This window comes from Bos grunniens, chromosome 8, assembly GCF_055505025.1.
Source record: "Bos grunniens cultivar Pamir isolate PY7600 chromosome 8, Bosgru_T2T1.0, whole genome shotgun sequence".
Taxonomy (NCBI): domain Eukaryota; kingdom Metazoa; phylum Chordata; class Mammalia; order Artiodactyla; family Bovidae; genus Bos; species Bos grunniens.
In genome coordinates this window covers 65,593,852-65,737,752 of record NC_141172.1, presented here as the reverse complement: position 1 = coordinate 65,737,752, position 143,901 = coordinate 65,593,852, and the positions used below count along the sequence as shown (strand labels likewise).

The 143,901-nt window shown below is 40.0% G+C and overlaps 2 protein-coding genes across 2 annotated transcripts; one reads left to right on the top strand and one right to left on the bottom strand.

Annotated features, from left to right (window-relative positions):
• Positions 1-56,241: 56,241 nt before the first annotated feature.
• Positions 56,242-82,292, bottom strand: LPL (lipoprotein lipase). Its single transcript, XM_086414395.1, has 10 exons — positions 82,106-82,292; positions 75,852-76,021; positions 69,062-69,241; positions 67,083-67,194; positions 65,872-66,105; positions 64,370-64,612; positions 63,005-63,125; positions 61,941-62,123; positions 60,322-60,426; positions 56,242-57,787 (listed from the first exon to the last, which is right to left on the bottom strand). Coding segments are annotated over exons 1-10 (1,437 nt in total). The 5' UTR covers positions 82,194-82,292; the 3' UTR covers positions 56,242-57,786.
• An 11,368-nt stretch (positions 82,293-93,660) lies between these two features.
• Positions 93,661-137,942, top strand: LOC147367288 (zinc finger protein 41-like). The gene is made up of 5 exons (XM_086414119.1): positions 93,661-93,738; positions 126,442-126,636; positions 128,134-128,190; positions 132,384-132,510; positions 136,817-137,942. The coding sequence occupies exons 1-5, from the start codon at positions 93,661-93,663 to the stop codon at positions 136,852-136,854; spliced, it is 495 nt and encodes a 164-aa protein (XP_086270245.1). The 3' UTR covers positions 136,855-137,942.
• Positions 137,943-143,901: the final 5,959 nt, after the last annotated feature.

Genomic DNA, 143,901 nt, shown 5'->3' with positions numbered 1-143,901 from the left:
CATTTCTGGGTATTAGACAAGAACCCGCACTCGGGCCCTGGAAGGGGTCGCCCTTCCCGCAATAATGACTTGTTATGCCATCCTAGGAAACTAATGCATCTCCCTGGTGAGTCTCCTTCCCCTGCACGTGGCCCCACAGCCATCAGAGTGATCCTTCCAGAACCCAAGTCAGAACATGCCTTTGCTTTACTCAGAGCTCTCCAGTGGCTCCCGTCTTAGAGCAAAAGCCAATGTCTGCTCAAAGACCTTCAAAGCCTTTGCCATTGGGCAGTGATGCTCTGGTCCTAGTTACCTTTCCAGCCACATCTCTTAACCAACCCTCTCATGAGTCCTCCCAGCACCTCCAGAACAGCTCTAATCACACGGAAGCATTCCTGGAACTCATTTCCCAGGAATGAGTTTTTTCCCCAGGACAAAAGCTTAGAATGCTATGGTCCTCAAGATGTTTCTCTTGGCTTATTTCCTTACTGTTGTCAACTCTTGAATATCACAGTATCAGAAAGAGGCCTCCTCAGAACAGCCTACCCTACCTCCCTCTTCTGTCTTCTCCTTACTCTGCACCTGGCATCTGGTAAACATATAGGCAAATATGAATATAGACATGGATATAGACTCTTTGTTATACAATTTGTCTTTCTCAGTAGAATGCAATGTCTTTGAAGATAAGAATTTTTTTTTTTTTTGCTGCTGGATTCTCATTACCTATGTCTGAAATGTTATATCTCTGTGTTTTTCCTGTCCTTTGACACATCACAATTAGTTTGCATTAACGATATTTCTTTACATGTCTCATCTCTTCTAGTGGATTGCAAGCTTCTTAAAGTTGAGAACTCGGTTTTAGCCATACCTATCTCAGTTTCTCCCTCTTGCATAAGCCAAGAAAATACTCTGTAGTCAAATAGTCAAAGCTGACTGTTTTGAACTTTCATTGTTTTGAGATTTCGTCACTGCCAACAGGCAGGTGTGGCATGGGCTAAATTACTTTATCTAAATATATAAAGAAAATTTTTTCTTTCATTATTTTAACATCTCAGGGAAGTTGTCTGAACCATTTAAGTTGTTCTCTAAGATAACTATTTCTATGTACCATACTTATAAATTTTCAAGTTAATTTTGTGAAAATGAACCTGATCTGCCAATTAAAATCTTGTTTATTCACTACTCTAAGTCCCTTAGGACTTTTGGAAGCAGAACTCTTAGCTATCTAAAATAGAGGTGTCAGCAAGGCAAAGACTTGGTCATAATAGGGACAGAATGAAGGGACAAAGTAGGTGATTAGAGTTAATCCCACCAGGGGATTATAAATCAAAAAACATGGGAAACTTCTGTAAATTAATAATTACTCAAGAAAGCGTGTTGGCTTAACCACAAAACCAAGCAGATTTGCTTAGCAACAAACCATGCAACAGAAACATGAAACATGTCCCCAGAACAATAAAACAATGGTGGCATGAGCCCCACATCCTGTCCAGTGAGCTCAGTAAGTTAATGACCCCCCGCTCCCTGCCAAATAGGTTCTGTGCACACAAAAAAACAGTCATTTATGGGAAGATGATTTTTCAAAATGAAAGACTCTCGTTGTACTGGTCCCTGAAAATATTTTTCCGAACTGCTGTGACAGTTCTGGCCTGACCATATAGGGAGGGACAAATAAACTTCTCTTTTCTATCTGGGGGAGAAATTGATGATGGAAACGTGATGCTACTGAAGAAAAACAAAGAAGGTCTTCTCCCCACTTTTCCTTTGATTATAAAACTGTAACCAAGTAAGTTCTCAGGGTGAGGCATCTGTCACTCCCCTGTTAGTAAGCCTCATAAGCATCGTATTTTAATAAATCACTTCTTTTAAAAATATTATTTATTTACTTTAATTGGAGGATAATTACTTTACAGTATTGTGATGGTTTTTGCAATACATCACTATGAATCAGCCATATATGTACATGTATCCCTTCCCTCCTGAACTCCCCTCCCACTTCCCTTCCCACCCTGTGCCTCCAGGTTGTCAAAGAGCGCCGGCGTTGTTGCCCTGCGTCATCCATCAGACTAGCACTGGCTATCTGTTTTATATATGGTAATGTATATGTTTCAGTGCTATTCTCTCAAATCATCCCACCCTCTAGCTAGGACATAGAAGCAATGTAGATGTCCATTGGCAGGTGAATGGATATGGAAGTTGTGGTACATATAGACAATGAAATATTACTGAGCTATAAAAATGAACACATTTAAGTCAGTTCTGATGAGGCGAATGAACCTAGAGCCTATTATATAGAATGAAGTAAGTCAGAAAGAGAAGACAACACCATATTTAAATGCATATATATGGAATCTAGAAAGATGGTACTGACGATCCTACATGCAGGGCAGCAAAGGAGACACAGAAGTAATAAATCACATCTTATCCACCACTTTGCTCTTGCTGAATTCTTCTCTGCATTGAGACATAAAGAACTGTGGTGCCAGAGCCCTTCAGAACCCCTCTGAAATGACACTAATCGGTTTCAGTCAGGGGCACGGGCTCTTGAAATTTTCCCAAGGAGGATTTGTACTGGGCATAACACATCTTTGAATTAGGACTGGAAATTCAAAGTTTAAATGAACTTTATTAAGCAATCGTGCCAAATCTGTATGAGTTTAAAATATAAGAAGAATCAGGAAGGATTAACCCTTTTTTAATTTTACTTAAATTTTAGTTTAAAATGATGACACTCTGAGTAATTGTTTGACTATAATAAGACTAAATATAATTTGAGTAATCAGACCAAAGATGTTAGAGTAATAGTGGGAGAGGTAGGATTCTAAGATCCTTGAAGGCAAAGAGCGGGGTGGGGGGTCAGTTGTATGTTTTATTTACTTCGTGTTTTCAGGTCCCTGGACAATGCCTGGCACACATGCTGTGCTGTGCTGTGCTGTGCTTAGTCGGTCAGTCATGTTCAACACTTTTGACCCTATGGACTGCAACTCACCAGAAACTCTGTCCATGGGGATTCTCCAGACAAGAATACAGGAATGGGTTACCATGCCCTCCTCCAGGGAATCTTCCCAACCCAAGGATCGATCCCAGGTCTTCCACTTGAGGGTGGATTCTTTACCGACTGAGCCACCAGGGAAGCCCTAGAATACTGGAATGGATAGCCTATCTCTTCTCCAGGGGATCTCCCTGACCCAGGAATTGAACTGGGGTCTCCTGCATTGCAGGTGGATTCTTTACTAGCTGAGCTACCAGGGAAGCCCCTGGCACACATGAAGTATTCAGTAAATGATTATTGAAATAACCTGGGTTTTAACCTCCACTCATCAGAATAAAAGGCATCAATAATAGTCCCAGGTCAGGAAATCCCCTTGCTTCCCAAAATATGCCAATTCAGTTCACGCCCTTTCCCACAAAACCCTCAAAGACTTCTGTCTCTTCTCTAACCTCATGTAACCCTGACTGTCACTTCATAAGTGAGTCCTTGGGATGTTAGTTCAGTACTCTGCACAAATTCTTAATCTCAAGTCTTTTATCAATTTATCAACTTCCAGAGGGCAAAGAGCATTTCTTATCTTTGCATTCAATGGAACAAAAACTGTTAACATCCTATGTCTATAATCCCTTTACACTTGGATTGTGTAATGATTGATTGTATGATTCAGAACAGCCTAGGAACCTAAGGACCACTGACCTTCCTAATCACCCCCGGAGGTGAGGTGGGTGCTTGTCTACAACTCATGAGTACCTATGTCAAGTAATATGATTAGAATTGTAATCTGTGCTGAAGATTCTCTCTCTCTTATTTGTGGTTTCTCTCTGAATCAGGGGAGAAGGCCATTCCACCCCTGAAATCCATCCCTTAATTCCATTTTTGTCATTGTTCAGTCACTAAGTCGTGTCTGATTCTTTATGACCCCATGGACTGCAGCCCACCAGGGTCCCCTGTCCTCCACTATCTCCCAGAGTTTGCTCAAACTCATGTCCATTGAGTCTGTAATGCTGTTTAGCTATGTGATCCTCTGCTGTCCCCTTCTCCTTTTGCCTTCAACCTTTCCCATCATCCAGGGCTTTTCCAATGAGTTGGCTCTTCACATCAGGTGGACAAATATTGGAGCTGCAGCTTCAGCATCAGTCCTTCCAATGCATAGTCAGTGTTGATCTTCTTTAGGATTAACTGGTTTGATCTCCTTGCTGTTCAAGGGACTCTCAGGAGTCTTCCCCAGCATCATGGTTCAAAGGTATCAATTCTTTGATGCTCTGCCTTCACAGTCCAGCTCTCACAGCCAGCTGTAGTCACGTGTAAATCACAGTCAGTAATTATAAGGAGAAATTTGCCCCAAAGTAACCTTCTCTAGCCTTCCCCAACTTGGAAATTTAATGTTTTAACTCTATTTTTCATGCTCAGACTACAATAAGTAACTTGATTGGTTTTCAGGAGACAGCCATTGTAAGAGTTAAAGTAATATAACAATATATTTCCTTTTGGGCTTCTCTGGTGGTTCAAATGGGTAAGGAATCTGCCTGAAATGCAGGAGACCTGCATTTAATCCCTGGCTCAGGAAAATCCCCAGGAGAAGGGAATGGCTACTCACTCCAGTATTCTTGTCTGGGAAATTCCATGGACAGAGGAGCCTGGTGGGCTACAGTCCATGGGGTTGCAAAGAGTCAGACACAACTGAGTGACTAACACTTTCACTTTCCATAAACATATCACATCTTCTTAAGCCAATCATCTACTGACTGGCACATGGGTAGTTCCCATGTCTTGGGTATTGTAAATATTGCTGCTATGAACAGTGGTGTACATTTATCTTCTCAGATTAGAGTCTTCTTTCCAGGTATATATCCAAGAATAGAATTACTGGATCATATGGTAGTTCTATCTTTAGCCTTTTAAGAACCTGCCATACTGTTTTCCATAGGGGCTACACCAATTTTAGCTATACACACTTTTATCACAAGTGTGGGTTGCTTCCACCACTGCAGTCAATGATGCTGAACAATTCCAACACCACAAAGATCTCTCACGTGCCTTTTTATAACCGTATCTGCCTACTCCTCCCTTTCTACCACTCCATCTATGTGATTTTTAGCATTTTATGATCATTATATAAACAGACTCATTATGTAAATGAAGTCATACAGTAAACAACAGCTTTTTGTGACTGGTTTTCTTCATTCAGCATAATTCCTTGTTGATTCATCCAGGTTGTTATGTTTGTAAAGAGTTCCTTCTTTTTATCACTGCTGTTGCTGCTAAGTCGCTTCAGTCGTGTCCGACTCTGTGCGACCCCGTGGACTGTGGCCCACCAGGCTCCTCTGTCCATGGGATTTTCCAGACAAGAGTGCTGGAGTGGGGTGCCCTCCAACCAGTCCATTCTGAAGGAGATCAGCTCTGGGATTTCTTTGGAAGGAATGATGCTAAAGCTGAAACTCCAGTACTTTGGTCACCTCATGCGAAGAGTTGACTCATTGGAAAAGACTCTGATGCTGGGAGGGATTGGGGGCAGGAGGAGAAGGGGACGACAGAGGATGAGATGGCTGGATGGCATCACTGACTCGATGGACGTGAGTCTGGGTGAACTCCGGGAGTTGGTGATGGACAGGGAGGCCTGGCGTGCTGCGATTCATGGGGTAGCAAAAAGTCAGACACGACTAACCAACTGAATTGAACTGAATATTCCATAGCATGGATGTACTTCAGTTTATTTAACCTTTTCCCATGTGAAAGAACATCTGGGCTGTTTTTAGATTTTACATATCAAGGTGCTACTATGAACATTCAAGTACAGGTTTTGTGTGAATATAGTTTTTTATTTCTCTAGGATCAATGCTCTAGAGTGCAAGAACTGTATCCCACATGAATCAGAGCTACTGAGCCCAAAGGTCACAACAAAAGATCTCACATGACTTAATAAAGATACTAAGTACTGCAACTAAGAACTGAAACAGTGTCCATTAGACAGATCAAAAGTATAATCTATTTTTAAAATTAATTAAAAGACATCAAGGCTAGGCTAGGCATTGTGACCAGTCAATGAGACATGAGCAAATGACACGCAAGAGGAGGGTTAATAAGTGCTTGCCTATTGAGAGTTATCCTCTTGAAATGCTAGCTCCTTGTTAGAATTCAGCTGCCATTCTGTGAGCAACTTTACTCAACATGTGGAGAAGCTGTGCAGGAAGAAAACTAAGATGCTGGCTGACAGCTCCAGCTGAGCTGTGAGGTGATCAACTTTCCATCCATGTGAGTTATCTTCCAGCCCTGGTGGAGATGCCTCATCTGAGATTGTGTGGACCAGACATTCATAGTCCACACCAAGCCAAACTGCAGAATTGTGAGAAAATAAGAAGTTATTGTTGCTTTAAGCCATTATATTTGGGGAGAGCTTGTAATGTAGCAGTCGATGAAACAAGTCTAGAAACACTGACATCTTGGTAACAGTAAGCATCCCTGGCGTTCATATTGTCACCTTGAAATTTCATTTCACACTAAAAGAAGCCAAGGGTTTTTTGCCTTTTTTTTTTTTTTTTTTAAGAAATGGCTGATTCCATTTCTGGGGCATGAAACAGAACATCTGGATATACCAGAGAGCAAGGAAGAGTCAAAGGGACAGGTCAAAAAGACAGAGTCCAACTTGAAGAAGGTTCCACTGGCAAAAGATGAAATACTTCGAGTGTTAATAAAAAATATGCCTTGAAGCATACAAAATACATTTAAATTCAAGTGATATATTTCAAAAAATAATCAATCACATTCTGAGAATAACAGGAAATGAATTTGTTATCTTGAAAACTGTGACAAAGGGAAAGAAAGCATTCAGCATAATTCCTGCCTTTCGTATATGAACTGTATTATTGAATCATCAAATAATATATGAGGGAAGCATTTCATGAGAATAAAATGATAAAAAGTATCACCATTTTACAACCCTATTTATTTAGGTGATGATCCTCAGAGAAAGAGAAAGAAAGAGAGAGCAGAATATTACTCACATAGAAAAGAGAATGAGCTAATGCCATTTGCAGCAACACAGACCTAGAGATTGTAATACTAAGTGAAGTAAGTCAGAGAAAGACAAGTATCTTATGATATCACTCATATGTGGAGTCTAAAATATGATACAGATGAACTTTTTACAGAACAGAAACAAACTCACAGACATAGCATAACTGTGGTTGCCAAAGAGAAAATATGGTGGCAGGGGAGGGATAAATCAGGAGTTTGGGATGAATAAACACACATACTGCTATATATAAGATAACCGACCAGGACCTACTGAATAATACAGGGAACTCTACTCAATATTCTGTGATAACTTATATGAGAAAAGAATATAAAAAGGAATGAACATATGCATATGTATAACTGAATCACTTTGCTTAGAAAACCAAGACGCTGGCTGACAGCTCTAGCTGAGCTGCTAGGTGACAGCATCAACTTTCCATCCATGTGAGTTGTTCTGTTTCATGCCCCAGAAATGGAATCAGCCATTTCTAAAAAAAAAAAAAAAAAAAGTAAAAAATCCTTGGCTTCTTTTAGTGTGAAGTGAAATTTCAAGGTGACAATATGAACACCAGGGATGCTTACTGTTACCAAGATGTCAGTGTTTCTAGACTTGTTTCATCGACTGCTACATTACAAGCTCTCCCCAAATATAATGGCTTATATGAAACTAACACATTGTAAATCAGTTACACTCCATTAAAATTAAAATTGAAAACCATAAAGTTAAGAAAATGGTTACTTTTTGAGAAAAGAAAAGAGTTTTGATTGGGACAAAGCACTTGGCCAGAGCTCTGGGGCAGAGTTCTACTTATTGATGATGGAAAAAATAAAAACATGAATTACTAATATGTGGAATACTACAGATTATTCTCAAAAATATGACATAAAGTGAAAGATACCAGAATCTACACATAGGGTATATAACATATGCTTCCAATTATATGAAGAGCAGCAAACCCAAATAAAATAAATTTATGTGTGTGCACGGAGAAGGAAATAGCAATCCACTCCAGTACTCTTGCCTGGAAAATCCCATGGACAGAGGAGTCTGGTAGGCTGCAGTCCATGGGGTCACGAAGAGTCAGACACGACTGAATGACTTCACTTTCACTTTTCACTTTCATGCATTGGAGAAAGAAATGGCAACCCACTCCAGTACTCTTGCCTGGAAAATCCCATGGACAGAGGAGTCTGGTAGGCTGCAGTCCACGGGGTCTCGAAGAGTCAGACACAACTGAGTGACTTCACTTTCACTTTTCACTTTCATGCATTGGAGAAAGAAATGGCAACCCACTCCTGTATTCTTGCCTGGAGAATCCCAGGGACGGGGAGCCTGGTAGGCTGCTGTCCATAGGGTCTCGCAGAGTCGGACACGACTGAAGCGACTTAGCAACAGCAGCAGCAGCATCATTAGTCATTTGGAGGTAATGTATATATCCTTTATATTGATTATGAAGATGGTTTCCTAGAGATATAAGCAGTCATTAGCAGGAAATGTATGGAATTAAATGCTATATTAGAAGACAAGTTATAAATAAATGATCTTACTTTACTTTCTGCCTTAAGTATTTAGAGGAAGAAGAATAACCTCCAAACATATGTGTGTTTATATATCTATATCTATCTGGGTCCCAGGACTGGCTACCCCAAACATGCATCAATGGCATATTAATTATTTTCCATTAAAGTTGCTTAGAGGCTTCCTTGGTGACTCAGACATTAAAGAATCAATCTACAATCTGGGAGACCTGGGTTTGATCCCCGAGTTGGGATGATCCCCTGGAGAAGGGAATGGTTACCCACTCCAGTATTCTTGCCTGGGAAATCCCATGGACAGAGGATCTTGGCAGGTTACAGTCCATGGGATCGCAAAGAATCAGACACGACTGAGTGACAAACACTTTCACTTTCAAAGTTACTTAAGAAAGAGACAATGTAAGAGGACATTGGACCTTCTCTCTGTCTCCTTGAAAGCAAGAAAGGGGCCCTCCCTGCATCTGGAGGTAGAAGGTCCTCCTTATCACCAGAGACAGGAAATTCAAGGCTGAGAAGCTTATTTAATTTTTTTTTTTTTTTTGAGGTGGGTGTGGGAAGACTGTGCTTTGTGGCATGTGGGATTTAAGCTTGCAGACCAAGGATTAAACCAGTGCCTTCTGCAGTTCAAGTGCAGAATCTTAACCACTGGATTGCCAGGGAAGTCCAATAAACCAATTTAAACAAACCTTGTTACTTCTTTAATTTATCGAAGCCCAAACTCTGTTTAAATTCTTCACTAATTAAGTACCCAAAGCCCAAGTGTCTTTGTCAATTTCTCACAAATTTATTGTTTGTCTAAAAAGTATAAAAGCAGTCTGCTTTGACTGCTTCTTCCATCGTATTTCTATATTTGTGCACATGACTCACATTTCTTTTTCTCCTATTAATGTGTCATGTCAATGTTATTATTAATACAGCCACAAGGACTCAAGAGGGATAGAGGGGGAATTTTCCACTTCCCCTGACAATATCTATCTATGTTTGTACTTTAAAAACTGTATACTTTAAACATGTGAAGCTCATTGCTTGCCAAATACAGCCAGATAGTGTGGAAATGGAGATAGCTGTGAAATACTGTATCCTTAACCCACTTATTAGTCACAAAAAATCCTCTGAAACCTTGTGTTTTCTTTTGCAATGATTTTACTTAATAAGAAGTGCTTTTTAAAATTTTTTAACCTGAAGAGATCTATCTCAGCTTGTAGTCTCAGCTTGATTCTATGAGTGAAACTGAAGCGACCACATTTATATTTTAATCAGTTAAGCAACTGGTACTTTTTGAACATCTATCATCCATTATGAGAAGAATTCCCAAGAAGTGTTAGACTTCTCTTAACTTTAGTGTCTGAGCAAACAAGATGTATAAGCTAGTATTTCAAAACAATGCAAAGCAGTTACATCCAGTGTAGAATGAGTGCAGAACAATAGCATCCACTGAGCTAAGGGAAAGCAAGAATTTTGCCTCAGTCTGAAGCCTGAAGGAGGAGATGTGCATTAAACAAGGATTTATATGCTGGGGAGGATTGGCTGAAGAAGCAAGAAGAGAAAAAGCACTTGCACTAAGGGGAGGTTTGCAATCTGGAATAGAGCAGCTGGCCAAACAGGATTTCATGGGAATAACATATAGGCTGTCCAAGCTACTAGATGAGTTATCTTTACAGTATTGTAAAGTATCTTTACAGTATTGTGCATTATTTACATGCAGGAGCACACACACACAGAGAGATGGAAAGAGAGGCTGAGGCACAGAGAGAGAGAGTGAGTGGAGGAAATGCCATCTTTTTGAGATATTTAATTTTTGGTCATTTCCTCATTGAACACATATTCTTTTTTTTATTTTATTTTTAAACTTTACATAATTGTATTAGTTTTGCCAAATATCAAAATGAATCCGCCACAGGTATACATGTGTTCCCCATCTTGAACCCTCCTCCCTCCTCCCTCCCCATACCATCCCTCTGGGTCGTCCCAGTGCACTAGCCCCAAGCATCCAGTATCATGCATCGGACCTGGACTGGCATCTCGTTTCATACATGATATTTTACATGTTTCAATGCCATTCTCCCAAATCTTCCCACCCTCTCCCTCTCCCATAGAGTCCATAAGAATGTTCTATACATCAGTGTCTCTTTTGCTGTCTCATACACAGGTTTATTGTCACCATCTTTCTAAATTCCATATATATGCATTAGTATACTGTATTGGTGTTTTTCCTTCTGGCTTACTTCACTCTGTATAATAGGCTCCAGTTTCATCCACCTCATTAGAACTGATTCAAATGAATTCTTTTTAATGGCTGAGTAATACTCCATTGTGTATATGTACCACAGCTTTCTTATCCATTCATCTGCTGATGGACATCTAGGTTGCTTCCATGTCCTGGCTATTATAAACAGTGCTGCGATGAACATTGGGGTACACATGTCTCTTTCCCTTCTGGTTTCCTCAGTGTGTATGCCCAGCAGTGGGATTGCTGGATCATAAGGCAGTTCTATTTCCAGTTTTTTAAGGAATCTCCACACTGTTCTCCATAGTGGCTGTACTAGTTTGCATTCCCACCAACAGTGTAAGAGGGTTCCCTTTTCTCCACACCCTCTCCAGCATTTATTATTTGTAGACTTTTGGATCGCAGCCATTCTGACTGGTGTGAAATGGTACCTCATAGTGGTTTTGATTTGCATTTCTCTGATAATGAGTGATGTTGAGCATCTTTTCATGTGAACACATATTCTTTGTCCCGAAAAACTAAAAGGAAGTCATTGCATTCATTTGTTCACCCACAAACTTCTTCCAGTACCTTCTGAAAACCCAGTAACATCAGAACAAACACATAGGTCAATTTTGCCCTAATTCAGTGCTGTCACACCTTCAAAAAGAAACAGATATCACATTTACCAATGTATGTTCCTTCTTTGGAACATACAAGATTAGAATTTGATTGTAATTTTAAAAGGAAAGCAAAGTACGTGTTTTTAATTTCTTTCATGTCACTTTCCACTCCTGGCAACTTGCATAAGCCTTTGCCAGGCTGACTGCACTGCTTTCCAAAAGTGAAGACAGTGAACAGACTCAGGGCTATCAAATTCAGAAAAAAATCAAGCTCAGAATTAAGTGTTCAGGGGCCACTTTGCCCACAAGAAAAGTCAGACATAGACTGAGTAAATACACTTTGAGTAATAGTATATTTAGTTCGGCACTTCCCTTGTGGCTCAGTGGTAAAGAATCCACCTGCGATGCAGGAGCTGCAAGAGATGACATGGGTTCCATCCCGAGTCAGGAAGATTCCCTGGAGGAGGCCATGGCAGTCCACTCTAATATTCTTACCTAGGAAATCCCATGGATAGGGGAACCTGGTGGGCTACAGTCCATGGAGTCCCAAAAGAGTTGGACATGACTTAGCAACTAAACAAACAAAACACACTTAGTTTTAGGGATCTAGAGACTAATAAGTGTTATTAATTGAACTGTGCATTAGGTGTAGATTTCTGAGAAATCAATTTCCAAGTTGATTTCTTGCACTTTTCTCCACTTACCTTTCCACTTACCTCCTCAACCTTCTTCTGTCCCTATGAGTTTTCAAGACTGTAGCTTTGGGGAAAGAATTCTTACTGCTGAACATTTTAAAAGTATTTAGTGACTTCTGTTGATTTTTGAATAAAGTCTAAGTGGTACACAGTTCTTGCACGGCTTTGACGTGACTCCTCTTGTGTCTTGCATGCTGCTGGAAACATTAGTTTTCTCTTTGTTCATTCTCCAAATGAACTCCTATATCAGCCCTTTGCACATACTTTCTCCACTACTTGAAATACTCTCTGGAGGCTGAGGCAGCTTGTCTGACAAGTCTATGAAATGAAAAGAGAAAGAAGAAGCTACAATGGGGAGATGTCCAGAGCTAAGAGATTTTTCATTTCTAGGGGACAATTGACTGTACCAGATTCAAAGAAGTATCAGAACCACACAAAGTCAGCTTTAGGAATGGAAATGCCCCTTGGCCTTCCCTTGCTCTTTTGTACTTTGCCACATGATTTCTTTCCATCAGGAAGACTTTCTTCAAAGGTCATTGTAAACAGGCTTCTCTTGGATAAACCATAAAAATAAAAGCACTTTGCTGTTATCTGCTAGAAATTTAACTTTCTAATGATGGCCCTGATCTCTCTAGGGACATGGCCTAGGGATTGATTGTCACACATTTCTCTTCCATTTTTCTGCTCTCAAGAGCTGACATTTCCTACCAGCCTCTGACCCCTCTGTTCCTTTCTTGTGGAGTCAGGGACAGTCCTTCCCCCAGTTTTCAAGAGCAATAATAATCTATGCAGATTCAGCCACTGTTGCTGAAATTTTGGCCCCCTGTCCCCTGGAGCCAAATAAAAAAAATACAGAGACAGAATTTGGAGAAAATAGAAATATGGTTTTGTCTTTGCCTGGAAAAAGGGAGTACACAGAAGGCTATTACCTCAAGAACTGGGCTCCCTGCCCTGGGGAATAGGGAGAGGTTTCATATTTTCATGAAGGTCTTGTGTAATTTTTTTTTTTCCTGCAAGTTTACAGCCAAAAGCAGGTGTCAGATGGCTCAGCAAGCTGGTCTGGTGTACCTTTTGAGATGTAGGATCCTACAAGGGTGGGTAGAGGGAGAAGAATGCCAGGTGCAGAGTCTAATTTATACTGTGGTTGTGGTGGTTTAGTCACTAAGTCATGTTCGACTCTTGCGACCCCACATACTGTAGCCTGCCAGGCTCCTCTGTCCATGGGGTTCTCTAAGAAAGCATATTGGAGTGAGTTGCCATTTCCTTCTCTAGGATATAATTTAAACAGAGTCAGAGAGTAATTAGCTTTGTGAAGGATAAGTACAGCTATAAATGTTATTAGTAGTAATAGCTAAAGAATAACCAAGATTAACTCTTGCAAGACTGCTTGGCTAATATGTGCCAAAGGCTCTTCACTTATTTGTTTTTGCTGCAACCCCATCCTCATGAACATCATGCACTTTTGGTTCTCTCTTAGTCTCTTAGAGGTATGCATTTGAGTATATACTGCAAGGATGTTATTCAGGCAGTAAATCACTGCAGGTGGTGATTGCAGCCATGAAATTAAAAGACGCTTACTCCTGGGAAGGAAAGTTATGACCAACCTAGACAGGATATTAAAAAGCAGAGACATTACTTTGTCAACAAAGGTCTGTCTAGTCAAGGCTATGGTTTTTCTAGTAGTCATGTATGGATGTGAGAGTTGGACTAAAAGAAAGCTGAGTACCGAAGAATTGATGCTTTTGAACTGTGGTGTTGGAGAAAACTCTTGAGAGTCCCTTAGACTAAGGAGATCCAACCAGTCCATCCTAAGGGAAATCAGTCTTGGGTATTCATTGGAAGGACTGATGTTGAAACTGAAACTCCAATATTTTGGCCACTTGATGTGAAAAGCTGAATCATTTGAAAAGACCCTGAAGCTGGAAAAGATTGAAGGCAGGAGGAAAAAGGGATGACAGAGGATGAGATGGTTAGATGGCATCACCAACTTAATTCACATGAGTTTGGGTAGACTCTGGGCGTTGGTGATGGACAAGGATGCCTGGCTTGCTGTAGTTCATGGGGTCACAAAGAGTCAGATACGACTGAGCAACTGAACTGAACTGAACTGAAGTCATGTCCAACCCTTTGTAACTCCATGGACGGGAGCACACCAGACTTCCCTGTCCTTTGCTATCTCCCAGAGTTTGCTCAAACTCATGTCCATTGAGTCAGTGATGCTATCCAACCATCTCGTCCTCTGTCACCCCCTTCTCCTCCTGCCTGCTGTCTTTCCCAGCATCAGGTTCTTTTCCAGTGAGTCAGCTCTTCACATTAGGTGGCCAAAATATCAGAGCCTCAGCATCAGTCCTTCTAATGATTATTCAGGGTTGATTTCCTTCAGGATTGACTGATTTGATCTCCTTGCTATCCAAGGGACTCTCAAGAATCTTCTCCAGTACCACAATTCTAAAGCATCAGTTCTTCAATGCTCAGCTTTCTTACGCTGCAACAAGTCCATTTTAATGGTTTGAATGTGTGAGATACAGCAATGATTTTTTAACTGAATGGTCTGTATATGATTACATTTAAGGTAGTCATCCTGAAGGAATGGGTTTCCAACGTCCTAAAAATTTTTATTATTACATTACAAGGTACTTGGGTACATGCTATTATGGAAAACTGTACCTTGATAAAAAAAGAACAGCTGATACATTCATTACCTAGTATCCTGCTTAACCTTCTGCTACAAAGAATGATCATTGGTTTTATCCAGAATATTGTGCTTTGATGGAAGCAAGGTGAGCTAATGAGAATTCAACTGGATAACTGTGTTGTTTTCTTTTATACTTTGTATTTACTTTATGAATAGATAGTGTAGCAAAATAGTTCAACAAATGAAACAGCATTGAAAAGCTATATTTGGGAACATGCTTAGTGGTCCAGAGGCTGAGACTCCATACTCCCAATGCAGGGGCATGTGTTTAATCCATAGGCAGAGAACTAGATCCTACATGCTACAACTGAAGAGTTTGTATGCCACAGTGAAAAGGTCTCACATGCTGCAACAAAGACCTGGTGCAGCCAAATAGATAAATGCATACATATGTTTTTAAAGAAAAGATATTTAGAGGAATATATTCTATATTATTCTGTAGAATACAGTTCTATAACCCTTCTCACCATGGGTAACATTTACTAATTTATTTTGTGTTCTTCTGGAGTTTTTTATGCTTAAATTTTGTCTGTATAGCATCCTATTTGATTTTCTCAGAAAAATAAATCTGCAGCTTATACTAAATAACGGCATCCCTGGTGGCTCAAACAGTAAAGAATCTGCCTGCAATGCAGGAGACCTGGATCAATCCCTGGGTCAGGAAATGTCTACCCACTCCAATATTCTTGCCTGGGAAATCCCATGGACAGAGAAGCTTGGTGGTTACAGTCCATGGGGTCGCAAAGAGTCGGACATGACTAAGCAACTGACAGACAGACATGCTTAATAAACTAAATTTTTAAATCAAAACCAAATGATTAAGGTAAAATAATGAATGATTATCTTTTACAAGAGAAGTGCAATAATAAGTGTTATATAATATGATGTATTCATTTCCTTCTTTTATTCTTAGTGGAATTGGTGTTCAGTGTTTAGCTACAAAATGGATATTCACAGCCATGAAAAAGGGAAATACACTGCTTTTTTTGTTGACATATATTTTGTCTCTTGAAGGCCTAATAAAGCCAGTCAAAGGTAGTGACAATGTTATACGTTCTAAAGACCTTCAATAAAGATGAAATAACTGACTAATAAGAGCCAGATCTGTTAGAATAAACATGAGTAACCATATATATTTTTGACTTTAGTTGAAAATTTGATGCAGATGTTTTCATGTGCATTTGTGGGTATAACAAGAAAAAGAGTTTCAATAATGTTCTTTTAAAGTTTTTTTGTTGGGAATGAACTATGTGTGTGTATGTCAAAATGTCTGTCCAGAAACTTAAATAAAATCTATAGTCAAAATAAAATCTGTATGTTTTCTCTCTACCTGCATGTCATCTAGTTTTCCAAGGCTCTATTAATTACTTCCATCCTTTCCTGAAATCAATCTCTTTCACTCCACTAATGCATAAGACTAAAAACATATCCAATTTTTTTTCTTAAAATAGAGCAAAAATATTACCTCTACTGCTCTGCCCCTTGGATTGCCAGCTTCTTTCCCTCTTGAGTTCCCGGCAAACTTCTCAAAAGGTCATTGACCCCATTTGTGAAAATCCTTCGTGTTCTTTGCCCTTAACAATCTGGTTTTTGTTCCTTGTCACTCCATGGAATTTATACACTAAGCAGTCATCTGTAGATTTCCTACTGCCAGATCCAGAAGCTTTTTTTGACGTTAACTGGCTTTCTTTACTTGTGGAACGCTCTGTGTATCAGACGATAACTTCTACTTAAGTCTTCTTGGAGCCTCTTTTCATGGAATCTTCTCCACCTCCTCTATTATAAACTTAGTTACCCACAAAGATTTCATTTTTGCTTCATATTTCTTTCTCACTGTTATTTCTTCTTTAGTTATCTTATTTATTTATTTCTAATATTTTATTTTTATTTATTTCTTTGACTGCACTGGGTCTAGTTGCCACATGCAAACTCTTAGTTGCTGCATGTGGGATCTAGTTCCCTGACCAGGGATTGAACCTGGGCCCCCTGCATTGAGAGCTCGGAGTATTAGCCACTGAACCACTGGGGAAGGCCCATCAGTTATTTAATTGGCTCATGTTTGTATGAGTTCAGCTCCAAAATCCACGTCTCTAGCCACTACTCCTCTCCTATGCTCCTAATGTCCATCTCCATGTGAATGTTCCTTCACACCTTCATGGTCAATTACTTGAAACTAAGCTCTCTGTCTTGCACAAAACTGAATTTGCTCCAGTGTTTTTTAGTTATATTACGTATAGTTATCCTGTCATTCAGGCTTGAAATCCATTTATGGGTGTTTCCTTTCCATTACTAAGTTTATCATACATCCTATATCTGAATTACTGTTTGTTTGTTTTTTCCCCCTGAAACACTTCTCTTTCCTTCTCTAATTATATCAAGATTGACTGTTCTCTCAGTCTCAACCCTGCCCTGATTTCGAACTATTTCTATACATTCCTTCCAGAAAAATCATCCTAAATACAGCTTCTTGAGTCTATTTTTTAAATATATATTTTCCTAATGTCTACTATGCCAAAGCCTTTGGCTGTGTGGATCATAATAAACTGTGGAAAATTCTGAAAGAGATGGGAATACCAGACCACATGATCTGCCTCTTGAGAAATCTGTATGCAGGTCAGGAAACAACAGTTAGAACTGGACATGGAACAACAGACTGGTTCCAAATTGGAAAAGGAGTATGTCAAGGCTGTATATTGTCACCCTGCTTATTTAACTTATATGCAGAGCACATCATGAGAAACACTGGGCTGGAGGAAGTACAAGCTGGAATCAAGATTGCCGGGAGAAATATCAATAACCTCAGATATGCGGATGACACCACCCTTATGGCAGAAAGTGAAGAACTAAAGAGCCTCTTGATGAAAGTGACAGAAGAAAGTGAAAAAGTTGGCTTAAAGCTCAACATTCAGAAAACTAAGATCATGGCATCTGGTCCCATCACTTCATGGCAAATAGATGGGGAAACAGTGGAAATGGTGGCTGACTTTATTTTTCTGGGTTCCAAAATCACTGAAGATGGTGATTGCAGCCATGAAATTAAAAGACGCCTACTCTTGGGAAGGAAAGTTATGGCCAACCTAGACAGCATATTCGGAGAAGGCAATGGCACCCAACTCCAGTACTCTTGCCTGGAGGATCCCATGGACAGAGGAGCCTGGAGGGCTGCAGTCCATGGGGTCGCTGAGGGTCGGATACCACTGAGTGACTGCACTTTGACTTTTCACTTTCATGCTTTGGAGAAGGAAATGGCAACCCACTCCAGTGTTCTTGCCTGGCGAATCCCAGGGACAGGGGCGCCTAGTGGGCTGCCATCTACGGGGTTGCACAGAGTTGGACACGACTGAAGTGACTTAGCAGCAGCAGACAGCATATTAAAAAGCAGAGACATTACTTTGTCAAGAAAGGCCCATCTAGTCAAGGCTGTAGTTTTTCCAGTAGTCATGTATGGATGTGAGAATTGGACTATAAAGAAAGCTGAGTGCCGAAAAATTGATGGTTTTGAACTGTGATGTTGGAGAAGACTCTTAAGAGTCCCTTGGACTGCAAGGAGATCCAACCAGTCCATCCTAAAGGAGATCAATCCTGGGTGTTCATTGGAAGAACTGATGTTGAAGCTGAACCTCCAATACTTTGGCCACCTGATGGGAAGAGCTGATTCATTTGAAAAGACCCTGATGCTGGGAAAGATTGAGGGCAGGAGGAGAAGGGGGTGACAGAGGATGAGATGGCTGGATGGCATCACTGACTCAATGGACATGAGTTTGAGTAAACTGCGGGACTTGGTGATGGACAGGAAGGCCTGGTGTCCTGCAGTTCATGGGGTTGCAAAGAGTCGGACATGACTGAGTGACTGAATTGAACTGAATGTCTACTAAAAAAGTCTCAACTTCTTATAAGAATCTCTTACTTTAATTCATTTGTTTATTCATAAATTGAGCAAACATCCACTGAGATTCTTTTATTTAATGGGCTTCCCTGGTGGCACTAGTTGTAAAGAATCTGCCTGCCAATGCAGAAGACAAAGAGATGTAAGTTCGATCCCTGGGATGGGATGACCCCCTAGAGTTAGAAATAGCAACCCACTCTAATATTCTTGCCTGGGAAATCCCATGGACAGAGAAGCCAGGTGGGCTATTGTCCCTGAGGTTGCAAAGAGTTGGACATGACTAAGCACACACACTTTCCTTTAGATTTATTATTCAGTAGACAAATCAAGAATCTGATCAATTCTTCAGATTGATGCCAAAGAATTGATGCTTTTGAACTGTGGTGTTGGAGAAGACTCTTGAGAGTCCCTTGGACCGCAAGGAGATCCAACCAGTCCATCCTAAAAGAGATCAGTCCTGGGTGTTCATTGGAAGGACTGATCCTGAAGTTGAAACTCCAATACTTTGGCCACCTGATGCAAAGAACTGACCCATTTGAAAAGACCCTGATGCTGAAAAGATTGAAGGCAGGAGGAGAAGGGGATGACAGAGGATGAGATGGTTGGATGGCATCACCAACTCAGTGGATGTGAGTCTGAGTAAACTCCAGGAGTTGGTGATGGACAGGGAGGCCTGGGATGCTGCAGTCCATGGGGTTGCAAAGAGTTGGACACAACTGAGCGACTGAAATGAACTGAGACATGTGATACATTGGATGTACATAGGTTTAGTTCCTGCCTTGAAGTAGCTCACGGTCTAGTAGTAAAGGCAGCCAAAGAAGTATTTGAAGAAATTAACATTCCCCATGATGGATAAATACTATGTGAAATTTAGATATTCAAGGAAAGGGAGTGAATTTCCAGATAGAGGCAACAGCATGGCCTTTGAAGGCTTGCAGGGATTTGACTTTAGCCCACTTTTTTCAGTTAAATCTCTCACCGAGCCCTTTAGAAACTCCACATACGTTATAGCCAAACCAGACAACTCCAGGTACTTTCCTACTTTGGGGAGTTTGCTCCACCCATTCTATATGCTTTTGTTGTTACTGTTGTTGTTTTGTTTGTTCTTGCTGCACCAAATGGCATGCAGAATGTGAAATCTTAGCTCTGCAAGTTGATTGAACCCAGGCTGTCTGTATTAGGAGCAAGGAGTGTTAACCACTAGACCACCAAGGAAGACCCTCTAAATGCCTTTTTGTTATGTATCTGTCCATCCTTTAAGACTCAGCTCAACTACCTTCGGAGAAGGCAATGGCAACCCACTCCAGAACTCTTGCCTGGGAAATCCCATGGACGGAGGAGTCTGATAGGCTGCGGTCCTTGGGGTCGCTAAGAGTCGGACATGACTGAGCATCTTCACTTTCACTTTTCACTTTCATGCATTGGAGAAGGGAATGGAAACCCACTCCAGTGTACTTGCCTGGAGAATCCCAGGGATGGGGGAGCCTGGTGGGCTAGGGGGTCTATGGCTATACGGGTCTATGGGGTCGCACAGAGTCTGAGACGATTGAAGCGACTTAGCAGCAGTAGCAGCAACTACCTTCAGCTATGAAAACTTTCTCATTTCCTGAGGGGGAATAAATCTTTCCATTCTCTGTGCTTTTGGAATATCTGGTTTATGTATTTCTTATAGCATACCTGCCTCATATTCTATTAATGTCCCATCATGTTCCTTTTTTCATTTTTTTGTATGTGTGCACTCCTTGAAGACAGTGACAATGTCTTCTGTCTTCTTCACTTGTAGATATTTGATAAATTTAGGTTGTTTTTTTTTAAGACACTAGAATCCCCAAGATCTTTTAAGACAAAAGAAAAGATTGATTCTAATAAGGGTGATGAGGTTGGCTGACTGACTCAAGACTGAGTAAGCAGTTCCCAAACTATTGGACTTCATAGCTAAAACACAGAAATTTCCAGGCAAACCCAGATGGCTGTTCACCCTACTTCTTGATTCAAACAGTGAATGAATGGTAGAGCTGTAAAAATGTTTGGAAAGCAGTTTTAATCATAATCATTGTTAGAATAGATAAATAGCAGAATAACTCAAATTGATCTGAAAAAGTCTGGTTGACAATCAGAGGCATCCCATAGCACCAAGGTGGCAGGGAATGTAACTGGCTCTGATGAGGATTGCTTTACTATGCATTTTGCTCTTTTTGCTGGTCCCAGAGTTACGGAATACAGAGGACTGGAGATTTCCTCCACTCTTCCTTCCTTCTTTCTCCCCCTTTCTCTTCCAAACTGAGGCATAATTTACATAAAGTACACAAATCTTAGAGGCATTTCATGGTATATTTCCTTTTTGGAAAGGCTTTATAGTTGTTCCTTCTTCAGAAAGGACAGAGAATATTGCCAGTAACCTGTGGTGCGACTTATTCATCAATATCAGCACTTGATATGGAAGTCATCTTTTTTTATTTTGTCAGCACTAACAATGCATGGTTTGATCTCAGCAAGATCATAAAATGGCACAGCACCCACACAAACCTATTTCACACTGACTCATTTTCATTCCACTTACCATTTTTATTCCACTTACCATTTTTATTACTTGTCTAATAAGTTGTTTTTATATTTGTATGAATACATAAGCTTTAAGCAAGAACAAAACACTCTAAATATTCTCTTGTTCATCATATTCTCCAAGGAATGCTTTCCTTCTATCTTTAATGTTAAAAAAAAAAGGATAAAGTCACTCAGTCACCATGAATGGGGGCTCTTTAGGGCTTTGCCTGATCATCTGTCATACTTTTCCCTTTGATTTTATCCCGTTCTCAAAGGAAACCTAATGTGAGCCTAATCTCCAAAACAGACAGTGTCTATACCCTCACTTAAACCAGACACTGAGAACCAAAACCCTACAATTATCTACATGAATTCAGCTCTCTTCTGTCTTTATTATTAGCATGGCCTTATTCTTTCAGGGCTTTCCTGATGGCTCAGAGGTAAAGAATCTGCCTGTAGTGCAGGAGATACAAGAGATGTGGGTTCAGTCCCTGGGTTGGGAAGATCCTCAGGAGGAGGACATGGTAACTCAGTCCTGTATTCTTGCCTAGAGAATCTCATGGGCAGAGGAGCCTGGCAGGCAGCAGTCTAAAGGGTCTCAAATAGTTGAAGGTGACTGAGTAAACACTTAAGCACGCATTCTTCCAGGAATGTCCTGCAAAGGCAGTTTGATCGATCACTATGGAAACTTCCCAAAAGTTTTATTAATTCTTTAGTAAAAAGCATCAACAAACAATATACACTACATATTCCTCATTTTGCTGTTTCCAAGCCTGGATGATTGGATTGTGATTGTAAAGGAAGAAAAGGTTTTTCTTAAATCTGTTAGGGTTCCTGGCCGAGTCTGAAAATTAAGCTGACAAAGACAATTTATTATAACAGAATAAAAATGCACTGTTACTAGATGTAAGTTTACATGACATGGGGAGTATCAAAAGAAAATGAAGACCCACAGAAACAGACCTGAGTAATTTTAGGCTAGGTATGAAAAGGGTGAGCACTCACATAGAAGTATGGTGGGTCAGAGTGTGAGGTAAGTTCAATAAGCTGAGGAATACTTAGCAAGGCCTTTTTGTTGGGATTCTTCCCAGTGTTCTTTTGTTTTCAGAGATAATGATGCTCCTTTTCTTTGGGTAAAGGAAGGGCACTTGTTACTTGAACATTTTATGACCTACTGCAAAAGATGAGGACAGGGAAGTTCAGCAGACCTTTCTGCTCTGCCATTTTCTCAAACTCCTTCAACTAAAAATATTCAAGATGTCAAGGTGCCATATTTGGGAGGTAGAGTATCTTGAACCTTATCACAATCCTTACTGAATATTCTTCAAATCTTTGCTTTTAAAGTTCTATCTTAAATCAAACTTCCATTCTCAACAAATTCTGACCTTATCATTCCCTGCTCCAAGACACTGCCAAAACTTTGCTATATGACATTCTTCCTCACTGAAGTAAGCAATATACTCAACTTTGTTTTACCAGCAGATTGTGTTAATACTCTTTGGGGAACCATCTTTTGACATTCCATAGGAGGAGCTTAAATCCATACTGAGCTTACTGTACCTGCCTCCTGAGATTACTCAGATTCCTCTTGCCTCTTCTTTTAAAAAATGTACTACCTGCCTCCTAGTCTTCCCCTTTAAAACTCCCAATCTTTTTGCAGAATGGAAAGCATATTTTTCAGTTAATTGATTAATAAATTTTTTAAAATTGGGGTATAGTTGCTTTACAAAGTTTCTGCCATACAATTAAGTGAATCAGCTATACACATACATATATCCCCCCATCTTGGACCTCTCTCCCACCCTCCCCTCTATTCCATCCATCTGGGTAACCACAGAACACTGAACTGAGCTCCCTCTGCTATTCACAGGGAATGAATACTTTTTTAAACTTCATTAAAAGGGCAACAATTGAAGTATTGGCTTATTAGTTCAACAAACAATTATTCAGCATGTACTAAATGCTGGGTACCATGCATTTGGCTATAAAGATATGATTAAAAAGGAGACTATGGCAGTTTTTCTCTGCTACTCATACCACATTGTAAATTTTCCAAGTCTCTGTGCCTCAGCATTACAAGTGGGTTGTGGGTTAAACCCCCAGGTCTAGAGGATCCCTTGAAGCAGGAAAATGGCAATCCACTCCAGTATTCTTGCCTGAAAAATTCCATGGACAAGAGGAGCCTGGCAGGCTATAGTTCATGGGGTCAAAAAGAGATGGACATGACTGACCACACACACACACACACACACACACTTGAGGGTATTAAGGTTATAGTTAATTCAGTCACTCAATCTTGTCCTACTCTTTGCGACCCCAGGGACTGCAGCACGCTAGGCCTCCCTGTGCATCATCAACTCCTGGAGTTTGCTCAAACTCATATCCATTGAGTTGGTGATGCCGTCCAACCATCTCATCTTCTGTCGTCCCCTTCTCCTCCTGCCTTCAATCTTTCCCAGCATCAGAGTCTTTTCCAATGAATCAGTTCTTTGCATCAGGTGGTTTAGATGAAATTAAAGTTGCTAATCAGCTGACCTTAAAATGAAATAATCTTGGACTATATGGATGGGCCCCATATAATCACAAGGATTCTTAAATGGGGAGGAGGGAGGCAGAAGAGTCAGAATCAGGCATGGTATTATAGAAAGAATCTACCTCCCATTATGGCTTCAAAGATGGACAAGGACAGTGGGTCACAGGATGCAGGCAGCTTCTAGAAAAGAAGCAAGAAAGTAGATTCTTCTCTAAAGCCTTTAGAAAGACTAGAGCTATACTGACACCTTGATTTTATCCCAGTGAGACTCATTTCAGACCTCTGACCTCCTTCAGTATAAGATAATACATTTGTGTTGTTTAAGCCAGTGGTCCCCAGTTCTTTTGGCACCAGAGACTGGTTTCATGGTAGACAGTTTTTCCATGGACTGGGATGGTGGGTGGAATGGTTTCTGGATGATTCGAGTGCATTACATAAATGTAAGGGATTCTTGCTTCTATGAGAATCTAATGCCATTGCTGATGTGACAGGAAGCAGAGATAAGGTAGTAATGTAAGTGATGGGAAGTGGTTGCCAATACAGATGAAGCTTTGCTCCCTCAACCGCTGTTCACCTCCTGCTGTGCAGCCCATTTCCTAACAGGCCATGGACCAGTACCAGTCTGTGGCCCAGGGGTTGGATACTCCTGGTTTAAGCCACTAAATTTGTAATAATGTATTGCAATAGCAAAAGGAAATTAATATAATAACTATAGTAAATTGTGGATAATCATGACATATGAACTTTTCAATAATATCTCCTGGGTTTTTGATGGGGCACATGGTCTGGATAAATTTGTGTTTTAAAATGTACCTGTGACTTTGTTTTTATTTAGGTATGTTGAGGTCCACAGACCAGAAGGCAATTGCCATTTCTTGCTCACAGTTTCCAAGAGGAGAAGGCATGCCACACCATGCAGGACCACATGGGGAAGCACCTGAGTTGACGTGAGGCGGAAGAAGTGTGATGAAAATACCAGCAAAAGACTTTATTGTGTTTTTATGCAAGAAGAAATGGAGGAGGCAATGTAAGGAGCTGAACAGGTTTAGGACTGGTAATTTTGAATAATTTTCTTGGGATCTAGGCTATCGGGGTGTTAGTTATTTGGTACCAGGCTCTGGGGGTGATTTAAGGAAGGAAGCTTGTCTAAACTACAGAAACCAGTTAAAAGAAGGTAGATGGGGTGGCATGAACTCTGACTTGGTTGGTTTATATATTAAAGTCACGTTCACAGGCAAGCTGTTTCCTCACTCTAGGGATTATCTAGCTCTGGGAGGGGTAGTATCTCCTCAAGTCTGCAAGGCCTGATGGTATTCAAATCACCATAAAATATAGAAACATTTTTAAGATTAATACAGGTTAACATCCTGGATCCAAATGTGAACCATGAGACTCAGGCTGGAATCCAGTCAACGTATCCCATTTTTCTGACAATAGTAACAGTGGTTAGTGTTTGTTTTGGGGCCTGAGCCAATCTTAATGAGCTGAATTTCAAAACTTTTTAGATATTGGCTGGAAAGTAATCAGTAACATTTTTGGAGGGTCCTCGCCACTGATCTTGGAGCTGTGAATGTAAGACCAGCCAGCTGTCTTCTTGAGAGTGGTAAAAACAAAGACCAAGAAACTTAAAAAATAGAAGCACCTGTATCAAGCTGTATCTGAAACCAGAACTCCTCTTGGATTTTTCAGGTATAAGATTCAGAGAGTTACTTTTTCTGAAATACTACTGTTTTAATTTTCTTCATCTATTACTGAATAACAAGATATCCCCAAAGTCAGCGACTACAACAGTTTTACTATAGCCCACAATTCTGGGGGCCAGGAATTCAGGCGGGGCTTGACAGGACAGTTCTATGTCTTGGGGCGTCAACTGAGGTCATTTTGGCAGATAGGATTCTCTGGAGTGTGCAAGCAGTAAGAAAAAAACAGTATCTCTCAGAAAGCACTCTTCATGTTTTTCAATCTTTTTGGCATAAAATTTTCCTCCCGGGAGAGATACTTTTGGCATTGCTTAACCTGTGGAGGTAGTATGGGTTTGATCTGAATCATTTCCTCTAATGTGTTCTTCTTGTCACTGGGGTTCTTGCCAGTGTTGAGGGAAAAAGCACTCGGAAGGATTTTAGAATCTGTACCCTAAAGATGATTTGTTTCAGTGATATTTATGGAGAACTGGGCGTGTTCCAGAATAACCTGAGGGGCCATCAAGGGAGACTGCCCCTCTTGCTCTTTCCCCTCTGGGGGAGTGAGAATAATTTTCTTTTTACTTACAGGTTCTTGGCTGAATCTTCCCTGTAATAAAAGACAGATTAACAAGAGAAAAACAAACAGAAGCTTAAGGACATGTGTACTCCTTTCAGGGCTTCCCCAGTAACTCAGTCAGTAAAGAATCTGCCTGCAATGCAGGAGACTGCCTGCTGTGCAGGAAATGTAGGTTCAATCCCTGGGTCAGGAAGATCCCCTGGAGAAGGAAATAGCAACCCACTCCAGTATTCTTGCCTGAGAAATCCAATGGATAGAAGAGCCTGGAGGGCTACAGTCCGTAGGGTTGCAGGAGTCTGACATGATTTAGCAACTAAGCCACCACCCGCACCACTCCTTGTATACAGAAAACTGAATAACTCTCCAAAATGACCCAAGCCACGACCTTAAACATCATCTCAAGCTAAAGACCGTCAACTGAATAAAAAGGTATGGTCTAAAAGTTTCAAGTTAAGTCTTATTCAAGGATCTTACTGAGGATTAGCTTGAAGGGCTAATTCTCAGATAGCTCTGAGGAACTACTCTGAAGAAGGGAAGAGCCAGGATATACTGGAATTTTTGATGGAAAAAAATCAGTTGAACTTCGAAAGATTACTGCTAATAACAAGCAAGAATACTGGAGTGGGTTGTCATTTCTCCCTCAAGGGTATCTTCCCTACCCAGGGATTGAACCTGCATCTCCTGTGTCTCCTGCATTAGCAGGCAGATTCTTTACCACTGAGCCACCTGGGAATCCCAAAGAATAGGCATCTCACATTAATTATTTTAGTGCTTTTTCTATGTATGGGAAGATGTAAGAGTCTGGGCTCATAGAAATTATTCCTTAGATATATGTCTTAACTATCTCATGGCCAGTATCTGAAGCAGAGAAAACTTTCTGTTTTTCTCCATCATGAATTTCCCTAAGGGCACACTATTGAGGGTAGCAGCAGTGGCTGATGGCTTGACCTTTGTAGAACTGGAATGGCAGGCAATAATTTTTTTATTTCCTGGAATAACAAGTAACATTCCTTGTCCACAGAGCCCTCTGTTGGTCAAAAAATTGGGGATGTATTTTGGAGCTTCCCAGGTAGCTCAGTGAGTAAAGAATCTGCCTGTGGTGCAAGGGATGCCAATTCAATCCCCGTTTTGGGAAGATATCCTGGAGAAAGGCATGGCAACCCACTCCAGCATTCTTGCCTGGAGAATCCCATGGACAGAGGAGCCTGGCAGGTTACAGTCCATAGAGTTCCTAAGATTGGACATAATTTAAGTGACTGGGCATCCACATGGGAGGTATTTCATGATCAATTTGTCCTACAGTGCCAGGAATTCTCATTCCTAGGTCAGACAAGGATTTTGTTGATGGGTCATTCAATGTGTTATTCTTGGATTAGGCCATGTTGGTAACCTAAAATTCTCTGGATTGTCTGTTTTTCTAGTATATTATAATCCAAGAAATGTTTTCCCTTGTTGTTTTCTTCCATATCTAGAGTTGTACTATTACAATTACCCTATATAGAGTTATATATATGATCAGTTGCCTCAAATAATTTAGGTATCATTAATTTTGTCAGAAACTTGGTTTCACATTGAGAAGTCATGAACTCTCAGAACAAAACCAGCTCATCAAAACTAGGAAGTGGATCACTTAAGGCAATAACTTAATTTTTCATGTGGGTCACAGCATAAGGGGAGAGGTTTTTCTGAAAAACAAAGATTAAAAGACAATAATATTTTAGACCAAAAGCCATACAATTATAAGTGATATTGATCAGTTCATTTATCCCTTGTAATTAATTCCTATTTACCTGGATGAAGCCATCAGATATTTTATTAGTTTTATAATTTCTTACTCAGTTCAATGGCATGATCTAAAAGTCATCAGAACTTATATTTGTCAAAAAGTCCTTTCTATGGATCTCCTTTTTTTTTTTTTTTTTTAACTTTTTTTGGGATATAGCTGATTAACAAACAACATTGTGATAGTTTTAGGTGAACAGCGAGGGTACTTTGCCATACAGAGACATGTGTCCATTCTCCCCCAGACTGCCCTCCCATCCAGGCTGCCACATACCATAAGATTGAGCAGAGTTCCATGCGCTATACAGCAGGTCCTTGTTGGTTATTCTATGGATCTTCTTGAAGATCTTCATTTTGTAAATGCATCAGAGTATGTGTCTGATTCTTTGCGACCCCATGGACTGTAGTCTGCCAGGCTCCTTTGCCCATGGGATCTTCCAGGCAAGAATACTGGAGTGGGTTGCCACTTCCTTCTCCAGGGGATCTTCCTGACCCAGGGATGGAAACTGGGTCTCCCGCATAGCAGATTCTTTTACTGTCTGAGCCACCAAGGAAGACCCCCAAACAGTAACTGTCTATAAAAGACAAAAGATTTTAAAAGGCATAGTTAAATATCTGATTGCAATGCAGTTGACAAATGATTATATCTGTGTCATACAACATTTAAAGATAATAACTAAAATTATGACTACCAACATTATACCAGGACATATCAGAGTTTTAGGAATTCCATATAATTTTTTGGAATATCTACATTAATGACATTTGACCATACCATATAATCTAAGAAGGTTTATCATCGCTTATTTAACGTTTCCCATGAAATTTAGCATATCAAACAGACCTAATTCTCTTTTTGGGACGTTTCAGTGGCCCACTGAAGCATTTCAAAGTTAGTTAAAGGTCAAAAGAAGTTTATTTAAAATTTGATTTTGAGAAGTTTGTCAAAGACATAAAAAGTTTGTAAAATACTTGGTCAAAGAGGATTATATGTAACTGTGAAACTATACTTTTCACTCAACGAAAGTGACAGTAAAATATTTTAAATGCAAATATAGCAAGTTACAACAGCTTACTTAAAAGGTAAAGAAATTTCACATATTATTATCAAAAGCAGATCAGTAGGCAAAAAAAAAAAAAAAGCTTTGTTTTCAACACAGAGAAAAAATAAAATTCTAGTTTTTATCAACTTACTTTTAATATTAAAATTTATTTATTTACTCGACTGAATTTTATCTTAATCTTAGTCCTGACCATGCACAGAACTCTTTTCTCAGCATTCCATTCCCACAAATCTTTTATAAATCTTACTTTACCTTTAGATTTTGCCCTATGCTTTCTTTTACCTTTTTCTCTCCAGTACACAATTACTTCCTTTTCCTTAGCAACATGGATTTCCATTCCTTATGCCTTTTTTCATACAAAATGTTTTCCTTATTAATTTTAGTAGTTTTAATTATATATGTTAATTAAGTTCTTAACTTTTAAAACCTTAATTGCTGGTGAAAACTAAGAAGACAGAAGTTATGGACAGTGTTTTACATTACCATGCTATAGATTGTAATATTGTAAATACTATTTATGATTTTTAAAACATGCTTTTTTATAGAAAATTTTTCAATAAAATTTTTCAAACATTTTTATTAATAGATTCAGTATCTTTGGTTTCTCTGTAAAAGGAGGCCTATGTTTGGTAGGTTTCACTATCTTATTTGGGAATGACCTAGATATTTAAATAATTTCCATCATTCAACTTAATTTAGCAAACTCTAAAATTTCAAATTACCAAAAATTTGGACAAACTCTTTTCAAGTAGACATACCATAAAACATAATAATTTCTGAAGAGTCCACTTAAAAGCTCTTACCCCATTTATATCTGTTGAATTTGTTCCCAATAGTTATGGTAAGATTAGTCATGAAAACTTTATGAGATATTAGACCAGTTCATTCATCATTCCAAGCTACTTTCTTGCTGATAAATTTTACAACAGAGATAACATGACTTTATCTGACTTTTAGTAAACCTAGGTGCAATAAACATAAGACATGTTTGATTTAATTATACCAACAAACAAACTTTAATACTGAATATTAATTTAATACTAAATATTTTCCGGATAGCATGAACCTGAAAGTAATTTGGGCTCGTCTCTGTTACATCTAGAAATAATTACTTTGTAAATGCTTTAATGTTAAATTGATCATAAATTAATTTTGAAAATACTATCTGAAGGTGAAGATATATCATTTGTATAATATACACACAGATACATAAACAGGCATAACTAGAAATCTCATAGTTTCATTTCAAAACTTAGTCATGAATCAGGTATTACAATATAAACTTGCTGCTGCTGCTGCTGCTAAGTCGCTTCAGTTGTGTCCGACTCTGTGCGACCCCATAGACGGCAGCCCACCAGGCTCTCCCGTCCCTGGGATTCTCCAGGCAAGAACACTGGAGTGGGTTGCCATTTCCTTCTCCAATGCATGAAAGTGAAAAGCGAAAGTGAAGTCGTTCAGTCGTGTCCGACTCTTAGCGACCCCATGGACTGTAGCCCACCAGGCTCCTCCATCCATGGGATTTTCCAGGCAAGAGTACTGGAGTGGGGTGCCATTGCCTTCTCCAATATAAACTTACTAGCTTATAAATAGGAGAAGGCAATGGCACCCCACTCCAGTACTCTTAACTGGAAAATCCCATGGACTGAGGAGCCTGGTGGGCTGCGGTTCATGCGACTGAGCGACTTCACTTTCACTTTTCACTTTCCTGCATTGGAGAGGGAAATGGCAACCCACTCCAGTGTTCTTGCCTGGAGAGTCCCAGGGACGGGGGAGCCTGGTGGGGTTCCGTCTATGGGGTTGCACAGAGTCTGACACGACTGAAGCTACTTAGCAGCAGCAGCTTATAAATAACAATTGGAATAAGTTAAAGTTATTTGCTCAGATATGACGAAGGCTTTTTAATATTTGTAGAAAAGGCTTTCAAGATTTGTATTTTCCTTGATAAATCTTTAAGGAGGCTGTGAATTAGATTTTGAGGGAGGGAGTCTTTCCAGTAGTTTCCTCTTTCCTCCCCCCTCCTCCTTTTTTTCTTTTGGTCACAGTTTTTACCTGATTGAACTAGTTAGACTGAGTCTCAGGTTATTGTGTGCTGTATTTCAATTTCTGATTTGTAGAGATTTTCAAGACAAATACAGTTGCTTTTTAATTCCCTGAAGAATTGGTCTATTACCTAAATGATATAAAAAATTGATTTGCCCTGCCACGTTTTCTTTAATTTGCTTTTTAAAAGTATATATTAGCAAGAAGATTTCCAATTAAACTGGAACTCAAGATTTCTATGTTCTAGAACTTTAAGGTTAAATTTATAATGGCCTCAAAATTTGCCAGAGTAACTTAACTCTCAATTTTTGCTTTTATTTCATGTATGCTAAGTCATTTCAATCGTGTCTGTCTCTTTGCAAGCCTATGGAGCAGACTGGGCTCCTCTGTCCATTAGATTCTCCTGGCAAGAATACTTAGTGGGTTGCCATGCCCTCCTCCAGGGGATCCGTGCCCTCTGATCCAGGGATCAAAAGCTCATCACTTACATCTCTTGCATTGGCAGGTAGGTTCTTTACCATTAGTGGCACCTGGGAAATCTTTCTTTTATTATTAGTCCCCAAATATTAGCTCCTGATTTTTATTTCACACTCTGTGGGCTCAGGTAACCCTATTGGTTTCCCTTAGTATGTTTAATTAATATTATGTTAGCAGCAGATTTATATACCCTGTCTTATAATACCAGGCAGGGCAAGCATCCCTAGTGAGATATAATGGCTATCCCAAAATATAATTAGGCTAAAGAGATATAACCATCTTATATAAAGCCTCTTTAAATATATCAGTTCTTATAAGCTTTCATTTCTCTTGTGTCAACTCTGATACCTAATTTTAGCCTCCATTAAGACTCCATCAACAAGTCTGATCTGACAAGTAGTCCCACAAACTTTCCTTTTTGTCCTCTGGCCATTTTATGTACTTTTGTATAAAAGGCTTTGGAGCTCCCAGTGAGGAATTGAGACAAGGGACTCAGGGGGATCCTTTTATCAATCTTTTAACTTAATTGACCTAAATGTTAACCCAAGAAATTGTTGTTCAGTGTAATTTTCTTCTTATTTTTTTTTAAACTAGGGCAAACAGAGTTGACTTCTTTGGGGTCCTTTAAGGCTGGGGGAACCAAAAGGAGGTCCCTTTGGCTTGTACAAACTTAGATATAGTACTATATCAGAACTTTGTTTTAATTCCATGAATATGAATATGCTTTGTCTCTATTTTTAAATAACTATCTGAAGGTTACCATTCTGTTGGAACAAGTCTCTTTAAAATTTTCACCTATTGGGAAGAAGTCTCTAGATTTTCTCTCAGCTTCTTATTCCTCTGTGAAGCTAATGAACATTAATCTAATGTTTTTAATAACATCTGTAAGATTCATTGAGGGGAAACCAAGACCACAAATAAGGCTTCCCAAATGATTGTTCCTTTTTGTTTTAAAAAAGGGGAGTTCTTAAGCTTCAGTTCAGTTCAGTTCAGTCACTCAGTCGTATCTGACTCTCCGCGACCCTGTGAACCGCAGCAAGTCAGGCCTCCCTGTCCATCACCAATTCCTGGAGTTCACCCAGACTCATGTCCATTGAGTCAGTGATGCCATCCAGCCATCTCATCCTCTGTCATCCCCTTCTCCTCCTGCCCCCAGTCCCTCCCAGCATCAGAGTCTTTTCCAATGAGTCTACTCTTCACATGAGGTGGCCAAAGTACTGGAGTTTCAGCTTTAGCATCAGTCCTTCCAAAGAAATCCCAGGGCTGATCTCCTTCAGAATGGACTGGTTGGATCTCCTTGCAGTCCAAGGGACTCTCAAGAGTCTTCTCCAACACCACAGTTCAAAAGCATCAGTTCTTCGGCGCTCAGCCTTCTTCACAGTCCAACTCTCACATCCATACATGACCACAGGAAAAACCATAGCCTTGACTAGACAAATCTTTGTTGGCAAAGTAACGTCTCTGCTTTTGAATATGCTATCTAGGTTGGTCATAGCTTTCCTTCCAAGGAGTAAGCGTCTTTTAATTTCATGGCTGCAGTCACCATCTGCAGTGATTTTGGAGCCCAGAAAAATAAAGTCTGACACTGTTTCCACTGTTTCCCCATCTATTTCCCATGAAGTGATGGGACTGGATGCCATGATCTTAATTTTCTGAATGTTGAGCTTTAAGCCAACTTTTTCACTCTCCTCTTTCACTTTCATCAAGAGGCTTTTGAGTTCCTCTTCAATTTCTGCCATAAGGTCTGCATATCTGAGATTATTGATATTTCTCCTGGCAATCTTGATTTCAGCTTGTGTTTCTTCCAGTCCAGCGTTTCTCATGATGTGCTCTGCATATAATTTAAATAAACAGGGTGACAATATACAGCCTTGACGAACTCCTTTTCCTATTTGGAACCAGTCTGTTGTTCCATGTTCAGTTCTAACTGTTGCTTCCTGACCTACATACAAATTTCTCAAGAGGCAGATCAGGTATTCTGGTATTCCCATCTCTTTCAGAATTTTCCACAGTTTATTGTGATCCACACAGTCAAAGGCTTTGGCATTGTCAATAAAGCAGAAATAGATGGTTTTCTGGAACTCTCTTGCTTTTTCCATGATCCAGCAGATGTTGGCAATTTGATCTCTGGTTCCTCTGCCTTTTCTAAAACCAGCTTGAACATCACGAAGTTCACGGTTCACATATTGCTGAAGCCTGGCTTGGAGAATTTTGAGCATTACTTTACTAGCTTGTGAGATGAGTGCGATTGTGCGGTAGTTTGAGTATTCTTTGGCATTGCCTTTCTTTGGGATAGGAATGAAAACTGACCTTTTCCAGTCCTGTGGCCACTGCTGAGTTTTCCAAATTTTCTGGCATATTGAGTGCAGCACTTTCACAGCATCATCTTTCAGGATTTGGAATAGCTCAACTGGAATTCCATCACCTCCACTAGCTTTGTTTGTAGTGATGCTTTCGAAGGCCCACTTGACTTCACATTCCAGGATGTCTGGCTCTAGGTCAGTGATCACACCATCATGATTATCTGGGTCGTGAAGATCTTTTTTGTACAGTTCTTCTGTGTATTCTTGCCACCTCTTCTTAATATCTTCTGCTTCTGTTAGGTCCATACCATTTCTGTCCTTTATCAAGCCCATCTTTGCATGAAATGTTCCTTTGGTATCTCTGATTTTCTTGAAGAGATCCCTAGTCTTTCTCATTCTGTTGTTTTCCTCTATTTCTTTGCATTGATTGCTGAAGAAGGCTTTCTTATCTCTTCTTGCTATTCTTTGGAACTCTGCATTCAGATGTTTATATCTTTCATTTTCTCCTTTGCTTTTCGCTTCTCTTCTTTTCATAGCTATTTGTAAGGCCTCCTCAGACAGCCATTTTGCTTTTTTGCATTTCTTTTCTATGGGAATGGTCTTGATCCCTGTCTCCTGTACAATGTCACGAACCTCATTCCATAGTTCATCAGGCACTCTATCTATCAGATCTAGGCCCTGAAATCTATTTCTCACTTCCACTGTATAATCATAAGGGATTTGATTTAGGTCATACCTGAATCGTCTAGTGGTTTTTCCTACTTTCTTCAATTTAAGTCTGAATTTGGCAATAAGGAGTTCATCGTCTGAGCCACAGTCAGCTCCTGGTCTTGTTTTTGCTGACTGTATAGAGCTTCTCCATCTTTGGCTTCAAAGAATATAATCAATCTGATTTCGGTGTTGACCATCTGGTGATGTCCGTGTGTAGAGTCTTCTCTTGTGTTGTTGGAAGAGGGTGTTTGCTATGACCAGTGCATTTTCTTGGCAAAACTCTATTAGTCTTTGCCCTGCTTCATTCTGTATTCCAAGGCCAAATTTGCCTGTTTCTCCAGGTGTTTCTTGACTTCCTACTTTTGCTTTCCAGTCCCCTATAATGAAAAGGACATCTTTTTTGGGTGTTAGTTCTAAAAGATCTTTTAGGTTTTCATAGAACCGTTCAACTTCAGCTTCTTTAGCGTTACTGATTGGGTCATAGACTTGGATTACTGTGATATTGAATGGTTTGCCTTGGAAACGAACAGAGATCATTCTGTCGTTTTTGAGATTGCATCCAAGTACTGCATTTCGGACTCTTTTGTTGACCATGATGGCCACTCCATTTCTTCTAAGGGATTCCTGCCTGCAGTAGTAGATATAATGGTCATCTGAGTTAAATTCACCCATTCCAGTCCATTTCAGTTCACTGATTCCTAGAATATCGACATTCACTCTTGCCATATCTTGTTTGACCACTTCCAATTTGCCTTGATTCATGGAGCAATTAAGCAAGTACTTGTCAGTATAAACACTGTACATTCATAATGAAATCTTCCCAGTGTCTCTCAACCTACTTAACCTACTTGAATGTCTTTAAACTGAACAAAATCTTCTCAGAATTTTTCAACTGGACTATACTTCAGTTCAGTCACTCAGTTTTGTCCGACTCTTTGTGACCCCATGAACCACAGCATGCCAGGCCTCCCTGTCCATCACCAACTCCCAGAGTCCACCCAAACCCATGTCCATTGAGTCGGTGATGCCATCTAACCATCTCATCCTCTGTTGTCCCCTTTTCCTCCTGCTTTCAATCTTTCCCAGCATCAGGGTCTTTTCAAATAAGTCAGCTCTTTGCATCAGGTGGCCAAAGTATTGGAGTTTCAGCTTCAACATCAGTCCTTCCAATGAACACCCAGGACTGATCTCCTTTAGGATGGACTGGTTGGATCTCCTTGCAGTCCAAGGGGCTATCAAGAGTCTTCTCCAACACCACAGTTCAAAACCACCAATTCTTCAGTGCTCAGCTTTCTTTATAGTCCAACTTTCACATCCATACATGACCACTGGAAAAAACCATGGCCTTGACTAGACAGACCTTTGTTGACAAAGTAATGTCTCTGCTTTTGAATATGCTGTCTAGGTTGGTCATAACTTTCCTTCCAAGGAGTAAGCGTCTTTTAATTTCATGGCTGCAATCACCATCTGCAGTGATTTTGGAGCCCCCCAAAAATAAAGTCAACCACTGTTTCCACTGTTTCCCCATTACACTAGCATTTTTCAACTAGAGGGACATCCTTCAGTATCTTCCAACTGGGGAACCACATATTTGTTATGCATCGATCCCCTGGAGGAGGGCATGGCAAGCCACTCCAGTATTCTTGCCTAGAGAGAGAATCCCTTGGACAGAGCAGCCTGGCAGGCTACAGTCCATAGAGTCCCAGAAAGTTGAACAAGATTGAAATGACTCAACACACATGCACCAAACAAAACTCAGGTTCATCAAGCAATAGTTGGGATATCTGAGAACCAGGAGATACTTATCCAGATTCATCTGTTCTCACTAATTAGGTAAATGGACACAAGAGGCCTTTGCTGGTATCAAGGCTCTGGATACTTGGAGAGTTCAGGTGAAGGAGAGAAGTCTGCTCTGAATCCCTTCATGGTTATCAAAACTGTCAATTGAAGAAAAATGCACAACTTAAAAGTTGTGAGTTACTTTTTATTCAGGGATCTTACTGAAAACTATAACCTGGGGAGACATCCTCTCAGTTACCTCCGAGGAACTACAACAGACAGGTAAAGGAAGAAAAAGATATATAAGAGGTTTTTCTGAAAAAAACAAAAAAAAACCAAAAAAAACAAAAAACAAAAAACATTTAGTGCAGCATTGAAAGATTACAGTAAGTCCCTTATATATGAACAAGGTCAATTCTTAGGGCATATTTGTAAGTCCAATTTGTGTGTAAGTCCAACAAAGTTAGCCAACTAACACAATTGGCTAATAGTACTCTAATGTAATAGGTTTGTTTCACACAAATAATACGTGAAAAAACAAACAAACAAACAAAACCCCACAAAGAATAAAGAAAATATTTTTAATCTTATAGTGTGCCTGCATGCTCAGTCGTGTCTGACTCTTTGTGACCCCATGGACTGCAACCCATCAGGTTCCTCTGTCCATGGGATTCTCCAGGCAAGAATACTGGAACAGGTAGCCATTCACTTCTCCAGGGAATCTTTCTGACCCATGGATGGAACCCAGGCAGATTAGGTTTCTTTACTCCAGGTAGTAACCCTGCAGTAAAGAAACTGCAGACAGATTCTGCACTGTCCGAGCCACCAGGGAAGCCCATAAATAAAGCCATACAGAAAGAAAACATTTTTAATCATTCAATACCTTGAAAAGTACAGTGGTACAGTACACCAGCTGGCATACAGGGATTGGCATCGAGTGAACAAGCAAGAAGAGTTACTGACTGGAGGAGGGAGAGAAGGTGGGAGATGATAGAGCTGAAAGATCAACAGCAATGGGAGATGGAGGGCAAGCTCCAATTTTAGTAATATCAGAACTTGTTGAAACTCAGGTTAAAAATTTCATAACTTGAAGTTCATAACTTGAAAAGTTCATAACTTGAAGGTTCATTTGTTTGTAGGGGACTTACTGTACTGCTAATCACAAAGAATGAGCATCTCAAGTTAATAGCGTCTCAAGTGCTATGAGAAGATACAAGAGTTTGGGTTCATTGAAAGTATTCCTTAGATATACAACTAAACTGTCTGAGGATCAGTATCCAAAGCCCAAAATTCTTCCTGCTTTTCTCCATCCTGAATTTCTCTCAGAATCCACAATCAGGGCAGCTAGAGACTGATGATCTTTGTAGAACTGCAATTGTGGGCAACATTCTTTATTTACGGGGAATAGCAGAGAACATTCCCTGTCCACAAGACAAAAGAAAAAGTTGAGGTGGGGTGGAGTTAGGGGAGTAGCTAGCTATGGGAGGTTATCACACAAAGCACAGTGAAGAGGGGTTTGGCTCTAATGCAGATTGTAGTTGGTGCTTAGATGATCCTCTCCATTGATAAGAGTTTCTAAAATGTTTGTCATCTTTCTCTTCAGGGAACTGAGAGGGAAACACCCTTACAAGTAAAAGTTGCCCTTGTAAATGTAAATTTCCCTTACAAAATGATTATTTATACTCAGTTTTCAGAGCTTTCCCTGTGTTTGCTGTTCCTTAAAAATACTAGCTCAAAATAATCCATACACCAAATAGGCATATTTTGGGATGGCGTAAAATATACACACATATTTCTTATAATAGTTCATATACTACTTATAGTTCTACATGTGTGATTTCATTTGAAGAAAGGGTTCTGCTAAAACTAAAAATTTCAAAAATGCTGTGATATTGTGATTTATTCTAGGAAATAAATATTTGGTCTTTGATTCCATTACTGGCACAGAGCTCCTAAAATACTTGGAATTTTGTAGGGAAGATGTTTTTTGTTATGTTAATGTGCGGATGAGGGCTGGTTGCTAGTGGAGCCAAGGTGGTTTGAGTGTTGAAAACTTTCAATTCCTCCAACCACTTGCCTGCCCCCCCTTTCCCTGAAACCTTCTGAGAGGAGACAGGGACTAGAAATTGAATTCATTTGCCAATGGTCTATAATTTAATCAATCATATGTAAGAAATGAAGCCTCTATACAAACCCAAAAGGATGAAGTTCAAGATCTTATGAGATGGTGAACAGGTAGAGATTTGGAGAGAGTGGTATGCTCAGAGAAGTCATGGGAGCTTCAGGCCCTTTCCCTACACCTTGCCCTATGCATTTATTCCATCAACCTGTTCCTGAGTTATATCATTTTATAATATACCAGTTAAGTAGTAAGTAAAATGTCTCTCTGAATTCTATTAGCGACTCTAGCAAATTAGTTGAACCCAAGGAGAAGGTCATAGAAATTTCCAACCTGCAGCCAGTCAGTCAGAAAGACAGGTAGCAACTTAGGCTTATGATTGACATTTGAAGTTACAGGACTGAACCCTTCACTTGTGGGATCTAAGGCTATTGCCAGGTAGATAATGTCAAGACTGAACTGAATTGTAAGATACCTGGCAGGTGCTGGAGAATTGCTTGGATGTGGGGACCCTACACCCTCCCCTATCACTACAGTGGAAATGAGGCAGGAGATAGATGGGTCTCTTCACTAGACCTCACCCATAGCCCTTTTCACTAGAATCCATCTTGGCTAAGAGATGCGTGCACACATATAGCGGAGAAACGAGATAAACCAAACATGGACTCAGAACCAGGCAAAGCAAGATGATTGGCCAGAGGAAACCCAGAAGATATTGCTCCATAAAATCATTTCATACCATGAGAGTACAACTCTCTCTCTGAACTGCCCATGTGAGTCTATCCACTTATACTTTTTCCCTCCTAATAAACACTTTACTTGTTTCACTAGTTTCTGGCTTTTTGTGGAAATTCATTTCTACAAGGCCAACAGAACCAGATCACTTTCACTGGTGGTCTAGTGGCTAGGATTCAGCACTCTTACAGCTGTGACCTGACTTCAGTTTCTGGCCAGGGAACCAAAATCCTGCTTCTAGCCATTTCAGGCCAAAGCTGCTGGAGTTCAGATCCAGCTAGATTAAATGACTTGCTCAAGGTCCCACAGTTCAAGAAGTAAATAGATGAGAACTTAGGTCTCCTGAGTATGGTTATCTAATGTGTGTCCTCTCCTGTTTGATTCTAATAACCTAAGAAGCAAGTCCTAAATCTACTTAGATGTGAAAATGGGATTCAGAGAAGTTAAATGATTAGGCCAAATGCATAAGGAGTAGAGTTGGATTTTAGAATACAGGTTGCCTAAAATATTTTTCCTGCCAGTCTGGTGCACCATATGTTACACTAGTGATTCACACGTTTTTTGGTTTGTTATATTCTTTCAGAATCTGATGAGTGCTATGGACTACCTCACAGAAAACTATACTGTGTGCTTGTGGATGTTAAATATAATATAATGGACATTCTGAAATTCATCTGTGGGCAAAGGTCTAGGAAGAGGTTGCAGATCTTAGGTTAGAAATAGTAGTGTTAGTTGCTCAGTCATGTCTGATTCTTTGTGACCCTATGGACTGTAGCCCTTAAGGTTCCTCTGTCCATTGAATTCTGCAGGCAAGAAGACTGGAGTGGGTTGCCATTTCCTTCTCCAGGGGATCTTCCTGAATGAGGGATCAAACTCAGGTCTTCCATATTGCAGGCATATTCTTTACTGTCTGAGCTACCCTTGTAAATATTTAGCAATCTCTCTACATGTACTTCTGCCATAAATATTTGTTGATATTTTCCTTTATTCTAACAAGTAAGATGAAAGTGAAAGAATGATGTATGTCAAAATCTCATTTGTTTCTCTAATGACACAAGGACATTTTTTTCCAAATTAGATAACAGTTTTTAAATATTAGAAAAATATTCCTCAATTCTTGTGCTATTCACAAAGTAATGGCAACAGTCACAACTTACCTTTAGGTTTAATCTGCATTAGTAACACTTCTCCTTCACTGTTTCATGTGAAAATTAATTGTAAAGTGATTAGCAGAACATGAGGAAAGAATTAAAAACCATGGAGAATTTAGTCCCCACCAAGGACATCATAGGTGATGTCCTTGATGTAAAAGAAGTGGCTTGATGTATTGCCCTTCTTTTCAGTTAACTAATTTGTGCAGGAAAGAAAGTGGGGCTGGAGACGATGGTCACGTCCCAGTTTTCAAGCAAGTCCCTGGGATGGCCACCAAGTGTGATTTCTTGACTTTGCACAGGAAAGAATTCAAGAGCAAGCCATAGTGAAGTAAAAGAAGATAGGTTCAGATACACAGTCCACAAGGCCTTTCCTGATGGCTCAATGGTAAAGAATCTGCCTGCCAATGCAGGAGACACAGGTTTGATCCCTGGTTTGGGAAGATCTCCTGGAGAAGGAAATGCAACCCACTCCAATATTCTTGCCTGGGAAATCCCATGGACAGAAGAGTCTGGTTGGTTATAATCCATGGGGTCTCAAAGAGTTGGACATGACTTAGTGACTCAATAATAACAACACTCCACCGACAGAGCGTGGGCCATCTCAGAAGGCAAGACTACCACCAGGGTGGAGGGCGGTCAGTTTTTATAGGGGTGGATTATTTCATAGGCTAATGAGTAGGAGGATTATTCCAACTATCTTAGATAAGGGGAGGGATTTTCAGGAATTGGGACACAACACACTTCTTGGTCTTTGATGATTGGCCTCAGTACTGTCATGGTGCCTGTGGGTGTGTCATTTAGTGTGCTGATGTACACAATAAGTGTACACTGAGGTTCAAGCTCCTCTGGAAGTTGACTTGTCTGTCATCTTGGACCCAGTTGGTTCTAACCAGTTTTTGTCATGTCCTTTGTCTATGTTATTCTTTTGTTAGGTAGTTAGAACAGGGAAAAGGAGTCTGAAATGGCGGTGGCTAAAAGACAAGGAAGGGAAAAGCCCGCAAAAATAGAACAGAGGAAGGTCAAAGGAAGGTCTGAGGACCGGAGTGAGGACTTCAGGTAGAACAGCACTCCTGACTAAGTACAATTTGCATAGGGCAGGCCCAGCGGAAAGAAAAAAACATAAAAAGAGGAGACAAAGCTAGCTGTCTGTCTCTCTCCCGCGAGCTGGGGTGCTCTTCTCTTCGCATCTTTGTATGGACATGCCCTCATGCCTCAAAGATGGATTTTCCTGCTATCCTCTAAATAAAGGGAGGGGGGTTCAGGACTGGGAACATGTGTACACCCGTGGTGGATTCATGTTGATGTATGGCAAAACCAATACATTTTGTAAAGTAAAAAAAAAAAAAAAAAAAAAGATCTGTAACACTGAGCTGTAACACTGATTTGTCTAAGAGCTATAACATGGTCTGTTTGAGACCTGAGAGCTATAACGCGGTCTGTCCAAGACCCGAGAGCTGTGACACGCCGAGGGGGCTTTAATGTCCATCACTCCAAATCTTTGTTGTGACGAGACAAAAACCGAGGAGCATACACTCGCCTGATACTTTTAAAGGTTGTGCCATGCCCCTCCCTTCTTGTTTCAGTTGGAAGTGTGTATGTGTGCACACATGCACATTCATATCAGCACAATGAGGAGCACCCAGGGGACAATGTGAGCACTAGGATGTATTTTGGTAGAATTGGGTGGAGAGTAACTTCACATTCATCTGGAATCCCTTAATTTACTGTGTGACCCTGAGCAAGTCACTTCACTCCTGGAAGTCTCAGTTTTCTCATTTGTAAGATAAAAGGATAGCACTGAGTCCCTACCAGGTTTTAATGGTACTATAAATGTATTTAAATCATTAAGGTATATGTGTTGGAGGGGCGGGGAGGGACAAATATCTCAAAACACATATTTGTAGAAAAGAAGTAGGATCTGTTCTTGCTTATCACAGTCAAGGGAAAAACACAGGAAAGTAAACCACCATTTCCCATTTCAATTATTGATGGAAAGTGTGACCTGTCAGAAGAAAGAGGGGGAACTGACTGAGAGATTGAGACTTTTTTGTGTAATTTGTGTTTAAATTCAGGCAATAGCTTCCTTTTGTTGCAGGAATGGGCACTTCCTCCAGGGCCCGAAGATTGTTAGACAATCTTTCAAATTGTCTAACATTTGGAAATGAATTGTCTGAGGAGACACACGAGCTGACAAAGCAACAGACTTTATTGGGAAGGGGCGCCCAAGGGCAGAGCAGCAGGTGAGAGAACTCAGAACTGCTCTGTTACATGGCTTGCAATCCCAGGTTTTATAGTCATGGGTTATTTTCCAGGTTGTCTCTGGCCAATCACTCTGACTTAGAGTCCTTCCTGGTGGCACAAGCATCTCTCAGCCAAGATGGATTCCAGCAAGGATTCTGGGAGGTTGGTAGAATATAAGGACAGGCATCTCCTCTCTCCTTTTGACATTTCCTGAATTCTTTTGGCTGGTGGTAGCTTGTTATAATAGTTCCATGTTCCTTACCAGGACCTCCTGTTGTAAGATAACTCATTCATGTGGTTACTATTGGGCTTGGCTAGGGGTTGGGGGTGGAATTGGGGGGGTGAGAGAGTGAGGGGCAGTTTTAGTCAGTGATTCCCCTAATACTTTTAACCCTTTATAACGGATACTCAGCATCAATAGCATTGTTATGCTAAATTATTTTTTTCTCCATAAAAGGGGGTATGCCCTTCTCAGAAGAAACATTCCAGTGGTAATTAAGTTCTAAATTAAGTTCTATTTCCCTCTGCTAGGCCTCTCTGTTCAACCCCAGACTATTTTTTTCTTACTCTCTTTGCTATGTTAATCAAGGTTTCCACAGATTTTCCAACCTTTTACCCTCATAGGCTGCTATTTCTTACCCCACCATCTTATTTTTTGCCAGAATTCTCTAAATTCCTTCAAATGCTGAAGGAATTCTCTAAATTCCTTCAACACTTCTCCCAGCCCCTTTGTCCCTTCTGTGTTAGAGCCCAGTCCACACCTTCAGCAGTGACCCTATTGCCTTCATCCATGGACTTCACCTGTGTGGAGGGCACTAGCATGAGCTTGGAATTGTGATGGAAAATCAAGGTGGAATGGATATTACTAAGAAAGCTCTATAAAATAGAGCTGAGAGGCTTGCATCAGAATCAGTCATAACTCTTGTAACTTTAACAGTCATATGCCTTTTGCCTTTATAAACTCCCGGCTGTTTTTCTTTCCTGTACACTCTTGGTTTTACCCAAATCTTTGTCTTCCAAATTGCAGTTCCTAGGACCACACATGAAACTCTGTTCTTTGTAGCTTTGTTATTGATTGCTGTTATACAAAATACCAACTTTCTACTTGCATCACCTCAATCTAGTTATTTAATTTTTCTGTGTCTTGATTTTCTCATTCATCAAATACAGATAATAGGCACTTCCCTGGTGGTCCAGTGCTTAAGATTTCATGCACCCAATGTAGGGAGCCCAGGTTCGATCCCTGGGCAGGGAACTAGGACCCACATTCCACAGTGAAGATCCCGAGTGCTGCAACTAAGACCCAGTGCAGCCAGATTAAAAAAACGAAGAAATATAAATAATAAGGGAACTTTCTCCATACCTTTCTTGTAAATATTAAATCAGTCTATGTGCATTAAAGACTTAGCACAAAACTGGCAGACAGTAAAGAGTAAGTAGATATAAGATATTATATGTTTATACAATTATATTTTATATATTTCTGTGCCCACTCCAAAAGCAGGGTTTGTAGGCAGTACAAACACTTTTATTCCAACAGCACAACTGACAAACTTTACTGAAAAGCTGAAATTTTAAAAATAAAGTTGGTTATTTTGCATCATGTAAAAACCCTTCTCCTATCTATCTCCCTTCAAAAATCAAAGGTTTCTGAATTTGTACCTATATTTCTGTAACAATTTGTAATTGAACTTACTCTTGGTAGTCAGTTTTATCTCCCCAATCTGGATGCCTTTTACTTTCTTTTTTGTTACCTTATTGCACTGAATGGGGCCTTTAGTACAAGGTTGAGTAGAGTGGTGAGGTGACCCTTCTTGCTTTGTTCCTGATCTTAGGGAAAATGAATTTAATATTTTACCAGTAAATGGTATTAGCTCTGAGATTTTTCTACAAGCTCTAAGCTTGTAGGTGCCCATGATGGTTAGCTTTATGTGTTAACTTGACCATGACAAAGGATGTACACATAGCTGGTAAACCTTATTTCTGGGTATGTGTGTAAGAGTATCTCCAGAAGAGGTTAGCATTTGAATTAGGAGGTTGAGTAAAGATAGTTCTCACTAATGCCGGTGGCATCATCCAACCCACTGAATGTGTGGATAGAACAGAAGGCAGGCCAGTCTACTCAACCTGAGACATCCATCATCTCTCATCAGACAGTGTCACTCCTGGTTTTGGGGCTTTGGGATTCAGATCAGAACTAGTTTACACCACTGACTCCAAATTTTCAGGACTTTGAAACTGAACAGAATTGCACTATATCTTTTCTGGGTTTATTTGCTTTGTGGACAGCAGATTGTGGAACTTCTCAGCCTCCATAACTGTTTGAGTCAATTCCTATGAAAAAATCTCTTCTTATATCTATCTATATCTGCATCTAATCTATCTATATCCTATTGGATATATCCTATAATCTATCTTTTTCTCTTGGAGAACTCTGATTAAGCCAATGCCCTTCATCAAATCCCCTTCTACTCCTAATTTTCTGAGAGTTTCTTTTAAAAATCATGAATGGATATCAAATTTTGCAAATGTTTTTTTTAATCCTCTTTTTTTTTAATGGTTAGAAAATAATCTTAATTAATGGACACATATGCTGTTTACAAATTTTCAATTACAAACATGATCATAATAAATGGCATCAGGCTAATATCCTAAAGATAAATTTCCAGGAGCAGGAATATTGAAAAGGATGTGTATTTATAATTTTGATAGTATAAACAATTGCCCTTCCTAGGAACTTTACAAATATATATTCCCACTATCAGGTAAAAAGTTTTTACCACAAGGTAAAACTCTTTTCAGTAAATGTATAAATTGCATCTCTTTTTATGAGTGATCATAAATATCTTTTCTTCTATTTAAGAAACTTTTTATATTTATTCTTCCCATCTTTTGCCCATTTTTTTACTCTGTGTGTATGTGTGTGTATATGTAAATGACTTTTTGAATTGATTTTTAGGATATTATTTTTTATATATCAATATTTCTTAGTCAATTTATTATTTTTTGACTTTGCTTTTGATATGTGTGTAAAGGTGATATTTTAACCTGAATCTCATTATTTCCATTAACTTTTCTGATGAGCTAGAAATGGACCTTATGAGAAAATGTGGGAAATACTGTAGTTTTATCAATTCCTTTGACAAATCATCTTGTGGAAAGTTGTCCACAGTGGTAAAACTTATAATAATAGTGAGCTGATTCCTGCTAATTTTTTTTTTTCACAGAAAGTAATGAATATAACTTGTTTCTTTTTTAATTGGTGTGGATAAAAGCTATTATCCTTACTTATTCATATCATTTCTTTAGTATTAGAGAAGCAGTAAAGGTAAAGGAACTGGGTGATACTATTTGATGCATATGGAGTTATTATGTGCCCTTGACTCAAGATCACCTTGAAATGATTAGTAGTCTGGATTCAAATAGAATATTCCTTATTTCCAATAGTATGCCATTCAATGATATCTTAGCCCAAAGGTCACATGTGGTGGTAATAGGGGAGTCCCAAGGCCTCATTTCCAACCTAGACTCTCCAACTTGGGGATTTTTGAAAGCCTAATTTTTTTAGCCCTTACTTGGATATCAAAGTGCTGAGTTCACAGTGATGAATTCAACCAACTCTTTATTTAACTTGTACTGTCATTGTATTCTGTGTACAACACAATCTCACATGATGTTGGCACATACGATGGAAACAAAAGTTATTTTTTCTTTTAAAATTAATTTAAAAAATAGTGTTATGACATAATTATCTTCCTTCCTTGTCTTTAACTTCTGTTTTCTGTTGCTTTTTTGTTAACCTAAACTCAGCTCACCCACTCTTTCCTTAGCTTTTTTTGGATCTATATCTCAGTTCCTTTTTTCTTCTTCTTAAGACATACAGGAAAATCTCTTTCTAGGGCTAATTATGTTCATGTTTGCTACACTCTTGAGCAATTTATTTTAGTAAATCAAAGAAGAATGTATTTTTAGAACATCCCAGGAAGAATGCATATACTGGTTAAGTTCAATTACACCTACTGCTGAAAGAAACCTACAGAAGTGGAGGTACAGAGAGTGGAGTAAAGAATTTTGTTCATTTGTACTATTCACCAAGGTTTTAACAGTACTTAATTATCATATTTATCATCATTCACTTATTTATGCTTCTATTTAATGAATAGTTGTTAAATAAATACATGCAAAATTATTTTCATACTCTGAGGTTTTTTGTTTTTTAAGTTGATGGTTGATATAAACACTATCATCAAGATTGCTGGGAGAAATATCATTAACCTCAGATATGCAGGTGATACCACCCAAACGGCAGAAAATGAAGAGGAACTAAAGAGTCTCTTGATGAAGGTGAAAGAGGAGAGTAAAAAAGCTGACTTAAAACTCAACATTCAAGAAACAAAGATTATGGCATCTGGCTCCATCACTTCATGGCAAATAGATGGGGAAACAATGGAAACAGAGACAGACTTTATTTTCTTAGACTCTAAAATCACTGAGGACAATGACTGAAGCCATGGAATTAAAAGAAATTTGCTCCTTGGAAGAAAAGCTATGATAAACCTAGACAGCATATTCAAAAGCAGGGACATTACTTTGCCAACAAAGTTTTGTCTAATCAAAGCTATGGTTTTTCTAGTAGTCATGTACTGATGTGAGAGTTGGACCATAAAGAAGGCTGCACGTTGAAGAAATAATGTTTTCCTATTGTGGTGCTGGAGAAGATTCTTGAGAGTCCCTTGGACAGCAAGGAGATCAAGCCAATAAATCCTTAAGGAAATCAATCCTGAATATTTACTGGAAGGACTGATATTGAAGCTGAAGCTCCAATACTTTGGCCACCTGATTTGAAGAGTTGATTTATTGGAAAAGACCTTGATGCTGGGAAAGATTGAGGGCAAGAGGAGAAGGGGACAACAGAGGGTGAGATGGTTGGATGGCATCATTGACTCAATGGACATGAGTTTGAGTCAACTCTGAGGGGTAGTGAAGGACAGGGAAGCCTGGTGTGCTGCAGTCCCTCGGGTTGCAGAGTCAGGCTCAACTGTACAACTGAACAGCACCAGCAGCAGTTGCCGATAACCTTGACAAATGAAGGTTCATTTGTTTTTGAAAATGGAGAGAAGAAGAAACAGCAAGTGGAGACACATCAGGCAACTTTGCTGTAAAGGAGAATATACACATAGCATGGTAGTTGGAGATAAATGTGGGATCATGGGACTTTTGTTTGGTGTTAGGTAGAAATTGAGGCAGGAGATAGATGGACCCCAGGCTGAATACTAGAGTTTGTCCCCTGTGGATAAATACTCCAAGATGAAGAGGAGGAGGAGTTAAGCCCTGCCCAGATATGAAACTATATATTTCTCATTCTAAAGGTCAAGGAGACCTTCCTTGAAAGTTAAAAAGGAGGGGGTGACACCCCATAGTAGGTGATGTCAACCTACCCATAGGCCTCTTCACAAGAATCCATCTTTGCTAGATGCACATGCATACATGGGAAGGCCCGGAGATAAACCAAATATGGGCTCAGAACCAGGCAAAGCAAGATAATTTGCCAGAGGAAACCTAAAAGAAATGCCCCATATCAGTGATTCAAACTATCATGATGCCACAGTAAATTTCATTTATGTGCATGGAGGTCTCATATCAATAAGATCTAAGATGTGACCAGAGCAGGGAGACTTTATACCTTTTTAGACAAAGAAACAATGAATATATATCTATGGAAAACTGAGAAGACAAGGAAAGTTAGGTTTTGGGTGCTTAATTAGTGAAGAATCTAAACAGAATTTGAGTTTAGGTAGTAAATTAAAGGACTAAAAATGTTTATACAGACTTCTTGGCCTGAATTCTCTGTCTCTGGTGAGGATGTCCTTCTGTCTCCAGATACAGGTAGAGAATTTTCACACAAGTGATTTATTTCCTACTTTAAGGGAGACAGAAAGGATGATCAGAGTGTCCCTCTTGCATTGGCTATTTCTTCAGTAAAACCATCTACATGCCACAGAGGAACATTTTAGGATGGCCCACCCTGAAGTAAAAATTGAGGGACAGGGGAGAACAGGGATAACTTTAGAGTGATGTCTGAGTAGGAAAGAAGGAATTCTTTTTCCTGAACAATCAATCTGTGCATGAATTGGCCTTAGATAGAAACAGGGAAAACATCCCTCTCTTAAAAAAAAAAAAAAGATTTATTTATGGCTGTGCTGGGTCTTCATTGCTGTGCTGGCTTTTATCTAGTTGGGGGGCTACTCTCCAGTTGGTGGGCAGGCTTTTCATTGAGGTGGCATCTCTTGCTGCAGAGCACAGGCTCTAGGGCATGCGGGCTTCAGTAGTTGTGGCTCCCTGGCTCTAGAACACAGACTCAATACTGTAGTGTGTGGGCTTAGTTGCTCTGAGGCATGTGGGATCTTTCCAGATCTGGGCTTGAATCTGTGTCTCCTGCATTGGCAGGTGGATTCTTTACCACTGAGCCACCAGGGAAGCTTTCAAACATCTCTTTTATCTGGAGGGAAAGTGGCAGGAATGGAGCAGGAAAGTTGGTACCATTAGGAGTGGTGCGCATAGACATTCCTTTATGATTGCCTCCATATTCTCAGTAAAATCAGAAGTGTAGCCATCAGTTGGGACTGAGGAGAAGTGGGGAATTATTGGAGGTTTGAGGTGAAATAATCGTCGGGGAGAATAAAAGAATGTTTGTAATTGTAGGAGGGATGTTGGGCAGTTATAAGGTGGTGACAAATTTAAAGTAGACAGCCAGCAGGATGTGTGTGTGTGCACGTGTATACACTGGAGTGCTTCCAGTCACATTCTCAGATGCAGTTACTGAGAAAGTGATGTTTGGATTTGTTTATGTTTTGCCTGTAAAGCTCAATTCAGGGAGAGAGAGGCAAGGGCCTTGAGAGTTTTGGCAGTGGAGTAATAATGACGTTGGGCCTTGAAATCTAAGCTGAGTAAGGACTGAAGTGAGACTTTGTAAGGAAGCAAGAGATGGATAAATCAATGAATTGGAATTCCTAGGGCATTTGAGGAATTATTGGATTAAATTTATTAACTAAAAAGGCAAGTCATAGTGGTCAAAGAGAGGAGAAATTTAAATGGAGTATATGAGTTATTAGTAATGATATGATGTAGTATTAAAATATGACTCAGATTCAGACTTAAATTGAAGAAAGTAGGAAAAACCACTAGACCATTCAGGTATGACCTAAATAAAATTCCTTATGATTATACAGTGGAAGTGAGAAATAAATTTAAGGGACTAGATCTGATAGATAGAGTGCCTGATGAACTATGGAATGAGGTTCGTGACATTGTACAGGAGACAGGGATCAAGACTATTCCCAAGAAAAATGAATGCAAAAAAGCAAAATGGCTATCTGAGGAGGCCTTACAAATAGCTGTGAAAAGAAGAAATGCAAAAAGCAAAAGAGAAAAGAAAAGATATACCCATATGAATACAGAGTTCCAAAGAATAGCTAGGAGAGATAAGAAAGCCTTCCTCAGTGATTAATGCAAAGAAATAGAGGAAAGCAATAGAATGGGAAAGACTAGAGATATCTTCAAGAAAATGAGAGATACCAAGGTAACATTTCATGCAAAGATGGGCTCAATAAAGGACGAAATGGTACAGACCTAACAGAAGCAGAAGATATTAAGAAGAGGTGGCAAGAATACACAGAAGAACTGTACAAAAAAGATCTTCATGACCCAGATAATCATGATGGTGTGATTGCTTAGCTAGAGCCAGACATCCTGGAATGCGAAGTCAAGTGGGCCTTAGGAAGCATCACTATGAACGAATTCCAGTTGAGCTATTTCAAATCCTGAAAGATGATGCTGTGAAAGTGCTGCACTCAATATGCCAGCAAATTTGGACAACTCAGCAGTGGCCACAGGACTGGAAAAGGTCAGTTTTCATTCCAATCCCAAAGAAAGATAATGCCAAAGAATGCTCAAACTACCACATAATTGCACTCATCTCACATGCTAATAAAGTAAAGCTCAAAATTCTCCAAGCCAGGCTTCAGCAATACGTGAACCATGAACTTCCAGATGTTCAAGCTGGTTTTAGAAAAGGCAGAGGAACCAGAAATCAAATTGCCAACATCTGCTGGATCATCGAAAAAACAACAGTTCCAGAAAAACATCTATTTCTGCTTTATTGACTGGTCAAAGGCCAAACGGAGAAGACGATGGCACCTCACTTCAGTACTCTTGCTTGGAAAATCCCATGGACGGAGGAGCCTGGTAGGCTGCAGTCCATGGGGTTGCGAAGAATCAGACACAACTGAGCGACTTCACTTTCACTTTTCACTTTCATGCATTGGAGAAGGAAATGGCAACCCACTCCAGTGTTCTTGCGTGGAGAATCCCAGGGACGGGGGAGCCTGGTGGGCTTCCGTCTATGGGGTCGCACAAAGTCAGACACGACTGAAGCGACTTAGCAGCAGCAGCAAGAAAGGCCAAAGCCTTTGACTGTGTGGATCACCACAAACTGGAAAATTCTGAAAGAGATGAGAATACCAGACCACCTGACTTGCCTTTTGAGAAATCTGAATGCAGGTCAGGAAGCAACAGTTAGAACTGGACATGGAACAACAGACTGGTTCCAAATAGGAAAAGGAGTATGTCAAGGCTGTATATTGTCACCATGCTTATTTAACTTATATGCAGAGTACATCATGAGAAACCCTGGGCTGGATGAAGCAACAAGCTGGAATCAAGATTGCTGGGAGAAATATCAATAACCTCAGTTATGCAGATGACACCACCCTTATGGTAGAAAGTGAAGAAGAACTAAAGAGCCTCTTGATGAAAGTGAAAGAGGAGAGTGAAAAAATTGGCTTAAAACTCAACATTCAAAAAACTAAGATCATTGCATCTGGTCCCATCATTTCATGGCAAATAGGTGGAGAAACAGTGGAAACAGTGGCAGACTATTTTGGGGGGCTCCAAAATCACTGTGGATGGTGACTGCAGCCATGAAATTAGAAGACTCTTACTCCTTGGAAGAAAAATTGTGACCAATCTAGACAGCATATTGAAAAGCAGAGACATTATTTTGCCAACAAAGGTCCATCTAGTCAAAGCTATGGTTTTTCCAGTTGTTATATATGGATGTGAAAAGTGGACTATAAAGACAGCTGAGTGCTGAAGAATTGATGCTTTTGACCTGTGGTGTTGGAGAAGACTCTTGAGAGTCCCTTGGACTGCAAGGAGATCCAAGAAGTCCATCATAAAAGAAATCAGTCATGAATATTCATTGGAAGGACTGATTTGAAGCTGAAACTCCAATACTTTGGCCACCCGATGCAGAGAACTGACTCATTTGAAAAGACCCTGATGCTGAGAAAGATTGAAGCAGGGAGCAGAAGGGGCCGACAGACAATGAGATGGTTGGATGGCATCACTGACTCAATGGACATGAGTTTGAGTAAATCCTGGAGTTGGTGATTGACAGGGAGGTCTGGTGTGTTGCAGTCCATGGGGTCACAAAGAGTCAGACATGACTGAGAGACTGAACTAAACTGAAAATATGACTCAGGAAGTCTATATAAAAGTAGTCTATTGAAATACAAGATCATGGGAGGACAGGTTGTAAAGAAATTATGAAGGACTTCCCTGGTGGTCCAGTTGTTAAGAATTCTTACTTCCACTGCAGGGGTCATGGGTTCAATCCCTAATCTGGGAACTAAGATCCCACATACCTCACAGAGCATCCAAAAAAAAAATTCTTTTAAAGAAGAAATTATGAGGCCATTATATTGAACACATTATTTGTATATGTTCCAGTTACCTCTTTTTGTATAACAAAGCTAATCAAAACTTAGGTAAAACAACAATGTATTATCTCATGGTACTGTGGTTAGTTCCAGTGGTTAGCTGAAATTACCGTCTTTTAAACACTCAACTGGGTGGAAGTCCAAGATGGCTCACGCATAGGGCTGACAGTTGATGCTGGCTGCTTGCCAGAAGCTCAGCTAGGCTGTTGCTCAGACTGCCAACATATGGTTGCTTTATGTAACTTGGACTTCTCACATCACAAGCACTGGTTTACAAAGGGAAGTGTCCCAAGAGTGAGTGTTCCAAGGAAAAGAAAGCAGAAACCACAAAGCCAGTACAGGGTTACACCCAAACTGGTACAGTGATAGAGTGTGATTTCACCATATTCTGTTTTTTTGGCCATGCAGTATGCAGGATCTTAGTTCCCCAATCAGGGATCAAACCTGCATCCTCTGTATTGGAAGCTTGGAGTCTTAACCACTGGACCGCCAGGAAATTCCCCATATTCTATTAGTAGAAGCAGTCTCAGGGCCCGCATAGATTCAAGGGGGAGTGAAGGACAGAGACTAGCTCTTGAAAAGGGTGGCAAAGTAATACTGCAGAAGAGCAAACACATGGAATGAGAGATATTGTTGTGGCCATCTTTGGAAAAGAAAATTTTCTGTAGTGTGAATACTGAAATTGATGATAACAGGACTAGCATTGGTGGGAAAGAGGGTGAGTTGGATGTTAAAACGTTGATTAGGAAGAACAACTCAGAGATATCTTGTTGAAGATATCTGCAACAAGGAGAAATAAAAGATAATGAGTTTGTTAGCATAAACTTTAGCTCCCTTTCCTTGGTTTATTAGCTCGAACTGTTTTGTAATTTTACTCATTGCCTTACTAATTATGGTGTAAACCTTTACCTTATGACAGCTTTTGTTCTAAAGGTGTTATATGATACAACTTCACTTCAGCATTATAACCTGACAATTGTATATTTTCATTTCTCCCCTCCCAGTCTCTGGTCTATTGTCATCTATTTATTTCTACATACGTGAGACACCCCACTATTCTTTTGTTATTTTTTGTTTTAATCGGGTGATGGTTTAAACACATTTAAATAATAAGAAAAGATCTTACATGCTTATTCAAATAGTTACCATTTCTACTGGTCTTCATTATGTTGTATAGATCCATATTTCCATTTGGTACTATTTTCTTTCCACCTAAGGAATATTTAATATTTCTGAAACATTTCTTGTAGTGTGAATCTACTGTTGATGAATTATTTTAGCTTTATATATGGGGGCGACAGAGGATGAAACAGTTGAATCTCATCATTGACTCAATGGACATGAGTTTGAGCAAACTCCAGGAGACAGGAAAGGACAAGGAAGCTTGGCGTGCTGCCGTCTATAGGGTCAAAAAGAGTTGGACACAAATGAGCAACTGAACAACAATGTCTGAAAAGCTCTTTCCCCCACCCACTTCTGTTTTTGAAAGATGTTTTTATTAGGTATAAACTTCTAAGCAACAGGTTTTTTTCTTTGAGTACTTTAAAGATGTTGCTCAATTGTATCTCATGCATTTTTTTTTCAACAAGAAATATTCTATCATCTTTATATTTCTTCCTCTCTATGTATCTTATTTCTTTAGCTGCTTTAAAATATTTCTTTCTCACTTGTTTGAGACACTTGATTACTGTGAACCTTGGTGTAGTTTTCTTGTTTCTAGGTTTCATTAAATTTCTTGAATCTGTGGTTTTCATCAGATTTTGAAATATTTGCACCATTTTTTCATTTCATATTTTTTCTCTTCCTTAAGAAGTCCTCCTTTCATTTGAAGTCTCCAATGATACATTTAATAAAACACTTCAAGTTATCCCACAGTTCACTGAAGCTTTGTTTAATTTTTGATACTTTCTATTCTATTTTACATTTTGTATAGTATGTCTTACAAGCCCTTAACCCTTTCTTCTGCAATGCTTAGTCTGCCATTAATTTCTTCCAGTTTATCTTTTCATCTCAAACAGTATAGTTTTCATCCTTGGATTTTTTATTATTTTAAAAGAGCTTCCATGATTCTACTTCACATACTCAATCTTATCTCTAGCTTTTTAAACATATGCTATATAGTCATTATAACTGTTTTAAGGTCCTGAACTACTGATTCTGTTGTATGGGTTGGTTTTTATTTTCTTTTTCTTTTTAGGTACAGGCCACATTTTTCTGCCTTTTGCATTCTTAGTAGTTTTTGATCAGGTACATTTGTGGATTTTGCCTTTGTGGATGCTCAAAATTCTTATAAATGTTCTTTAGCCTTGTTCTGGGATACAGGTTCTTGAAAACAGTTTTAGGCTCTGAGTCTTTCTTTTAAGCTGCGTTGACAGGACCAGTGAAGTGTTTTAGACTTATTTTTGTTGAATTATTGAAGCAAAGGTCTTTTGTTCATCGTACTTGGTAGCACTAATTATGAGGTTTTTCTTGTCTGTGAATTGGAAACAGGCGCTATCTTATTTCTGTGTGAGCTGTACAGGTACTATTTCCTTTGTTCCTTTTGGTGAGTTCTTTCCTGAACCTTTGGTAGTTCACCATCCCCCTCCCCATCCCTCTCACACACACAGACACCCAGTGATCAGTACTCAAAGGCTCAAGGGGGATCCTCAGCTGAACTCCAGAGTTCATTATGAAATGATCACCATTATAAGTCTAGTAATCATCCATTCTCATACGAAGTTACTACAATATTATTGATTGCATTCAAATTATTAATCATTTGACACTTATAGAGTGGAAATGAGAACAATCAGGCATAGATCTTGCATTTATAAAACTCAGTGGGCACAGCTGGAACGCTAATAGGGTAGATTAGAAGCTTAGGTTGTCCAGAAGTAGCTGATAAGCATGCATGTCATTCAGATTCAGTATAATAATTCTGCTTTCCAAAAGACTTTCCTTAATGAACAAGATAGAGGCTGTGTCTAAATATTAGTAACTGTGTAAATTTCTTAAGAGGTCATTACAGATTTTATAAAACAATACTTATTTTAGTTTAAGGTAACTAGAAAAACAAAACATATAATTCGTAACACTTTAAATGAAGAAAGTGTGGGCCAGGAAGTCAAATCAATAGTAAACTATTCTGAGTCTTAGAACAGCAACCCATTCTCCAACAATTGGTTCAAAAATACTAAGTACTGACTGTACTAAGAAGCAATCCCTACTTAGTTACATGGGTGGGCTGTATGTTGTTCTTTTCCATTATCAAAACAATTCAATGAAAAGGTCTAAAAATGCACCTCCAAAGGGTTCATTTTATTGTACAAATGCCATCTGCTTTATAGCTAATGATCAGATCTCAGAAACAGAGACATTATTCCAGGAAATGGTGAAAGATATTTAGTATTAATCTAACATGTTACTTGTGAAGAAGTATCTGGCAGGCAAGAAAAGTTCTGTGTGTTTTATTTAGGAAAAATTCGGTATCATTTTTCGCTATAGTTTAAATGATCTCTAAGACTTTGTACAAATGTAAATATAAAAATTAAAATATACTGCGCACTATAATTTTAGAAGCTGTACTTTTTACTGAGCATAGGGATTATTCAGTAAAAATTTGCTGAATTAATCTGGCCCTAAGAATAAATTTCTTTTAAGGCGGGTTTAAATGATACAAAATAATGACTTAGCATTGTAATAAAATGTTGTCAATTTTATTAAAAGTAGATTCCATTTCTTCACACAAGTAAGTTTTGTGTTTTTTTAAAGCCCATTTTATTGTATTGTTTCATCAGAGTAAGTTGGCTCAGTGAAACTGTCACTGATAAAAACACGTACAAAATTAGCACCAAACATCTATAAATGCAGATAGCCACAATGACCTTTCCAGTATGTACAATCTCCCTTTACACATACACACATATATTTACAGCTAATAAATAACATTGAAAGTCAAAGCATTGCTGATATATATATAGTGAAGTCTGTAGAAGTCAGAGTTCCCAGGGCCATACACTGACTGAATTTATACTTTCTTAAGTTGATGTACCCTTGCTCAAAACCCAAATCTCGAGAATTAATGAATTATAACAATGAAGGGGGATGCCAACAACAAGTCACACAACATTTTATTTTTAGAGAGAATTCATTCCAAACTGGCTGATGTCAATCACAGCATTCACTCTACTTTGTACAGGCACAACCGTATCTCTCAGATGAAGGAGTGTTCCGGCACCACTGGAACATTTTCTACTCAGTGTGTTCTAATGTACCTCTTAATCATTTACCTTCCGAGCCATGCTAAGCAATAATCGTGTATGTGGGGCTTCATAAGTGAATATGTGTTCAGACACCCACACACATTCACAGTTTGGATTTTCAGTAATAGCCTCTGAAATATTTGACTTCTCTATCATTTGATAATAATATATAGAAAAGCATTCTGAAAATATGAGATCTAGTTTATAAATAAATGTTCACTCACTCTTGACTAGTTGTTAAAAACAACTTTCATGACAATTCACGTGGATATAGCAATTGATCCTTTTCATTGTCCACAATGGTTTTAAGCACTGCCAGTGACTATATGACTGACTGTAACTTTTCTGTTTCTTTACTTAGTAAAAACAATCTTTGTCTAAAATTTGTAGGACTTTGCATGATGCAAAGTTTCATCTTGAATACGTGTTTTCTTATCAAAGTTAGGGAAGAAAGAGACATGCTCAAAGTCTGACTGAAGCATGGCTGAAATTAGCCTAAAATTGAACAGTAACTATCATACATTAAAGGACTTCAATGAATATAATTTTGAAAGTCTGATAATAAAATTACAGTATCATTTTTTTCCCTCTGTAGTTAAAATTCTGTATCAGCTGATGATAACAGTCTCAGTTGAAAAGCCTATCTAGGGAAAAACTATTAAAATATAATCTTGAGACAAAGCAGGAAAAGGAAGGGGAAATACTAAACCATAAACTGTTAAGTTTATTAAGATTTAATTGATCTCAACTTTATATATCTCCTTTAATTTGTAACTTAGTTATGATGCAACCAACCGTAGAGGGGGTTTAAAGGTTCAGTGCTTTATCAACTCTATTCTTCATTTCTATCTCCAAGTCACTAGTTCCTGGTTCATTCTTGGACTGCATTCCAATGGCAAGAGGAGAGTAATTCCAAGAAAGTAGGGATTTTGATTGATAAGTAAACGGGTCCTACTCACGCTGCAAAAAAACTTACTTCCTATATTTAGACTCGGAGAAAACTTTGAGAAGGTTATCAGTCTAGAAAACGCAGAATCCCAATTAAAAATGAGATTTTAATCAATTTTAGGCTATGGCTAAACTTACTACATGAAGAGATCTGATTATTTTATCATTTTAAATAACTCATATTTTTTCAAAGGACAGAATGCAGTGCTTTTCATATCTGTTATTTTTTTAATGTTGGAAGATGTGCTATTTGGCCACTATACACCTCAAATTGAATTAGTTTTAGTATTTGAGACTGTCTCCTAAAATAACTAATAAGGCTAGAGCTGGGGTTAATACTCAGGAAAATCCACATTTCACCATCTAAAGCACTGGCGTCTTTTGTAAAAGTTACTTCATTCTTCATAGAATTCATATGCTGTTCTTTCTTCTGTAGCTTTGCCAAGTTTCTGAGAGAAAACAGAGGAAGAATAGCAATTTATTATCTTAGTGTTTTATAACCCTCTTCCGTCCCTCACCACCTTCAAGATGAAAAAGTAGTCAACCAGAAGTTCAGAACAAAGGTTGTGAGAATAAATGTAATCAGAGGAAGTGGCAGGCTCATAGGAGTCAGACAGTCTAGTATTTACTTAGCCATGTCTTGATAAGGAGTTTCCTTTTCAGAAGACTGAATTGAATGATTTCAAAATTTAGCAAGATTTCTTACCTCTAAAACTTGTTAAATAAAATACCTATTTTTTTTTTCCTTTTCTTGTGGTATGAGTCTTCTAAAGAGTTTTACCAGAAGATGAGAGAGAAGCTTTTAGTTCATTGACTTAGTCACAGAGGTGAGAAACAGCAGAAGCTTATTAGTCTGAGTCATAATTACCTCCTAGATAAAGTTCAGGAGTAAAAAAAAAAAAAAAACTCCCTAAATATCTGTTGTTTCAGTAATCTTATCATCAGATGAAGAACATATCACTAGACTATCTTAGATAAAGTCTTATAACTTACACAAATGTGACAAGAAATACTTGATAAACAGATGAGTTGGTTCCTAATTTTTCAAGATTTTTTTTTTTTAATTCACATTACAGATTAAAGTCATGGATGACCTTGGGATAATATATACATAAGAATGTTTGTCTACAATGGCACCCCACTCCAGTACTCTTGCCTGGAAAATCCCATGGACCGAGGAGCCTGGTAGGCTGCAGTCCAAGGGTTGCTAAGAGTCGGACACGACTGAGCGACTTCACTTTCACTTTTCACTTTCATGCATTGGAGGAGGAAATGGCAACCCACTCCAGTGTTCTTGCCTGGAGAATCCCAGGAATGGTGGAGCCTGGTGGGCTGCCGTCTATGGGGTCACACAGAGTCGGACACGACTGAAGTGACTTAGCAGCAGTAGCAGTATCAGCAGTACATAACTTAAATTCATATATAAAACTTCATATAGGAGTTCCTTTTGAAGAGTTAAAACAAATATGAAGAACCTCAGATTTGTGATGAAGAAAAACAAAGCAATGAAGCTCTTAGTAGAAGTATACACTTAGATAAAAATTCAATTATTCTCCCTGGCTCAATACCAGTAACTATTCTCCATTTCAAGTTTATCTTGAGTGCTTTTACATTAATGTTTTTAATCCAGATGGCTTCATCTTGTCCAAAGTATATATGTCATAACGCCATAATGTAAAAAAACTAAAAGGTAAATATTATACATGTATAGAGAAAGTCTGAAATCCACACTTATCCATTGATAAACTGTATTATAAAATAGAAATTAAAAATAAAAGAGATATGTCACATAGAACCTTTAATATGCTTTTTCTGATTAGAGAATTCTTCTGTACTTTTGTCTGTAAATGCAACTGCGGAAGACAAACCAAAAGCAATTAGCTTTTCTATTTCCGTATGATGTTGTGACCAACTTTTCCCATTGTTTTCTCGTGTCACTGGCTGGTATGATATGATCTAAGCTTTCCCCCTTTATACTTACAACCCTTCAGCACTTGCACCTGGCAAGGGGATGAGTGGAGGAATGGAAGTGGCATACTTTGGGAATTCCAGGAGGGAACGTGGTGGAGAGAGAGGCAGTCACATGTTCAGTCTCTACTTAGTACTGACGCTCTGGAAAAATCAGCTGACAGCTGCCATGTGGATTAAAAGGTCAGGTAGAAAAGATCCAGGCAGTTGTTTTGAGGTAGAAAAGAGAACCATCTTCTAAACTTTTAAGTCCACAAGCTTTCCATCTTTGGGGGTTTTGAGACGGAGGCTTGGTGGCTGCCCCTTTGGCTCCCTGTCCTGGAATCTGCTGGCACTTAGAGTCAAGGAGGACTCTGGTTTTGGCTGATGTTTCACTCCCCTGGGTACCTCCCAGGAGGAGCTGTGCCCATAGCCACAGTGATGGCTACAAACTTGTGATATATGCTCTGCACACAGGTCTGTAAAGGGAGCAGGGTTGCAGTACAGGAAAAAACAGAAGTGAAGATTTTGTGGTAATTCAAGAAGTAAAATAAAACCTATGAAGTGCACCAGAGCTGGCATAAAGAACAGGAAAAAGAAAATAGAGGAAGTACTGCTAAAAGCAAATGGACAGGTCTAATGTGCGTGGGTGTGTGTGAGTGTGTGTGTGTATGCTCAGTCGCTCAGTTGTGTCCAACTCTTTGTGACTCCATGGGCTGTAGCCGTCCAGGCTCCTCTGTCCATGGGATTTCCCAGGCAAGAATACTGGAGTGGGTTGACATTTCCTACTCTAGGGCATCTTCCCGACCCAGGAATTGAACTCGCATCTCCTGCATTGGCAAGCGAATTCTTTACTACTGAGCCATCGGGAAACCCCCTAATGTGTATACAGAAGACTTTAAGAAAGACCACCTGAAGGTTCTCATCACAAGACTCAATCCAAGACTCTAGTTCAGGGTGAAGGGCAAAGCATGAAGCAGCATCCCTTGGAGAGCAAGTTCAAGATACCCAGAAAGCCTGAGCCCATGATGCTCACCAGCCAGACTTTCTATTCAGAGACTTGTCATGGCATTTCACAAATATCACAGGTGACTTTCCTTTCTGCAGATAAGACATTTTCTCCCGGGAACAGAAGATCACCCTGTGGAAGAAATTGTATGTCAACACAGCATATTGGAACAATAAAAATGACTTCAAAAATAAATGCTTCTGTCAGGGTTTTCTGAAACTCACATGATTCTTCTGACTGTTTTGATATTTCCAATAATTAACTATTTATACTCAGGCCATTCCAGTCAGCAACACATCTGAATCAGATGGTTATTTGCAGGCTTAATGCACTGTTTGGCAATAAAGCTCGTTCATTAATATAGACTGGCATACAGATAGCCTGGAGCAGGTTTAAAATCACCAGGCTCTTAGAAAAAGATGATACAAGATCAACTTTACCACTTCTTAGTGTTTGCATTAAGGAATTCAGAAATCAGCCTTCAACTGGCCCTGCTAGAGAAACATTACTCTGTATGGCTTCTCCATTCACAACTTCTTTCCCTCCCCAACTTTGGTTATAAAAGAAAATGACAAAAGAGAAATATATTATTGATCCTAACTTAAAGAGTCATTTTTATTTACAGTAATGGTATACTGAAGTTTACAAAATTCCTGTACATTCAGTATGAAAGACAGTGAAAGTGTAGTTGCTTAGTCGTGGCCAACTCTGCATTCCCATGGACTGCAGCCTGCCAGGCTCCTCTGTCCATGGAATTCGCCAGGCAAGAATACTAGAGTGGGTAAGCCATTTCTTTCTCCAGGGGATTTCCCAACCCATGGATTGAACCCAGGTCTCCTGCACTGTAGGCCGATTCTTTACCTTCTGAGCCACCAAGGAGGCCCCATTCAGTGTAAAAGTTTTAAATCCTCTGAGGCTCTCCATGCAATTCATTTTATAGATCTATGTGGATTTGGGTGGGGAGAGAGGATGAGATTATCTTGGAATCTCATCCTTCTTGAAGAGGTTGGTTTTTATTTTATTAAAAAAAAATATTTGGCTATTTCTCTTGGCATGTGGGTTAGCTCCCCAACCAGGGACTAAACCCATACCCGCTGCAGTGGAAACTTCCAATCTTAACAACTGAACTGCCAGGGAAGTCCTAAGAGGTTGGTTTTAATCTCTGAATGTCCCAGTGGCATCACTAAGGTTCTCTGCATAACTGTTTTGTGCTTGCAGGAATCAATGTTAAATGAGAAGTCGAAATTTTTGACTTCTAATCTCAGCTTTACTCAATGATTGTGGCAAATCAGTTTATGTTTTCTTTCCATGAAATGCAGAAATACCATTACTTCTCTAGTATAATAATAAAATAATACTCTTAAAAATAATAATAATAATTTTATAGGTATATAGTTTTAAATGAATTGCAAAGAGAGCCTCAGAGGATTTAAAACTTTTATACTGAATGGGGCTTCCTTGGTGGCTCAGAAGGTAAAGAATCTGCCTACAATGCAGGAGAGCTGGGTTCAATCCGTGGGTATAGGTATATAGTTTTAAAAACAAAGCCTACTAAAGTTTCACCTGAATGTTGGAGGCTCCAGAAATACTATTTCTAGGTAAAGACATTTGAGTGAATCGGAAGTGAATGGAGAAAAATTAATTACTTTTTTTGAGTCTCTCCTGCCTTTACTCTGATCTTCCCAATATCAAAGCCGGGGCTGCTCCACCAGTTGGACCAGCTGAAGTAGGAATCGCTAATCCATTTGAGTTTCAACATTAGCAATTCTCCAATATCCACCTCCGTGTAAAGTAGAAAGGAGTATGTCTTATTTGTGGAAACTTCAGGCCTGAATAAAAGATCAACATATTTGGTTAGTTCTGAAAATCAGAATTCTTTCCCTTTTTCTTCTTCCTAAAAGGTAAATAGCTTTATTGTTTGGGGAATATTTTAAAAATGCAAAAAATGTCCAACAAAATACACAAGATGAATGTCCATGGCACTTAGCATATTTTGAAAGATGGCTACACCCTTTTAAAGTATTCCAAATTTTATCCTAACAATATGAATTATGTAATAGAATTCCTAAGAGAAAAATTCATAAGTCCATCATTTAGAGATATTATTTTCATTTTCATATATTTCCTTCCTTTGTCACAATCATAGTGTACATGCAATTCTCTATTTTTTCTTTATTCACTTCATGTTTTACCTTCCACTTTTTAACATGCTTTACCTAGTTTTCTATAACTACACTTTTTAGAGGCTAGGTTGATTTTATTGATTTGTTGAACCACAATTCACTTAACCATTGCCTCAGTTTTGGACACTTACTTTGCTTCTAATTTATGCTATTATGGGTACCACTGTAATGAACATCTTTTGCCTTTTAAAAAATTTAAAGGTTTTAAAAAAATTTCCTATTGAGTACACCTGTTTTTAGGAGTCCTATGCCAGGGGTCTGGGATCTAATGCCTGATAATATCAGGTGGAGCTGATGTAATAATAATAATCAAGCGCACAATTCATGTAATGCGCTTGAATCATCCTGAAACCATCCCCCATCTCCCAGTCCGTGGAAAAATTGTCTTCCACAAAATAGGTCCCTGGTGACAAAAAGGTTGGGGCCTGTTATCCTATGCCCTTTCTGTTCCTCAGACTGACGGTCAGGGCAGGTAACAGTGCCATGATAAGCCCCCATGCTGAAGGTAAAATTCTGTGGCTACTCACAGGGTAAAAGGGATGTTCTCGCTCTCAGCCACAGTGCCATACAGAGAGATCTCGAAGGCCTGGTTGGTGTATGTATTACTCTCAGTTCCAGAAAAATGTATCTTTACTTGGTAATGGAAGACTGTAGAGAGAAAATCAGAACAAGCTCTTATCAGTCTTTATGGAAACACTGCAGCACAAACAAGCAGGCACTCTCAACAGCAGACTGCATCTTACTAGTGATCAACAGGAAGCATTCATACATGACTATAAATGTGACTCAGAAAGATTGCTTCATATCTGTACAGTGCTTACTACTAGAATATTCAGGCTTTGAATTCTACTTCCTTGCAGAAGAGTGTGGTTCTAGTGGATAGGAAGAATCCAGGTATATCTGACTTGGTAAGCAGATCCAGAAAGTAATCATCTTTGATCGGGTACTGGGCTTCCTAAGCAACTCAGATGGTAAAGAATCTGCCTGCAATGCAGGAGACTCAGATTCGTAACAAAATGGGAGTATCTTAGAAGGTTTGGTATATTCCTCCTTCTCAAGACTAGTTCTATTTTCAAATACAGGTGGTTCCTGCCTTCACTTAAAGCAGACTTTGTTGTTTAGTAGTTCAGTTGTGTCCAACTCTTTTTTGACCCCATGGACTGCAGCCCACCAGGCTCCTCTGTCCATGGGATTCTCCAGGCAAGTATACTGGAGTGAGTTGCTATTTCCTTCTGCAGGAGATCTTCCCAACCCAGGGATTGAACCTGTGTCTCCTGTATTGTAGTCAGATTCTTTACCGCTGAGCCACCTGGGAAGCCCCAAAGCAGATTTTAGGAGTTGGCATCCTTTTTCTGCAAAGGATGAGAGTAAAGAGTTTAGGTTTTGCGGGCCACATAGTCTCTGTCTCAACCACTCAACTCTGCCATGGAGGCATGAAAGCAGCCTTAGTCAATACAGAAATAAATTAATGTGGTTACATTCTAACAAAAGTTTTTTTTAAAGAAGCAGATGATGGGCTGGAATTGGTTCAAGGGCCATAGTTTGATGACTGTGTATGAATGGTTTCAAATGAACTCAGAGCCTGGTACTAATGTGGTGACCCATGCTAATGGGCACAAGCACAGAGGATGGTGGCAGGCAGAACTGATGCACAGGGTGGTGCTGTTGTGCCCTGGGCCTTACTAGCAGTGGGAATTAGGAACTCCAGCAACATGGATTAGTGCAACTTCCTCTCTACCAACAGAAACACAAATGAGGGCTCAGAACTTAGCAACATTGTTTTATCATCTCTATTGCAATGGACAAAATCAGTACATGTGATGCAACAAGCATGATAATAAAAAAAAATAGGATCAAATCCATTTTCCTATTTACAACAGTCTCCAGCCTACCTTTGTAAGGCATCTGAGAACGAGTCTTCAGGTACATCTTGCTGCTTCTTTTGGCTCTGACCTTGTTGATCTCGTAGCCCATGTTGTTGCAACGGTTCTTTCTGCAGCTCAGGCAGAGACCTTTCTCAAAGGCTTCTTTGGAATTGCACCGGTAGGCCTTACTTGGATTTTCTTCATTCAACAGAGAGTCAATGAAGAGATGAACGGAACGCTCATGGGAGCACTTCACTAGCTGATCCACATCTGGGGAAAAAGAGACACAAGGAACATTTCAACTCTGTGACAGTTCACAATGAGTGTTTCATCTTGCATGTCTAATATAGCTGAGATGTGGTGTTAGAACAAAATGATCTCCTTGATTGTAGGTCCTATTTAAGGAGGCACTCTTGATAACAGCTTCTTCCCTACCCCAAGAGTGTTAAAGCTGCCAATTTTATCAGGAACTTTAGATGCTTCTGCTGTCTTATATTTGTGAGTATGTTTATGAAGCTGTAATAAGGACATCCAAGATAGAAGTTGATTTCCCCCAGTTCATCACACCTTTTGCTTATATTGAAAGTATATAATACCTCTAGATGCTTCTGGAAGTATACCCCTAGAAACCACATCATAGGTATAATTGCCATATTAACAGCATTTTATCATAGATACTATGAATAATTGAGGAGTGTGTCACTGTTCATGATTTTTACATTAAATTATAGAAATAATAGACTTAATAATTATTTCTATAATTTCTATAATTATAAAATGTATTATTTCTATAATTTCTATAATTATAGAATTATAGAATTATAGAAATAATCAGCAATGTCATAAAAGTACAGCTTTTTATCATAAGCTTTTTTACAGATTAAAATTAGTAACATTATGCTATAAATTCTATAACATAGGCCCAAAACACCAGAGTATATTGGTTATAGGTAGGTCCCATTGTCCACAAGGTATGCAAAGGTCTGTTAAAACAAATCATAAAATTAACACACACTAACATGATTATTCAACATTAAAAACTAATATTAAACTGTATTTTCTTCTTAAAAAGTTGGAATATTTATTGTTCGGGAATGGTGATTTGTACATCTCTTTAAAAGGCTGGCAAAAGAAATTTGGACTAATTGACATGTCCTTTACTTTTAGTAGAATTAAAAATAACTCTACTGGTTTTGCACTGTATTCAAAGTTTAATGTGTAGCAAGACAATACTTTTTCAAAGGCAAGGCAGTTTTCTTGCCATCTCACTGTTTGTTTGTTTTTCCCTTTTATTACTGCAAGTGCAGTACTCAGTGCAGCTTACAATATAATACAAGATGAAATGTCTATCTGACCCCAGGAAGTATTGAGGCTCCAAGGTGAGCATGCTAAAATGTGACAGACTTCTTCAAAAACACATCTTGGCTAGATGTATATTCAAACTATGTACTTGAGGAGAATGGTAGGGCACTTGGTCAGTAAGAGTTAAGACAACAACTACATTTAGTTAACTTCTGAATTATATTTACCTCCAAGGCCTCTCTCTGCAATCACACGGAGAGCTTCCCCAATGTTACATCCTGGTTGGAAAGTGCCTCCGTTAGGGTAAATGTCCACATGCCCTACTGGTTTCTGGATTCCGATACTTCGACCTGGTGACCCCCTGGTGAATGTGTGTAAAACGTCTACAAAATCCGCATCATCAGGAGAAAGGCGACTTGGAGCTTCTGCATACTCGAAGTTAGGTCCAGCTGGATCTAAGCCTTAGAGGGAAAACAAAAAGTCCTCAAAGATTTTTATTTATTTATATATTTGGCTGCATGAGGTCTTAGTTGTGCATGTGGGATTTTTCTTTTTATCACATGGGAACTTTCCTTTGGGCTGCATGAATTCTCTAGTTGACGTATGTGGGCTTAGTTGCTCCACCACACGTGGGATCTTAGCTCCCCAAGGAGAGATGGAACCTGTGTTCCCTTCATGTGAGGTGAATTCTTAACCACTAGACCACCAGGGAAGTCACTCAGAGATTTTTAAATTCCCATTAGTTTTAGTCTCCATCAGTATCATCTTAGCATTCCATTGCTCATCATTTGAATGTAACTGGCAGTTACAGATTGTTATCAGCTCCAATTCTGTATTGACTGAGTTTTAAATTACTGAGATTCATAAGAGAAGGCTTATCTCTTCTTCAAATAAAATTTGAATTTTTCAAACTAATCATTAAATAACAATTTTCACACAGGATGACTTGATTCCCTTTTGTAAATTATTTCTGTGCCTGGTTAGAAGGCTTGTAAATAGTGCTGGGCTCTTTCTTCCTCTCTACACAGGCCAAACTATCTATTGCCATTGGCCTGGATGACAGGTCTCCTTTTTCCAAATGGCCTCTGGTGCGGGTCCTTTTTCTTTCTCTCCAGTATTGATGTGAGAGGTGACAGATATGTGTGCATACACTATCAAAGCACAGAGCAAAGGTTTGTTTCTGAGATGCCACTGGGCGTTCTGTGTTTAACTCTGCATCGTTTCTCTTCTTCTGCCAGTAGATGGTGAGCCCATGAGAGCAAGGGTCTGAATTTTATTTTATTCCAGAAAAAGAGCCTTCCCATGTGATAATGAAATGGCCAGGCATACCCAGGAGGGTAACACACATATGCTTGTTTGACAAGCATCGTGATTCTCTTTCAGAGCAACAGGCAATGCAGTTCTTTTATTTTAAAAGAAAATGGCACTGCTTTCTTACCGGTTATCCTGTTGACCTTCTTATTGGTCAGACTTCCTGCAATACCAGCAGCATGGGCCCCAAGGCTGTATCCCAAGAGATGCACATTGCCCAGGGGATAGTTAAATTCATCCTTTGGAAGACGAACAGAAAAAGGAGTTTTATAGTTCTTTGCAAAATATCAATGCTAAAAGAAATAAAAGTTGAATAGTGTTTCAAATAAATAAATATCATTTTCAAAATAGGGGCAATACTGAAACCTAACTCTATTTATTTTAATTTCTTGTTATAGGTAAGAGGAACATAGACTATATTGTTGAGATTTTCTCTTTCCTTACTAATATTTAAATTAGAGTTTTCCAAATGTCTGAAATAGAAATGTATGGAAACATGAATTTCCATACATCTGAAAATATATGTATAAGTGTATATTTATATATTGGAGTAAGAAATGGCAACCCACTCCAGTATTCTTGCCCAGAACATTCCATGGGCCGAGGAGCCTGGCAGGCTACAGTCCATGGGGTTACAAAGAGTTGGACATGATTAAGCGACTGAGCACCATATTTATATATGGTATTTATATATATATATGAGATTCCCTGGTGGCTCAGATGGTAAAGTGTCTGCCTGCAATGTGGGAGACCTGGGTTCGATCCCTGGGTGGGGAAGATCCTCTGGAGAAGGAAATGGCAACCCACTCCAGTACTCTTGCCCAGAACATTCCCTGGGCAGAGAAGCCTGGCAGGCTACAGTCCATGGGGTTACAAAGAGTTGGACATGACTAAGCAACTGAGCACCATATTTATATATAGGTATTTTTATATATATATAGACATACACATACAGATATATATTTAACTCATCACTTTCTACTCACATACCCTGTGTTACTTTATTATTTAAGGTTACTCAAGCAATGACTTAAAATCAGAAACTATTACAAAGGATGGGACACATATGGGCCAGCCTCCTCATTCAACAGATGAGAAGTCTGAGTTCCAGGAATGTGATCTGATTTGCCCAAGTTCACTCTCCTGGTTAGCAAAAGAGTCAAGAAAAGAACTTTTATCTTTTAATGATCGATTCAATAAACAGAGCTTATTTTTAAGTACCTGGCTTAAATAATGGCCTGTGAGAGTATTATCTTCATTTCAACCCCAAGATACTTTCCAAAGGTAATTTTCAAAGGATGACCTCAGAGAGTCAGAGTGAATAAAGCTCCTGATCCTCAGCTACTTCATATCCTACACACTTTTCCTGCCATTTTTTTCCCCTAGCTCATCTCCTTCACTCCTCCAACTCTCAACAAAAATCCAGATCTTTAATCCACACTAAGAAATAAGTAATATTAAAATTTTCATCAAAGATTGATATTCTAACAGGTCAAAGCCTGGATAAAATTTCCATGTGCCAGCCAACTGGTAGGGAAGGATTTGGCTGAACATGACATCTTTCCTCTGCCCTGAAATAACAAGCTTTTGTCTGTTCTGCCCACTTAGTTCTTGGTCTCAGCAAATCTATTCACCATGAAAATATCAAAGGACAGTGCAGGGCAGAACTATGCTTTATGGGTTTTATAGCTTTATCATTTTTATCATAATGCTACTTTTAGCTGAAAAAAATAATGACTATGCTTATTCTGAAGATATGAGTTGACCCAAAAAATATCTATGTCTAAATGTATAAGAATAAAGGGCTTCCCTGGTGGCCCAGATGGTAAAGAATCTGCCTACAATGTGGGATACCCAGATTCGATGCCTGAGTCGGGAAGATCCCCTGGAGGAAGGCATGGCAACCCACTCCAGTATTCTTGCCTGGAGAATCCCATGGACAGAGGAGCCTGGCAGGCTGCAGTCCATAGGATCACAAAGAGTCAGACACGACTGAGTGACTGACACTTTCTCTTTTTTACCACAAAGGAACAAAAACCGGTCGTTAGTTCAGCTCTAGCCAACTGGTCTGTTTTGGATATACAAGGCTCCTTCCCCCAGTCTTACCGCCATCCAGTTCATAAACTTGGCCACATCCTGTCCCACCAGCTTGGTGTACCCTGCAGACACTGGATAATGCTGCTGGGCCCGTGACAGCCAGTCCACCACGATGACGTTGGAGTCCGGTTCCCTCTTGTACAAGGCAGCCACGAGTTTTGGCACCCAACTCTCATACATTCCTGTCACCTGAAGAGGATGATACAAGCATCCTTAAAATGCCCACCTAAAACTTGTTGTATTAATAGATACATATGTCAACCCCATACATTAAATGGGGGGGGAAAATCCATAGGAAGCCCATGGCTCATCAGTAAAACTTCAATAATTTATAGTATTGAAAGGAAAGATCAACCTGAATAAGTTAAAATTTACAGTAGAATGATGGACTATTTTAAAAGAAATTTAGTTTAAATACTTTCAAATGGGTTAATAAATATTTCCCAACAGAAATATTTTGGGGAATGTGAGTACCTTTTATTCTTTTTTTTCATTTTCTTTTTTAAATTTTTAATTAGAGGATAACTACTTTACAATATTATGTTGGCTTCTACCATACACCAACATGAATCAGTCATAGGTAAATATAGGTCCCCCTGCTTTGAACCCTCCCACCTCTCTCCCCATCACACTGCTCTAGGTGGTCACAGAGCACTGGCTTTGGGTTCCTCGTGTCATACATCAAACTCTCACTGGCTATCTGTTCTACATATGGTAATGTATATGTTTAAATGCTTTTCTCTCAAATCATCCCACCCTCTCATTTCCCCACTGTGTCCAAAAGTTTCTTCTTGCTGTCTGTGTTGCCTTTGCTGCCCTGCAAGTAGGATTGTCATCATTGCTGTCTTTCTAGATTCCATACCTTTATTCTTATAAAGGGTTATTTACATACAAAATTTGATGTGATAGTGAAGAAAAATAGTTTTAAACATACTATTCTAACAGAAGATAATTTTATTTAGCAATCTCTTAATACATTAGAAAATTATTAGTTTCAGCTCAGACTTGTTCACCATCCTTTCAAATTCTTGATTATCAGAGTGCAAATTAATGAGGTTTAATTATCAAATTTCCAAAATTATGAGATTGGTCTTGTTTTGGAGATAAGCAAACTGCCATCTGTAATTCTTTACTTCTTGTTGATAAAGGCCCCCAAATTCAAAGTGAAAAGATTTATGCCATCAAAGAGGAGACCCTGAACATCTTGGCAAATATGCTTATTTTTAAATAATCGAACACATTAAAAAAAACATAGATGACAAAATTCCATGCCATCCCGCCGGGAGCCTATACATAGCAACAACCTGTTTTAAATCTACCCACCCCTAATACAACCTGAGAGCTGATCATACCGTAGCCCTAGTAAAGGTTGTGACTCAGCAGACAAAGAAGATTCTGAAATAAATGTCTTAGGCTGCTTTTAAGGGGAAATCTGTAAAACCTGTATTCTTCTTAGAGTAAACGCCAATAGAAAAAAATAAGACTCTTGAATTCCCAAACCAAGGGACTTTGTTTGAAACTTTGATCTTAGATGGTGGGTCCTTTCAGATCTGCTTCCTTTATTATTTGTATTTGTATTTGTTTTCTTTTTAAAAATTTATTTATTTTGTAATTGGAAGATAATTGCTTCTTAATATTGTGTTGTTTTCTGCAATATATCAACATTAATCAGCCATATAATTCCATTCCGTTTAATCTATTTTGTAGGATAAAACATTAAAACATGAACTCTCGATTCACGCCTGACACTAACAAAGTGGACAAATTTTCACCACATTGCTGTGCTTTGTGGAAGGAAAAAGCAAGCCTGGGACTCAGGAGATGTTGGTTCCAATCCAAGTTCTTCCCCTAATTACGTCTATGAACACAGGCACTGTTTTAACCTTACCAGGGCACCTATGAAACAAAGGGATCAGATGATCTGGAAGTTACTCTCCACTCCTAAATGTCTTCTTGTGACCACTTTGGTTCCCAATCTACTTGCAGTGATACAATGTCCGCTCTATAAGCTATATGGAAACAGTGACAGACTTTATTTTCTTGGGCTCCAAAATCACTGCAGATGGTGACTGCAGCCATGAAATTAAAAGATACTTGCTCCTTGGAGGAAAAGCTATGACCGACATAGACAGCATATTAAAAAGCAGAGACATTACTTTGATGACAAAGGTCTGTCTAGTCAAAGCTATGGTTTTTCCAGTAGTCATGTATGGATGTGAGAGTTGGACTATAAAAAAGATGAGCACCGAAGAATTGATGCTTTTGAACTGTGGTGTTGGAGAAGACTCTTGAGAGTCCCTTGGACTGCAAGGAGATCCAACCAGTCCATCCTAAAGGAAATCAGTCCTTAATATTCATTGGAAGGACTGATGCTGAAGGTAAAACTACAATACTTTCGCTACCCAATGAGAAGAATTGACTCATTGGAAAAGACCCGGATGACAGGAAAGATTGAAGTCAGGAGGAGTAGGGGCTGACAGAGATGGTTGGATGGCATCACTGACTTGAAGGACATGAGTTTGAACAAGCTCTGGGAGTTGGTGATGGACAGGGAAACGTGGCATGCTGCAGTCCATGGGATCATAGAATCAGACATGATTGAGTGACTGAACTGAACTGATAAGCTATCTCAAGCACAAAGAGAAAGCAAAGCCAAAAAAGCACAAAGGTGATGTGAGATCACTAGGAACATGTTGGAATCTTCTATGAACACATCTCTGTGTGGCTGCTTTCAGTCAGGGTGCAAAGCCTGAGTCTTTGGAAGAAGCAGATGCAATGCCCGCCCAGCATAAAACCCTAAAGAATTGGTCCTGCTCCATCTTTCTCCTCTCTTGGAAGTTGAAGGGTAACCACCATTTGCAGCTGCCTTTCCAGAGAGGATGATGTCATTTCTCCAGAACACAATGCTAATCACTCCTCCTTTTAGCCGGTGGTGAGGAGCGCCAACATCACAATGAGAACCCTGTACTTAAACACAAGCAGGTGGCCAAGCTCCAGGACATCTGTGGCTGCACTGCCTCCTGGGAAGTGTCCTGGGCACCCTGCATGCTAAGCATTCCCTTGGGTTTCTCATGACAAAGCTGCAGAACCTCCTCACTTAGTACCATACCCTTAAATGGCTGAGAAGCTTACCTCAGATAAGGCAGGAAAATCTTATTTTCTCTCACCCCCTATTATAAATTTTTTCTGTACTATCAGTGCTTCTGAGTTGGGCAATCTGTCAAAGGGCAAGGAACTCAACCTACCCCTACAGCGACTAATACTTCAGCGACTGATAATTTTAGTAACTGCCTAACAATCTTATCCTTTCTTTTTAAAATTTAACATAAGACTCTTCTATAAGTGAAGTGAAGTGAAGTGATGTGAAGTGAAATTGCTCAGTCGTGTCCGACTCTTTGCAACCCCGTGGACTGTAGCCCACCAGGCTCCTCCGTCCATGGGATTCTCCAGGCAAGAATACTATAGTGGGTTGCCATTTCCTTCTCCAGGGGATCTTCCCAACCCAGGGATCGAATCCAGGTCTCCCGCATTGCAGGCAGACGCTTTAACCTCTGAGCCACCAAGGAACCCCCAACCCCCAACAAAAATATCAATAACCTCAGATATGCAGATGACACCACCCTTATGGCAGAAAGCAAAGAGGAACTAAAGAGCCTCTTGATGAAGGTGAAAGAGAAGAGTGAAAAAGCTGGCTTAAACTCAACATTCAAAAAACAAAGATTATGGCATCCAGTCCGATCACTTTGTGGCAAATAGATGGGGAAACAATGGCAAACTATTTTCTTGGGCTCAAAAATCACCGCAGATGGCGACTGTAGCCATGAAATTAAAAGACACTTGTTCCTTGGAAGAAAAGCTATGATCAACCTAGAAGCATATTAAAAAGCAGAGCCATTACTTGGCCAACAAAGGTCTGTCTAGTCAAAGCTACAGTTTTTCCAGAAGTCATGTATGAATGTGAGAGTTGGGCTATAAAGAAGGTTGAGTGCTGAAGAACTGATGTTTTTGAACTGTGGTGTTGGGGAAGACACTTGAGAGTCCCTTGGACTGAAAGGAGATCCAACCAATCAATCCTAAAGGAAATCAGTCCTGAATATTCATTGGAAGGACTGATGCTGAAGCTGAAGCTCCAATACTTTGGCCACCTGATGTGAAGACAAAGACCACTCATTAGAAAAGACCCTGATGTTGTGAAAGATTGAAGGCAGGAAAAGAAGGGGACGACAGAGAATGAGATGATTGGATGGTACCACCGACTTGATGGACATGAGTTTGAGCAATCTCTGGGAGATATTGAAGGACAGGTAAGCCTGTCATGCTACAATCCATGCGGTCACAAAGAGTCAGACATGACTGAGTGACTGAACAGTAACAACAACCCAACAAAGGACTGGAAGACAAGGACTCACCTTCTTCAGTTCCAAAAAGGTAATATTTCCTAGCTTTTTTCCTTCTCAGTTTCCTTAAACCAGTACTAATTTTTAATAGCTTTGATTCACAGGCACAAACGGAGAAGGCAATGGCACCCCACTCCAGTACTCTTGCCTGGAAAATCCCATGGAAAGAGGAGCCTGGTGGGCTGCAGTCCATGGGGTCGCTAAAGAGTCAGACATGACTGAGAGACTTCACTTTCACTTTTCACTTTCATGCATTGGAGAGGGAAATGGCAACCCACTCCAGTGTTCTTGCCTGGAGAATCCCAGGGACGGGGGAGCCTGGTGGGCTGCAGTCTATGGGGTAGCACAGAGTTGGACACGACTGAAGCGACTTAGCAGCAGCAGCAGCACAGGCACACAGCTGCACTTGAAGTCTCCCTTGCTACCTGCACCCAGTGGTCCCACTGAAGAAACCAGGTTGTTCACTGAAATGCCTAGATGAGTTGTTGCACAGAACACCTAGTTCTGCACAACGAAACTCAGTCCCACAGCCAGTGGCCCAGCCTCTGAGCCCAGGCACTCAGAAATGTCAGGACACACGTGAAGAATGTAAGTGGTCTTATTAAGCAGTGGGGTTAATGATAGAAATTACCACTATCTACTGATACTGGGTGAGTCACGTCATCTTAGTGTGAGGAGGAAATATTTTTCAAAAATTCCTAAATTACAAAATTCTCTCAGGGACAAGTTGAGATACCTGAGATATTTAATTTATTTCTGTCATATGAATGTTAAGCTTAAACTTTTTTGAAAAGTATTAAAAGCTAAGTTCTAAATATAGCCAAAATGTGTCTAAAATAACCAAAGATTATATCTTCCAATATAAACCTCTTAAAATGTAAAAAAATCTGTCAGAAATTTGAAAATGCAACTTTATCATAAGATATATAATATACTACCTGAACTCTAGCAAATAGAAGTGTTTTGTTAAGATAAATATCCCTGTGAAATCCATTAGTTGTTTCCTTCATCTTTATAAAAGTAATAGCAATTGTCCTACACTGTCAATAACAAAGGCACTTAAGTTATGTAGGAAAAAAAATCAGGAGTACAAATAGCAACCATTAGCTGATTCATCTCATTGAAGTTAAGTATCTATTACCACATTCACAAACTCTGGACATAATGGAAAGATAATATTTCTTTAAGCATCAATTTTATCTAAGTTCTTTTTAATGAGCTATAAAAATCTGTTCATTAAGGATTGAAAATATTGGAAACAAACTAGTTAAGTAAGAACTATACCATATAAAGGGACTAGCTGGTATATTTAAAGAGAACTATATTTTTCATATTCTTGAAAAGTAAGTATAAGCAGTTTTCACCTTTGCTAATCATCTTGCATGACAGTTCCCTGGCTAGTCCTCTTTCATCTCTAGAAAAGCTCCCTAAAGTTTACAGTTGGAGAATATTGGGAGAGGAGGGACGTCCAGTCTAAATTCATTTTTTTTAACAGATAGTAAACTGAGGCCCAGTGGTGAGAAGTGGCTGGATCCAGTCACAGAGCTAGAGGATGGCAAAGCAGAACACTAACAGTCTCTTCCCTCCACCCCAGCCCTCTCCTCACTCTCACAGGTCATCTTCCTTAGGAAAGGACTTGGGTGATGCGCCGGATGAATCAGGATCACGCCAAGTCTCCACTGGTTCCTCTAACCCACACTCTGCTCTGTACTTGAGCAAAGGCTAGGGGAATGGCCAGTTTGAGGTCACAGCTAGGCACCATGGTAAACTGAAGGCTAGCACTGTCCAGAGGAAGTTCCCATGAACTCGTGGCTTTTCTTATATACTTTAAAAAAATTTATTTTTAATTGAAAGATAATTGCTTTACAGTATTGTGTTGATTTCTGCCAAACATTAACATGCATCAGCCATAGGTATATCTATGCTCCCTCCCTCTGGAACCTCCATCCCACCTCCCTCCCTATCCTACCCCTCTAGGTTGTTATAGAGCCTAGCGTGAGTTCCCTGAGTCATACAGCAAATTCCCATTGTCTATCTATTTTACATACGGTGATGTATGTTTCCATGTACTCTCTCCATACATCCCACCCTCTTCTTCCTCTCTCACCCAGGTGCATAAGTGTGTTCTCTATGTCTGTATCTCCATTGTTGCCCTGCAAATAATTTTATCAGTACCAGCGTTCTAGATTCCATATATATGCATTTTTATCTTTCTGACTTACTTCACTCTGTATAGTAGGCAACTTGTGGCTTTAGATTCCTCAATCCCCACCTGAGCCAGAACTGTTTTTATTCCAGTTTAAAGCAAAGGCATCACTGGGTTCCCATCACTGGGCTCTCAACAAGCCTGTTAGAAGGCTTAGTTCATGCCAGTCTACTCCTTCCTAAAGAGCTTTCCTTACCGTCCAGCCATGGATCACCACAAAGGTTTTGCTGCTGTGGTTGAAGTGACAGTTAGCCACAGATTCGGTCACTCCAGGAATGAGGTGGCAAGTGTCCTCAGCTGTGTCTTCAGGAGTCCTGAGAGCAAATTTACTTTCAATGTCTCTAAAATCTTTTCCTCCTGTAATCCCTGAAAAGGAAAAATTGGATAGGAGGTTAATTAGAGGGTGGTTTGTTTTATTTGCTGGACTAGTGTGTTTTAGATTCACAAGCAAATACCAGTAATGCTATTTTTGTTTCTAAAGTAAAAAAAAAAAGTGGATTGCAAGAGAATGGCTGATCCTCCAGTGGTACTCAAAGTGGACAGTGCTCCAGTGCTCAGTTGTATCTGACACTTTGCAGAGGATAAGATAGTTGAATGGCATCACCAACTCAATGGACATGAGTCTGACCAAACTCCAAGAGATAGTGAAGCACAGAGAAGCCTGGCATGCTGTAGCTCTTGGGGTCACAGAGAGTCAGACAGAGTGACTGAACAACAAAAACGAACAACAACAAAGCTTGTTTGAGGGAAGACTGTTTCCTTTTCACTAGAATTATTTTTAAAATTTTAACAAGAAGAAAAGTTGGAAGCATGGGAACATTTTGTATGGAATTATTCCTCCCCACATGGCAAGATACATCAGTTCAAAATGGCTTTAGTGATTTGTTCAGAAATATCTGTGCTATGTATGAATTATGATTAATTCTTTCCCCCAATGTTTCTTTCCTCACTTATGTCTTCACAGACTTCCACACAAAGCTGACGCTTAAAATACTACAGCAGAGGTGGTTATGGAAAGAATACACTCTTCATTATTAAGCCCCGACTGAGTCAGGAGAGAAAGAAAACTTTGGCCTATTTTTGAGTCTCTGGACAATACTTCTAAATGTTGATGAATCTTCACAGGGTATTTGTAGGAAGTACATACTATATCACAGTAAACATTTTAAGTACATTTTAAGTAAATTGTATTGCAATTTACTTTTGATTTTGCCCAAGAAGTTCTTCTATTGTTAGAAACTGCCTTAGAAAATTTCAAACTAGGTTAGTTTCACCCACATCACTCTGTATCAAATAATTAATGTTTCCCTTCTTAACAGTCTTATTTTAACATGTTCGATCAGCAAGCTTTTTAAAGCAGAAATAACCTGAACAGTCTGGCAGACAGATCTCACCCACCACCTGGTTGCCAAACTGATATTTAAGCTTATTGCTCTGCATAACTCCAGAGGATAACAGTCACTTTTAGTCTCTTTTTTTCTAGAATTATGCAACATGGAGGCCTAGAGTTGCTGGTGGTTTTGAAATGACTAAGAATATTCTTTGAAATTATTAAGGCAGGATTTGTATATTTCTATGAAAAATAAAAGTCTATTAAATCTCTAACTCTTGTACCAGATTGTCATATGGATCACTCAGAGCTCCAATTTCCCACAACCATCATTTCTATGGGCTATATAGCTTGTAAAGAAATTTAGAAGAAAATTCATACATTTGTAAGAAAATTTGTATTTGAAAACTTCTGTTTCTCTTTTCATGGATTTTTTTTTTTAAGTTACAGAAAACATAATGAAGGCTTTGACAAGAAAACAGTACCCCTCTATATGCTATGTGATGTTTTCAATTCTTTGTCTATTCTGCATATGAAATTATAGATGCTGCTGGTGTTTAATCAGTCTTTCCCTCTCCTTGGTGTTCTGACACATACCAAAGGTATTTCCACATACCTGGTTGTTTGTAATCCCTTAAGGATGTCTTGGCATTCTAAAGATGAGTGTGGTTTCCCAATTTCTACCAGCCCTCATACAACTGACTTAGGCCAGGAAGAGTTAGGGAGAAGGATGGACCCTGACTGTGGGTCAACAGTGTGTTTAGTCATCGTAATATATACACTGGGGATTGCTCCTGGCTGGCTGATGAACTGATTTGACTCAGCTGCTACTAAGGAAATTACTGTTTCTTATACATGGAAATGATAGTAGAAGGACCTTTCACTAGATCCCCTTAGAAGTAAAGCCACCTTAGAATAGTGTGTGTTACAGAGGCAGTTGTCTAACGTTTAATCCTTTATAAGGGCTGAATTCGACTCATCATATTAGTAACATCACACCATCAGATGTGTCCTCATCAAGCACTAAGGAGAGATTTGGGGGCATCAGGTAAGTTACAAGTCAATGCATTTCTTGACTATATAATCTTTATCTCTAAAGTCCTAAATAAGTAACAAAAAATCAAAGTGTGTCAACAAAGGCTAGGAGTTACCTTAACATAGATAATAACTCACAGAGATGAAATTAGGTCAAGTCAAAACCCTTTAAAGGTATACTTATAGAAGGTACATTGTAGAAGGAGCATTGAGCATCCCAGCAAAGTGACTCTAAAGGTAGTTCACAGTTATCAGATAAATAAGATTAACATGTATGTGAAGACATGAGGTATATGAGCTCAGTTATAATGCCATTCTCTTAAAGTTTTTACTTCTTTCCTTTCTCTGTTTGTTTTTCCTCTCTGACACACACAAACATACACTCCTAAAGAACTTCATCAGTAATTCATCCCTTCTCTGAGGCTGATGGTCATAGTTATTGACTCAGCTTCTATAGAATGCTGACCCCCCCAAAAAAAGGTTTGGGGAAAAAATCAGTGTTGTTATCTGACTGAATTGATTGGAGTTTTCAGACATTCCAATGTAGACAAGGCACTTGCTTATCTAACAAGCAGATTTACTTTCCAATTTTATAGGAAAAAACGTTTGCAAAAATAGCAGCTATAAACTCTACAGCCTAATTTCTCCTGAAATAAAGCAAGAGAGGAGGGTTGAGCTAAAAATACATCGTCAGAAAGAAAGTGAACATTTCCTACTGCCAAATCTTCCCTGGTGCCTGACTCCCACCTTTCCATACATTAATCAATCATGCTCTTGCTGAGCTCTGCTTCATTTGAAGGTGCTATGTGCTATTTTGCTGTCATCACTCATGTTTAACTCAGATATTAGCCTAGAAATTCACTATGGCCAGTCAAACAGACTTGTAGCTACTGAGCTCTTCAAATTTCCTAAAGAAGGCCTTGCAGAGATTGTGGTGGCTCTAAGAAAAACGGAGAAGGCAATGGCACCCCACTCCAGTACTTTTGCCTGGAAAATCCCATGAACAGAGGAGGCTGGTAGGCTGCAGTCCATGGGGTCACTAAAGAGTCAGACACGACTGAGCAACTTCACTTTCACTTTTCACTTTCATGCATTGGAGAAGGAAATGGCAACCCACTCCAGTGTTCTTGCCTGGAGAATCCCAGGGATGGGGGAACCTGGTGGGCTGCTGTCTAGGGAGTCACACAGAGTCGGACATGACTGAAGCAACTTAGCAGCAGCAGCAGCAGCAAGAAAAAAGAGAGCCTGAGGGCAGTGCCCATATCCTCATATTTTTCTTAGAAATTGAAGTATAAATTGAAGTAGAAATTGAGAAGTATAGTCAGAGCCCAGAGGTGGTAGTACTTACCATTCCCTCCTCACACTTGTTCCTTTCTACTCTGAATGTCTTACTGCTGCTGCTGCTGCTAAGTCGCTTCAGTCATGTCCAACTCTGTGCGACCCAATGGATGGCAGCCCACCAGGCTTCCCTGTCCCTGGGATTCTCCAGGCAAGAACACTGGAGTGGGTTGCCATTTCCTTCTCCAATGCATGAAAGTGAAAAGTGAAAGTGAAGTCGCTCAGTCGTGTCTGACTCTTCGAGACCCCATGGACTGTAGCCTACCAGGCTCCTCTGTCCATGGATTTTCCAGCCAAGAGTACTGGAGTGGGATGCCATTGCCTTCTCCGGAATGTCTTACATTCCTACCTAAATTAGTTTGGAGGAGAAAGAGGGCAGAGAGTTGCTGTGATAAGCATAATATAAAGAGGGGATGGGGGTTAGATTTAGAGTGGGAAGGAAGGATGTGAGGGGGATTAATTTCAAGTCCATTTCCAAATGATTCCTCCCTTACAAAGCATTTATAGCTAGGAAAGACATAGATTGATTAAATTGATTAAATCCAATTTAATTCCTTAATCACTTGTGTCTATTTGCATCGAAGAGTAATTAAGGAATTCAAGGAATTCCTTAATTAAGGAATTCAAGGAATTCCTTAATTAAGGAATTCAAGGAATTAAAAGGTCTAAGAGGATTTTGAGTCTGGTCTAAATTCCTCATTTTAGGGCTGAGGAAGCAAAATCCAGAGAGGTGACACTGACTAGCCCAGTAATTTAGGGTCCTGAATCTCTCAGGGAGTCTGACAAATACTTTAAAACTGTGAATGACACTTATTTGTGTGTGTTTTTGGTCTAAGTAACATTATCCCGTGATGTACTTTCTGAAACAAGAATTTGGAGTTTGTTGCACCCATTTTCTCAGATAGTGTAAAACACTATCTAGGGGCACATGCTACCTCGTAAGATGTTTGCCTGTGTGTCTGGTCAGCCGCTCTAGTCCTGTAGGACTCTGTGGGACCCCACGGACCCTAGCTGCTGGATTCCACCATCCATGGGATTTTCCCGGCAAGAATACCAGGCTGGGTTGCCATGCCCTCCTCCAGGGAATTTTCCCGACCCAGGGATCAAACCCATGTCTCCTGAGTCTCCTTTCTCCTAATGCTGGGATAGACTGAAGGCAGTAGGAGAAGGGAACAACAGAGGATGAAGTGGTTGGATGGCATCACCAACTCCACGGACATGAGTATAAGCAAACTCCAGGAGATGGTGAAGGACAGGGAAGCCTGGTGTGCTGCAGCCCATGGGGTTGCAAAGAGTCAGACATGACTTAGCGACTGAACAACAACAAATTGAACCTCCAGTGTTCTCAAACTGATCAGACAGAAAAGATAATTTTTTTATCAGCTTTCCTTTTTTTTAACCTATCAAAAATGCTATTTCATATACAGCAGAAACTAACACAACATGGTAAAGCAATTTTACTCCAACTTAAATAAATTAAAAAATGTTATTTCACAACTCTGTGCTGAAATAGCAATGTCAGAGACAAACTTAGCAGCAAAGTCAAACTTCACTATAAAATGAGCCGCTGCAGGACCTGCTGCCTGAAAGCACATCCAGGAGACACGCCCTGACTGCAATTCCACCAAAGAGAAAAGAAAACGTTGCCTCTTTTTATGACTTGCTTCAGCTGCCTTTTTAGTTCTGCTGTGTGTTAGCTGAACCAAGGCTCAAGTTACACAGGCTGCCTCTATCGTGGGCAGGTCTCAGACTGGCCGCTCTTCTTCCCTGCAATAAACTCACATCTGGCCTGGACGCCTTAACCCTGGTGAGCGGTGACTGGGATTCCGCCAGTGGCCTCCCCGAGGCGCCCAAGAAGCCCCAAGAGCTCGGACCGCACCACGGGGCAGGGCGCCCGAGTCGGGCTCAGCTCCGAGAACAGTCCGAGGACAGTAAGGGTAGCCAAGCGCAAACCTGGCAATCTCCAAGTCAGCGGTCAGATTGCTGGTCGCTCTGCCACGTTTTTTACGGCGGGGGTGGGGGTGAGGGGAACGGTGGTCAACCCTTCACCAGGTTTGCTGGCGGCTAAGTAAATCCGAGGGTACAAGAGTGGAAGCTGGACAGCTTCCCCGCGCCCCAGTGCGTGCAGGACCCCGCGTGCCCAGGACTTCGCGCTCCGCGTCCTCTCCTCCACGTCCCTCCACGTGGAGAGGAGGGGTGTCCAGAGTTGGGGTCAGTGCCTCCCTCCGCTCCCCCACAGGCCGGCTTCTCCAGGAGAAGGGGCCACTTTCTACTCGCGCTCTCACTGGCTGGGGCTGAGCTGCGACCAAGGCCAACCCAGGGTCACCTTGGCCCCCTTCATTTCATTCCAGGGCCCCTGCAAGAGGAGAGGTTAAAGCAGGTCACCGCTGGCAGAGCCCTTCCTCCCTCCTCCCTGGCCCCGCCCCTCACACTCTACCGGACCTACCCGGCTCCTTTCCTTGTAGAGCCCAGGCTCCAGGGAACTCAGCCCCAGCCGGAGTAGAGAGGACTGCGCGGGAAAGAGAGAAAGGGGTACTGGAAGCCGCCCCAGAGAGATCGGAGGAAAAATTTCTTCCGTGCTCCTTCTAGATCCCACCCCCGCGACCCTTTCTGAGGCAAGCGCTCGGGCTAGGAGAGTCCTCGGTGCGCATCGCAACCCCTTCCTACTTTCTTTCCTTCTCATCCTCACAACGTGTGCAAATGGCCACTGAGCCTATTCTGCAAGTGGGGAGTCTGCGCGCACTTACTGTCTGCGGCGACCAGCCCTCCGCGGGAGACGGTCAGACTCTGCAGGCACACGCTCAGAGCCAGCAGAAGTAGGGCCTTGCTCTCCATCTCGGGGGATGTCCCTCTGTAGGAGATGCAGGGCACCAGGCGCGAGCGCGGACAGAACAGTAGACCCGCTGAACCCAAGGCGGCGCAGGCTGGAGCAGCGGTCTGGCACAGAGCAAGTCACCCTTTAAAGGGGAGGGTGGGGAGCTAGAAGCGGCAGGTTTCCTCGGAGGAGGAGGAGGTGGGGGAGGAGAAAATGAGTCCGACACTGTTTCCACTCCACGGCTGCTTATGTGATTGGAAATATGCAAATGAACCTCATCACCTATTGGCTATAAAATCTTAAGTTGGGGGGAGGGTACTAAATTCACTTTCAAATATTTGAGCAAACTGTAATGAGATTCAACTCTGCCAGGGAGAAGAAGGGGAAAGGGCAGAAGGAAAATTTTTACTTTCTCTAGGAGGGCAATTTGCTTTTCCTAAGGGGTCTGGCTCTTCTGGGTCCCCTACACAAACACCAAACAAAGGTTTTTATGGCTTTATGTGAAATACTCTGTAATTATCTGTTTTCTAAGAAAGGGAAGTTAAGTTGTTAAACTACATTTGGGCAATACCCAACTTCTTTTGGTGGCTCCTGTTTGTAACTTGCAGTGTCTGTTTTGTTTTTTGTTCCCCCACTCCCCCGCCAATTCTCCTGGACAATGTCAATCTAAGGACCCACGGACACACATTTTTCTGCAGCTTGAACTTGCACAGTCTGGTGTTATAACTTTGGTAATATGGATTGGCTTATGTAGTTGAGAAAAGCCCTCTTGCTCTAGTTTCTAATTTTTGCCTTATGCAAATTATACTCAATCCTCAAACTCATCAAGAAATGCAAAGTAACATTTTATCCTCAGAGGCAGAATGTTGAGGTCAGACAGCCTGAAAGTGTATTGTTATGCTAAGTGAAAGAAGCCAGTCACAGAAGACGCACATCCTATTATTTCCTTTGCATAAAATATCCACTAATAGGCAAACCTTAGGGACAGAGAGTAGATTAATGATTGCCTGGTGCTGGGGACTAGGGGAGGCAGGAAAATGGAGATGATTTTGGAGGGGATGGTGATAAAAATGTTCAAAAATTACATTATGGTGATGGTTGTACAACTGAATAAATACGCTAAAAAACACGGACTTATGCACTTTAAATGGGAGAGCTTTATGGTACATAAATTATATTTTAAATAAAGCTATTAAAATGATGTGTTCAGGCATGCAAGTAAAATAACACGAATAATGAAATCACTTTGGATGTTGTATTTTCTTTGACAAAATGCTCAGAATACTTTCAAATGTCTTTTTAAATGTAAAAAATTTGAATTAGCCAGGAGTGACAATTAACTCTATACACTCCAGTTTACATCTGAGAAATGGGTTCATAACCCAAACTCTTCAATTCACTGTCTATACTGGATTATTTCTCTGAATACTTCTAATGCTTCCTTCTACTCATCCCTCCTTCTTCCATCCCCCTCTCTCACAGACACACAAACACAATCTACATTTATATGTTAGACAGATGAAGCCCATACAATTTAAATTAGGCTCACAGTTTAAGCTTTTCTCAAAAACAAAATACTTGATAGTGCTCAAATAATTCAAAGTCTGTTATTCTATGGAATAGAGTTCTATCTTTAAGTGTTAAATGTGTGCTGTGCTTAATCGTGTCCGACTCTTTGAGACCCCATGGACTATAGTCCACCAGGCTCCTCTATCCATGGGATTTTTCAGGCATGATTACTGGAGTGGGTTGCCATTCCCTTCTCCAGGGAATCTTCCCCATCCAGGGGTTGAACCCAAGTCTCCTGGGTCTCCAGCATTGGCAGGGGGATTCTTTATCACTGAGCTGCCTTCGAAGCCTCAAGGTGTTAAATGCCACAGCACAATTTATCTTTTATTACAATTATTAAAAAACTATTGTGCACATTCATTCTATCCTACAGAACATGTAAAGGAATTAAATTCCTATAAGAGCTTTAGAAGTAGCCAAACAGATCAAGCAGTGGATGAACAACTATGACATGGCAGTCTTCTAAAAATTCTATAGTAAATTCTAACTTTAAAAAAGATATAAAATGAGTACATTTGCATTGCATTGCTCAAGGTGTAAATAACACATAAACAAAAGTGGAGAAATGTTTACTATCTTATATAGAATACAAAAGAAGCCTATTTTCACCAGAAATATTTGCCAAGACAGCCAAATCAATCTGCACTGCTGTGCCTTTCAGAGAACTGCAAACTTTTAAGTATTAATAATAATTGCTAAAGGGAAGTGTGATGCTTATAATGTATGTTTGAAATGATTTTTCAGGTTAACAGACAGACATAAACTTAAAGCAATCAAGAGTTAAGAGAAATTTTTAAAAATATGAAACAGGTTTTGTAGTGGCCTGTATGGTTATATTGCGTGTGCATCAGAGTTGCAGAGATTTCCAGGAAGAATTCACTCACAGCAGCTCAGCGTGGTAGGAAAGGAGATAGGTTGGCTCCAGTCCCTGGAACAAGCAGTGGGCAGGTGGGTGTGGCGCCAAGACGCTCTCTTGATTGGCTGCCCTCGGAGCATCAGGTGCCTGTGTTCTCTTGCACAGGCTCGAATGATCTCCAAGTCCAGACTGTCTGTGCGTTAACAAAGTGCCTCGCCCAAACTTCACAAGGTTATCTGATCACTGATAGTGTGAGCCTTGACTTTTTCCCTGAGTGACGTTTCCTTTGTAACAGACATAAAAAGCTTCAGGTTAAAAGATACTAAGCTTTTTATAAACATTTAACAAACAAGTATAGGCGAGGACATTTGCCGTGTAAGCTTAAAACAATGTAAAACGTTAAATGGGCATGCATAAAAAAATGACCAGAAAGCTCCAGAACTCCACATGTAGGAAAGTTTTTTCTATCTACTTACCTATCTATATATCCATCATTTAAATTAAAGTCCTGTTATTTGCACACGCTGGGTACTTTTCATCCTTTTTTGCACTTAATCATTTCAAAATGCCTGAACTTAATGACATTCCTGTTGTATAGAGGAGGGAATATGAAACTCAAGAAAGATTAAATAACAGTAACCACAAAGTGTTTTGGGGTTTGTTTGTGTTTTTTGTGATCCAAAGAAAGAATGAAAATGTATTTGATGTATTATATTTTAATGGTGCTCTAGTTGCCAATTGCTCTGTGTTCTTTTGCACAGGCTAACATGATCTCCAAGTCCAGACTGTCTGTGCCTTAACAAAGTGCCTTGCCTAAACCTTGCCCAAACCAAAAAAAGCTGGGAAGCAGGTATTTTTTCTACATGCATGGTTCATTGCAGCTTTTATTTTGTGGCTCTTTTGCTAAATTAATATGATGAAATGGCTAAGTGGACTCTAAAAGTGCATCTATATTGAAGTGAACCTGGTCTCTATCACCAAAATTATATTTAACCTAGAAAAAAACATGGGTAATACAAATAAAATTTATAAATTCATAATTTTAAATATTAAAAAAATTTACTGAAGGAGGAAATGGCAACCCATTCCAGTATTCTTGCTGGGAAAATTTCCCATGGACAGAGAAGCCTGACGGGCTACGATCCATAGGGTCACAAAGAGTCACCGCCCAACTGAACAACTAAGCAGGCACGCACGCCTGAAGGATAGAGTATGACGCTAGCCACAACTTAAAATAAGGAACCAAAAGAAGTCAGCAAAGGCAAGAAGAAAGGAACATTTTGAGACACTGAAAGGCAACCCAGAAAAAAATATTTAAATCTACTGACTTTAATAAAAACAAAAACAAGATGTTACTAAATATTGCTATAAAAGACTTTCCCATTGCTACCCAACTGTATCCTAGGATTGAATTGTAGAGAGGGGGAAACCCAAGCTGTATCTAAACAGAGATGATAATATGACAATAAGGATGAGGATGAGAATGAAGCTGAAGTTGTAGCTCTGGAATCTAGGGCCTGAGGTTGGAGCAGCTGATAAGTGAAGATACTGGTCTTGTACATCTCTTCTTTTATTTATTGCCTAACAAAGCTACCCAAGTAGCTACGTATCCAAGGGAGGATTAATCTCTTCAGACAGAATTAGTTCTTGATTGGTAAAGCTGGGAGTTATCCTCTCAAAAAGTTAAAGTACAAATAAATGTTATATTTTGCTAATTTGCTACTATCTCCTTCCTCCATCAGCATCAAGTAAAGGGAGCAGGGTTACTTTCTTTGCTTTGGGGGCAAAGGAATTGTGGGGTGTAGGGAAAATTGCTTTAAATGATAAAAGTACAGTGTTAAATAAATCAGACACATTTTAAAGATTTTCGTTTCTTTGGGTTGGAAATATTCATCTCTTCCCCTCTTCCAAACACTTAAGAAAACAAAAAATGAAGAGAAAGAAAAAAAAAGTCATGTTCTAATATCAACATTAAAGTATTTGTTTAAATACAGTTAGATTTTTTTTTTAAGATTTTTTAAAAAAGAGAATAATTGAAAAACAAAAAAGAGAGAGAATGCATTGCAATGGCATCTGCTGCTAAGTCACTTCAGTCGTGTCCAACTCTGTGCGACCCCATAGATGGCAGCCCACCAGGCTCCTCTGTTCCTGGGATTCTCCAAGCAAGAATACTAGAGTGGGTTGCCATTTCCTTCTCCAATGCATGAAAGTGAAAAGTGAAAGTGAAGTCGCTCAGTCATGTTTGACTTTTAGCGACCCCATGGACTGCAGCCTACCAAGCTCCTCTGTCCATGGGATTTTCCAGGCAAGAGTACTGGAGTGGGGTGCCATTGCCTTCTACGGCAATGGCATCTGTAATGGCATAAACCCCAATAAGGCTTTGGGGTTTCCCACGTGGCACTAGTGGTAAAGAAACTGCCTACCAATGCAGGAGACACAAGAAACTCGGGTTCAATCCCTGGGTCGGGAAGAAATGGCAACCTACTCCAGCATTCATGCCTGGAAAATTCCATGGACAGAGAGAAGCTTGTCAGACTACAGTCCATGGGCCGCAAAGAGTCAGACATGACTGAGTGACTGAGCACACACATACATACGCACACAGAGAATAAGGCTTTACAGTGCGGGGTTGCATCAGAACCTACCAGAGATACAGATTCTGCCACAGAGGAACCGCAACAGGTGGAGGGAGAGAAGGATTTAGGCCTTTCCTAGAGGACAGCTCATAAAAACGAAAAAGAATGTCACAAACATAATCCATGGATTTATAATCCCTATTTGTTTAAAAGCAGTTTTTATTTTCCATTTTCAAAGAAAAACAAAAGCAAAGTTAAAAACCTCAGTCCATGTAGGAAATCAAAGGAGAGCATGAAAGTTTTATGCGGAGGGCTTCACATTCTGCGATACTTTTCAGACAAAGCATCAAAGGCCTAGAATGAACAGGAGCTGAGCCTGACTCACCAAAGACATATTTGAAGTGCCCCCTGCTGACGTTCTGGTGATACTGTAAAGTATCAAAAAACTGTTTTAAAGGACTTGACACAGAATTGACTTATCTTCAGGCTCTTGTATTGTTATTTGGGGTTTCTTGTTTCTTTTGTTAAATTATACACAAGGTGAAGGAACTTTTTTGCTCTTTTCACCTCTGTGGTACTTCCCATAGCAGCAAACTGTGCTGGGAAATTAGGACGTTCTTCATCAATCGTTGATGGATGAATTAACATTGAGTAAAAGATTATCTTTTTGGCATTGTATAGAGTTGATGAGTTTCTCACAATAAGTGTACTGGGGTGGTTTGCCATTCCCTCCTCCAGCGGATCACGTTTTGTCAGAACTCTCTGCTATGACCCATCCGTCTTGGGTGACCCTACACAGCATGGCTTATAGCTTCATTGAGTTACTCAAGCCCCTTGGAAATGACAAGGCAGTGATCCTTGGAGGGGGATCTGATGCAAACAGATGACTCATTGGAAAAGTCTCTGATGCTGGGAAAGATTGAGGGCAGAAGGAGAAGAGAGCAGTCAGAGGATGAGATGTCTGGACAGCATCACAGATGCAATGAACATGAACTTTGGCAAACTCTGGGAGATGGTGAGGGAAAGGGAGGCCTGGTGTGCTGCAGTCTGTGGGGTTGCAAAGAGTTGGACACGACTGGGCGACTGAACAACAACAAAAGATTATCTAGTGCAAAATGGGAGAAAGCAGGATTTCTTTTTTGTGTAAGCAATATTTTATTTAGTAATTTCTCTTTACAACTGAAACTCTGGGAATTCAAAATTAACATCCTTGCCTGTGAGCTTCTTATAGACACCAGAAAAGTCTTTCTGTAATCTCAGACTTCCAATACTCTAGTCTCTCTCCAGAAGCTAATAGTTTCCTTTTACGTGTGTATTTCTAGATAAGGCCATACATTGCCTCATACATGTGTTTCTAAAAGTGTGCTTGTGTTTATTCATCCACACACACACAACTTTATTTGTTGTTGTTGTTGTTGTTGTTTTTGCAGAAATGAGCTTGTGCAGAAGGGTTCTCCCCTTTTTCTTTCTTTTTATGGCTAAGTTGTACCATCATTTATTAAACCTTGGAGACTCAGACAGTAAAGAATCCGTCTGTAATGCAGGAGACCCAGGTTGGATCCTTGGATAAAGAAGATCCCCTAGAGAAGAGAATGGCTACCCACTCCAGTGTTCTTGCCTGGAGAATCCCAGGGACGGGGAGCCCGGTGGGCTACCATCTATGGGGTCGCACAGAGTCAGACACAACTGAAGCGACTTAGCAGCAGCAGCAGCAACAGTATTTAAAAATTTTTTACTTGCAAAGTTCCTCCAACTCTCAATTGACTTTCCATCATTAAAACTTTCTTCACTTTTTTTTTTTAAGATTATTGAGTTTCTTTGTCCTCTTGATAAGAGCCCCATATTTATATTTACCAGATTCAGAAGGGGAGGAACTAAATGAATCTTCTAAAAACATTTATTGGGGTAAATCTAATATTACTATCTGTATCTCCTGCCTGAAAGTCTAGAACTCTTTTTATTAAGACCATGTTCCCAGTGGAAGAGCCTAGGATTCAGAGTAGCAGATTTTTTTTTACCCCTTTGGTCTTTGATTTTTCCATGATAAGATGCCAAAATATTTAGATGAAAAATGAAAAAAAATGCAGTCACCAATATATTTTACTTTCATATTTTTATGCATATAAATTTATCAAACATTCTATACGGTTTGATAGATATGAATATTCAGCAAAACATAAATTGTAAGTAAAATGTAAATTTTCAGCTTATTGTCATAAACACTGACTGCATCACAAGCCCTCAATAAACATTTGATAATAATATTTTTCTGTGCAATATTTGAATATGAATTAAAGAAAAACGTTAAAATTTGCCTATATGTAGATTTACTCTGAATCTGGGCTTCCTCGGTGGCTCAGGGGTAAAGAATCTACTTGCAATGCAGGAGAAACAGATGATGAGGGTTTGATCCCTGAGTTGGGAAGATCCCCTGGAGGAAGGCATAGTAACCCATTCCAGTATTCTTGCCTGGAGAATCCCATGGACAGAGGAGCCTGGCAGGCTACAATCCATAGGGTCACAAAGAGTTGGATCCAACTGAAGTGACTGAGAATGCACACACTCTGAAACTGGATGTGGTTTGTGAGAACTTGACCTCACCAGAGGTCAAGAATGGAAGTTTTCTTTTTCTTCTTATTTGCTATTATTTTGTTAAGGAAATTGAGATACAGTGGACTATTACTATTCCATGCTGTTGTGAGGGTGAAGTGCAAGTCCTTGTTTTCCAGTTTATAATGTGGGCTGGGGGTTAGCGATTTACCTAATAACCACTCTGAGCTTCTCAGATTCTTCATTTGTAAAAATGAGAAAATAGTATCTGCCCTGGCTTCTTCCTAGGGGATTTTGAAATCAAATGAGGTCAATTTTTAAAGGACTTAGTGAAATGAAGGATGTTTTACATATGTTGAGGTTTAAGGATTATTCATAGCTTCTTGACATTGTTTCCTTCTAAGGTATGACACAAGAGCATTTTGAAATGTTATATTGCTCCCCAGAAGTAGACCTTCAAAGTTGGTAATTAAAAATCATAACAAGAAAGAAGTTTCACTTCATGCTTACTCAACTTGATGGTGTTTCTGAAACTGTGCTGATGTCTACGTAGAAAGTGAATTTACACTCAGAATTGTTCTGGCTCAGTTTGTACTATCGCAACAAGTAGGAACTTTTCCTAACGCTTACAATTTTACCCTTCATAAGTCAAAGTTCTAAGAAATTCACCAGGAAATATCTTTGGAACCCAGAACCCAAGGCCACTTCTCCATTATGGGAATTTACTGGTAAAAATGTGGGAGACAATACATCATGGGTGTTCAATGTCTACCACTCCGATGTACCTGAGTGGAGTGATTTGTGTGCTTGTGAATTTCCTGCATCTGAAGTTTTATAAGAGAGCTGTCTCTCATGCTCTGTTACTGTAGTGTCATCTTAGAAGAGTCAAGAGGCAAATCCAATTGATGCCTTATCTCCTAATTATATTTTCTTTAAGGGCTCTGAGGACATCTGCATGGATGATATTTGAGAATGTGAAGACTTTGGAAGGATGTGGCAGCTAGTTGGTGACCACTGACCTTTGTTTCTTCACTCTTTTGGCAGCTCAGCTTCCAATGCCCAGTGGTCTGGATCTAGGTGAGAGGTGGCATTTTCCCTGGACTGAAACATACACCAGGATTCTGTAGGCATAAAGGCTGTGACTGGACATGTGCCAAAGTTTCTTCTCCTTCCTCTTTTGCTTTCCCTTACAAACTAACTAGTGAATACAAATATTCCAAACCCTAAATTCCTGGAATCTCAATTGTCAACAAAGAGATCATAGCTGTGAGGTTTTTGTAGAGAATGGGACTATACACTCTATTCCCAAATCTAATATTTTATTTCTCAGTCTCATAGATTCTTTTCGGGTACTTGTTTTCTTCTAAAACAGAAAATCTCAGTCATCTTAAACAAGAGAAAAATCATGATCGGAGAGAAAGAATTAATTTTTTCTATTTTAATGTCTTTACTATAAATATGGCTTTATTTTTTAAGAAGTGAAGAATAAATGTACAAGATGAAAACAATGTTTTTTGTTTTGTTTCTGTAAACAGGAGTTTGCACTGAATGTAAATTTGTAGATTTGTTGAGAAAGGCAGTAAGAATCTTTGGTTATTGTTTTGGATTTTGGTTTTGGTTTTCTGTTCTTTGAGTTTGTTGGAGAGCTCTCATATTTGGTGGCTATTTTTATGATGCCTTTGGAATCATTCTGTGTTTGAAGTATTTCCTTGTAAAAATGTTTGCCCTTGTAGATTTAGTCAAACAGGATTTATTTTCTTAAATGATAAAAATTTGGGTTGATTTTTTTAATGGTTGAAATGTTTAATCTATGGCTATGTGGTGACTTAAAATAGGGGACTGAATACATGATCTTGTCATCATTTGCTACATCTCAGTGAAGATTAGCCCATGCTTTGCAAAGACATGCTATAGAAAGATGTAAAAAAATACCTTCTCTTGTATAATATATTGAGTGCCTAGTTATCATTGGAAAAGATCCTGATGCTGGGAAAGAATGAAGGCATGAGAAGGGGACGACAGAGGATTAGATGACATCACCAACTCAATGGACATGAGTTTGAACAAGTTCCGGGAGTTGGTGATAGACAGGAAAGCCTGATGTGCTGCAGTTCACAGGGATGCAAAGAGTTGGACATGACTGAGCAACTGAACTGAACTAACAGTGAGCAGAGATATTATTTTTTGTGGCTTTGGCTTGGTGGCGCAGTTGGGAGTTAAAAGAATTCTGTAGTAGTGTAGCAGCTATGGTTTCTAGAGTTTGCCTTTATTCCATTAAGAATATATAGAAGCTGGGGCTTCTCTGGTGGTCCAGTGGCTAAGATTTAGTGCTCCCAATGCAGGGGGCTCAGAATCAATCTCTGGTCAGAGAAATAGATTTTGCATGCTGCAACTAAGAGTTCTCATGTCCCAAAGAAAAATCCCACCTCCTGCACCTAGGACCCAGAGCAGTCAAATAAATACTTTTTTAAGAAAAAGTATATAGAAGTTTTTCAGACAGGTTGTTTATATGATTAAAAAAACCTTAATATTTGCAAAGCTACAAACAGCTTGGTAATTCTTTTTCAAGTTTTCAGTGTAGACATGCATTGCTGTATGTGAATCCAGTATCAGAACCCTACTGTACGATCGTAATTTGTGGCATAACACAGACATGTCTCCATACATGTTTAATTTTATATGACTTCAAACCTAGACACTATATTTTATTTATACAGTTTGCCACTATTTATATCATCATTCTATAATTTCCACTGAGGTTTAAATGTGTATATATAAAGGGAATGTCAAAATAAACACAAGGCAGTCAAGTAAAGGCATCAATTCTGACTGAACTCTAGGCTTATTTTTATGAGTACTCAGCCCTCTTTATGTTGTTCTAAAGATTCAATTACTTTACCTGGGGCTTATTTTCCTGCCCTATTTGACTAAGAACACACATGAGGAGACAGACATCATTTGTAAAAATCCAAAATCCTTTTGACCATTTGCTTATTTTCCTACTGCCTAACTGCACATCTCCTTTATCTTGGTACCTAAAAGGAACAAAAAATTTGAACTAATGACAGAAGTACACATGATGGCTTCCTTCAAACTTCTTTTGTGATCTGTCATTTATCAATAAAAGTAGTAACTTTTTCCAAGGATCATGCATGGAGAATATATTGGCACTCTGCTGAGAACCATGAAATTGAAACTGGTGAGGAAAATTAACAATGGGTGGAGTTAAGATCTAGAGATAATAAAGGGGCAAACTTGGGACTCTTTCCATGTGTTTTCTTAGAACATGCTTTCCTGGTTAGAAGCACAATCGGTCTTTCAGAAAAGAAAGGGAGCAGAGAATCAGAATAAAGTAAAAACATCTTCTTTAGCCTTTGATACTACAGTTATAAATATGTACTCCTACTTTCTATAATGTAATAATTTAATATTTCTTTACAGAGGAACATGACCTGCTAAAATGTGATGTACAGGCTTCCTGTACAGGCTTCCCAGGTGGGGCTAATGGTAAAGAACCTGCCTATCAATTCAGAAAACATAAGGATGTGGGTTCCATCCCTGGGTCAGGAAGATCCCCTGGAGGAGGGCATGGCAACCCACTACAGTATTCTTGCCAGGAGAATCCTATGGACAGAGAAGCCCCAGGGGCTACAGTCCATAGGGTCACAGAGAGTCAGATACAACTGAAGCGACTTAGCACACACAAGATGATACAACATGCTTAACTCTCCTACTTGCTTGTGCAAAAGAAAGACAGCATTGATATAAATTTCCCTAGAACTAACACTATGAGAGAATGTCCCCTCTTAAAAGTCTCATGTGCTGAGCATTAAAGAATAAACTTCAGCACCCAAATTCTTAAGTGAATTAGAGGATGCATGAGCCCTGAGTTTTCCCTAACACCCTCTGGGGATAAGTGATAATCTAAGAGAGCTGATGTCCAGCAGTGACCAAGAGGCATTTGATGGTGCAGATTCTTATCCCCTGCTCTCCTCTCATACTGACATTGGAATGGTACGAGAGTTCAAAAAACTTTCCATGTTATCCTCTTTGATCCACAATAGCCTTCAGAGGTAGGCAGGACAAGAAGTCATAGTTTCTTCTTATATGAGAGGAAAATGAAGCTCACTGATGCTTGGGATCTGTTTAAGGCTATGCTGGGCAGCTGGATTAGAAACCCACTCCTTTCATTGTGGTTCCTCCCTGCAATGTCCCCTGTGAAAGTTCTGATAGGACTTGAATAGGAACTCTTGGAGGGGCATCTGCCAAAGAACTCTAATGGGGGTAAGGGAACAATCCTCCAATTGGGAAAGAGTCCTGGGCGGTGCATCTACCCCACGAGTAAGACATCAAATTGAGCTTTGGAGGCTCTCGCTTATAATTGTGGGATGCAAACTGATATTATTATCACTTTGCTCACAAAACTGCAGCTCCAGTTTTTCTTTAACAATTAAGTATTTGGAAATTACCCCAAGAGCACCAGCTCCTTTTTGAGCTACTCCTGAGGTCCCTGGACTGGATTCATACTCTATACCTGATCATACACTTACTAAGGGATTGGTATGTGCTATCTCAACTGGTATTGGAATTAAAATGCCCCCTGGACACTTTGGATTAATCAACGAATGCTCCAGTTTTTAAAGGGGATTTGTGTTTGTAGGGGAATCATAGGTCCAGATTACCAAGGAGAAATCCAACTAATTTTATAAAATGAAGGAGAGGATGATCTATTTATTAATAAACATGGTTGAATTGTCCAATTGTGGATTCTTTCATGTGTAATTTTCAAAATACAAAAAGGAGAACCTCCCAATTTACTAACAGTTAGAGGTGATAAAGGGTTTAGAACCACAAATGAAATATATGCAGCTGAAGGTAAAATCTGGGTGAAGCATACTTCCAGTCCTACTGTACCTGCTGATGTCATTGCACAGGGGAAGGAAAATACCATGTTAATGATGCCCCTCAGACAGGAAAAATGGAAACATATGCCATTAACACATTGTTATTCTTGTGAATAAACTACTCTTGGAAGCCTGACTGTAATGTGGATTGTCATTGACACCTCAAGCTACAATTAAAAAAAAAATATGGAGAAAGATATTGGGGAATCTTCAGGTGGAGAAATATGAGCTGGATCTGGCCTCAGGATCACTTCACCTGCCCAACAAACAAGGTCAATCCTTTCCTAACTTTGGCTTTCCATGGACAAAATTTATCTATCTGCTAGATTACACAACACTGATAAAGATGTAGTTCAAGCCTTGATCATTACTACATGAATGCCTACTACATTGAAACCACATGAACTTAGCTTAATGTATGACAAAGATGTTTTACATTCGTTTAACGACTCAGCAGTATTTCAGCTATACCAAACTTAACCCTTAACTGACATGTTTGATTGCACTGTTTGTTCTATGCAGTAGGTATACTACCTTGCTCAAAAGGATAAAGCCCAAGGAATTTTAATGTCTACTAATGCCTATGCAATATCACATAGGAACCTGGAATGTTAGGTCCATGAATCAAGGAAAATTGGAAGTGGTCAAACAGGAGATGGCAAGAGTGAACATTGACATTTTAGGAATCAGTGAATTAATGGACTGGAATGGGAGAATTTAACTCAGGTGACCATTATTTCTGCTATTGTAGCAAGAATCCGTTAGAAGAAATGGAGTAGCCATCATAGTCAACAAAAAAGTCTTAAATGCGGTACTTGGATGCAATGTCAAAAACGACAGAATGATCCCTGTTCATTTCCAAGGCAAACCATTCAATATCACGGTAATCCAAGTCTATGCCCAACCAGTAATGCTGAAGAAGCTGAAGTTGAACGGTTCTATGAAGACCTACAAGATCTTTAAGAACTAACACCCAAAAAAGATGTCCTTTTCTTTCTAGGGAACTTGAATGCAAAAGTAGGAAGTCAAGAAACACCTGGAGTAACAGGCAAATTTGGCCTTGGAGTACAGAATGAAGCAGGACAAAGGCTAATAGAGTTCTGCCAAGAGAACGCACTAGTCATAGCAAACACCTTCTTCCAATGACACAAGAGGACTCTACACATGGACATCACCAGATGGCCAACACTGAACTCAGATTGACTATATTCTTTGCAGCCAAAGGTGGAGAAGCTCTATACAGTCAGCAAAAACAAGACCGGGAGCTGACTGTAGCTCAGATCATGAACTCCTTATTGCCAAATTCAGACTTAAATTGAAGACCACTTAAATTTACTAGACCATTCAGGTGTGACCTAAATCAAATTGCTTATGATTATACAGTGGAAGTGAGAAATAGATTTAAGGAAATAGATCTGATGGACAGAATGCCTGATGAACTATGGATGGAGATTTGTGACATTGTACAGGAGATAGTATCAAGACCATCCCCAAGAAAAAGAAATGCAAAAAAGCAAAATGGCTGTCTGGGGAGGCCTTACAAATAGCTGTGAAAAGAAGAGAAGTGAAAAGCAAAGGAGAAAAGGAAAGATATACCCATTTGAATGCAGAGTTCCAAAGAATAACAAGGAGAGATAAGAAAGCCTTCCTCAGTGATCAATGCAAAGAAATGGAGGAAAACAACAGAATGGGAAAGTCTAGAGATCTCTTTAAGAATTTTAGAGACACCAAGGGAACATTTCATGCAAAGATGGGCTTGATAAAGGACAGAAATGGTATGGACCTAACAGAAGCAGAAGATATTAAGAAGAGGTGTCAAGAATACACAGAGGAACTGTACAAAAAAGATCTTCATGACCCAGATAATCATGATGGTGTGATCACTGACCTAGAGCCAGACATCCTGGAATGTGAAGTCAAGTGGGCCTTAGAAAGCATCACTATGAACAAAGCTAGTGGAGGTGATGGAATTCCAGTTGAGCTATTTCAAATCCTAAAGGATGATGCTGTGAAAGTGCTGCACTCAATATGCCAGCAAATTTGGAAAACTCAGCAGTGGCCACAGGACTGGAAAAGGTCAGTTTTCATTACAATCCCAAAGAAAGGCAATGCCAAAGAATGTGCAAACTACCGCACAATTGCAGTCATCTCACATGCTAGTAAAGTAAAACTCAAAATTCTCCAAGCCAGGCTTCAGCAATACGTGAACCATGAACTTCCAGATGTTCAAGCTGGTTTTAGAAAAGGCAGAGGAACCAGAGATCAAATTGCCAACATCTGCTGGATCATCGAAAAAGCAAGAGAGTTCCAGAAAAACATCTATTTCTGCTTTATTGACTATGCCAAAGCCTTGGACTGTGTGGATCACAATAAACTGTGGAAAATTCTGAAACAGATGGGAATACCAGACCACCTGACCTGCCTCTTGAGAAACCTGTATGCAGGTCAGGAAGCAACAGTTAGAACTGGACACGGAACAACAGACTGGTTCCAAATAGGAAGAGGAGTACGTCAAGGCTGTATATTGTCACCCTGCTTACTCCTTGGAAGAAAAGTTATGACCAACCCAGAAAGCATATTAAAAAGCAGAGACATTAGTTTGCCAACAACAGTCTATCTAGTCAAGGCTATGGTTTTTCCAGTAGTCATGTATGGATGTGAGAGTTGGACTATAAAGAAAGCTAAGTGCCGAAGAATTGATGCTTTTGAACTGCTGTGTTGGAGAAGGCTCTTGAGAGTCCCTTGGACTGCAAGGAAATCCAACCGGTCCATCCTAAAGGAGATCAGTCTTGAGTTTTCATTGGAAGGACTGATGTTGAAGCTGAAACTCTAATACTTGGCCACCTGATAAGAAGAGCTGACTCATTGGAAAAGATCCTGATGCTGGGAAAGATTGAAGGCAGGAGGAGAAGGGGACGATGGAGAATCACATGGTTGGATGGCATCACCGACACAATGGACATGAATTTGGGTAGAATCCAGGAGTCGGTGATGGATAGGGAGGCCTGGCGTGCTGCAATTCATGCAGTTGCCTAGAGTCAGATATGACTGAGTGACTGAACTGAACTGAATTCGTATGCATGGAAAAAACTGTTTAGATAATGGGTTCCTGAGAACCCCTGTATGTTTATCCTTGAAGGCATTACAAAATGCACTGCTATCTGGTGGCAGGGAACCGAATAGCATTATAAGACAGTTAACACAAGTATAATGTACCTATTTCATGTGTTATATGTTGTGTTTGGAAGAGTATTGGTTGCTACATTTTACTGGGAATTATCTGGACTTTAATAATCATACCCACTTACTGAAAGATTGTGACAATGCACTGAGGGACTGCTATGTGGACCAACCTCTCAAATTTGGGAATCTTACTTATTAGAGATCTTTATCAACTATTGTGAACAGACTATCTTCCCTAAATCCTATCATACATTTTTTGAAACAGCCCCTTGATTTGTATATATTGTAACCAATGATGTAGAAACTACTTCATGTATCAGTTAGGAACTCTTTTTTTATTTTGGATGTCTAGGACATGTTGATCATTTATTTTGAAAGGGTACCACCTATTATTTTCCCCCATGAGAACTCAGGTATTATGGACTCAAATGTTATTTCCTACTCTTTCTGTCTCCAGTATTAGCTTTCTCTTAGAATCCTTAGGTAAGAATTTGCAAGGAACCAGAGTTATGAAATTTCAGAGATGAACAGAATTGTGCCTTGTAGAACATCTGTGATTACTACTACTGCTGCCAATAAGTTAATGGATATAGGAAGGTTAGGAAAATTAAAATGGAGGAAGTCTTGTTCAGGCTTCAGAAGCCTGCTTCTGACCTGCCTGGACACTGCCTGAATTCTTTGCCTGCCTGCAAACACAGGAAATCAGTGGCACTTTAGATAAGAACAGGAGAGGGTCTTGGAATTCTTGAGCCACTGGAGGTCTGGCCGACCTCCCCGACCTGTCCCAGGGTCTAAGAAGTCTTATGACTCACAAGGTGAGACAAGCTTCACTGCAAAAGTTAAAGAAAAACAAGAGCTGCATTTTTGCATGCAAACTGATGATGATATCAGTTTTTGGTCTGGGATTGTAAGCAGGAGCCCCCAGAGCTGCAATTTGAAGGCTCACCTGTGGATGAACACACTATCTGGGACCCTTTCCTAATTGGGACTCCAGATTGCTGTTAACGAGGTTCTCAGTGCTGTTCAAATTTGGATGTAGGTTATCAGCCCAATTTGGTGACATATATGCTGTTACTTTTACTGTTTCCTTTTTTTTTAATGATTGTATATTGAAATTAAGCCAAGCAGTCCTCTATAAAAAAATTGAAATTGTTTGTGTGTAATGAGTGGTTTCTTTTGTTAATGAATCATTTGCACCTAAAATGAGAGTAAAACTTTCAGCAAAACAATAATCCAAGGTTTTGCCTGGAGTTCAGAACTACAGCAGTTACCATTCTCATGGAAAGAATCAGGCATTCCAGCACTTTATCTGGTTTAGCGCTTGTTTTACTGCTCTCACCTTTGTAGCTAACTCTACAAATCTTACCCCAACACCTTTCTCTTCTTTTCTTCCTTCCCCTTTATACATTCCTACTTCCATGAATTTGCAAAGATCTGATTATGCGTGGTGAGTGTTGTGAGAACTTGACATACTGGAAGAAAATAAAGAATCGATTTGTCAAAAAACACAAAAGAACAGTTTTGTCTTCATTTCAGCGTGCCTTAGTTTTGACGAGTGTTTTGCCTTCCATGTTTTCATTTCAACTAAACCTGTGGAAAGCTGAGGGGATGGTGTTATGGGTAGAGAGTAACTGGCATGGCTTCATCCCTTGGACCACAGAGGGCCTTGCCCCAGCATTCACATGACTGAAGTGTGAAAACACTCTGGCTGCACTTATATATAAAGGCCTCTCTTACATAACATGGTTGTAATCATTAGTCCAATTCTACAGATATTTTACACATAAAAGTCCTAGTTAGGACTCAAGGCATCATTATATGCAGGAAGTGCAACCAGGACCCCAAGACAGAAGGCTTTAGGAATCCACTTTCTTTTTTTCACTTGTGACATTTGAATTAGGTCCATTTTTCTCATATCCTTTAAAGGAGTACAATCTTTTAACTAAGTCCTTACTGTTCATGAAGCACTTTCCTTTCTTAAGGCACAACATTTACTTATTATTATTCTCTAATTTTATTGAGATATAATTGACATATTCTATTATGCAAATTTAGCATGGGCAGTGTATTGACTTGATACACTGATATATTACAAAATGATTTCCACCACTGAAGTGAAGTGGTAGCTGTACAGTCATATCCGGTTGTTTGCAACCCCATGGACTCTAGACTGCCAGGCTCCTCTGTCTATGGGATTCTCCAGGCAAGAATACTGCAGTGGGTTGCCATTTCCTTCTCCAAGGTCTTCCCAACCCAGGGATTGAACCCGGGTCTCCTGCATTGCAGGCAGATTCTTTACTATCTGAGCCACCACCAGATCAGATCAGATCAGTCCCTCAGTTGTGTCCGACTCCCTGCGACCCCATGAATCGCAGCACGCCAGGCCTCCCTGTCCATCACCAACTCCCGGAGTTCACCCAGACTCATGTCCATCGAGTCAGTGATGCCATCAAGCCGTCTCATCCTCTGTTGTCCCCTTCTCCTCCTGCCCCCAATCCCTCCCAGCATCAGAGTCTTTTCCAATGAGTCAACTCTTCGCATGAGGTGGCCAAAGTACTGGAGTTTCAGCTTTGGCATCATTCCTTCCAAAGAAATCCCAGGGCTGATCTTCTTCAGAATGGACTGGTTGGATTTCCTTGCAGTCCAAGGGACTCTCAAGAGTCTTCTCCAACACCACAGTTCAAAAGCATCAATTCTTTGGCGCTCAGCCTTCTTCACAGTCCAACTCTCACATCCATACATGACCACAGGAAAAACCATAGCCTTGACTAGACGGACCTTTGTTGGCAAAGTAATGTCTCTGCTTTTGAATATGCTATCTAGGTTGGTCATAACTTTCCTTCCAAGGAGTAAGCGTCTTTTAATTTCATGGCTGCAGTCACCATCTGCAGTGATTTTGGAGCCCAGAAAAATAAAGTCTGACACTGTTTCCACTGTTTCCCCATCTATTTCCCATGAAGTGGTGGGACCGGATGCCATGATCTTTGTTTTCTGAATGTTGAGCTCTAAGCCAACTTTTTCACTTTCCACTTTCACTTTCATCACCAGAGCCATAGCTAATTCCTTATTCATGTTATATGATTACAATTTCTTTTTCATGGTGAGAAAATTTAAGATCTTCTCTCTCATCAACTCTCATATATGTAATATACTATTATTAATTATATTCACCAGGAGATTATATCTAAGGATATTTGATCCCCAGAACTTACTCATAACCTGAAGTTTATACACTTCAACCAATATCTTCTCATTCTCCCCTCAGCCTCTAGTAACCAGCTTTATACTCTGTTTCTATAGTTTTGTTTTTGAAGATTCTGCATATAAGTGATATAATACAATATTTGCCTTTTTCTGTTTAACTTATCTCACAGAACATAATGTCCCCAAGGTCAATCCATGTTGTCCCAAATGACAGAATTTCCTTTCTTGTCTTAGATGAATAATATTGTCTATATACATACATATCAATAAATATGTACCACATCTCCTTTATCTAATTATCACTAAATGGACACCTAGGTTGTTTCCAAATCTTGGCTACTGTGGAGTAGTGTTGCAATGAACTTTAGGAGTGCATATATCTCTGTCAATTCCTATTTGAATTTCCTTTGAATATATAACCAGAAGTGGAATTTCTGGATTGTACAGTAGTTCTATTTTTAATGTTTTGAGTAACCTCCATACTGTTTTCCACACTGGATGCACCATTTATCCACTAACAGTGTACAAGGGATCTTTTTTTCACATCCTTATCAACAATTGATATTGCTTATCTTTTCAATGATAGTCATTCTAAGAGGTGTGAGGTGACAGCCTACTGTGGTTTTATTTTTATTTCTCTAATGATTAGTGATGTGGAGCACTTTTTCATGTACCTATTAATGATTCAGGTGTCTTTTTTGGAAAAACTTTTATTCAGTTTCTTTGCCCATTTTTTCAATGGCTGTTTGCTATTGAGTTATTTATATATATGAGTTATTTATATACTTTTGGAATTAACTCCTCAACACATATACTATTTGAAAGTACTTTCTTCCATTTCATAAGCTGCCTTCTCATTTTTGGAATGCTTCTTTTCCTGTGTAGAAGTTCTTCAGTTTGCTGTAGTCTTACTTGCTAACTTTTGATTTTATTGCTTATACTTTTGGTGTCATATACCCCAAAAGCAATCATCACCAAGATCAGTATTAGCAGCCTTTTCTCTATGTGTTCTTCTAGGAGTTTTGTGGTTTCAGGTCTCATGTTTAAGTCTTTAATCCACTTTGAGTTAGTTTTTGTGATTGGTATATGATAAGGGTCCAATTTCTTTTTTCTGCATGTGACTATCTAATTCTCTTAACATTAGTTTCAGAGACTATCCTTTCCCTACTGAGTGTTTCTGTTCTTAGTAGTCTCTCTGATTCTTTGTATCTGCGGTATTAGTTGTAGCATGTTCTTTTTCATTTACAATTTATTTATTTGAGTCTTTGTGCTCACTAATTTTTTCTCCTGCTTTGTCAAGTCTGCTGTTGAAGCTCTCTATTGAATTTTTCAGTTCAGCCACTGTAGTCTTCATTTCCATAATTTCTTTTGTTCTTTTTTATCTTTTCTATTACCTTTTTTGAAATTCTCATATTGTTCTTGTATTGCTTTCCTGATATTATTGCTTGTCTGTATTCTCCTGTAGACTTGTAAGCACTTCGATAGTAATTATTTTGAATTATTTGTCAGGTAATTCCTTTATCTCTATTTCTTTGTGGCCTGTTACTGGAGGTTTACAGCATTCTTTTGGTGGAGTCAGTGTTTCCCTGATTCCCCCTGGTCCCTGTAGTTTTGTGCAGATTTCTGTACATTTGCTGAAGCAGGCACCACTTTCAGACTTTATGAAGTGATTTCGGTAAGAAAGGCTTTTACCTGCAAGTGTGGACACACTGGTGCATCCTATGGCCCCCTAGGCCTAGGGTTGCAGGGTGCCAAGTGAGAAGTGTGCGGTGGCAGTGAGGCTCAGGAGGCATAATGGCTCTTAAACTCAGGCCATTGAGTCCATGGCCTTGATAACAATGTGGTCCTTGGTGAGTGTTACTGGGTGTCCATGGTAGTTGCAAAGTTTCTTGGGTTTTTCAGCTGTGCCTCCAGGTCCAGTAGTTAGGGACCACTGCAGACAGTGGTGGTGACCAGAGCGGGTAGTGTGCACACATTTGCCTCTGGAGGCCAGCTGCAGCTACCTATGTAGTGACAGGGATAAGATATGGCATTTACGTAGTTGTTAGGGTGGGATAGGCAACTGCTGGTGCACTGATAGTTCAGAGGCCCTGGTTGTTGGCATGTACTACTCTGGCTGTTGGGTCTTGCTCCAGGCACCTGGCAGTGTGGCGTGGTAAGGTGCTTGGGCTGACAGCCTGCAGGTGCTCAGCTATAGGGGCTGGTTGCAGGTAATCACAGTGGTAAAGGCCAGTGACAGAAGACAAGGTCTTGACCGGGCCCACAAGCAGTTATGGTGACTATGACTGTCAGATGTGCTTTCCTGGGCCTGCACAGTCTTTCCTGAGTAAGCATGAACAGTGAAGGCTGGTGATGGATGTCAGGCAGCAGCATGCAGATGTACAACTAGAGGGGCTAGACCCAAGCATGTGCACAACTGCTGGTGGGGTGCAGCCACAGGGGTCTAGACTTGCATTTTATATACTTGCATTTTATAGCTGCAGAAGCCTGGGCTGGCTGCTAGTGCAATTCCTGGGCTCTGGGAGGTGGAGGGAGGGATCAGGGAAGGACTTAGGTGGCTGGAGTCAATGAATTCAAATACCTGTGTGAAAGCCTGGTGAAATATGCAAGGAGATTGCAGCAGCTATGCTGTCCATTGGTTTCTTCCTTATTGTCAAAAGGTGGTGGTTTTACTTGTAAAAGCAGATTACTGTGAACCTCAGTCACTTCCATGTGTGGCTGCTGTTGGTAGCCCCTGGTTTTCTCCTTCTTTCTAGCCAACACTACAAGTGTCAGCTTTGGTAGGATAAAACTGAAGCTGGACCTTCATGCAGTACCTGAAATGCTGGGAAAACTAGTCCCTCATCCCACTCTCTTCCTTTCCTGTTGAAGGGAATGCTTTCTAAACAGAGAGTTCCATTCTGGAAATGAGGAATGCCAGTTTGGAGGAACAGGATGTTTCAGGCAAAATAAAGAGGTCTTTGTTCTCTTACTGTGCATTTATTCTTAATTTTTTTAAAATTTCACTGGGTTGTTGAAGTTTCTTAAACAGACACCAAGCTTTCCCAGAGCTGTTTTTGTTCATGGATAGCTATCTAATTGTTGGTCTTTGTTGAGGGATAGAGGCTGGGGTCTCCTATGCTGCCATCTTGGTGATGTCATTCTGGCCTCAATAAGTATTGATTGAATGGATAGATGCAGCTCTTATAACAACTCTTGGGGGTAGTGTTATAGCTGCCAATATTTTGCATAAGGGCATAGCCTCTAAGTTGTCAGAATCTGCTATGTCCAAGCTAAGACATGTAGCTTTCTGTTGATAGAGACCAAGTTTTTGGATATACCCAAAGTTATCTGTGGGACTTCCCTGGTGGCTCAATGGTAAAGAATCCTCCTGCCAAAGCAGGAGACGTAGGTTTTATCTCTGGGTTGGGAAGATCCACTAGAGGAATAAACGGCAGTCCACTCCAATACCGTTGCTTGTAGAATCCCATGGACAGAGGAACCTGGTGGGCTATAGTCCACAGGGTTGCAAAAAGTCAGACACGACTGAACAACTGAGCACGCACGTGTAGTTATCTGCAAGTGACAACGTTTGGTTAGGAGATTGTGTGTTACTTCTTTCAAATCCAGGAATGGAAGTAAAAAGGTGAGCCAGCAGGTCTCACAAGGTACATAAAGATACTTGATCTCTAGGATTTTCTTACTGATTTATGTAAGCCATTCCCATTGGCACCTGGGTGTAAGGTAAGGACAGGTATCCTGATAGAATTAGGCTACTCTTTTTCCCTCAGAGTTTTGTGAAGTCTTAAATTGACAGTGTATGTGAAAACTCTTTTAAAATTTTGAAAGACTATACAAAAAAGCATATAAATATGCTAAATAAATTGTTAGATTAATTGATCTTTGTGACCTTACGCTGTCACTAGTAATGTTGCAAATTAAGTATGTGCTATCAAATATTACTTCACACTGGGCTATGCAATTCTTTGATTTTTTTGTCTTCTATAGAATTTAATATGCATATTTTCTTGTTTTATAAGATTTTTTATTCCAGTAGACACTTCTTTACTTTTTTGTTTTAGGACTTTCTGGTTTTATGTAGCTGTCTAATTTTGTTTCATGGTTTAAAGAAGGAGTGTGTATTAGGCAATTTGTCCCTTTTATTTAACCTTTTCTAACACTATTGAGCAATTATAAGAAATTATTTTTTGATATTTCTGTGTTCATAGTGACACAAGTTCGATGGGGCAAGATTTTTCTATTTTAAAATAAATCTTTATCTTACTCAATTCACATGGGTTGCTGTTTGCCCTGATTGGCCAGACACAGGAAAGCTGTAAAAGACATTTTCACAATGGCTTGGCATTTCAAAATTCATGCAAATATTGAAAGTTAAGAATTTTCCAGACACTCTCAATGTCAGATCAGAATTTTATTTGAAATGTTTACTGCATTAGCTATTGAGATGATAAAAGTTTGTCCTGTAATCTGTGCACTCAGTTGTGTACTTCTCATGTTGTAGGTGAGAAACAAAAGTCCAGCGGGTAGTGACTTAAGATCATGCATGCCGGTGGGAGGAGAGCTCTGGAGCCCCACTTGACTTTCTCTTTGTTGGATCACCTGCTTTTTACCCGTTTCGTTACAAAGAGTTGCCAACCTTATAGGACTCTGTCCTTGAGTACATATTTATTCAAGCTCTTTCTTAAGGATGCGGTGCTGCGTGGATTTCAGTATCTTGCATTGACGGCCATGGTTAGTCTATTGGCAAGTTGGTGCTAGAAACTTTCAGAGATTACTGTGGTGTGCACAAATCTGACCTGAGCACCTGAGATCTGTGTGAGTGAAATACAAGCTATATTATGTGTTTTTCAAAAATGTTTACAATTTAGGTGGATTTAACCTCTTACTCATTTTTCTTATTATTACTAAAAAAAAGACATCACTTAGATTATTTTCACTTGTAACAATTTTCAGTTAAAATAAAAACATCTGATCAATATCTTTAGATATGATCATTATAAAAACATTTTTTCTTTTATGAAATTGACTACTATGAAACTGATTTCTCATAGTAATTTCATTCATCAGTTGCTTAAAAATCTTGCTCTTAAGTTGCACTTAATAGGACACATGATCACACACACACATACACAGCAAGCACAGAAGCTAAGTGGGAGTAGAAGTAAAGCAAGGTCTTCCTCTTCTATCACTCATAATATTCTGTATTTATAAATCTATGAAGTCAATTTTCCCCATGCCTTTAGAGAAATAATTGAGCATTTTTTAATGTGGGAGCTTTGATAAATTCAGTTAAAGGTGATTTTAGAAATACTTGGCTCAGAAGGTAGTGTGCCCGCAATACAGGAGACAGGGGTTCGATCTCTGGGTTGGGAAGATCACTGGATCTTCAGAGGAGCCTGGCGGGCTACAGCCAATGGGGTTGCAAAAAGTCGAACATGACTGAGCGCCTAACACACTACTACTTGCTCTCTGATGTAGAGACACACTTGTTCTAGTGGGCACCTGGTCTATCTCTGAGCACCAGTGACTATCTGAAATGTTCCCTCATGCTGAATCCAAATCTCAGTTTTCCTGGTGTTATTTATTAAGGAAAAAGACCCTCTGTGCCTTAATAAGGTACTGTGAAAGATACTAGGTTTGTAGAGATTATTATAGTTATAGAGGTAAAGAAACTTTATCTTTCTGAAGAAAATTATCTCTTTCAAGATAATCAGATTGTAGCAAGTTCGGAAACCATGAATAGATAAATGAATCATAGAGGTGAATACAGTGATAAATATAGTAAAAAGTGATAGAACTTATTAAGACACAGACTTTTCCATTGGATAATATCCACATAGTCTTTGGTCTTGGGCTGAGCATCAAAGTTACAAATGTGGCACCTTACCCAAATTATAGATCACAGGTGAGGAGCAAATAATCATAGAATCCAAACTAGTGACTATCTCAGCCCACAGAAGAGCACTAACCAACTGTATGATCAAAGACAAGATTTTTATTTTTGTTTTTTTATTTTATTTTTAACTTTACAATATTGTATTGGTTTTGCCATATATCAACATGAATCCACCACAGGTATACACGTGTTCCCCATCCTGAACCCTCCTCCCTCCTCCCTCCCCATACTATCCCTCTGGGTCGTCCCAGTGCACCAGCCCCAAGCATCCTGTATCCTGCATCGAACCTGGACTGGCGACTCGTTTCATATATGATATTATACATGTTTCAATGCCATTCTCCCAAATCATCCCATCCTCTCCCTCTCCCATAGAGTCCAAAAGACTGTTCTATACATCAATGAAACACAAGATTTTTAAAGTCAGGTTTATTAAGATATACCTAATGTTGTACAGGTTTCCCTGGTGGCTCAGTGGTAAAGAATCTGCCCACAGTATGGGAGACCTGGGTTCAATCCCTGGGTTGGGAAGATCCCCTGGAAAAGGGAATGGCAACCCACTCCAATATTCTTGCCTGGGGAATTCCATGGACAGAGGAACCTGGCGGGCTACAGCCCATGAGTTGCAATGAGTCCAATATGACTGAGCGACTAACATTATGTTGTACAATTCACTCTCTTTACTGTACAGTTCTATGAGTTTTGATAAATGCATTCAGTCATGTGGTAACCACCACTGTGATACAGAACAATTCCATCACCTCCCCCAATTTTTTGTGCTCTTTTGTAGTCAATCTTTCCTCCCACTGCTAGTCCTTAGCAACCACTGATCTTTTCTCAATCTCTGTAGTTTAAAGGCAGGATTCTGAATGTTTGTAAGCCTTGGTTTTATCATTTATCAAAGGAAACATTAATGATATCACTTGTTTCCTGGGATTAAGTAATAAGATTATATAAATATTACTCATTGGAAAAGACCCTGATGCTGGGAAAGATTGAAGGCAGGAGGAGAAGGGGACAACAGAGGATGAGACAGTTGGATGGCATCACTGACTCAATGGACATAGGTTTGAGCAAACTGGGGGAGATAGTGAAGGACAGGGAAGTCTGTGTGCTGCAGTTCATGGGGTTGCAAAGAGTCGGACACGACTTATCAACTGAACAACAAAATATGAAATATCCGACACATTAAGAGCACAAAATAAATGTTACTGATGACAATAATGATTAAAATGTTGAGCATTGAGTTGTAACCCAGAAATTGTAACAGTGTAGTAAGTAAAACTAAGTTAGTGTTAGTAAAACATAATTTCCCATGAAACATAGGAAGATTTTCTATAGTATCCTGGTAATGGTCATCATGCTACAGTTTAAGTGCTTCCATTAATGGGAACCTCAGACTTTCTCAAGGAAGTTTATCACATTGGTGGACAGAACTGATTGCTTAAATGGCTTTTGTTTTTGCCTTTTCATAACTTCTATGCACAGATCACAAGTCCAGTTTCTCTTTGACATAATGTTCTTTGAAGAGAACACCTTCACCTCTCTTTATCTCTATTCCCGAGTCCTTTCCCTACTAACAAAGACCAAAACAGATTAAGCTAGATATTATTGGTAGAGGCTGGAAAGAGGTAGATTATGATTCAGTATGAAAAGGAGTATTCTGAGGGAGTTACTTAAAGATAAAAGAAGTGGAAACATCTCTTAAGATGATTAAATTCTAATTGAAGAATCACTTATCACAGATATTGTAGAAAGACCTTGAGTATTATAAGGGTGATTGGACCACATAATCACTAAACTTCTTGTAGCCAGAGAGGTATGGTTTTTTTTCTTACACACATTTTTTTCCCATTTCTCTAAAACATTTTATCTGTAATTTCAGAGAGAGAGAGAGTCATAGGAATCTAAATACATTTATTTTCCCTCATTTATTTACTGTAACTCATTTCAAGTTTCATTAATCCCATTTGAATGAGAGAAAAATAATGTATATGAGAACCTCTTAAAAAAATTTTAAGGATTATACAAATTATAAAGTGCTGTGAAGCTTTAGTCATAATCTTTGCATAGCCCCATGAGGTTTTATTTCACTATTTTAAATGAAAAATTGTCTAAATTCTACTTATGCTACGGTTACTGTTTTTATAGTTAAACCATTAGTATTAGTTAGTGTTAGTCTCTCAGTCATGTCCAGCTCTTTGTGATCTCATGGACTGTAGCCTGCCAGGCCCCTCTACCCATGAAAATCTCCAGGCAAGAATACTGGAGTGGGTTGCCATTCCCTTCTCCAGGGAATCTTCCTGACCCAGGGATTGAACCTGGGTCTCCTGCTTTGCAGGCAGATCTTTACCATCTGAGCCACCAGGGAAACCATAACTTATGCTTAAGTTTCTTTTTATTTTTCAGCTTACTGGAGAATATTTTACATTTTTATGCATAACTCAGCTTTGTTATTAAGAATATTAACTGGACTACTGAGTTGTAATACAATAAAGCTTTCAGGGCTAGAGGACAGGTGTAAGGATCGGTCTTTGCCTCTACATAAAATAGTCCATACTACTTTTGGTGTGTCTGTGTGTGTGTGTGTATGTGCAGGGTTTCTCCCTTTTACTGCATCCTTCGTCCCCAATAGCTGTCATAACGCACTTACGTAGTTTATTTCTTTTCTAACTTATTGTGGTTTGGAAATCAGATATATAAGCTTATTAGAACAAAGTATCAAACAAGGGTACATAAATTCTGAGTGAGACAATATAAAATGCATCAACTCTCATGCATGGTGCTTATATAATGTTTATTTTTTCAGCTCAGAGTACTTTAAAAATTAGCTTCTGCTTCTCTCTTGTAAAGAGGAAGGCTGAAGCTGTGAGATAATGGAAAATTCAGAATTTATTGCTGTATTATTAGCTAAATTCAATCTCTCACCTTCACATTTGACTTGACATTAACAATGGCAGCTGAAACTACAGCAACATATGCCATCTTTGAGGGGAACACAGCAGGTAGTTGTAGGGCAATATTCTTTTGGTCTCAAGAGGAGAGCCAGGCCAGACTTTGGTTCTAAGCCAGATATCTTGGCAACTTTTACTAGTTTTTGATAATTATCTTATTTAGTGAGTATTATTTCAAGGAAAAATGTTAGTGCTAGATTCACAGAAGTCAGAAAGGAAGCAGAAGAGAGAGTCTATCTCAGCAATATCCCCACTTGGAAGGGCAATAGAGAAACGGGAGGCCAGAGAAAGACATAAGACATAAAAAGACAGGGGGATAAAATCTCCTTGAGGCAGGAAGAACTAGGAGGATTTTTCTTTTAGCTCATTTCTCACTGGCTTTCCCTTTATTTTGGAGGCATATTCTTTTTGGCTCTTTGTTGCTGCTGAAAGACATGGTCCTGAATCTTACAGTGACATCATTCCAGGTATAGCACCAGGAAGAAATTCTGAGGTCACTGACGTCAATGACTAAAAACTCTAATCATAAAAAATAGGCTTCCTTGAATCTTCTGGACACCCTCCATCGTGTGACCCAGCGAGACTTGTTCCCTCAGACTGCCAGGAACTGTGCTGCCAAGCTCTGGAGTTAATGCCTAAGTATATGTTCAGATAAGAACTTCTAAAATTCAATAATTTATTATTGAATTTATTCAGTCATTAATCAATATAATCAATATATTGATTATAATCAATATATCAGTCAATATATCAATATAATCAGTATAAGCAATCATTAGGACCTCATTGAAAAGCAGATACTGACTCAGCAGGTATGAGGTCAGCCTGAGATTTTGAATTAGCTTCTTGGTGATGCCCATGCTAATTGTCTGTGGGCAACTCTTTGAACAGCAATGTTTTAGATTATTTTGACTCTGGTTGAATTTGTGGGGAATCTTCAGAGGAAAGGGAATAGATAGTTATAAAGTTAACCAAATGCTGAACTCCCAGGATGTTCTTGCTAAAGGGCATAGAGAACATCCAAAAATGGAAGCAGAAAGAACTATCTTTCCACCAGGTCTATCCCTAGTGAGTAATGGCAGTGCTGAGACTCCAGAATACAGCCCATAACTTTTCAGGTCACCATGCTGCTTCTCATGAAAGAGGGTTTGAAAAACATTCAGGAGAGAGTGTACTGGAACTGAGGAGAGAGCTGGGGCATAAAGTGATTACATGTGGAATAAAACTGGGCTTCCTTGGTGCCTCAGGGGTAAAGAATCCACTTGCCAATGCAAGAGACTCAGGTCAATCCATAGGTCAGGAAGATGCTCTGGAGAAGGAAGTGGCAACCCACTCCAGTATTCTTGCCTGGAGAATCCCATGGACAATGGAAACTTGTGGGCTACAGTCCATGGGGTCACAAAAGAATCTGACATGACTGAGCAACTAAATTACTCTTTAATTTGAATGGTTTAGTTGAAATGCAATCATGGAAACAATTACAGTACTATATTTGAGTTCTCTGAGGTTTGTTACATTTTCTGGAAGGAGGAGGCTTGTAAGAGAAAATCAGGACCATGATCTGGGATCAGTACTATGACTATAATTTTTTTTTATATTAATAAATTTATTTATTTTTGGCTGTGCTGGGTCTTTGTTGCTTCTTGGGCTTTTCTCTAGTTGTGGCGAGCAGGGGCTACCCTCCAGTTGTGGTGTGCGGGCTTATTGTAGTGGCTTCCTCTGTTGAGGAGCATGGGCTCTAGGGAACATGGACTTCAGGAGTTGCAGCTCCTGGGCTCTAGAGCACAGGCTCTATAGTTGTGGCACATGGGCTTAATTCCTCTGTGGCATATGAGATCTTCCTGAATCAGGGATCAAACTCGTATCTCCTGGCTTGGCAGGCAGATTCTCTACCACTGAGCCACCACGGAAACTCTGTAATGAATATATATTTGGCTGTGCTGGGTCTTAGTTGCTGCACACGGGGTCTTCAATCTTTGTTGCAGCATGTGAGGTCTTTTAGCTGCAGCACATGGAATATTTAGTTGCAACATGCGGGTTCTACTTCCCTGATCAGGGATCGCACCTGGCCTGCCTGCATCGGGAGTGCAGAGTTTTAGCTATTGGACCACCAGGTAAGCCCCTGTAATTTCTGTAAAGCAAGTCTGTGTTGAACATCATTTTGTCCAACTCAGTCACCTGAAGTGTCTTTATGTAGGGCTAAGCAGGACCTCCTTCTCCCAGATTACCTGTCTATTTGCTCAGTTGTGGAGACTGGTAAGGTAAAATGGAAGGAGTGGGCATCTGACATCAGAGAGAACTGGACTTTCAATACATTTTTGCCATGACTAGCCATATAGTCTTAAGAAATTTTCTGTGACTGTCTGAAATTTTCTGTTTATGGAAAGTTTCTGTTTCTAACATTAGGGGCATAAAGTTTCTCAGGCTTCTTGTGAAGAGGAAATGAAATAAATTCAACAAATCTGCTAGATTAGAAGAATATACAAATATTAAGTGTGATGTACTGTAAAATTAGAAGATCAAAAGGAAAGGAGCTACTAGCCTTAGTTGGGTTTAAATAGTTCAGACATCTGTAAGAAAGCTTGGAAAATTGTTTAATCTTTTTTGGGGTAGGGGGGCTGACTGTGCAGCATGCCAGGATCTTTGTTCCCTGGCCAGGGACTGAGTCCATACCCCCTGCACTGGAAGCATGGAGTCCTAACCTCTGGGCCATCAGGAAAGTCCCAGAAATTGTATAATTTTTATACTTACTTCTCTTACAACTTTCCAGTCATGAAAATGACAGCTAAATTAGAAAACATCTCTAGAATCTTGAATTTAGGATCTTGAAACTTGGAAAGATGGAAAGCTCGTAATATTAGAATTTGGAAAAGTAGTCATTTGCTATTTATGGGATGTCTTACTTTTGGCCCCCCTAAAAGCAGAGCTTAGGGCAAGTATTTGGATACAATTAGTTTATTTGGGAAGTTGGTATGCAGAATTCCTCCAAGATTTTCCATCCTAAATCCTGGGACTGTGAATATGATGAAATATGACCAGGGTTACATTAACGCTACCTGGCAAAAGGGATTTTGCAGCTTTGAGTTATTAATTACTCGCATGGGTGCTAAGTCACTTCAGTCATATCCTACTCTTTGCAACCCTATGGATTGTATCCTGCCAGGCTCCTCTGTCCATGGGATTCTCCAGGCAAGAATACTAGAGTGGGTTGTCATGCCCCCCTCCAGGGGATCTTTCCAACCCAGGGATCAAACCCATGCCTCTTACATCTCCTGCATTGCTAGGTAGATTCTTTACCACTAGTGTCACCTGGGAAGCCTGTTAATTTCTTGGCTTTGAGTTAATCAAAAAGGAGATGATTCGGGTAAGCCTAATCTAACAGCATATTCAAAAGCAGAGACATTACTTTGCCAACAAAGGTTCGTCTAGTCAAGGCTATGGTTTTTCCTGTGGTCACGTATGGATGTGAGAGTTGGACTGTGAAGAAGGCTGAGCACTGAAGAATTGATGCTTTTGACCTGTGGTGTTGGAGAAGACTCTTGAGAGTCCCTTGGACTGCAAGGAGATCCAACCAGTCCATTCTGAAGGAGATCAGCCCTGGGATTTCTTTGGAAGGAATGATGCTAAAGCTGAAACTCCAGTACTTTGGCCACCCCATGTGAAGAGTTGACTCATTGGAAAAGACTCTGATGCTGGGAGGGATTGGGGGCAGGAGGAGAAGGGGATGACAGAGGATGAGATGGCTGGATGGCATCACTGACTCGATGGACGTGAGTCTGGGTGAACTCCGGGAGTTGGTGATGGACAGGAAGGCCTGGCGTGCTGCGATTCATGGGGTCGCAAAGAGTCGGACATGACTGAGCAACTGAACTGACTGAACTGAATCTAATAGCATGAGTCCTTTGAAGCAGAAAGTTTTCTCTGGTTGGCTGCAGAAGGGAAAGTCAAAGATATTAAAAGCACAAGAAGGAGCTGACATACCCCCATCATAGGCTGTGAAAATTGAAGGAGACAGGCCTTGGAATAGCCTTGAGACTAGATTCTAGGAGCCGAGAATGGCCCCCTGACTTATGGCCAGGCTTTTCCAAATCTTGCACCTAAGTGCTCAGCCTGGCTAACAGTTTGATTTCAGCCTTGTGAGATTGCAATTAGAAAATCCATGCACCCCACCCAGAACTCTGACCTATGGAATAGGTGATACATTTATTACATGTAATAAATGTGTGGTAATTTGGGAGGGAGCAATAGCACTCTAATACATGATTTTAGGAAGTATGAGTAAGGGAGTAGAGAGTGAGGAAGGCAAGAGAGAAAGTCAATAGTAAGGGTGCACAATGAGAGATTACCATTGGAAGCTGCCAGGGGTGGGGTGGGTGGTGCCAATTCTGTGATCTCCTGTGAAGTGGGCAGAATACCCACTAAAACTACAAGACAGGGCTTCCCTGGTGATTCAGTGGTAAAGAATCTGCCTGCCAATGCAAGAGACACAGGTTCGATCCCTGATTCAGGAAGATCCCGTATGCCACGGAACTAAGCTTGTGTGCCAGAACTACTGAGCCTATGCCCTAGAGACTGGGAGCCACAACTACTGAGCCCATGTACTGCAACTACTGAAGCCCTCACATCCTAGAGCCAGTCTCAGCAACAAGAAAAGCCACTGCGATTGAAAGTCCAAGCATCGCAATTAGAGAAAACCTCCCACAGCAATGAACACCCAGCACAGTCGGAAAAAAAAAAATCCTACAAAACAGTTCAACCCTCTTTTTGGTTAAGTGAGGAAGTGACGCTGTTTTTGTTTTTTGGTGGTGCTGGATCTTCACTGCAGTGTGGAAGCTCTTCGTTGAAGTGCACAGCCTTCTCTAGCAACGGTGCACTGGCTCAGTAGCTCCACAGCATTTGGGATCCTAGTTCCCCTACCAGGGATTGAATCCACAGGATTCATAAAGTCTGGGCCATCAGAGAAGTCTCAAGTGAGGTTTAATGGCCCTACATTTCCAGACAGTACTTACAGCCAGAGCCCAAAGTGGAGAAGGTAAAATCCTACATCAAAATGCAGAGAGACATAGCTTCTTTAAGTGAAAGGCTGGCTCTGTAGAATGGGTCTAAACTTGCACAAAATCTCCCAGAAGGCTGGGGCTGAAAATAGAGATAGGCCAAGGTGATATGTTTTCATTCCAATCCCAAAGAAAGGCAATGCTAAAGAATGCTCAAACTACTGCACAGTTGCACTCATCTCACACTCTAATATAAAGTGATGCTTAAAATTCTCCAAGCCAGGCTTCAGCAATACGTGAACCATGAAATTCCAGATGTTCAAGCTGGTTTTAGAAAAGGCAGAGGAACCAGAGATCAAATTGACAACATCTGCTGGATCATCGAAAAAGCAAGAGAGTTCCAGAAAAACATCTATTTTTGTTTTATTGACTATGCCAAAGCCTTGGACTGTGTGGATCACAAACTGTGGAAAATTCTGAAAGAGATGGGAATACCAGACCACCTGACCTGCCTCTTGAGAAACCTGTATGCAGGTCAGGAAGCAACAGTTAGAACTGACCATGGAACAACAGACTGGTTCCAAATAGGAAAAGGAGTACGTCAAGGCTGTATATTGTCACCCTGCTTATTTAACTTATATAGCAGAGTACATCATGAGAAATGCTGGGCTGGAGGAAGCACAAGCTGGAATCAAGATTGCCAGGAGAAATATCAATAACCTCAGATATGCAGATGACACCACTCTTATGGCAGAAATTGAATAAGAACAAAAGAGCCTCTTGATGAAGGTGAAAGAGGAGAGTGAAAAAGCTGGCTTAAAGCTCAACATTCAGAAAACTAAGATCATGGCATCTGGTCCCATCACTTCATGGGAAATAGAAGGGGAAACAGTGGAAACAGTGACTGACTTTATTTTTCTTCCAAAATCACTGCAGATGGTGATTGCAGCCATGAAATTAAAATACGCTTACTCCTTGGAAGGAAAGTTATGACCAACCTAGACAGCATATTAAAAAAACAGAGACACTACTTTGCCAACAAAGGTCCATCTAGTCAAGGCTATGGTTTTTCCAGTGGTCATGTATGGATGTGAGAGTTGGACTATAAAGAAAGCTGAGTGCTGAAGAATTGATGCTTTTGAACTGTGGTGCTGGAGAAGACTCTTGAGAGTCCCTTGGGCTGCAAGGAGATCCAATCAGTCCATCTTAAAGGAGATCAGTCCTCGGTGTTTATTGGAAGGACTGATGTTGAAGCTGAAACTCCAATACTTTGGCCACCTGATGCGAAGAGCTGACTCATTGGAAAAGACCCTGATGCTGGGAAAGATTGAGGGCAGGAGCAGAAGGGGATGACAGAGGATAAGACGGTTGGATGGCATCACCAATTCAATGGACATGGGTTTGGGTGGACTCTGAGAGTTGGTGATGGACAGGGAGGCCTGCCCTGCTGAGGTTCATGGGGTCACAAAGAGTTGGACATGACTGAGCAACTGAACTGATTGAAGGTGATATGAGAGAAGGGTTTAAATAATAAAATAATATGATATAATAAAATGAAAAATAAAAATCCTGGAGTGTCAGATCTGAAGTTCAGAAAAGAGAGGATTCTTGTTCAAAGGAACCAAGTCTCTGCACAAGAAGGTCACAAAACAGAACAAGTCCTGTGACCTCCATAGCAGCCTCTCTACATTGCTCCTAGAGCTTCCAAGTTGTAGGCAAAATGATGTTAAACCTATAAACTCATGAATTCCTAAGGTGCTTATCAAATTCCTGCATATCTTGTGGGCCTCCTTCTTCTTTGTTTCAAACTAGACTAGCCTTCGTGTTAATCTCACACTTAAAATATGCAGTGTTCTGTACTAGCAATTATATTTTAGTGTTACAGTGCATTAACAAAGCAAAATCATGCCCAGCTTCTTGTTATTTGCAAATAATTAAATACCAGGTAACTGGTAAAATTGATACTGACCTCATCACTGTATTTTCCACATGGTCAACTCTCTAAAATTCGTCTAGAAATGATTTAATTTTTCCCAGCTCATGGCATATTTTTTTCCTATGGCTTCTGGCCTGGGAGTGTAACTGAAAAGAAATGTACAGAAAAATAAGATTCCCAGATTTCTTACAAATTTTTGCTCCTTGTTCTAGACTAGTCATTCTAACTTACACCTATTTTTAAAGAAATAAGTCTATTACTTCTCCTAATACTGAGCATACAAATATTTTGACCAAGAGCAAATTTAAATAGCTACTGAGTCATTATAAGGAATTATTTTTGCAGCTTAAAGTGAGCTTGGAAAGTTTTTCTGAACATTTAATTTTATTTGATTTAAATTTTAGTTTCAAAAAATTTAGACTTTGTCTTTTAGGTGCTCTAATGTTGGAGAAGACTCTTGAGAGTCCCTTGGACTGCAAGGAGATCCAACCAGTTCATTCTGAGGAGATCAGCCCTGGGTGTTCTTTGGAAGGAATGATGCTGAAGCTGAAACTCCAGTACTTTGACCACCTCATGCAAAGAGTTGACTCATTAGAAAAGACTCTGATGCTGGGAGGGATTGGGGGCAGGAGGAAAAGGGGAAGACAGAGGATGAGATGGCTGGATGGCATCACTGACTCGATGGACGTGAGTCTGGGTGAACTCCGGGAGATGGTGATGGACAGGGAGGTCTGGCGTGCTGCGATTCATGGGGTCGAAAAGAGTTGGACACGACTGAGCGACTGAACTGAACTGAACTGAACTGAATTACTTTTATAATAACCTACTCACCTGACAAAGTACCATTCTCCTTACATATGAGTTTCATTCTAGTAACAATAAAATGGAAGTGATAGTTTACTTCAGAAAAAATTGAACAAATACAGATTAAACTACAGTTCCTTTAAAATTACTTAAAACATGCTATTTACATATAACTTTCTGCAACACATTTAAAGTACTATAGTTTATTAATTTGAAGGCACCTTAAAAATGTTTTAACAATGCTGAAATTCATATGTATGTTACATTGCTGTGCACTGAGCTACACTTATGATATACTTGTTTTTGTCTTTACATGTACATATATCCAAAATGCTAAATCTTGCACTGCCTGGCTGCTACCTACTTTCCTGCCAGTTTATCTTCCCACTCTCACCTCTGTGAGCCTGTTCTGCTTACAAAGGTCTATCTGAGCTTCAGGCTTGGTTGCACATTAGGTGTTTATACCATCAGTTCACTATGCCCAGAAAGCAGTTTCCATCTATCTCATCATGCGAACCACTCTATCCTTCAGATCTCAGCCCTTGATGTCCACCAAACTCAACAGGTAGCAGTGCAGTCATAGATATCTCCACTCTCTTACCACTATCTGAAAATTTCTTGTTAGCTTAATTATTTTGTTGTGGTTGTTTAGTCACTAAATCATGTCTGACTCTTTTACGACCCCATGGACTATAGCCAGCCAAGCTCCTCTGTCCATGGCATTTCCCGGGCAAGAATACTGGAGTGGGTTGCCATTTCCTTCTCCAATTTAATTATTAGTTGATTAATTGTCTCCCCTCATCAGAATAGGAGCTCCTGCTGAGTCATGCTACCTGCCTCCTTCACTGCTGTAACCCTAGCACACAGAACAATACCTCACACATAGTAGATACTCAATCAACATGTGTTCAAAGAAAGAATGTCTGTCAAATTTATTTTAACTTCATAATACTGGTATTACCAAGACAAGTTTTAAGATTTAATTTTGTAGGCAAAAGATACAAAAAGAAGGAAATACTAATTGAGCAGACCTGGCTGGTGTGAAAAACTGTGCTCTGTGTTAGATGATACTGGTAGAAACCCCAGATTGTTCTCCTATGTTCATTGTAAGAAACATGCTTCCCAATACAGGAGACATTAGAGACTCCGGTTTGATCCCTGAGTCAGGAAGATCCCCTGGGGAGAGCATGGCAACCCACTCCAGTATTCTTGCCTGAAGAACTCCAACGACAGAGGAGCCTGGAGGTTTACCGTCCATGGGGTCGCAAAGAGTCAGACACTGAAGCAAGGTAGCTTAACATCACTTTCTAAAATCCCTTTCTGTTGTCCCTATGTGTGCTAAGTCGCTTTGGTTGTGTCTGACTCTTTGTAACCCCATGGACTGTAGCCTGCCAGCCTTCTCCGTCCATGGGATTCTCCAGGCAAGAATACTGGAATGGGTTGCCATGCCCTCCTCCAGGGCATCTTCCAAACCCAGAGATCGAACCAGCGTCTCTTGTGTCTTCTGCATTGGCAAGCAGGTTCTTTACCACTAACGCCACCTGTTGTCCTTACTCCCATGGAAAGCAAATCCATACTATCTCTTTTTTTCATGTCTCAAGAAATCACAGAGCAGAGTATCTGCACGTAGTAGGATTAACAAGCGCTTTTTAAAATGAATAAATATAAACATGTTAAGGGACTGATTAGTAATCCCACCCAAGGGGCAATTAGGAATCCCACCCAATGACTGTGGAAGAAACTGAGTGATTCTATGGATCAGACCCACTGTCGGAAGCAGGGAAGTTTTATGTGTAGATCCCAGTCAATGACAGGATCATTGTCTGGGAAAAGTGCGAAGTTCTGTTTCTTAACATCGTGTCATGGAGCCAAGTTTCCTCAATTTCCTTTAGTGGCACAAAGAATGCCCTTATATTTTCTTTTTTTTAAAAAAATTGTTCATCATATCCTCCCCCCTTTTATTTTTCAATTTTATTTATTTAATTATTTTGGCAGTGCAGTATGGCACGTGGGTTCTTAGTTCCTCTGCTGCTGCTGCTAAGTCACTTCAGTCGTGTCCAACTCTGTGTGACCCCATAGACGGCAGCCCACCAGGCTCTGCCATCCCTGGGATTCTCCAGGCAAGAACACTGGAGTGGGTTGCCACCTCCTTCTCCAATGCATGAAAGTGAAACGTGAAAGTGAAGTCTCTCAGTCGTGCCCGACTCTTAGCGACCCCGTGGACTGCAGCCTACCAGGCTCCTCTGTCCATGGGATTTTCCAGGCTAGAGTACTGGAGTGGGGTGCCATTGCCAGGGATCAAACCTGTGTGCCCCCTCCACTCTCACCCTCTACAGTGGAAACCTGGAGTGTTAATGACTAGACTTCCAGGGAAGTCCCCTGCCCTTCTATTTTCATATAATGACTCGACTCTTGAATCACTGGATAAAGTTTTTATTTTATTAAGTCCTTTTCTTTCTAGAAGCTGTTTACTGTGTGCCAATTTAAGGGGATTGTGAAAGCTGTGGGTTAAAATTACAAATGTTAAAAATGGACAGGAAATCAAGATTTCTCCAGGTCTAAGGGTTGTGGCTTCAGGCATGTGTGTTATCAATATTATAGTGTCCTTTTTACAGATAAAGAAACAGTCCTGAGAAACTGAGGGTAAAGAGCCCTGTTTCAGCTTGCTTATTTGTGAGGAGTGAAGATGGCAGTAAGGTTACTTGTCGCATACTTTTCTGTTCTTTGTCATTCTGCTGCTGCTGCTGCTGCTAAGTCACTTCAGTTGTGTCCGATTCTGTGCGACCCCATAGACGGCAGCCCACCAGGCTCCCCCATCCCTGGGATCTCCAGGCAAGAACACTGGAGTGGGTTGCCATTTCCTTTTCCAATGCATGAAAGTGAAAAGTGAAAGTGAAGTCGCTCAGTTGTGTCTGACTCTTCGAGACCCCATGGACTGCAGCCTACCAGGCTCTTCCATCCATGGGATTTTCCAGGCAAGAGTAGTAGAGTGGAGTGCCATTGCTTTCTCCATCTTTGTCATTCTACTCATAGCTAATTCATTTTCAGCCTCAGTCTCATCATTTACAAGTCTCATTTTAAAGCTGAGACAAAAATGCTTCCACCCTGGAGTTCCCTGGTAGCCCAGTAGTTAAGAATCTGCCTGTCAGTGCAGAAGTCACGGCTTCAATCCCTGGTTCAGGAAGATCCCACATGCCCCAGAGCAACTGAGCCCGTGTGCCACGACTACTAAGCCTACGTGCTGTAGCTACTGAAGCTTGTACACTCGAGGGCCCACCAACCACAGCTCACCAGCCCCTGTACCACAGCTACCGAAACCCAAGAACGCTAGAATCAGCAAGTTGCAACTACTGAGGCGCGTGATGCAACAATAGAGCCTGTGCTCTGCAACAAGAGAAGCCACCACAGTGAGAAGCCCATGCACTGAAACTAGAGAGTAACCCTCACTCTCTGCAACCAGAGAAAGCCTGCCTGCAGCAACGAAGACCTAGGACAGCCAAAAATAAATAAATAAGTGTGTGTGTGTCAAAAATAAGTAAATTATTTAAAAAATACTTCCACCATTTAACCAATACCAAGTTATCCAATATCAGAAGAAGAAGAAGAAGAAAAAAAAAACAATCTCAATATTCTGTTTGTTACAGACACTGTGGTGACTTTTATTTACAAAGCCCTTTATCATTTTCATAGTCCACCATACACGTTACTTCTCTTTATAGGGGAGATGTTGCTGATTTTTGATAACAGAGAACGCATAACTGCCTCACAGGGGCAGTAAAAAGAAAGAAATATGGAGGACCCTGACCCTAACCCTAATCTTGTCCTAACCTAAACCCATAAAGAAAGAACAAAGCACAAAGATCTATTTTCTCCAGTGTTATATAGCAGTAGGAGATGGAGTTAGATAAAATCAATATTTAATGTCACCCTTAAATTTGATAGTTTTTCACAAACTTGAAGGTTAAGTGGTATGCTTAGTCCCTCAGTTGTGTCCGACTCTTCGATCCCACGGACTATATCCCGCCAGGCTCCACTGTTGATGGGCTAAACAAATAAACGGTTCTGTGAAAATTTTGCTGGTTTTCTTTGATGGCCAAGATTTATGAATAAGAGAAGAGTTGGACTTTCGTGGTGGCTCAGTGGTAAAGAATCCACCTGCTAGTATAGAAGGCTCAGGTTACATCCCTGGTCTGGGAAGATCCCCCATGCCGCAGAGCAACTAGGTCCTCACACTACAACTATTAAGCCTGTGCTCTAGAGCCTGGGAGCTGCAAGTTCTGAGCCTACATGCCACAACTACTGAAGCCTGAACATGCTAGACTAGTGTTCCACAACAAGAGAAGCCCCTGCCATGAGAAGTCTGATTGCCGCAACTAGAGAAAAGCCTGAGCAGAGACAAAGACCCAGGACAGCCAAAAATAAAAAATTAAATAAAAAACTTTTTAAAAAGAGAAGAGTTTGGTGAATTCACCTATGCTTTACAAAAGAAAAAGAAAATGTGAAAATTCAGTTTAATGTAATCACTTTGGAAATATTTGTGATTGCCTAAAATTTATATTAGCCTTCTCTGGTGGCTCAAACCGTAAAGAATCTGCCTGCAGTGTGGGAGACTTGGGTTCGACCCTGGTTTGGGAAGATCCCCTGGAGGAGGACATGGCAACCCACTCCAGTATTTTTACCTGGAGAATCCCCGTGGACAGAGGAATTTAGCAGGCTACAGTCCATGGGGTTGCAAAAGAGTCAGACACAACTGAACGACTAAGCAAACAATATAAACAAACAATTTTCTCAGTAAAGACCAATCAGCTTGGGCTTCTTAGTTCTTGTGAGGAAAAGCTACACAATTTAATATAATCAAATGAGTGAGGAAAAAGCAGAGGTGACAGGATTCGGAAGAAAAGTCTCACACTGAGGGAAAATAGTGCCACCTGCTGGTGATTATAAAACTTTTTTCATTTTCTTTAAAAAAAGAGCACTGTAATTTTTAAGTTTAAATTTTAAAATAGATTTTAAATTTAAAATAGATCATTAAATTTTAAATCAGAAGACATGGACCACAATTTTGAAATCCAGTGTAATTCTCAGCCATAAAAAGGAACAAAATTGAGTCAGTTGTCGTGATGTGGATGAATCTAGATTCTGTCATACAGAGTGAAGTAAGTCAGAAAAAACAAATGTCACATATTAACTAACACATATGGACTCTGGAAAAATGGTACTGATGAACCTATTTGCGGGACAGGAATAGAGATGCAGATGTAGAGAACAGATTTGTGGACACATCGTGGGAAGGAGAGGGTAGAGCAAATTGAGAGAGTGGTATTGACATAATATACACTTTGTTGTTGTTGTTTTAGTCATTAAGTCGTGACTAACTCTTTTGTGACCCCATTGGCTGTAGCCCACCAGGTTCCTCTGTCCATGGGGCTTTCCAGGCAAGAATACTGGAGTGGGTTGCAGTTTCCTTCTCCAGAGGATCTTCCCGACCCAGGGATTGAACCCATGTCTACTGCAGTGGCAGGCTCTATTGCAATGAGCCACCTGGAAAGCCCCAAATATATTCACCAGCATGTGTAATATAGATAGCTAGTGGGAACCAGCTGTGTAACACAGGGAGCTCAGCTTGATGCTCTGAAATGACCTAGAGGGGTGGGATGGAGGGGAGTATTAGGGAGGCTCTAGAGGGAGGACATCCAACCAGTCCATTCTGAAGGAGATCAGCCCTGGGATTTCTTTGGAAGGAATGATGCTAAAGCTGAAACTCCAGTACTTTGGCCACCTCATGCGAAGAGTTGACTCATTGGAAAAGACTCTGATGCTGGGAGGGACTGGGGGCAGGAGGAGAAGGGGACACCAGAGGATGAGATGGCTGGATGGCATCACTGACTCGATGGACATGAGTCTGAGTGAACTCCGGGAGTTGGTGATGGACAGGGAGGCCTGGCGTGCTGCGATTCATGGGGTCGCAGGGAGTCGGACACAAATGAGCGACTGAACTGAACTGAACTGAACTGAGAGGGAGGGGATATATGTATACTTATAGCTGATTTACTCTGTTGTACAGCAGAAACTAACATAACACTGTAAAGCAATTATCCTCCAATTAAAATTTTAAAATGTTTAATCCAGTATAATTAAATAACACAACAAAAATCACAGTCTATAGCCCCACACTCTTTCTCTCCCTTCTTTCTCTTGTTCTACAGAAATAACTAAGCATCTTCAATCTTTTTAGCTGTGTTTTCTTGTATTCATCTTTAAACATCATTTTGATAATAGTTTAAAGTGGTGCCTCTTGACTTATTCATTTTAGACATTATCTGTTGATTCCATTTTATTATAAATCTCTATTTAGCTTTCCTTCTTCCTTACTCCCATTATACTAAATATTTACTTTGCAATTTTTGGTTACATAAACTTGGGATTTACATTGCTGAACTATATTACAATTTTACATTTCTCTTTCCTTATGAGTCTCCTAGTGTAAAATCACTTTATCACCTTTCTTATTCTCTTTGCTCTTCCTTGATTGTGTATTTGTTTTCATTTGTATCGTTTTCTGTTAGCTTTTACTTTTCCCCATTGGTTATGCCAATTCGTGTTAGTAGTTTGTTTCTAAATGTTTACACAGATTAGATATTTTATCATTTCCACCTTTCTTGGGCATGTTCATTGGGGAATCTTCAGTGCCTGCTCAAATTGGCATCTCTTGCCTTTGGGCCAACTCAGTACCATAACAAACTGTGGAAAATTCTTAAAGCGATGGGAATACCAGACCACCTTAACTGCCTCCTAAGAAACCTGTATGCGGGTCAAGAAGCAACAGTGAGAAATGCACATGGAACAATGGACTGGTTCAATATTGGGAAAGGAGTACTTCAAGGCTATATATTTTCACCCTGCTTATTTAACTTACATGCAGAGTACATCATGAGAAATGCTGGGCTGGATGAATCACAAGCTAGAATCAAGATTTCCAGGAGAAATATCAACAAACTCAGATATACAGATGACACCATCATTATGGCAGAAAGCGAAAGAGGAACTAAAGAGCCTCTTGATGATGGTGAAAGAGGAGAGTGAAAAAGTTGGCTTAAAACTCAGCATTCAAAAAACTAAGATATTGGCATCTGGTCCCATCACTTCATGGCAAAAAGATGGGGAAACAATGCAAGCAGCGACAGACTTTATTTTCGTGGTCTCCAAAATCATTGTGGACAGTAACTGCAGCCATGAAATTAAAAGACATTTGCTCCTTGGGAGAAAAACTATGACAAACCTAGACAGCATATTAAAAAGCAGAAACATCACTTTACCAACTAAGATTTGTCTAGTCAAAGCTATGGGTTTTCCAGTAGTCATCTATAGATGTGAGAGTTGGGCCATAAAGAACACTGAGCACAGAAGAACTGATGCTTTCGTATTGTGGTGTTGGAGTCTCTTGAGAGTCCCTCAGACTTCAAGGAGATTAAACCAGTCAATCCTAAAGGAAATCAACCCTGAATATTCATTGGAAGGACTGATGCTGAAGCTGAAGCTCCAATACTTTGGCCATTTAATGTGAAGAACTGACTCAGTGGAAAAGACCCTGATGCTGGGCAAGACTGAAGGCAAGAGGAGAAGGGGCCAACAGAGGGTGAGATGGTTGGATGGCATTACCAACTCAATGGGCATGAATTTGAGCAAACTATGGGAAATAGTGGAGGACAGAGAAGTGTGGTGTGCTGCAGTCCACGGGGTCACAAAGAGTCGGGCACAACTTAGTGACTGAACAACAACAACAAAAGAGTGATATTTAGATTTAGAATTTGGAGTTCAAGGAATTTTTTGTAGTAAATTACTGCCAGATACAAATTCCTGTGCCTGCTGAATACTGAAGCCAAAAAAACCGAAACACTGGGATTTGGAGCAGTTTTACTGTAAAGGCTAAAGGAGGAGAACTGGTGGCTCATGTGCTACAGACTTAATCCTCTGTATTATTTTGGGGGGAAGAGTTTTTATAGGCAAAGTTCAGGTAAAAGGCACAGTTTGTGTTGCTTTGGTTGGTGGCGAGCTAACAGTGTGGTGTTCGGGGCTCACCTTCTGCACCTGAAATTGCCATCCTCCACCTGGGTTACTGCCTTAGTTCCTTCATAAGAGTTGAAAGATAAGCTATTATGTATATCTCTTAAGGAGGAACAAGGTCTCTTACTTTTTAGCTGCACTATTTTTTTTAAATCTTTCACTATTGTCTTTTGACTGCTCCACATTTCTTCTACATTGCACCCTTTGCCTATTAGTAACTGTCAGAATCTGCCCTTGGGAATTCAGGGAAGGCTTTGGAGAGCGATGCCTTTTTCCTGCTAAAAACTCAGGGGACAGGGAAAGCCTTTTGTATCTAGCAGGGCCCTGTGTAGTCCTAACTGGTTACAGAATTACAGGAAATGAAAAAGAAGTCTGTTCAATTGTGACTAAACCAGTAAACTCACTTTTTAAAAAACACGCTATTTGTCCTTTACAAAGGAAGTCTACATGACGGCAAGCAGGTTGACTAATGGAGAGATAGAAAATTGTATTCCATTAGGAGAATATTTTCTCCAGACTTCTAGGATTTAGCATTTGGAGAATGGTTTCATCCATGAACTTTTCCAGTTTTGTCCTTGAACCTTCACCTAAGCCAGGTATAGAGACGGCCTAAGACCAGCAGTGTGGAGACACACCCCATCTAGGGCCTCTGAGAACCAGGACTCTGGGACACACGTTTATCCCATATCCCTGCTCTGCAGCAGGAACCTGATAGCTCCGTTCGGAGTCACAGGGAGCGCGCGGAGGATGGGAAGTGTAGTCTTTCTCCGCCCCACAGCGCTCCTGGTCTCCGCGGGCTCCCTCTGCGCATGTGCAGCCTTGGTCCCTTTTCTTCCCGTCCGCCTTTGCAGGTCCAGTGAGAAGTTCTTGGAGTTTCTCAGTTACCGGCGGAAGCAGGAAGTCTTGGGCTGCCCTCAGGCCCAGGCGGGACCCCGCAGTGCCCGAGTCTGGCTTGGACCTTAGCTCTGGGAAGGTGGGTGCGGTGTTCCAAATTCGGCTCAGGTAGGCTCCAGCGCAGGTGGAGCTGAGATCCATTAGGAGCAGGGGTTTGGTCCGTGTGGGGTGCGAATACCCGGCCTTGCCTGCAATATGACGGGAACGCTGGGCGGACAGCGGTGGTCGCCCTGGCCGAGTGTGAGCTGGTGTGCTGGGCAGCTCTGCTCCGGAACCAGAGAGACCTGGTCAGTTCCCTCTGTGTCACATGTATTGTGGGCTGGAGAACTAACGTGGAGCAGAGTCAGGTAACTCGTCTGCAAAGAAGGCTATGGATAATGTCTGCTTCATGGGACTGATCCGAGGATTCGAGGTGGCGTCATTAGTAGGAGTTAGCAAAGTGCTAGGTAGTAACCGCCGAAGAAGTGCTAACAGCTGTTGTATTTAAAAGACACTGTGTTCTTTTCATTGGGTGGTTTATTTAAGTCTCCCAGTTATCTCGTGATAACGGGGTGACCCTCTGCATTAAACACAGAAAACAAGAAGCAAATCTGAGTCTCAGCTTGGTGAGGTGGACCTGAATTTGAGAGGACTGTTGACTTCTCTAGGCTCACCAAGCTTATGCCAGAGCCAGGAGTTGAACCGTTCATACTGTTCTGTCATCAGAAGACACTTATCAAGAGTCCCTTTTGAGAAACTGCACCCCACTTCAGTCATTTTTTTTAAATTACCTTAAAGTTCGGCATCTTTTTTACTTGGCTTCCTGTAAATTCTCTACCTCAGTGGGTAAACAATTTTGCTAGGAAAACTGAGGAACATAAAGAATACAGTTGTGTATTCTATTGTGAATTTTAATGAAATAGTATTATCCTTTGATGTTCTTCAGTCGGCTGTTGTTAGGTTTCTGTTTGTATTATTTAAATCAATAGACAAAATAAAAATCAACAGACAAAAATTGAATCTATTTATTTTATTTATTAATATTTATTTTTGGCTGTGCTGGGTCTTAGGTGCTGTTCAGGCTTGTCTGTAGTTGTGAAGAGCAGGGGCTACTCTAGTTTCAGTGCCAGGCTTCTCATTGTGGTGGCTTCTCCTGTTGCAGAGCACTGGCTCTAGGGTACACTGGCTTCAGTTATTGTGGCTGTGGGGCTCCACAGCACAGGCTCAATAGTCGTGGCCCAGCGGCATAGTTGCTCTGCAGCATGTGGACTCTTCCCCCATCAGGGATTGAACCCATGTCTCCTGCATTGGCAGGCGGATTCTTTACCACTGAGCAACCAGGGATGTCCTATTTAAATCTGTTTAAATCAATAGACAAAATTTTCACTGTCAGAAGTGGTAGGTTTAAGCCCTGTAATAATTTTAAACTCAAAAACGGACAGGTGGTGCTTCTACTAGGTCCTTGCCTTTTCAAGGTCTAAGAGGATGCTGTATGAAGGCTACCCCTCAGCTGGCCTGCCGACATGATTGGGAGGTGAATGTAGGAACTGTGTGGCAGGCCAGGTGTCTTGACCCTGTCTTCTTCCTGCCCCTGCAGCTGAGTCGTCACTGTCCTCTACTCTCCCAAGACCCACTGAAAATGAACATATCTGAGGTGAGCTCTTTATTCATCCCCCAATTTGTGGTGTGCATTTAACTCGATTTCAGATTGCTCTCAGTTTGTGTTACCCATCTTTTATGAATGTAAGTTATTTCCCTTTTATTATCAGTTTGCTAAACTTTTGCTTGAATCATGAACATATCCTGAATTATATTGAATACCTTTTTGTATCTATTGAAGTAAAGGTATAGCTGGTTTTCTTTAATCTGCAATTATTAGAGGTAGCAAAAGTGGATTTTGGGGATTCCCAGGTGACTCAGTGGTAAAGAATCCTCCTGCCAAAGCAGAAGAAAAGGAGATGTGGGTTCAATCCCTGGGTGGAGAAGATCCTCTGGAGTAGGAAATGGCAACCGACCCCAATATTTTTGTCTGGAAAATTCCATGGACAGAGGAGCCTGGCAGGCTCTAGTCCATGGGGTCGCAAAGATTTGGATGTGACTGAGCATGCAGGTTTGAATTTCTGTTCTTGTATTGATGAATTCGATTAACCTATAATTTTGTTTTCTTCTCTACCTTACTGCAAAGGCTGAAGGACATGATAGTTTCCTTCACCTGCCCCCATTATAGGCTGTGATGGAAGGAAGAGGCCTATAAGAGAAAATCAGATGGCCAAGAACTGTGCACATCTGGAGTAGATAGCCTATCCCTTCTCTAGGGGATCTTCCCAATCCAGGAATTGAACCAGGTCTCTACCTGTGGTATCTCAGTTATTATTAGTCTTATTGGAGCTCTTACTGTCTGCTCTTTTCTGTTCTCCCCTCCCCTCTCTCTTGTCCCTCACCCCTTTCTCTCTTTAATTCATAGGAGAAAATTCCCTGTCACATATTTCCTTAAACTTACCTCTAAAATTGGACTTTGTAAGTACATCTTCCCTGGTGTCCCAGTTGGTAAAGAATCTGCCTGCAATGCAGGAGACCCAGGTTTGATCCCTGGTTTGGGAAGATTCCTTGGAGAAGGAAATGGCAACCCACTCCAGTATTCTTACCTGGGAAATCCCATAGACAGAGGAGCCTGGAGGGTTACAGTCCACGGGGTAGTCAGAGTCAGACATGACTTAGCAACTAAACCATGTAAATTCTTGAGTTACTTTATTTAAAAAAAATCATAGGTATTTTTTTTTAATTACTACATTTTCACAGAAAATTGTACATTTTTGTCTGTTTTTAAATATATTTTCGTAACGTTATTGATATGTCTCTTGTTATGTCTATGTCTCTTGTTAGGTCTATAATTTTTGTTTTCATGTATTATTTAAGTTTATTTAATAGAGGGAATGCTGATCAGAAAACAACCAAATGTGTGGCCCGTTGGCCCTCTCAGAAATCTAGAATTTCAGGGTCTGAGGATGGGTTGGACATTTGTATTGGTAGCATATTCTAAATACTGAATTGAGGGAACATAGGGTACTCTTGCCTGGAAAATCCCATGGATGAAGGAGCCTTGTAGGCTGCGGTCCATGGGGTCACTAAGAGTTGGACACGACTGAGCGACTTCACTTCCACTTTTCGCTTTCATGCATTGGAGAAGGAAACAGCACCCCACTCCAGTACTCTTGCCTGGAGAATCCCAGGGACGGGGGCGCCTGGTGGGCTGCCGTCTATTGGGGTCCCACAGAGTTGGACACGACTGAAGCGACTTAGCAGCAGCAGCAGCAGACTCAACACTTGTTCGAAGAATTTGTTAACAAAATAAACCATTCATTACTCACAAATAAACAATTTCAAAATGCAGGATTGTTAAACCATTCATTCAGTTCAGTTCAGTTCAGTCACTCAGTTGTGTCTCTTTGCGACCCCATGAATCGCAGCACGCCAGGCCTCCCTGTCCATCACCAACTCCCGGAGTTCACCCAGACTCATGTCCATCGAGTCAGTGATGCCATCCAGCCATCTCATCCTCTGTCATCCCCTTGTCCTCCTGCCCCCAATCCCTCCCAGCGTCAGAGTCTTTTCCAATGAGTCAACTCTTCACATGAGATGGCCAGAGTACTGGAGTTTCAGCTTTAGCATCATTCCTTCCAAAGAAATCCCAGGGCTGATCTCCTTCAGAATGGACTGGTTGGATCTCCTTGCAGTCCAAGGGACTCTCAAGAGTCTTCTCCAACACCACAGTTCAAAAGCATCAATTCTTGGGCGCTCAGCTTTCTTCACAGTCCAACTCTCACATCCATACATGACCACTGGAAAAACCATAGCCTTGACTAGAGGAACCTTTGTTGGCAAAGTAATGTCTCTGCTTTTCAATATGCTATCTAGGTTGGTCATAACTTTTCTTCCAAGGAGTAAGCATCTTTTAGTTTCATGGCTACAGTCACCATCTGCAACAATTTCAGTTTTTTTTTTTTTTTTTTTTTTTAATAGAAGACTGTTTGACTTAACAAAAGTAACAGGGTGTACATCACCAAAGTGTTTTGGAAAACCAGCATCCAGACTTGAACAGTGTTGGGCTGTCCCTTGTTAATAGCAATCTGCAGTCCCAGTTGGGAAAGGGTCCTGGTTGGTGCAGCCACCCTATGGTTGAGACTTCAAATTGCAGTTTGGGGGCTCCTGCTTATAATCCCAGACCAAAACCTGATGTTATCATCAGTTTGCACATAAAAATTCAGCTCTGGTTTAGCTTTTACAATGCTGTTTGTTTCACCTTGTGAATCATAAGACTTCCTAGACTCCAGAGGGCTTAAGAGATTCTAAGACCCACTCCCTTTCTTATGTAGAGTGCTGCCTGACTTGCTGTGCTTACAGGCTCGCATGGAATCCGGGCAGTGTCCAGGCAGGTCAGAAGCAGGTCTGAGGCCTGCTCTCCTGCTTCTGATGCCTGAATAGGACTTCCTCCATTTTAATTTCTCTAACACTCTGAGTCTAAAATCTAAGCAGAAATCAGACTCATTGAGGTCTGTGATCATTTCAAATTATTTATTTGTGGTACAAAGTATGAATCAACGTTATATTATTATTATTTTCTAATAGAGTTTTTTAGGCTAGCATGATTTTTGTCAGAAGATACTTTCTTCCTGGAATTGCCTGGACACCTAAATTAAAGAAATGTGTGTGTGTGTGCATGTATGCTTGTATATATTGTTTTTAGCTTTTCCTTTTGATCTATGTGTTTCATTTTTTAAATATTACACACTGTCTTGATTAGTGGCTGTGTGATATGTCTTGAAATCAAGTAATATTAGTCCAACTTTGTTCTTTTCCAAAATGCTTTTCATATTCTAGACTTTTTTGCCTTTCTACATAAATATTAGAATTAGCTTGTGATTCTTAAAAAAAAAAAAAAAGACCTGTGATTTCATTGAATCTGTGGATCTCTTTGTGGAGAAGTGATAGCTCCACCATATTGAATCTCCTAATTTATGAATTCAATATTTATCTCTGTTTACTAGTTTTTTAGAGAATTTTGAGGTAAGAAAGGGCATGGCCTGACTTATAATTTAAAATATAACTCTCAAAATGGACTCTAGTGAAGCAGTTGCAGAAACAGATGAGTTAGCAGGCTCTTTCAGCTCTTCTAAGATTTGATGATGCGTTGGATGATTTTGTTGTTTTTTAGTTGCTGAGTCATGTTTGACTCTTTGAGACCCCATCAGCTTTAGCCTACCAGGCTTCTCTGTCCATGGGATTCTCTAGGCAAGAACACTGGAGTGGGTTGTCACTTCCTTCTCCATGGGATCTTCTGACTCAGGGATTGAGCTCAAGTATCCTGCATTGGCAGGCAGAATGTTTACCACTGAGCCATCAGGGAAGCCCCAGCTGATTTTACTTGATTCCACTTTAGCTCAAATGGAAAGAGCCTGGGATGCTTTGGCCAGCTGTTAAACCTGAGTCTGAGAATGCTACTTCATAAATATTGATGTGAAGACTCTCACCCAAGCTTGCATTGTGGTCATGGATATAATTTGGAAAAAAGAACTCTTTGAATAAACTGTGTTTCTTTTAACCTTCTTTTCAAAAGAAAAATAATATTTGTGTGGGTTTTGGAGGTTGAACCAAAAGCGTGCCTGCTTCCCTAGGACATTGCATATAAAGAGTATACTGTTAGATATTTTTTATTTTTGATAATGTGAAAAAATTTTCAGTTTTTGTCTTATATTTTTAACCATAAACTGATAGAAATTAGTTCCAAAGGTATTTTCCACATCACCTAAATTTGAATTCTTCAGATTGATGAGAAATGTGCCTTCACAGACATCAGTGTCATTCAAGGATATGAGTGTGGAGTTTACCTGGAAGGAGTGGCAGCATGTGAATCCTGCTCAGAGGACCCTGTACAGAGATGTGATGCTGGAGAACTATAGCCACCTTGTCTCACCGGGTGAGCCTACTTTATTATAGGACTCTGACTCGGGTGCAGTTGATCTTCTGTTCCTGCTTTTTTTTTTAAGTAAATTACCTGTATTGAGGAGTAATTGACAGAAAAGAAAATTTAACAGGTTTCTGTGTATACTAGAATGAATTCTGGACAATATGTACAGCTGTGCCACCAAAGTCACAATACAGATTATTTCTGCCATGTGAAAGTTTTCCTTGGCTGTTCTCTGTCCTCTCTTGACACCTATTTTCTGATAATCACTGATCCTCTTTTTGTTTCAATACTTTCTCCCCCCCTCCACTTTTTTTTCTAAAAGATTGTGCCAAGTCTTAGTTGTGGCACACCGGATCTTTAGTTGCTGCATGTGGTATCTAGTTCCCTGACCAGGGATGAAGCCTGGGCACCCTGCATTGGGAGTGTGTTGACTTAGGCACTTGACCACCAGGGATGTTCCCTACTTTTCCCTTTTTTGGAAATTCATATAAATGGAATCATACTTTATGTACTGCCTGTATGACTTCTTTCTCCTTGTATAATTCTTTGGTGACTGTTTATGTTGTTTTATCTGTATTTATTCCCTTTATTGAAGAGTAGTGTATTTTTAATTATAGATGTTGAGATCCTTTTTAGTTTGATGCTAATCATAACTAAATGTGCTATGAATATTTGCATCTACATCGTGTGAGGCCATATTTTTATTCCCTTGTGAAAAGACCCTCGGGTGGTTTCCTGGGTCTCATGAAATAATTATACCTGTAGGAATGCCTGGTTTTATTTAGCTTTACTTTATTAGGCTTTCCAGCCGAGAATGTTTTTTACAAATGGGAAGTTTGTGTCAATCCCCTGGGTCGGACTGCATATCGGTATTTGAACCGTATTTGCTCACTCTGTGTCTCTGTGTCACATTTTGGAAATTCTCATAACATTTCAGACTCTTTCACTGTTATATTTGGTAAGGTGATCTGTGATTGTTGATGTTGTATTGTAATTGTTTTGGGGCACCGTGAGTTGCACTCATATGAGATGGTGAACTTCATTAGTAAATATTGTGTGTGTTCAGATTTCCCCTGTGACTGGCCATTCCCCAGTCTCTTCAGGCAGGCCTCCTATTCCCTGAGACACAGCAATATTGAAACTGGGCTAATTAATAACCATACAATGGCTTATAGCTGTTGAAGTGAAAGGAAGAGTTACATGATACTTTAAATTAAGTTAGAAATTATTAGTAAGGAAGTTATGCTGAAAGGCGAGATAATACTGAAAAAACTAGGCCTATTACACCAGTTGGCCAACTTATGAATGCAAAATTTTGAGGGAAAATTAAAGTGCCAACTCCAGTGAACACATGAATGATAAGAAAGTGAAATAACTTGATTGCTGATATGGAGAATATTTTAGTGTTCTGAAAAGAAGGTCAAACCACCCACAACATTCAATTAAGTCCTTGGCAAGGTCCTGAGTGTCTTCAATTCTATGAAGGCTGAGAGAGGCAAGGAACCTACAAAAGAAGAGTTTGAATCTACTATAGGTTGATTCATGAGGGTTAAGGAAGGAAGCCATCTCTATAAGATGAATGTGTAAGGGGGAACAGCAAGGGCTGATGAAAAAGCTGCAGGAAGTTATTATCCAGAAGATCTACTATAGCTTAGATGATTAATGCAGGTGGCCACACTTCACAAGAGTTTCAGAATAGGTGAAATACTTCTCTATTGGAAGAAGATACCATACAGGACTTTCATAGGTAGATAATGGGTAGACAGATGTCCATGCTTAGCTTCAAAGCACACGCTGACTCTCTTGTTAGGGGCTAGTGCAGCTGGTGACTTTAAGTTGAAGCCAGTGCTCATTTGCCATTCTGAAAATTCTAGGGCCCTTAGGCATTGTGCTGAATCTTCTTTGCCTGAGCTTCATAAATCAACAACAAAGCCTGGGTGATGGTACATAGGTTGATTTGGCAGGGTTTGAGAGGATTCAGTAATTTTGAAAGAGATTTTAGGGTTATTGAAAAATGCTGTTAATTTGTGTTGCATTTTATGGAGAAATCCTGACAGGAGTTAATTGGTGTGACAAGCTTCATTGTTGTCTTTAAAGAAATTGCCATAACCATTCCATCCTTTAGTAGCCATCACCATTAATACTCAGCGGATGTCAACATTGACACAGGATCCTCCAGCAGCGAAGTTATCAGGCACAAAATGATCCGAGGATGGTTAATAATATTTTAACAATAAGGTGTTTTGTAATTAAGGAATATATAATTTTTTTAGACATAATGCTGCTGTACATAATTAGGCTTCCCTGTGTTTAAACAACTTTCTTATGTATTAGGAAGGCAAACAGTTTGTGATTCAATTGTGATATTCACTTTATTGCAGGAACCACACCTGTAGTATCTTTTAAGATCTGCCTGTATATGAAGGAAAAAAAAAAAGCAATTGCCAGATTTGTTTAAAGTACATGTGTCATTTATGTGGGCATTAGCAACATATAGTAGTTCTGCTTGCTCCATGCCTACACCCTCATTTTGTGTTGTAAACCTGACGAGTTTTGATCCTTTTATTGGGTGTCTGCTGTATATACTTGGTTTCATTTCTCTTTGATGATGAACAACTTTCGTATGCTGGTTGGCCATTCACATAGCTTTTAAAAAGGTATGTTCAGATTCTTACCATTTGTTTTGTTTGAGTTTTCTGTCTAGTAATTCAAAATATACTTCTTTATGTAATCTTGATGACTTTTATAAGATGCACCTTTTGGAAATTTTTTCTTTTAATCTATGGTTGACCATTTTGTTTGCTAACAATTGGGCAAAATATTTTCATGTTGTGATGATGTTCAGTGTATCATTTGCTTCAGTTTCTGTTCCATTCCCCCCATCCCTCTACTTAATAAATTGCCTAAGCAAAGGTCATTCAGATTTTGTCCTGTATTTTTCTTCTGTAAATGTCCTTCGTTTAGGTTTTACATTTAAGTCTTTGACTTTTTCCCATTCATCTCTGTACATGGTGTGAAATATTACTTGTCTTTCTCTTTGCAGCCAAATATCTACTTAATGGACTGATTATCCTTTCCCTATTTAGTTGCCTTGGCACCTTTTTAAATAAATTGTGTATATATGCATAGGCTTATTTCTGAATATCATTCTGGTTTATTGATCTAAATACCTATGTGAATATGAATCATGCACTTTTTAAATTAATCTGGCTCTGTAGTATGTTTTCACATCAGAAAGAATAAGTCCTCTTAGTTTTTTCTTAGATTGTTAGTTTCTTTCCCTATAAATTTAAAAAAATATGTTTTTTGGAAATCCTAGTAGTATTATGTGAGGATTGTATTGAATATGTAGAAGAATTGGGGGAAATTTTGCATCTAATACTGAATTTTCTGATCTGTGAACGTCTTTCCTTTTCCTTAGCTTTTAATGTTCCTTTGGAATGTGTTGTAGTTTTCCCTTACATATCTTCAATCTTTGTTGTGAGCTGTGCCCTTAAGTCTTCTGATGCTACAATGATACTTTTCAAACTTCAAGTTTCAATTGTTTTCTGGATTTATATAGATAATATAATTTATGTTCATTTTTGTTGTTTCTATTTGATATTTCACTTGTTACTCCTCCTAGCTGTTTTGAAGACTCCTTAAACTTTTATATATGAGATAATATCATTTGTAAATAAAGATATTTTTATATTTTTCTAATCTTCATTTCTTTTAACTTGTTTCTTTGGCTGGGACTTAATGTGAAATAATTTATTATTGACATCCAAGTATGATATTAGTCATAAGACTTAAATAGTTGCTCACTGTTACCTATTTCTTTTCTTCCTATTCTTAGTGCCATAAAATTAGGATCATTTTTTCCTTAAATATTCATACTAGAATTCACTAAGGAGGCAATCTGGACCTGGAGTTTTCTTTGTCAGAACTTTTTTTTTTTTAAATAACAACTTGACTGCAATATAATTCATGTACCCAAAATTGATCCTTTTAGTTTATACAATTCAATTTATACAAAAAAAAACATACTTTTTAATATGTTCATAGACATATGGGACTATCACCACTACTTTTTTTTATTATATTTTCATCACCCCCAAGAGGAACTCTGTACCCATTGGTAGTCACTCTCCGTTTCTGCTCCCCAGCCCCTAGGAACTACTAATTTACTTTGTGTCTAAGAGATTTGACTATTCTAGAGGTTCCACATCAATAGAATCACAAAATATATAGCCTTTTGCGGCTTCTTCCACTAAGCATGATCTTTTTATAGTTTACCAGAGTTATAATATGTATTTATCATCCACTTCTGCAGCCATGAAAAAGACGCTTACTCCTTGGAAGGAAAGTTAGGACCAACCTAGACAGCATATTCAAAAGCACAGACATTACTTTGCCAACAAAGGTTCGTCTAGTCAAGGCTATGGTTTTTCCTGTGGTCATGTATGGATGTGAGAGTTGGACTGTGAAGAAGGCTGAGCGCTGAAGAATTGATGCTTTTGACCTGTGGTGTTGGAGAAGACTTTTGAGAGTCCCTTGGACTGCAAGGAGATCCAACCAGTCCATTCTGAAGGAGATCAGCCCTGGGATTTCTTTGGAAGGAATGACGCTAAAGCTGAAACTCCAGTACTTTGGCCACCTCATGCGAAGAGTTGACTCATTGGAAAAGACTCTGATGCTGGGAGGGATTGGGGGCAGGAGGAGAAGGGGACGACAGAGGATGAGATGGCTGGATGGCATCACTGACTCGATGGATGTGAGTCTGGGTGAACTCCGGTGATGGACAGGGGGCCTGACGTGCTGCGATTCATGGGGTCACAAAGAGTCAGACACAACTGAGTGACTGATCTGATCATCCACTTCAATTTCTGGTTAAGTAATCTTTGATTGTATGGTTATATCATATTTTGTTTACCACTCAATGAGCTTTGGTTGTTTCCACTTTGACAGTTGTGAATAATGCTGCTATGAGCAGTTGTAGAAACATTTTTGTGTTCACAGTTTTTCATTCTACTTTGTATATATTTTGAGTGAAATCACTGGGAGCTATAGTAACACTGTTTAAGTGCCAAAACACTATTCCAAAGCAGTGGCAAGTTTTTAGCAGCCCACTGACAAAGAATGAGAGTTCCCATTTTCCCACATATACCTTAATGATTATTATTTTCTTTTATTTTTAAAGCCCTCCTAATGGGTATGAAAGAGTTTCATTATAGTTACGAGTTGAGTTGCATCTCCCTGACTTTGAGCATCTTTTATGTGCTAATTGCTTACTGCCTGTTCGTATATGTTCCTTGGAAAAATATCTGTTCATATCAATTATCCAGTTATAGATTGGGTCATTTGTCCTTTTTTACTGTTAACTTATAAGTTTTTTTAGTAAATTTCTGGATACACGTTTCTTTATCAATTACATATTTAATAAATATTTTCTCCCATTCTGTGAATTGTCTTTTCACTCTCTGCATGGAGCTCTTTGAAGTGCAAAAGTTTCTTATTTTGATACCATACAGCCGAACTGTTTTCTGTTTTATTTGTTTTTGTCAAATCTAAGAATCTAATTCTAACTCAATCAAAAAATTAATCATTTTTTAAAATGTAATTTTGGCTGCACTGGGTTTTTCTTGCTGCGCATGGGCTTTCTCTAGTTGCAGTGAGCAGAGGCTACTCTAGTTGTAGTGTGCAGGCTTCTCATTGCGGTGGTTTCTCTTGTTGGAGAATACCTGCTCATGGGCATGCAGGCTTCAGTAGTTTTTATGTGCAGACTCAGTAATTGTGGTACTCGGGCTGTGTTGCCCAAGGCATGTGGAATATTCCCAGATGGGGATATTGGCAGGATTGACTGCATTGGCATGTGAATTGTTAACCACTGGACCACCACCCGCTCCCTGCCACCTGCCCCAGGAATTCCCACTGCTATGTTTTTTTCTTCATATTTTACAATTTTTTTTCTTCTATGTTTAGATTTATTACTGATTTTTGGTCTTTATTTTCATGTCTATTCTTACATCAGTACTACCTTAATAGTATAGTATGGTAGGACTTTCCTGGTAGTACAGTGGATAAGAATCCACCTGGCAATGTATGGGACATGAGTTCTATTCCTGCAGTGGGAAGATTCCACTTGCCTCTGAGCAACAGATCCCTTCCGACACAGCTACCGAGCCCACACTTTAGAGCCTAAGAGCCACAAGTATTGAAGCCCTTGTACTTGATCATGTGCTCTCTGTAACAAGAGAAGCTACTGCAAAGAGAAGCCCATGTACTGTAACTAGAGAAACCCTGAGCACAGCAATGACAACCCAGCACACCAAAAATAAATGGTTAATTAAAACAAATTTGGAAAACTGAAGGTTTAAAAAAAGTAGAATATGATATTGTGATGAGTAAGAAGAAGTAGTAATGTATGATATTGTGATTTATAATAAGTACTTAGTCTTCATCTGTGTTTCTGGTACAAAGTTCTAAAATGATTGCAGTTTCTTAAATGATAAGAGAGAGATTGATATTATTTTGTTTTCCATAACAGAATATTCAAAACAATATTTATAACAAATGCTTTTTGTTATTCATAACATACCTCTTTCAACCACACTTGAGTTCATGTTAAAGAGGTGACTTTGAAAACCTGAGCATGTAGGCTTGTTCCAGGAATACCAATCAAATGATTAGAGGGTTGTGACTTCTAGTCCCACACTCTTGACTTCTAGGCAGGGAGGGGGCGGGGAGGCTTTAGATTGACTTAATTACTAATAACAATTATTCCTACATGTTGAGGTCTCCATAAATATTTCTGAACTCTGGGTACAGAGAACTTCATTGTTGCTGAACATTTGGAGGTGGTGGTAGGGTGAGGCTCTTAGATGGCCTGGAAGGTCTGCCCTATGCAGCTTTTTTATCTGACTGTTACTGAAATGCGTGCTTTGTGATAAAACTGGCAATCTATTAAAGGTAAGAAACTGTTCTTTGGAGTTCTATGAGCTACTACTACTACTAAGTCGCTTCAGTCGTGTCTGACTCTGTGTGACCCCATAGATGGCAGCCCACCAGGTTCCCCCATCCCTGGGATTCTCCAGGCAAGAACACTGGAGTGGGTTGCCATTTCCTTCTCCAGTGCATAAAAGTGAAAAGTGAAAGTGAAGTGACTCAGTCGTTTCTGACTCTTAGTGACCCCATGGACTGCAGCCTACCAGGCTCCTCTGTCCATGGGATTTTCCAGGCAAGAGTACTGGAGTGGGGGGTCATTGCCTTCTCTGATTCTAGCAAATTAAATCAGAGGGTGAGGATATGGGGCCTCTGATTTATAGTCAGTTGATCTGAGTCACAGGTCGCAATCTAGACTTGTAATTGACATCTAAAGTTTGAGGAGGTGATTTTGTGGGACTCAACCCCTGGACAATGGGATCTGCAGATACTGTCAGAACTGAATTGAAACATCCATATTCAGCAATCAGAAGTGAGGTAGTATTGAGAATACAAAAGTATTTTGTGAGTAGAGACAGTAATATAAATGAGAAACAGGAGGGTTTGATGTAAACAGAGTAATTGAAATTGCAAATTGTGAACCCTCCCTCCCAATTTTTAAATTATTTTACCTATCCTTGTTTCTTGTCATTCTTTATTCTGCAGCAGTGATTTCTACCAATTTGTCTTTCAGCTCACTTATTCATTCTTCTGCCTCATGTTTTCTGTTAACTGATTCCTTTTTGTGTCTTTTTATTTTCTTTATTTTTTGACCTGTTTCCAGTTGCAGGGTGTCTGCCATTCCTCTTACACTATCAAGGCCATGATATAGAAGTTTGTTTGCAGAGTCTTATTTAAACCTGTGTATATGTAGACTGATTATGATACAGGAGTTTAATGAGATCAGTTTCTTTTTTGATCCTGAAAAAAATGATATTTAGTTTCCCTCCAAAGGACAGGTCAAATGAGCACTGTCAGTATGCTGCACTCCTGTAACAGTTCCTTCCTTCATTCACGTATATTAAAGCACGTGGAGCTGAACTAAATCCTAAATTATTTCCCATTTATAGGTTATTATTGTTTTACAAAACTAGATGTAATTGTCAAGTTGAAACAAGGAAAAGATCCATTTTTATTAAAGGAGGAGTCTATAAACAAGACTCGTGAGCTGAGGTGTCAATACAACTCTTGGGGAAATAAGACTGAAAATGATTCAGTTAGAGGTGACCATTGTGAAACAGTGTTAAACAGTGTTCTTTGTGGGGACTTAAATCTTGAAGTTTAGAAACACTCGGACACGACTGAGCGACTTCACTTTCACTTTTTACTTTCATGCCTTGGAGAAGGAAATGGCAACCCACTCCAGTGTTCTTGCCTGGAGAATCCCAGGGTCAGGGGAGCCTGGTGGGCTGCTGTCTATGGGGTCGCACAGAGTTGGACACGACTGAAGCGACTTAGCAGCAGCAAACCTAGTATGGGCTTCCCAGAGGGCCCAGTGGTAAAGAGTCCACCTACCAATGCAGGAGACTCAAGAGATGTGGATTTGATCTCTGGTTTGGGAAAGTACCCTGGGATCAGAAATGGAAACCCACTCCATTATTCTTGATTGGAAAATTTTATGGACAGTGGAAAATTTCGATGACATCAAAATTACTACGGTTATCATGATATACCTGAATTTTAAAAGTAACACATATACACAAAATATATGAATGTTTCTGTGTAAATTATAATGTATTATCAGTTCAGTTCAGTCGTCTCCGACTCTTTGCGACCCCATGAATTGCAGTACGCCAGGACTCCCTGTCCATCACCAACTCCAGGAGTTCACTCAAACTCACGTCCATTGAGTTGGTGATGCCATCCAGCCATCTCATCCTCTGTCGTCCCCTTTTCCTCCTACTCCCAATCCCTTGTAGGGTCAGAGTCTTTGCAAATGAGTCAACTCATTGCATGAGGTGGCCAAAGTACTGGAGTTTCAGCTTTAGCATCATTCCTTCCAAAGAACACCCAGGGCTGATCTCCTTTAGAATGGACTGGTTGGATCTCCTTGCAGTCCAAGGGACTCTCAAGAGTCTTCTCCAACACCACAGGTCAAAAGCATCAATTCTTTGGCACTCAGCTTTCTTCACAGTCCAACTCTCGCATCCATACATGACCACTGGAAAAAACATAGCCTTGACTAGACGGACTTAGTTGGCAAAATAATGTCTCTGCTTTTCAATAACTTTTGGTCATAACTTTTCTTCCAAGGAGTAAGCGTCTTTTAATTTCATGGCTGCAGTCACCATCTACAGTGATTTTGGCGCCCCAAAAAATAAAGTCTGACACTGTTTCCACTGTTTCCCCATCTATTTCCCATGAAGTGATGGGACCAGATGCCATGATCTTCGTTTTCTGAATGTTGAGCTTTACGGGAACTTTTTCACTCTCCTCTTTCACTTTCATCAAGAGGCTTTTTAGTTCTTCACTTTCTGCCATAAGGGTGGTATCATCTGATATCTGAGGTTATTGTTATTTCTCCCAGCGATGTTGATTCCAGCTTGTGCTTCTTCCAGCCCAGCATTTCTTATGATGTACTGTGCATAGAAGTTAAATAAGCAGGGTGACAGTATACAGCCTTGACGTACTCCTTTTCCTATTTAGAACCAGTCTGTTGTTCCATGTCCAGTTTTCATGGTTGCTTCCTGACCTGCATACAGGTTTCTCAAAAGGTAGGTCAGGTGGTCTGGTATTCCCATCTCTTTCAGAATTCACCACAGTTTATTGTGATCCACCCAGTTAAAGGCTTTGGCATAGTCAATAAAGCAGACAGGTGTTTTTCTGGAGCTCTCTTGCTTTTTCAATGACCCAGTGGATGTTGGCAATTTGGTCTCTGGTTCCTCTGCCTTTTCTAAAACCAGCTTGAACATCTGGAAGTTCACAGTTCACATATCACTGAGAATTTTGAGCATTACTTTACTAGTGTGTGAGGTGAATGCAATCGTGCTGTAGTTTGAGCATTCTTTGGCATTGACTTTATTTGGGATTGGAATGAAAACTGACCTTTTCCAGTCCTGTGGCCACTGCTGAGTTGTCCAAATTTGCTGGCATATTGAGTGCAGCACTTTCACAGCATCATCCTTTAGGATTTGAAATAGCTCAACTGGAATTCCATCACCTCCATTAGCTTTGTTCGTAGTGATGCTTTCTAAGTCCCACTTGACTTCACATTCCAGGATGTCTGGCTCTAGGTGAGTGATCACACCATCATGATTATCTGGGTCGTGAAGATCTTTTTTGTACAGTTCTTCTGTGTATTCTTGCCACCTCTTCTTAATATCTTCTGCTTCTGTTAGGTTCCTACCATTTCTGTCCTTTATTGAGCCCATCTTTGCATGAAATGTTCGCTTGGTATCTCTAATTTTCTTGAAGAGATCTCTAGTCTTTCCCATTCTGTTGTTTTCCTCTACTTCTTTGCACTGATTGCTGAGGAAGGCTTTCTTATCTCTCCTTGCTATTCTTTGGAACTCTGCATTCAGATGTTTATATCTTTCCTTTTCTCCTTTGCTTTTCACTTCTCTTCTTTTCACAGCTATTTGGAAGGCCTCCCCAGACAGCCATTTTGCTTTTTTGCATTTCTTTTCTATGGGGATGGTCTTGATCCGTCTCCTGTACAGTGTCACGAACCTCATTCCATAGTTCATCAGGCACTCTATCTATCAGATTAGCCCCTTAAATCTATTTCTCACTTCCTTTGTATAATCATAAGGGATTTGATTTAGGTCATACCTGAATGGTCACCCTGTTTATTTAACTTATATGCAGAGTACATCATGAGAAACGCTGGGCTGGAAGAAGCACAAGCTGGAATCAAGATCGCTGGGAGAAATATCAATAACCTCAGAGATGCAGATAACATCACCCTTATAGCAGAAAGTGAAGAGGAACTAAAAAGCCTCTTGATGAAAGTGAAAGAGGAGAGTGAAAAAGTTGGCTTAAAGCTCAACATTCAGAAAACGAAGATCATGGCATCTGGTCCCATCACTTCATGGGAAATAGATAGGGAAACAGTGTCAGACTTTATTTTTTGGGGCTCCAAAATCACTGCAGATGGTGACTGCAGCCATGAAATTAAAAGATGCTTACTCCTTGGAAGGAAAGTTATGACTAACCTAGATAGCATATTCAAAAGCAGAGACATTACTTTGCCAACTAAGGTCTGTCTAGTCAAGGCTATGTTTTTTCCAGTGGTCATGTATGGATGCGAGAGTTGGACTGTGAAGAAAGCTGAGTGCCAAAGAATTGATGCTTTTGAACTGTGGTGTTGGAGAAGACTCTTGAGAGTCCCTTGGACTGCAAGGAGATCCAACCAGTCCATTCTGAAGGACATCAGCCCTGGGATTTCTTTGGAAGGAATGATGCTAAAGCTGAAACTCCAGTACCTAGGCCACCTCA

What these genes read in the sequence shown, in the direction of transcription:
- LPL (XM_086414395.1), bottom strand. Translation starts at nt 82,193, where the DNA reads ATGGAGAGCAAGGCCCTACTTCTGCTGGCTCTGAGCGTGTGCCTGCAG. An exon ending in GAAGGTCAACAGGATAACCG is followed by an intron (nt 66,106 to 67,082) that starts GTAAGAAAGCAG and finishes TTTCCCTCTAAG; the next exon opens with GCTTAGATCCAGCTGGACCT. An exon ending in GCAGGAGAGACTCAAAAAAA is followed by an intron (nt 60,427 to 61,940) that starts GTAATTAATTTT and finishes TTTCTTCCACAG; the next exon opens with GGTGATCTTCTGTTCCCGGG.
- LOC147367288 (XM_086414119.1), top strand. Translation starts at nt 93,661, where the DNA reads ATGTCCAGCAGTGACCAAGAGGCATTTGATGGTGCAGATTCTTATCCC. An exon ending in TGGACCTTAGCTCTGGGAAG is followed by an intron (nt 126,637 to 128,133) that starts GTGGGTGCGGTG and finishes CTGCCCCTGCAG; the next exon opens with CTGAGTCGTCACTGTCCTCT. An exon ending in TAGCCACCTTGTCTCACCGG is followed by an intron (nt 132,511 to 136,816) that starts GTGAGCCTACTT and finishes CCACTTCTGCAG; the next exon opens with CCATGAAAAAGACGCTTACT.